The sequence below is a fragment of the Hippichthys cyanospilos genome, chromosome 14 (genome assembly GCF_059441005.1).
Source record: "Hippichthys cyanospilos isolate Australia breed blue-spotted pipefish chromosome 14, RoL_Hcya_1.0, whole genome shotgun sequence".
In the NCBI taxonomy this organism is placed as follows: Eukaryota; Metazoa; Chordata; class Actinopteri; order Syngnathiformes; family Syngnathidae; genus Hippichthys; species Hippichthys cyanospilos.
Window position 1 is genome coordinate 14,712,438 of NC_142382.1, and position 144,179 is coordinate 14,856,616.

Below are 144,179 nucleotides of genomic sequence, written 5' to 3' on the forward strand. Positions count from 1 at the left end.
ATTTGCAAGCATAACACTAGCTGACAAGTTTTAAAACATCAAGCCTGTTCCAAATACTTTGACACCTGAGCTGGGTTTCATCACTGCTCCTTCACTACTCACATTGCTCGCTGTGAAACAAAGTGATTTGTGTGTATCCATTGCAATGCATCCCTCCACCCACACGCGAAAGGTGCAGCTTCCAATTGATTTTCTCAACTGGCCAAGAGCTTCATAAATCAACTGTGTTGTCGGACATTTGCATTTTTTCATTTAGGTAGATATTTATAACCAGATGTTCCCCTCCCCTTATGCTAGTTGGAAGAGTGCAACCAATATATCAAGCTAAACACTATAAGCGTTTGAGCCAAACTGCTTGAGGCGACAAATGCGTGAAGACCTTAATAGGTGACAGTGGTGAAGGGGGGCTATCGGTTCTTCAGTTTAATTGTTGACCCCAGGCGACAACAAATCTCATGACACAATGGTCATCAAGCAAGCATTTTGTGAAAATGTATCCAAAGCTTTTTCAATTTCTCACATTTCTCTATAAAAACACCGTCAAATTCGATCTGAGCCTTTTCAATATTACAAAGATGGAAAAACAGTGTCTGCTTTATCTAAAACCACCAGAAACTTAAAAGGTGTTCATACTTTTAACAAAAACTAAATGTAGACATTGAAATGTGGAGGAATAAAGGATAGGGTAAAGTCAGGGGTGCCACCAATCACACTGTGTTTTGATGAGAAGCATTGTCTGAAGTGCACCATGCCTTGCACATGCCCTGCCATCATGCACTGTGTATTTGTATCAAGCTGGAAAACATTACAAAACAAATCTGGAAGAGTCTGTAAGTTCGTCAATCCAATTAGAGAAATTGTCTACAAATGGTCAAAAATGACACAGACTTAAACGCAGAATACTCAGATGTAAAAAAAGAACCCAAGAGTGTCTCCTAGATGTATAAAATTCATTGGCGCACACCAATATTTCTACATGCACCCTAATTTCTTTTTAAAAGCCCTACACCCTTTCATCGATGTTTTATCAAACTCCATTAAGTCAAGTAAGAATGCACATAAAACAGTTTAGACATTATGAATATATAATAATGACAATACATTACCTCTTTTATAACGGATGACGATTGAAAAGTAATTCCGTTATTAAAATATCTGTTTTCTTATGTTGTCTTAGCTTTCACATTCTTTGTGTATGTTCCATGATGTATAGAATTTAATATATTTTCTTGTTTGAACACTTATTTTGTTTGACATTTGAAAGCCTAAAAAAGTGACTGGATAGCTGGCCATGCAGCAACATGCCCAGCTTCTTTGAGTATCACCCTCAGATCTTGTTGCGATGAATTTTGCATGACATTTTTTTTTTTACCTTCCTAGCATCAACTTGAGCATGTCCTGCTTTAATGGGCAATCATATTTGCACTTGACAACCAAACTCCGAACATTGTAATGCCCTACTAGCCGTGAACTGTATGGTCCTGTAAGGCAGTGCTTCTCCATTATATTTTGCCAAGTCCCCCTTGAAAGAGAAAACCTTTACCCCACTTGACTCACTGACTATAAATAAGATTATTTTGCATAAAATTTGTACAAATATACCTAAAACTGTATTCTTTTTAACAGTAACAAAATAAATCAACTTTCAACAACTGTTTGTTGTTTTTTACAGCGTTCATCTAGGGTACAGCTTAGTCTAAAACAGAAAAACAAACAAACAAACAAAAATAAAAACAAGAGCTTCAAAGTGTGCGAATCTCCCAGGGGGGCCCACTCCACTAGTATATGAAAAGCACTGCTTTAGGGTCAGATGTCCAGCCACTCCTTTGGAGACTTTCAAATTTCAAACAAAATAATTGATTTGAAAAGAAAACAGTAAACATATAAGTAATTCCCATACATCATGGCGCACGCACATATACACATAATAAATATTATAACATATCAAAAGCATTTTAAAACAGTTACTTTTCAGTCACTTTGACTATGCATGTACACGATTGATGAATAAATTCTGACATTAATTCTAATGACCTATCATACAGATTGCAGTGACATTAATTTCCTGAAAGATCTCTAAACTCTAAGAAAATTTAAATACCTTTGTGATTCGAACAAATTCTTTGTCAAAGGACCCTCACTAGCCACATTAACATCTAACCAAATTTCCCCACTAGGGATGTATGAAGGATTACATGAAATTGTTAATCTATTCAATAACCATGATTGATAAACAGTATTACCACAACAGGGTGCAACCGTTATTATGCCTCAGGCATAAACCTACACAAGAAGTATAACCAGGCCACAATGAGCAATGAGCATATTGCTCTTGTTGCGTGCGTCACATCACTTTCATCATTTTGGGGTGATACAAGTGATATTCAAAGGTTATACATCCACAGGCTTTAATCCTTCAATGACATCCATAAAGAACCGACAATCTCATCAAATTCTATACATTATATATGAATTATTATCTTCAATTCAAGCGGATTATCTTCTGTACTGCCTATGGTGCCTGATCGGATTACTTCACATATTTTAAGGCATTATGACGGTCCACTATTAGCACCTGCTCATATGGTGGATGCATGCATATCCGTAGTTATGATACCTTGATTGCTCTAGAAAAGCTGTAGACAATTGTACCTTGAAGATTGAACAAAAGCAATATGTGCCACTAAACTATCAATTTGTTTGATTTTCAGTTTGGTTGATTTAAAAAAAAAGTACTTCTGAATAATTAACCAGAGCACAAAAGACATGGTTGATTTAACAAAGACACAAAACACAACAAAGCAAACACAATCAACCAAAAAGGACTGAAATTAACCAAGGAACCTAAATATAAGAAAATGAGAAACACCTGGACAAGGCGCAAGTGTCTGAGGGAGCTGACTGGAAGAAACCAGAGACCAGGTTGACAATCACAGGTAGATTAAAAAAAACACTAATTAGCAAGACATATACCACACAAGCCATGTCATAGCATGAAGGAAATGCGTCACAAACCAAAACAAGACATTTTACAATTGAAAAAAAAAAAAAAATCCTGTGTCTTTCTTTTGTTTCAAATCAGTTGTTGAGGATTTGTAAAAATGAGAGCACAGCATGAAATCCTACATATTAACAATTCTCCTTGTTATTGCTATCATCATTCACATTGTAAATAAACACAAGTGACTCCATTCGATTAGCGGCCATTCAAATACATAATATTACTCCACTATTTATGACACTTTATTTGGTATGCTGTGTATCATGTTTGACTTTTCATCTATCCAAAGTGTCTTATGTACACAACATGGAAGACTTTGAATGCACTGTATGTCTGTATGTATGTATGTATGTATGTATGTATGTATGTATGTATGAATGTATGTATGTATGTATGTATGTATGTATGTATGTATGTATGTATGTGTGGATTTATGTACAGTAATATGTACAGTATATACATGTATGTACCTGCATGTATCAACAGTATGTTATTCTTATGGAGTAGGGTGTAGTTTTCAGCAGAAACATGTAAATATTGCGGGCTGAAACAAATCATACTTCTCGGTGGTAAGAGATATTCTTGCAACACTGGTCAACATAAACAATGTCAATAAAAATGCTATGCAACATCAAGATACTATATAGCAAGATAGAAAATGAAAAATACAATAAATCTCAGATACTACAGATATATACTTGTAATTTGAGAACAATAGAGTGGATTTCAGCATCGTTGTTTATTAACTCAGCATGATTAAGCAAATTCAATTAAACTGCATTCATATGTCAATACACCATCTCCCTGATACATGACCATGCTGCTCAAAATACTCTGAGATGGATAAAAAGCCAGAATGATGTTTGGTATATCACCATATGTCTTGTCCTCATGTTAGCAGCTAGCAGAGACTTGAACGGTATCATACCATGGCAGCATTACCTATGAGATATGTATTAGCCTTCTCGGTGATTGAATATGATTACATAATGGTGTCGTGTTAATGTTGGTAGCTATGTAACGTGATAAAAATATATTAAGATAAAGGAGCCGTGAGGACCTGTCAAGCAAATCAGGATGCAATTAGTGCTCTGAAGAAAAGCTTCACAAGTTTGATAGGGCTTTTCCAGACATCCATGTATTACTTGATGTGTGTTTTTTTTTTTTTTAATTTGACTATGTAGCGCATTGGTGGGGTGTTATATGACATCATGTTGTCGTGGCTTCTTTGAAATGTTGGTGCGCATCTAATTAACATAAACAATTGAACAGAAAATTGAGCAGGTATCTTTCATGTTGTACCTCTTGGTGGGAGATTTTCATCACGTTTGGTTTTTATGTATCCATCCTTCAGGGTTGTGACTCAAATGCAGACAAGAAGAGAATGTACAACAGAATAATACGCACAATTTTAATAAATCTTCAGTTGACCTAAGGGGTCTCATTTCCTGATGAGACACAAACATAAATTACTTCCTACAGCATCACACTACCAACCCCCAGCCTCTCAAGCCCTCTTTCAGCTAATCAATCCCAAATCAATTCTTGGCTTCATCATCGGGCAATAGCAAGAGCATCGTCGTTAAACTAAGTCTGGTGGCGCTAATAGCCTAGTGCATATTTTGCTGCCCAGGTGGGTTCTGCTGTCATCGACCAGGAGGAGGAGTCTCAGCAGACCAGTTGAGATTGGTTTGTTGGGATGCTGCAGGCACAACCGGAACAATTCAAACCCAGTAATTGGTTTGCCTCAAATAAATTGAACTGGGATAGGCTATGTAGTAAGCGGTGTAAAAATGTGATGGATATTCTACTTGACAGCGTACTACCTCACTTAAATAAACCTCTGATGGAACACATTTGCATGGAAGCACTTTTGTATAGAGGACATTGATCAAGCATAAAAAAACAAACAACACGAACACAAATCTTCATCATCTCTATGAATTGATCATCTCAGAGATTTCCATGCGAGGAGACAGAGCTGGTTCAAATTGGAGGAGGACAAGTGAGGGAATTGGGGCAAGAGATAGAGAGGGGTTAGTGTGTGTGTATTGTGTGGGGGTGGGGGTGGGGACAACACATAAATAGGTCACTAACAAAAAACACACACATACACACACAAAACGCTGCATTGATGCTCCATGACAACACAGCTGCAATGGCAGATGGACAAAATAGAAAACTGGAGCAAAAAGTGATGACCAAATAATGAATCAAGCTACATAACTTTTTTTTTTTTCCACAGGCTGAGCTAAGTATTTTGTCGCACAGTGAGTGGGAAAGCCATCTGTTGGCTACATAACTTTCCTTCTCTAAACACCCGCTTCACTTACTGTATATGTCATTCAGCATATTACTACAGAGAGGGGTGGGAAAACAAATGAACCCTTTCGGTGCCAGAGTTTTTTCAATTAAATATTCCGTTTCCGTATCACAATTTCAAAAGGTTGTAGCTTGAAAATGGTATAAAGGGGATACTGTCAAGGTTTCTTGATGTAATTTTCTTAAAGGATTAAATGTACCACACAAATATTCCTTACGGATATAACTTAATGGTTGTAATTTTAACGTACACAAATATGTTACAATAAATGCACATACGTTATCCTATATTTACTCTAAATGTATTGCAAATCATTTAATCAGCAGTATAACCTTGTTTGAATCATGAAAGAGAAAGTTAAAATTGTCTGTGGAAGGAGCGAGCACAGACACCGTGACGTAACTACAGGACAGAATGGTTGGCTGTGGATGGCTGTCACGTTCTTGGAGAACAATTCCGTGTTATCATATTGCCCCCATGTGTGCCCCACCAAAACACAACGTATTGTAAATAGGGCTTCTCTAATCAATAAAAAGAGAGGGCTCGTCAAGATATGATCCCGGAACGGTAAGAGATATGTAATTGCAAACACATCTCTGTCTGTTCTCCTCGCAAGCAAAAAGAATCTAAAGTCTGTCATCTTCCTTGTGTGTTGTTGATTAAACATTCCAGGTTAACAAAACCTGAGAAAATTACCTATTGGATATGGATAGTGAGAAGAAAAATCAGTCTAATTTAGTGCAGTAAGATGTGCTGAGTGAATGAATTTGAACAGGAGTCATGACAGCACAATGACCAATTATCTTAAACTTTCATTTATTTTCGCCATGGGCCTTTTGCAGCACCATTATAAATATTTTGTTATTTTATTTCACAAAAAATGTCAAATTTTATACATACAGACACAAAACGAAAACCTTGTGTTCGTCGTATGTTGTGGTTTCGATCGGGGCATCACAATTATCCATTCAGGAGTAATTCTGTCCTCTCACTCATCCAACTCAACTCGAGCATTGACTGCATGTAAACATAATCGTTGACTGTTACTTCGACAAAAGGTACTATTGACACTGTAATGAGAATCACCATTGCGCAAAATGAGCGAAAAAAAAAACAAATTTGTTTTGGGTCATACTTTGCTCCTGTGTTTTTCTGTGAGTATTCACATGTTCAGAATCATTTGGTTAATCAAGAAACCTTGTTGGATCTGGATTCATTCAACAGGACAGTGGTCATACCACCATTGCCACTGTGTATTCATGAACAGAAAATGAGACTAAATCATTCACAAGGCAATATTGTTTGTTTCTAAAATGGTTGTGTGAGATGGGAAAAGGTCTAGGCTGTGCAATGCTTCACATTGGCTCAGGAACTTCATACATGAAATAAATGATGGGAAAAACAGACCAGACAGGCTGCTGTGTCTGATCTGTGTCTCATTCCAAAACAAAAGTTACCATTGTTTGATGTTTCCTTTTGGAAATCAATAGGCTCTGTTAGCCATAGCTGACTGATCCAGACATGTTAAGTATGTGAGATGGTGCTGATATACAGACAAGATTCTCCACTGCTGTCTTTCGTAAGGAGAGTGTTATATAGCAGGCCATTGTTAACGCGTCGGACAGTCGGTTAACATCAGTACTCTTCTGCAGTCAGGCCATCAAAAATTGTTCACTCTGATTGGCTGTTAGCCAGAAGATAGGGGCTGTAGACAAGTAACTGATGTGACACAAGAAATACAAAATGTGAAGCTACGAAGTTCACAAAATTGGAAGGAGCAGGCTGAGTTTCCTGAGTAAGCTCAGGTCCTTTGAAGTATGCAGCAAAATGTTGGGAGGTGTTCCACCAGTGCCACCTATTTTGTTGTTATCTGCCAGGATAGTCAGAGATGAAAAAGGGATGATTAGATTCATCAAGAAGGCTGCTGAAACCATGAGACTGGAGATGGAAACATTTTAGTCAGAGAAGGACCAGAGAACCTATCTGAATGTTGAACAATCGTTCATATTGTCCTCACACAGCTTGGCACAAGCAAAGTAAGTCTTTTTTATTAAACTTAATTTTTACCCACCTAACTGTTATGTATTCTTAGCTTGAAAGTGCATGTGAAATCTAAAAGTTCAATTGCATTTATTGATTTTATGCTACAGTTGCAGAAGTCTACTGATGATAGTGGTAAACCAAATGTCAAAGAAGCAAAACAATTCTATTAGGACATTGAGTAGGCTCTACTAAGTACTAAAATGTATACGATACCAATTAACAACTTAAACCATCGCTTGGTTTAGTGACAGAATCCATGGATGATTTTTATTCATACGTCATCATTCATCACCAAATCATCACCAAAATCTGCAGCGCATATTTGTACCACACGCCAACGTAATGGCCACTTGCACATTTTTAACAGAGTCCATATGGAATTATAATTCATAATCCTCCTTTGACAAATAGCGCTGATGAACAGCCCAGAAGAAAAATTGATTTAACAATCTATTCTTGATTGCATAGTTATTCACAGTGGTGTGGAACTGCAAAGCAAAATGCGTTAAGTTGTCAAATGGCAATGTGGCTCTCTTGCGCGTTGTGCTGGATTAAGTTAAATATTAAAAAGTAGTCCACTGTAGTGCAAAATGCCGTTTTTTGGTCACATAAACAGTATTACAAGCTCAGATCAATAAATTATATAACCACATCTTCTTTTGAAGCATTGTACATAAGTAGTACATCAATCCAGCTCAATAATCAACGTATTTATGTATCAACCCATTCGCAATATATACATTTTAATTTGGCACCATTATTATCACGAGTAACTGGAGCCTATTTCAGCTGACTTTCTGTTGAGTGGCACAGTAACACCTTACTGATCGCTAGTCAATCGCAGCTCAAATATATTGAAAAGAAACAACCTTTGACGTTCACATTTTCACCTATGGACATCCATCCATCATCATAGCCGCTTATCCACATGGGTGGCAGGCATGCTGACACCTATTCCAGCTGTGTTTGAGCAATGGGTGAGGTATACCCTGAACTGGTTGCCAGCCACAGAGTACAAAATCACCTAAGGGTAATTTATAGAGGTTAAAATCCATCCATAATAATTTGCTGTACCTTTCTTGCATGTATTTGGGGTGCAAGTGGGGGTTGAAGGTGAACCTGCGACCTCTGAGCTGGAAGGCGGACGTGCTAATCAGTCTGCCACCATGCCGACCTCACCTATGAACAATTTACAGCAGGGGTCTTAAATCCTGGTCCTCGAGGGCCGGTGTTCTAGAAGGGTTATATGTTTCTCTTGCTGCAAGACACCGGATTCAAATGATCAAGTTGGTTATCAACTTTCTGCTGATCTTGCTGATTGTATGATCATTTGAATCAGGTGTGTTGCAGCCGAGAGACATGCAAAACATCCAGGAAACCAGCCCTTGTGAACCAGGATCGAAGATCCCTGATTTATAGTATATAACTAACCAATCCAAAGGCAACAAACTGAGTAGCCAAAATAATAGATGGATGAACTTTTCCCGGGTAGCATATTTAAATGTTTTCGAACCGTAGTTTCCATCTCAAAAACATGACTGTCCTTTGATATCACATCCAAAACAAAACTATTTTGATACCCGTTAATAACAGTCTTGTGTAAATTTCCCCAAAATACATCAAGGCTACAGTCAGAAAGGCCAAGCATTCATTTTCACTATGCCAGGAGAGGACTTGATTACACTGACAGCTGGGATGAACGTGGTCATGTTTTAAGCTCTAGACATAAGAACTAGACAGCTCTGCAGACAATCACACCAGAAGTACACATTTGCACAAACCCTGACACACTTACAGAAACGCCAAACTTACCATGGCATCCACAGTATTGTACCAGCAAGACAGATGGTGTGAGCATGTTGGTGATGGCTTTTTGTTTCACAACGGATTAATACATGGTGATTTATGAATTATGATTGTTCATTTTCGCTTTAATGAGGTTGTACTATCTAGACCAATTTTCATATAGCTATGTTTCAATCATACATTGTATTCTGTGTTCTTGCGTAATGCATGCATTATATTTCCAGGCGACATGAAGTTGATACGCAATGCCTGAGTCATGCATACGGGCTGAGTGTGGCGGGGATAACCCTTGAAGAGCTCATTTTTCTCCGTCTTTGCCCCCACCTCCCCTCCCCAGCTCACGCCAGACTGCCTGCTGAGGCACAGCAGGACTGCCAGGTCATACTTAACACCAAGCACTGCCTCTTCACCATACGCCTAGATACCCATCCCCCATTGCACCCACCCCCCATTTGATCCTGAATCTGCATTACAATAAAGATAGTTTGGGGGTGGGTTTTTCAGGAGGCAGGAACGAGAAAAAACTGATGGGAGCAAGGGAGAGTAATGAGTTCAGGATTTTTTCTTTTTTTTTTTTTCATTTTGAGGGGAGGTTTGTCAGTGAGCAGCAAAACTAGCTGTGACCTGGCGTGGTGGGTGAGGTGGTGGAAGCTTATGGACTCACACACAGAGAGGCAGGTTGTGCTAAAAAAAAAAAAAAAAACGAAAAATGATATGGAGGGAAAACAACACTGACAGCTGTGTACAAAATGAAAAACTAGAACTCAAGGATAAGCTTACTACAAAAAAAAAACATATGACAGGCATGAAGAACATACAATTAACAGAGACCAACACCATTTCATTAGCGACAATTTGAAATCAACACTTCGACAATAACCCGGCAAGAACTGAACGGAAAGCGGAAACTAAATACAATCAAAACCAAAGAGACCACATGGAGCACCTGGGCAAGATGAGTGGCCAACACAAGGGAAGCAGGTTAACACAGACAATTGGATGCAATAACACTGATGAGACACTGAGACAAGGGGAACAGAAATATGAACAAAACAAACAAAAAAAAACAACCCAGAACAGAAAGCCACTGAAAACCCTGACACTCACCAAAACACAAACAAAACACCACAGACCAGAACAGAACTGACCAAATGTCTGCACAAACACATTTTGATCTAGGTATATGCAAGAGATTGTTTGTCATGGCTGTATCTACTGGAAGCTCCTGCAGATGTTCTACCAGACTGTTGTGGCGAGCGCCCTCCTCTACGCAGTAGTGTGCCGGGGAGGCAGCACCAAGAAGAAGGACGCCTCGCGTCTGGATAAACTGGTGAGGAAGGCGGGCTCGGTTGTGGGCACAGAGCTGGACAGTCTGACAACTGTGGCTGAGCGACGAGCGCTAAACAAGCTGCTATCAATCATGGACAATCCAACACATCCACTACACAGCATCATCTACAGACAGAGGAGCTGCTTCAGTGACAGATTGCTGTCACTGTCCTGCTCCACGGACAGGCTGAGGAGATCATTCCTCCCCCATGCCATGAGGCTCTTCAACTCCACCCGGGGCAGTAAAAGCTCACATTAAACTCTAAACCTCATACTCTGCACTGCACTATTCACTTTATACAAGCACCTTAATTATACTTGCACTAGACTCCAACGATTCACACTATTCTGTTTACACTGTTAACAAGCACCTTAAGTATACTTCTGTACTGGACTTATGTGTATCTTGTGTATTTTATTTCTCATATTTTATATCTCGACTTGAGGATACTGCTGGAAATGTGAATTTCCCTACGGGTATGAATAAAGTATCTATCTATCTATCTATCTATCTATCTATCTATCTATCTATCTATCTATCTATCTATCTATCTATCTATCTATCTATCTATCTATCTATCTATCTATCTATCTATCTATCTATCTATCTATCTATCTATCTATCTATCTATCTATCTATCTATCTAAACAGAGACAGATTTATAAACCTTGTTCTTTGTTTCAATGAGCTCTAACATAAATTATGGGAGCTACTTTTGATTTTCTTGTTTACACAAGAAATTATTGAAATTAAATCCCTGTTCTATGCCAGTTATTGACTTGAACCATGAGGGACCACCACTTGTTAAAAAACTTAACAATGTCATACCCTACTAAGATGGCCAGGTAGGAGAATGCCATCAAAAAGTGGCCAGCAACACTGTACAGTCATGTTTAGCTAATTTCTTAACCCTGCCACTTCTGACAGTGAGTCAGTGATCTCAAACACTTTGAGAAATTTGGATGGATGGATGGATGGATGGATGGATGGATGGATGGATGGATGGATGGATGGATGGATGGATGGATGGATGGATGGATGGATGGATGGATGGAAGGAAGGAAGGAAGGAAGGAAGGCAGGTTCTATGTCTGATTAAGTGCCTTAATCAGCATTTGCATTACATATCCTCAGTAATGAGAATCAAGCTTGAACATTTACCAAAACACTTAAATTATCCATTACCAGCAGTAAGAGGTTCATATGTTGGCTTTAATTATTTGATAGCAAATTATTTTTCATGTAGGATTAATACCTTAAAAGCCCATTTTGCCACTTGCTGTCGACTGATAATGAAATCACATGCGCTCAGGTAATGACCAATTATGGCTCTCCTCTTTTCTGGATTTGTTTATGTGATATTGACAAGCTGAGCCATCTTTAGTTGTTACCTGAACCCTGAGGACATGCGATGTCATTTTCAGTGGATAGAAATTGATGCTATGTGCTTTTACAAATATTAATTAAATGTGAAAAATGCTTTTGTTATCAAATCACAGACTAAATAAGTGAAAATTCCAAAAAAAAAATAAAGTAATAAGCAAAGTGTAAAATGCTCTAAAGCAGAATTCACTGTGTGATTTTTTTGGGGGGGCGCCATAGAGGTACATGTTTTGGAACAGTCATCCATCCATTTTCTTATGCTTGCAACGGAATAAAGAAGTGTTATGAAGATGGAGGGAAGATGAGGAAAAGCAGGCAGTGATATTGATGAATGAGATGATGGCACACTGACCTAGTAATGCTGCAGCTCCATTGCCAGTGGGAATGAGCTGCCCCACAACTGTACAACCCCCGTCTGGCACACACAGATCATCCCTAGCCTGCTTCTATCATCTTTTTGGTCATTCATCCTTTTACTTGTATGTATGCTTCCTCACCTGGGTTGATTGAGGTGAAAAACATATGCTGCCTCAAACTTTAAATACACAAATTTATGATTACAATGAGAAAGTGAAATTTGAAATAATCATTTGAAATAAACCAGACATGATTAGACAAAGAACACACCCGCTATCATTTTGTCCTTGACTGGCTTCACACCAAATCACGTTTGCCCTTAACACCAGTCGGACAGAGAAGCAAGCGTTGCCATAGCAACTGGCTCTGTGGCATGTCTGTACTCATGCAGAAATGTTGGGAGGGGTGTGCAGCATCATGTGTGTGTCTGCCACCAAAAAGAGAGATTGAGCCAGTGAAGGAGAAGGTGTGCGTGTGCATGGTGGGGGATGTGAATCAACAGACCACACACATCAAAACAATTACTGTTCATTTTGCAGCCATCTTTAGACCTTGTTTCCAAGCCTCCGCGTGAATAATTAATCCACCAGTGAGACAAGCCAAAATCTCAATATTTGCCAAGGACTGGACATACTAGGCTCTAACCATCCTCCTGCCACAATGCTGCAGATACATATGTTGGTGCAAGGCCCTGCCAAAATGGCCACCATGAACAACTTTGAACTTGCCTTCTGGTGCGAATTCTGTGCAGTCAATAAGCCTGTTGATCGAATCATTTAGCATAATAAAGAGCTTCTCTTAAATGGACACGCCCCTATTCTTGGCAGTGAAGGGGACGGTGCACCTGATTGTCTTGAAAAAAAAAATGTTTGTATATATGTTTGTATAAAATGTATATATATATATATATATATATATATATATATATATATATATATATATATATATATATATATATATATATATATATATATATATATATATATATATATATATATATATATATGCCCACCTCCAGACTTGAAAAAAATACATACATCAGTGATTAGTTTTGGCAACGCTCTGCAGGTTTGAGTCCAGTGGTGAGTATTGTAGCGAATTACAAAGCCATAGTGCTTGTAAAGACAAGCTAGCAGTCTAAAAGATAATATTGTCCTCAAAAATAATTTCGAGTAAAACATGTATCTCGGAATTGTGCATCAAACTGTTTGCCGCTCAAATTAATTTAATAGGTTGATCCAAGAACTATCTTCAGTTAAAAAAAAAAAAAAAAAAAACCTTGCTCTAGATGATGCCGGATGATATTATGATCTTCTAAAACAGTGAAAATGATGGTGTTTGATGTCACAGAATTCTGAATCATTTTCTGAACCATTGTTTCAATTCAGAAGTTGATTTTTAGTATGCAAAAGTAACCCTTTTAGCTCCCTCCCCCACCATTCCTACTTGTCATGCTCATCCATTGGGAGGCTCAACACACAATGGAGTCCTTTTATCTGATTTTAACGCTTATCCTAAGTCGGGCCATGAAAAATGGGCAACCACACAAACAAGGTCATTGACTCTCTGAGTGAGGGAAAAAAATAGTGCGGGCAGAGTAGAAGAAGTGATGTATAAAATGTAACAAAAGTAAGTCGGCAATCGAGACCAGAGGAAGTCCACCTGCCACAGTTGCATTTTTCACAAGGGAAAACGGGTCATTTTTAGATCAAAACAAGAGCAGTAAAAGTGTGTACAGTGAATCAATGTTGGGCATTCAGTGTGATTTCTCTCATTTCACAGACTCGATAATCTGTGCAATTATTTTGATATCAATATGTTAATTAATTCACAATTCTTGAGCAAATATTGTTTCAAATTAAGTTACATTGATAATATCAATAGGTGGTACTCCATACATAAAGTTCTCCAAGTACATACACATGATAGGATTGCTAAAAGATGCACTACACCTTTTGACCACGTGTAAGAATGTCACTGTGTGTTTTCGTGCTATACATGTGACAATAATTCTCTGCAATCTGATGTTCTTTTGCCAGTGGAAGGAAGAAATGAAGGAGAAAAAAAAAACAGTATTCAACAATAAGGCTTGGCAATATTGCCGAAGCATATAATCTTAAGATTTTGTTTTCAACAAAAATTCAATTTCTGTTTCTTTTCAGATTTTTGCCCCTCCTATTTGCTTCAAGATAATATGTAAGAATGATACTGGAAAATTGAAAACAACTTTTGCTGTCATTTTAGCTAGCATTTAACATTGATAACTTCCTTTTAGAATGAAAGTGCAAAACGTCTGCCTTGCATAAAATACTTCTGTAAACAAACGTAGCAATAATCACATTGTATGACACTGATAAAGTGCCAACTTAAAACTTTTTGTCAACTTTGTTCAAGACTAATAAAGCAAAGTGTATCACATAGGATACAAACAAGAGGATGCAAACACAAGTATTTGGATAACGTCATGCCAATTCTATCAAATCTAATCGGTTCTATTCTATGCAAGACGTGATGTGTTTTATTTTTTGCCCCCCCTCTTCTTTTTTAATACGATTTTGGCAAGAAGGAGCAGCCTGTCAACTGCCTCTGGCTTGAGCCATGCCCTGCTGCATGTTTTCCACTGTATATATGGATGCTTGATATTTAGCGATGTGCAACGTGACCGCTTCAGTGATTTCTCTGCACTGTGCTCCTTTCTTATCATCCGTGTTTCCTTGTGTAAATGACTCCTCCACAGTAAGCTGTTGTTAGCAGGCATCTGATGGTTGACATGGTTTTGTTCCTCTCGCAAAACTTGACATTTTACCCATTCAGTGCAGGCCTCTGTTTACAATGCCGAAATACGTTTGTTGCCTTTTGTTGCAACGAGCGTCAAACAATGCAATGGTACTCGCTCCACATCTGTTGTTGCAAACCCAAACCACTGATGATAAGACTACTGGTTCTCTGTCTCCAGCCGTAGCAATGTTGTGCTAGCCTACTGTTTGGCATGTGAGGAAGGTGGAAGCCACAGAAGCTAATGAGGGCAAAACATGCCACGTAAAAGAGGAGGAAAATTTTATTTTATTTTTAAAATTGTCAAAAAAATTTGAATTAATCTAAAGCCTCATCACATAAACAGTTCATTTGGAATTGACAAGCTGCATCTGGTCTGCACATGTTCTGTCCTGACATGAATTACTCATGACGTTGTTGTGTACGCACATGAATAAAAGTATTAAAACAATCACAAGTAAATAAATGAATGAACTCCATCTTCCATCAAAGAATGTGATAGAGCTTGACATATATATATAGGTAATGTGATTAGCGGAACATCGTAAACCCGGCTATAAACTGAGAAGTTTGGATGTATGGGCATACAGTATGGTGATTTCAAATGAGCTGTAATCTCTCCTGATGCATCAGAGAACTTGCATTGGAGCAGTTTTAAAGGTATGCTGCATGGATGTCAATTCTGGAACGTGTCACCTGTGGCTGGAAGCCTGGCTCTTTATGCTCCCGGTGGTTGTAGTAAATGTTTGCCTAACCCATAATACACAAACAAGCATTGCAAATGTGCTCAGAAGATTGCTGTTTGCAGAACGATGGTTAGCATCAGCATTATTGCCACTGTATATTGCCCTGCTTGACTAAAAAAGAATGGACAACACATGCAAACCCAACTGGGAATTGGGAAAGTAGAACCAAACTGTTTCTCAAAAGCCATTCAACCTCTAGCGTATAAATGCTTTTGCGAGCTGACTGCCACAGTGGTGGACAAATTGACAGAAAGGACAGGAAAGGAGCAGTGTGCATGAATATGGATGTGGATGTGAATATGGATATTAAAAACACACACACACTCATGCAAATGACCACTTAATGAGCTAAAATTAAAAAAAAAACTATTTTGTCCATGTTTTTCACTGAACAAGTTGATATAGTACTTTCATGAAAGGCTCACAACTATGAACAATTTCGAGTTTTTCATGAGCTAAGTGTACTATTTGAAGCTGGAGTTCCAAGGTATGCAAGCACTGCATGTACATGAACACTTCACACAAAAGGGCCAAAAAACAGTATGGAAACTACAATCTTATTCAACTACAACACTTATTCCTGGGCAAGTTAGATTTCTTTAAAATAACTTGCCAATTTATGTTTTCAGAATGTGGGAAAAAACCAAAGCAAACTCTGCACCGAGAGACCTGAAGCTAGATCCTTTTGACTGTGAGGCAGATGCACTACATGCATCATGATGCCGGCTGAGCAAGTTTTTATAGCTAGAGTGTTGGTTTTAACAATGCAATAATGTCTTAATAAAACTGAAATGTCACAATGTAGAAAATTAAATGGGCTTATCCATGGCCTCTTCACACCAGCTCTATTAGATTCCCCCCAAAAAATATGCTTTTTTTTTTTTCATTTTGTGAGCCTGTACTTTTGCCCTATCAATCCTAATGATGTATTTATTTCAAAATCAAGACAATTAAAAAAAACACTGCTTTTGAGGCCTCGCGACTTTTGCACCCAAACTAATAAAAAGCAACAAATATATTGTAAATTTATTTCAATAAAAGTATATCTTAAAAGTCATTTCCCAAGGAAATTTCTGTCTGCTTGATGGTCAGTAAAATACCTCACAGCACTTTATGCTGACAATTGCCAACCCAGTAAAATCAGAACAGGGACCCATTTTGGGTAATGACCCAAAGTTGGGAAATGACTGCTATCAAGTCAACATTGGCATCTATAGCATTCTATTATACCTTTTCCTCCATCCGATGTTACAAGACTTGGAGGTGAAATAGCTGCATAATATTGGAACACTAGAATAGGCTGACTTCATAAGGGAAGTCAAGTCAAAATCTTTCTTTACAATAATAAGTTTGATGTGCCCTCACTAGTCCAAACATGGCATTGTGATTTATGTTGCATTTGTGGAACAAAATATTTTTTTCAGACTGTACTGCCTCCTCGGATACACCACGTTCAAACTTTGGTTAGGTGTTAAAGTGAAGCCCCCGTTGCATGACCTTTGTGTGACTTTTCAAGCCCATTTCCAAAAGGGGCTTGGAGTAAAGAAAAAGAAAGTTGATAGAGAGGGCTGTGTTTCCAGGACAAGCGAAAATTGGCATGTGTTTTCACTGATATACAAAAAAAACTATCGAGGTATGCGTTTTTACTAATATACAAAAAAAAAAAAATATCCCGGTTAAATAACTGTCTGCGACACAAAGGCAGGATCCAAATTCGAACTCCAGAGGAGTGAGGCAGACATGGTAACCACTAGGAATCGGATGAGGTCTTATTAGAGATTAGAAAGCCTTGAGATTTCATGTAACTGCACAGCAAGAGATCTATTTACTTTTGGCAGTTGGTTTGTAAATGAGGTACACAAGAGAATGCACTGCTCTGTGCTGCTTTTAAATGCTCTTCATAACAGTAGAGCACCTTGTCAAAAGTTGGGAGTAGTAAATGACTGCAAAATTTGATGCTGGCACAGTTGCTGTTCCTACTGATCACTTTTGAACAGAACAAGCTTACTCAAATATGTGTTCTGTGGCTTTGATGTCACTTCATCTCATTGACCATTATTTAAATAGTGAGAGGTGGTTAAAATCTGTTTATGTTTATGTAAAAAAAAAAAAAAAAAAAAAAAAAGTTGGACCATTCATCATTAAATGAAAGTTTTTTTTTAATTTGGTCTTCAATATTTATGTTTGATTCCCCAAACAAAAAAAAAGGTATTTTTCTTGTTATTTTTATCGAATACTAAATACTCAAAAGCGGCAGCTCTAAAGGAAAAATACAGGGTGCTCTGAATAATTTCAAATCACCTCTGTGGTCATATTTTGGTTTTCTAATTGAAGTAAAGGATGGTAAACTATTGGAAGATACAGTAAGACAAAGACAGTTTGTCTCCATATGTAAATGATCTTTACATTTGCACACGAGACTGATCATTTTCTCGTGGTCTGCTCAGTAAAAAGAAAACAGACAGAAAACTTGAAAATGTATATTAGAAATGATTTTATCTTTTTTTGCAAAAATCTTGTCCCATCTCATGAGATAGCTGGTCTTGTGGGATTTGTGTCTCGTCCCGTTCATAGTAACCAAATGCTGGCACATGATGGCTTTCAGATTAAACAAATGTACTACTTTTTTTTTTTTTAATTAGAACATAACTACACTTTCAAAACAGATACAACAACAACTACTTATGGAATTCATTGGGCCTTATAGGGGCCACAATGTGAAAACATCTCTGCTTTGTGATCATCAACCCAGAATGAACACTTTGAAATTCAACATCCTCAATGTTCCTGCCTCGTCCTGCGAGTGAGTCCACTCATAGATGCCCACATCAGAGAAATTCCAAGGTTATGATTAGACGCACACTGGATGGTGGGATGGCGCAAAAGCAGCCTTTGAACAATGTTGTTGTGTTTCTTGACTCATTTGGGGGGAATGCATGGTCAGCTCGAGTGTGGTAAGAAAGGCTGGGAGAGGGTGTTCACAGATTTAAAGTCCCTCAGGGTGTATTCCACTCTGGGAGTTTTAGCCCAGCAAAAGGATGGAGATCATTCTCTGGGTGGCGTGTGCATACCTCGCATTCCACGGTTGTGACATGTTTGTGTGAGCGTGTATATGAGTGGAGGGGGTTGATCTTTGTGCTTTTGGATTCTTGGAATGTCAGACAAAGATGCCTCAGATAATACAAAGGAAATCGTAAATTAATTAAGTCAAGCAAAGACTACAAGCAGCGGGGGTCTTTAGGTGGCGGTCTCACATTGGGATAACATGGAATTCAGTGTGGAGATAAGGGATCTCATTTGTTTGTTTTTTTAATTAATATTATTAATTTGAAAATAATTGAGACTAAGGGCTTTAGATTATGATAGCAACTGGATTCTAACTCCTTAATCTTATCAAACGACCAGGAAGGTGACTGATGTCAGTCTCACAATTGTGCAATTCACCATATTACTGCATGTCTGTCAGTGCTGATGAGACAGCAGCACAAGTGTCACCAAAGGTCTTAAGAAAACTGTTGAAGCTGGTTGCTATGTAATCAAATTACTATCACTCAGAGAACTTTACTTTTTATTAAGGAACCACTGAAAAACTGCTACACACAAATGTGAGCTCATTTTGGGAGCATTTGTTGAGTTACAGTTAACCATATTTTCTCAAAAATTGCATCACAAGACCTGAAGTGGGAACAATGGCAAAAATGTCTTTTGTCTTGTTGTTAGTACCATAATATATGAGGAAATATTACGGAAAACGTGAGTCACCAATTACTTGAATATAAAAAGGTTGTCTAGCATGTCTGTCTTAATGTTTGTGTGTCTATTAATGTTGTCAGATCTAAATGGTGATCTCACAAAAATGACATATTTACGTATGTTTGAACGCATTTGCAAGTACTTTCAAGTATAGCTGTACGCTAAATATTAAAAAAAGTGTATTTTTCCTCCATAATGCCAAAGATTCTGATAAACCATACAAGTTACTAATAAACAATTGTAACTTACTTGATTTTCTAACACATTGATAAAATCACACATTGAGCAAAATCATAAAAAACGTTTATTTATTTAATTTTTTACTTGCACATCAAAAAAGTCAGTAACACTTGGCAATATGAGGAAAATGAAAGGAAAATTTCAGCATTAACCAAACATGTACATGCAATCATTTTCAAGAATATTCAAACAAAAAATATGCTGAATTGTACCCGTCAATAGATTCAAAAGTATATAACAGTCAAACATTTTTACTCCACACTAGGTCTTTGAAGAAACTGGAAGACATTTTACATCCCACCCATCGATTTTTAAATAATCCACACACAAAATACTAAAACAACACGTGTTTAAGTAAATATGTTTGGCTTGGTGTGTTGTGTTGCCCTCTCTTCTAACTGTAGGAGCATGTATTTAATCAGTTTAATATTTCAAATAGTAGCTAGTATTCAAGGAATGTGTCCCAAATTGTACATGTGAAACCATGTTACCATCACCTTTTTAGCATGCTAGAAGAAGATCGCAGTGAATCACATTACAATGGATTTTACATCAAAACAGTTTTCTAAAAGAATATATAGACCAAAGATATGATGGCCTCATTTTTGGTATTTCTTTAAAAGATAAATACCTTTGATTAAAAATCTCATTGAACGTCTTACTCTACCCCATGCAACTCTTATGAACACAATGGGAATAAGACCATTTTTTCTTTACTTATTTCTAAGTTTGTCCTTTTTGTCAGCAGTCGCAGCTCACCAATCAGCTAGTTTCCACGCCAGAGAGAGAGCTAACATTCATCTGAAATTGCAACCCTGTTAAGATGTAATCCTGTTGCTGTGATCAGAGTGACAGCAATGTAAACACCTCATAAATCATGTAATAAAAATGGTACCATTTATCTGTAAGGTGAGCTAATGAAGACATTGATAGTTTACTACCTATTATTGATGAATGTGTAACAAAAAATCATTAAATTGAAAGATTTTCTTAACTATAATTTTGAAATGTCCTACCACTCTGGAATGACCCACATAACGATTATGGCAATTTCTGTAATGTACATTATGGGTTTATTATGTGACTTATGGGCACAGTAGTATAAATTTTACCCTGAAGGAGCTCGGACAGCTTAAGATAATTTGTCCTATTTAAAATTTGTACTAGTTTGAGAGTGGCAGTGACTCTGGCGGTAGAGAGGGTCATCCAGTAACCGAGGGGTTGGCTGTATGAATCCCGCTGTCTGAGTCATGTGTCATCATGTCCTTGGATAAGACACTTCACCCACCTTTCCTCCAGATCAGAAAATAGCAACTATGCATCAGTCAGTCTGCCCTATAGAAGCTTTGACTATATAACATGTGTATGATTGTGTGAGCGTATGAATGATGTACACATTTTAAAGCGTCTTTGAGTGTCTAGAAAAGCTCTAGATAAAAGTGAATAAAGATGATTTTGAGTAACCAAGCCTTTGTAGGGCCTTATTGACCTCAAATTATGCATCAAAGTAATCTAGTCGTGATTATCCTCACACAAACCAGACTAACTAAATCACTACAAACTATCAAAAAGCCCCCTGACCCAAAACCAGTGAGTGAGAAATTTTAGGTCATTTAATGCGCAAAATAGTAAATATTGAAAACTTGATCAAATTCAACAAGTGACCTTATCATAAAAGTCCTCACGCCAGACGGCTTCAAAGCGATGTTGCCAAGTGGCATGCTGTTGGAGGGTTGAATTGGGCCCCCACCCCCCTCCCGGCATCACATTGGATACGGCCCTGCTGACACGCCCATGGGAGGGGACTCGAGTCGATTTTTGAGGCGCGGTTGAAATACTCTCAGTCTTCTCTCTTACATCCTTTAATTTGTCCTCAGCCGCCGTGGGTTGCACAGTTCTAATTGGGAAAGGGAGGACGCTCTCGGTGTCTGTGTAGTCTGGGCGAAGGAAGGATTCTTCACTCCTCGGCGTCTTCTCACTCATCTAAGAACTGGAATTATCAATCTGAAAGGGGAAAGAAAAAACACAAAGTTTTTCTTTTTCGATTTATTTTTTGCGTCTTTCAGAGCATCCAACGGTAATTTAAAAAAATGGGAGCCCACATGTCAAAGGGAGATGTAGCTGTCGAGGGGAATGCCGCCGCCGCCGACCCCGCTGCCGCCAAAGCCAACGGCCAGGTGAGTACATTTGCAGCAAACCGAGGCGTTCGGCACCGGCTGGGAGTCACATGGCACCCAACGCCCACTACCGGCGTGCTCGGTGCGGCGGGACCAAGCTGTTGCTCAGCTACCGTCTACAATACATTGGAAACCTCAGAAATCACAATTATATAGTCATCAAATGATCGAAATTGGATTGTCGCGTTTAAAATGCGATTCTCACTTGCGAGCACCGGGCGTGCCTTTGTTCATTTCGGCTGCAGGTTCCACGAGGGAAATTCACCCCCAAAAACGCGTTTTTAAGTAGTACATTTTAACTAAATGTGTAGAGTTATTCAAACCAGGCGTTATCCTATGATTTGGCTTCAATTGTGGGAATCAATTTTCACTCGAGTCTAAAGATGCGCAAGGGAAAGGATGCATATACGCTCTGCTGAAGGCACATTTTGCAGCGTTGCAGACAAAAGCACGGATACGCGCCTGCTCACTAAGCCTCGGCAGGTTTTACGTTTGAATAAAATTGGGTGCAATTTCAGGGAATTTGAAGACGCGGAACATATTAATGTATACAATGTCGAATTATGATCGACCATAAGAAACTGGCCTTGATTTTTTTTTTTTTTTTTACTCAGAACTGACGCAATAGACACGAATTAAAGCCATAAAAGATGATGGCGAGAGCAGTTGTGACGAGGGGATTCCTTTGTTCTCGCAAGCTTGGTAGCAGACGCAGCGCTACTGCCACCGCGCGGCGGATTAAAATAATGCAAAAAAATCAAACCACCCGCGGTTTTAAAACAGATCAACGATTTACATCTCTTGTATCTAGTCATGGTCATTTCAGCCGCTGCCACATTAGTTACTCCTATCTTATTCGCTGACAAGCCCTCTTGTTGTGTAGGAAAACGGCCACGTCAAGACTAATGGGGATGTGTCCGCCAAGCCTGACGGTGATGTGGCTGCTGCAGACGGCAACGGCACAGCCGAACCGGCAAAGGATGGTGAGGCCGGTGCCGGGGACGCCATTGAGCCTGCTCCCGCGGCGGACGGCGAGGCCGCCAAGACAGAGGGTGAAGCCCCTAAGGATGGCAAGAAGAAGAAGAAATTCTCCCTGAAGAACTCCTTCAAGTTCAAGGGAATCTCACTGAAGAAAAGCAAGAAGGGCAGCGAGGAGGCCAAGGAGGAGGCCACCTCCCCCGCAGGCGAGGAGAAGCCAGAGGAAAACGGCCACACGGCCAAGGAAGCCAAAGACGAGACGCCAGCCGCCGAGGCCAAGGAGGGCGAGGCCGCCGCCGCGCCAGTTGGGGAGACCAAGGACGCCGAGGAGGCCGCCCCAGCCACAGAGGCCGCCCCGGCTGATGAGGCCCCAGCTGCCCCTGCCCCCGCAGAGGAAACGACACCCGCGGCCCCCGAGGGCGACGCTAGCGCAGAGTGACTGCAACCCGGCATCTGAACTAATTTTCCAAGATTAAAGTATATAAATATATATAAGAAAGACTCATGCCACGTTCTTAAAAGTTATACAACAAAACTACAAAAGAAGACAAAGGATATATCACATTTGCTGATTCAAACACCAGTTCACTTGCCTTTTGTTTTTATCAGTTCTTGACAGACGGAATCTCAACCGGGCCCTCAAATTGAAAGTGTCTCCCTCTTACGGTACACACAGGGAGCGCATGTGGAGAAGGTAACTGAACTGGATGTGGAGCGAATCAGGAATATAGTTCTGACTTACCCCCGCGCCCCAATTCGTGGAGAGGCAACCTACAGCATGGCAGCCCTATAACATTTTTATTTTTGCCTCATTTTTGGGATCTTAAGATTGCCATCGCTGCAGGGCATACCATCTCCTCTATTCAAAATGACTTATGGATGCATAAAACCTTTCAAATGATCTTAATTTTTAGAACTATACATTCCTACGTTTTGCCCACAAATTTCAAGTATTTTGCCATGTATAGAAAACAAATTGAGGAGATGTGGGAAAAGATACGTGTCTTTGTGCATTTGGATTCTTTTCAAGCTAAAAATCCCCATTCAAGCTTCTTGATCATTGCGGTGTTCACATTTCAGAGTTTATGATACAGGGGGTTGGGGTTGTGTACAAAAATGTGAGCTTTTTATCTGCAAAACCTTTCTCTGTAAATATGTTTTGGCCAATGTTTTTGGTTCTTTATTTTGCTATCGTTTGAAGATGTTAATGGTTTTATTGTAACTTTTAATAAGGGTAAAATAAATGTTTCATCCCCTCTTGCTGTGTTTTGCCTTCTTATTTGCGCTTACTGATTTGACAGATGTAAGTATCTGAACATTTGGTTAAGTGGTTCAGCAATAAAAGTACTATCTTGATAGGGTTGACAGTTTTGATAAGATGAAATTGCGGGTGGGAAATTCCAAGTACCCAAAAAGGAAAGTATTTTAAACACTTGTACGATTTTACTGTTCGTATTCACATTTGTTTATACACAAACCCCAAATGTGTATTTGTGTGTGCAAGGTGTCTGAAAAGGGTCAGGAAGGGCTTTAGAAAATATTTTAAGAATTCTAACAAGTTTCCCCATTCAATGTACCCATAATCCCACGTTCCTGCAGTCCATGAATTCCCTGGATCTTAAATGGCTTTGGCTGCCATTTTGATGACGTTCCTCTCAGGAACCGTCAGATGCTCAGTACATTGTGAGCAGGCTGCTTATGGTGAGGTAGCCATAAACTGTCACCTCTTTTCTCACATGATTTGCTTGCAGGGCACATGATGAAAAAATCTTGGGGTGGATCTGATTCTCAAATCAAATTTTACAAATATAGGTCGTTTTTTTTTTTTAACTAAATATGTGGTTGCTCTATCTTTTGCCATAAAATGCATGCCCATGCACACTACAGAGAGAATTAAAGTATTGTAATGAGTCGATTTATTTAGTTTGGACCTCAGTATCCAGTTTTGACTTGCATTTTAGGACGGGACAAAATGAGACCTTCTGCAGTGTTAACCATCATAATTTGGAGTCGCCAGCCAAATTTCGAGTGGATTGAAACAAGTTCAAGCTTGGTTTAAGGAAGTCGTAAGTCAAGTTATAAAATCTTGCGCCGTCAAAACATACTGGTATGTTTGAGTTTTTTTAAGTGATCATACAACTAAAAGTAGATTATGTATCTAAATTAAATATTTCCATGTCTACCATTTAAATGAAAAAAACTCCTTAACTTATAAAACAAAACCCTACATTTAAATCATTTTAAATACAGTAATACTGTACATGTTTAATAAAGTTATTTGAGTGATGCACTGTTACTGATATATGCTGAGTAGTCAAGTATAATAACCCAATTTTAAAACTACATGTTATTTCTGGTGTCAATTGGATACCCAAATCTAATTAGTGTCAGTAAAATTTTGAAAAAAACAACAACAAAAAAAACCATTGTCAACTTTGTGTGTTGTCACTTTTTGAATTTGATATGCATTAGTTTAACACAGCGGACATGTTCAACAACCAGAAAAGTATTTTATGTAGAGTAGCTAGTCTACGCAGAAAAAAAGACTATCAACATTTATGCTTACGTAACAATAGCCATTATAACTACTGGTAAAGTTTCAAGCTTTATTGGCTTCCGAATTGAATGAAAGAAAACATGTTTGAAGGGTGATTAGTGAGCTAAACCCAGGCTAACCTAGCTGCTTCCTTTTATTCATGATGTGTCAAACACATGAAAGGAACTGTTGTTGTCTTATGATCCAGATACATCAACTTTATTTAATACTTTTGAACATGAAACTAAAAAAAATAAGATAAGTTGACAACACATATACTATTTTAGTTTTTTTTAGTTTATTTACTAGTTTATCAGCATGTGATAGTCCAAACAGAACATGTTTGAGATGTATTATTACTAAGGGTTCAATTTTAGAATAGATAAAATCATTCCAATCTATCCAAAAGATAATAAACAACTGATTTGGATTAACGTTTGGTATGTTAGAATTTCTTCCGTTCGGTGCAGAAATGAGTAACCTTGGAGAACCTCCTGGCATTGCTTCTAATATAACAGAATATGCATGAGGTGTAACAGGAATACCATAATTTGCACAAAACCATTCAGATGTAAACAACTGACCATCTTCGTTCAGTATTTGACAATCCAAAAATATATTATCAAGCCATCTCTCAATATGTTAGGTTTTAGATTCGTCTCTATTATCTTTATGTCACGGCTCGGCGATGGAGGACCCAAAAGCTCACGCAGGTAAGTGAAGGTAAGGACAGAATGTTTATTTGCTGAATGGTACTTGCGGGGGCGAAGGCAGATGAGGACGGACTATGGTGGCGGGGCTCTCTGGGTCGGGGAAGAGGGGACGCGGCAGGCAGACGGATCCGAGAGGAGGCGGATAGTACGGGACCTCGGGCAGGGGCCTTATTTCGGCAGGACGGATAATCTGGTCGGAAGTATTGCTGGAAGGCTCTGCTGGACGCATGGAGACGATCTGGCTTTATACTGGGTGGTGGATCGGTGGCAGCCGATGCTGTTCAGGGCTGATTGGCAGGAGGGGTGAGTCGGTGAGATGTGTTGGGCAATGAGTGGCTGGACCGATGGCTTTGTGACAGATCGCTTTGTGACAGATAGCTTTGTGACATGTTATTGCAACTATAATACTTGTGTGGGGAAAAGATGACCATCATTGACCAATACAAAAGAAGTTGACTATGACATTTTGCTATAAGCCGCGCCGGTATATAAGCCGCAGCAGCAAAAATTAAGCAAAATATCATCTTTTGCTACGGATAAGCCGCTCTGGACTATAAGGCGCAGGTATATGGTGGTATAATGAAACCGTAGTACTCAAACTCCAGTCCTCGAGGGCTGCAAACCTGCATGTTTTTCATGCTGCTCTCCTTAATACACCTGATTCAAATGATTACTATAATTTACAAGATCTTGCAGCGCTTGCTGATGAGCTAATAATTGGAATCAGGTGCGCTAATGACAGAAGCATCGAAAACATGCAGGATTGTGGCCCTTGAGGACTGGAGTTTGAGACCTATGCATGAAAATTTTCTTTGTTTTTTTTAATTGTCTACCAACTGCAACATATCCTCTCTTTAACAGAGTGAACATGCCTACATATTAAGTCCCAACATTATATTTATAGAAATTGGATGGATGGATATTACTAACAGAATACTGCAGAGTTAAATAGCAGTTCAAACTTGAAAACAATACTTTGATAGCATTGTAGATGCATTTCCATTTCCGGCTTTGAGCTATTATTTTCTATTTGTATGGTTCAATAAACATGCTTTAGGCAGTTCTATGTTCTTTCTATGTTAAGTAAGTTCTTGTTTGCATTATTCACATTTTTTACATCAATTTTTGCACTTTTACTGCAAATGAATATCGGCTCCATATATCGGCCATCAGCCTCCTCTAATTAGGTACTAATAATCGGTATCAGTACTGAAAAGACGATATCGGTCAGTCTCTAGCATACATACTTAAAAAAGTGTCAAATTTTGCCTGTGGCATATGTAATAATGCCAACTTTTCATTTTTGTTATTATAAGCAAAAGTGAACAAAAACATGTGTTCATTGAAAAAAAAATCAGTAGGACAAAGTGATCATTCGGATCAACTGTTGAAAATCTCTGTTTCGAATTAAAGTTCCAGCTGATATATGTTTTCCATGAGATGGACACGACTTCCCCCATTGAGATCTCCAAACGTTAACATCATTTAGAGCAGAATGCGTTTCTGATATGCAACAAAGGTCTTCATTGAGATGTAGCGTATAGCTTTTAGTTTAATATTGCCTCTAAGACCTTGAGCATTGAAAGAAATTTAAAAAATAATGACAAAATGAACACTTGAAATAAATTTACACCCTGGGAAGAAAATATAACACGTGGAATTTAACGTTGAACACTGTGGTAAATGGTTGTCTACATTATTATATTACGACCTACCAGGCACAGCGGACGAGGTGGCCGAGTGGTTAAGGCGATGGACTGCTAATCCATTGTGCTCTGCACGCGTGGGTTCGAATCCCATCCTCGTCGGTTGTTTTCATTAATCTGCGATACTGATTTTTTTTTCCTTTCTCGTTTCAGATTGAAGCAATGATTGCTAGTCATACATAGTACGTAACATAAAATGGTGGTTAGTGTTTTTCAAACCGAGTGTATTGAACGCACCGATACGGTGCTTAGAATTTGGAGGGTAAGTGAACGCACCATGTTGCGCCATTGTGGTTCAACATTTTAGCTCAACTTTGCTTGGTGAGTTGTAAACGGCGATTATGGAAGCCTGGTACATGGACAACTCTGACGAAGACCAAAGAAAGCCGCACAGGCTCGACCCGAATCAACCCGTTTCGTTGGAGAAATTAAAACACCTTGGCGTGTTTCACTGGAAGGTAATTTTTTTGTTTACCGCACTAATTCCAGGCATATGCTTCCACATATCACATACTCTTTGGTCGAGAATAGTTTACAATGAAGGGGCTGCACCTTTGTAGGATTGTGGTTTCTGCAAAACGATTTCAAGATTAAGTACTAGACCTTAGAGGGCACGTTTTTTTTTTCGAACCGCCATCAGGCGAGAAACTCAGACTGCATAATAAAACACTGAGGAGTCTTTAGTGGTAAAAGACAAAAAACTTTTCTGTTTCTGATACCGTTTTACACTTCCTGCTAAAGTATCAGAATAAAATGCACTTTCCTTTCCAAGTGGGCTTAACGCATTTAACCAGAAAGCCCCCTATTTCCAGTTTTAGCGATTGAGTACTTGACCGTAGACAACACTTAAAAAAAAATAACTGCATCAGGCGATAAATTCACGACTGCATAATGAAATACTGAGGAGTCTCCAGTGGTAAAAAGACAAAAAAAAAACAACTTATGTTTCTGATGCCGTTTTACACTTCCGGGTTAAGTATCAGAATAAATGGCAGCTTTCTTCTAAGTGAGCCTAATGCATTAAACCAGAAAGCCCCATATTTCCATTTTTAGCGATTGAGTACTTGACCGTAAACAAAAAAACAAAAAACAAAAAAAAAACCTCTGCATCAGGCGAGAAATTCACGACTCCAGAATTAAAGACTGAGGCGTCTCCCGAGCCAAAAATTCAAAAGAAGTTTCTAATCATATTCTACACTTCCGGTTGAAGTGTCAGAATAAACGCAGTTTCCTTTACAAGCAGGCTTAATGCCATTTAACTTGAAAGCCTCAAATATCCAACTTTTTGCGAGTCGTGTATTTATAACCAACATACCTGTGATCAGATACCTTACAGTAGCTAAGAAACAACACAGTACAGTACTGTACGTTTTTTTTGGCAGCTGAATGCTGACCTCTATGAAACAGACCCAGAACTGCAGCACATCAGGAAAGAGCGAGGATACTCCTACATGGATATCATCACCATTGAGAAGAATACACTCCCAAACTATGAGGAAAAGGTATCCTGAAATCTTAATAACGGGTTCAATTGAGGTTTGAAGTTTGTGTTTGTTCCACAAACTAGCGTTCTGTTGTGATGTCGGATAATGAAACAGAAAACCAATTTCTCTTATCAGTTAAAGATGTTCTTCGAGGAACACTTGCATCTGGACGATGAGATTCGCTACATCCTTGATGGCCAGGCCTACTTCGATGTCCGGGACAAAGAGGACCGCTGGATAAGAATTGCTATGAAGAAGGGGGATCTGATTACTCTGCCAGCCGGAATCTACCACCGCTTCACTCTGGACGAGTCGGTATGTCCCACAGCTGAAACTGAACTTTTTGACCATTGATGAGTTAATGTTTCTGCTCCATATTTGAGGGTGAATAATTTGAAATTTAGTTTAAGATGTTTCTTTACTGTTGTAGAGTGAACCTACAGATATACTGACTTTTTTCTTTGCCTTTAGAATTACACTAAGGCAATGCGGCTGTTTGTTGGAGAGCCAGTCTGGAAAGCCTACAACAGGCCAGCAGATGACTATGAGATACGAAGGAAATATATGGCTTCTCTGCAGGAATCATAAAAAATCCATCAGTATCGCTGCAGTCTGTCACTGAGTTTTACATGATTTAGGATGTGTGATCAGAACATGGTTCTACGATTACATTTTCTATGAACACTAAAATGCAATTGCGTGGCACAACATTATTTTTTGACATTTGAATAAGTAGTATTATAATGTGAAATTATATCATCTACAATGCTGTGAAAAAGTATTTGTCCCTTTCCTGACATCTGTGATTTATTTATTTTTTTGGATATTTCACTCTTAAAGGTTTCATTTCCTCAAACAAATATCAATATCACACAGAGACAACCCAAACATATAAAATGCAGTAATAATGCTTTTATTTACTGGGGTGAGGGAGCTTACAAACCTGACCCTATATATGGAAAAAGTAATTGCCCCTGAAGCAAAAAGTGAGTTGTACCACATGTGGCAGAAATATCTGAAATCAAATGTTTGTGATAAGTAGTGATCAGTCTTTCTCAAGCTTTGTGGAGGAATTTTAGACCACTCCTTGTTGTGAAATTGTTTCAGCTCAGGCATAGTGGAAGGATTCTGCATGAACTGCATGTTTAAAGTCACAGCACAGCATCTCAAACAGATTTAAATCCAAATTTAGACTTGGCAACACCAAAACTTTATTTTTCTCTTTCCATCCCAGCAAGTTGTCCTGGTCCTGAATAAGCAAAGCAGCCCCAAACCATCACACTGCCATCACAATGCTTTGTTGACATTTTTATTTGATCAAATGCTGTCCCATTTTTATGTCAGATGCAACAGGCTGGCCAACTTCCAAAAATTTCACATTTTTCCAGCCTTGGAAATGGTATTATAACCTTGTCCAGAATGATTGAATTTTTGTCTCATGTCTAGGGAATTTCTTAGAACTGTGGGATTATATTGTGTCAATTCTTGGGATTTTGTAACCTACCCTCTAGTTTCTGTGATTTCTTGACTCGGGGAGGCGGCGATCACTTTTTCCAAATAGGGTCAGGTAGGTTTGTATTTTTTTTCCCTTGGGAAATAAAATTAATATTTAGAAACTGAACTTCATACAGTGTATCCTTGAGCTCTGATATTAAAACTGGTTTGAAGAAATTAAAAAAAAAAAAAGTGATAAATATGCAAGAAATACAAAAATCAGGGAGGGGACCCAGACACTTTCACAGTGCTGTTTGCTATAGCTTTGTGCAAGACGATTGTAACTGGAAATTTTCCACCATCAAAAACCATAAATCAGCAAAATATTAACAAAGCGAGTAATATTTTTCCTCCTTGTTTTGATCTATGGTAATAAAAGTCTGAATCAGTCATTTTAAATGTGACTCGTGACTAGTCATAGTATGGAATGTATAGACTGCAGCAGAGTATACCTTCAGAATTTTGAAACGCACTTTTCATTCTGGTTAAGAGAACATTCCTTAACCCTTCACTGGGCACAGTAGCCACTTTTTGCCTTTAGTCCAAACAAGCAAAACAGCCGGAAACATGCGTAACAGCCATTCCCTAAATTCTCATGTTGCATGTTCACGACCTAAAAAATAGAAAACCGTGTGCCTAGTAAAGACTGTTTAGACTATCAGCCAAAAATTGCCACTGTGCACAGTAAAAAGGGTTAACTTCTTTATCTTACTAAGATAACACAATCTGTACACCAAATTGAATCAGCGCGTTTATTACATAATGCTTAACTCTCAGACTGAAAAAGGACAACAATTTTTTTACCTTATGTATCAATACAATGTTTATATACATTTATATACACTGACATATACGGTTTGCACATGGATAAACAGTCTACACACCCTCTATTTAAATACCAAGTTTTTGTCACATGAAAATGGCACTAAAAAAAAAACATTTAAAAAACACTTGTGACCTAGTGTCACAATATCTCTGTTGTTCATTATTTAAGGGTGGGAGAAAAAAAACAGTTTTGAAATAATCTAGTGTCACTTCTTGAAAAGAACAAAATCCTTGTATTTGAATAGGGGTGCGGAGGCATTCAAGATCTGCTCTATGTATTCAGGCGCAACACACAGTGGGCCCTTTGTTGTTTTTGGGGAAAATTACAATGCAATCACAGTGGCTTATGTATATTGTATGAGTTAATAAACCCCAGCAAAAGATATCTTCATTCAAGTAGCATTAGACAAGTTAATCCAGTACAGTATTACATGTGTGCTCTTACAGGGAGAAGTTTAAAAAGGAACCATGCAGTGCAACCCCACTTGAATTTTATGCATAGTGAGTCTTTGCATAATGCCCTTGTCAAGTCTCTCATTGTTAACCTGCAGATTTGATACAACGTAAGAATAGTATAACTGAATATTTACCAACGATGAGGCAATTGTCTTAGCATTAAGTCTTTATATTAGCATGAAACTGCCCCTCTGCTTTGTAACAAACTTGAAAATGGTAATACAAAATAATTACTATGCCAATGAAATCCAATTAAAATCAAGCATTTTCTGTAACGCAAGATTATGGTACGTGGTGGCCTTGCAATAAGATCGAGCACAAAAACGCTTGCGTACCGCAACTTCAGTAGTCAATGAAGTCAACAAATGATGGAACAGAAGTGTCTTTGTAATGTATAAACCTCTAAAAACGATTTTTCAATTATCAAAGCGTTAATACTTTGAATACGGTTGTGTGATATTTTGTCCAATCTTTTGATCTTGACATCAGAGCTATTTCACTTCAAAGCGAAAGCGTTGAAAGAAATTTCACCCAGCTGGCGATAGCATGTCAAAGGTCAACATGGCATGACCACTTAGTTTTCACACTATCAGAAGTGTGCCATCGCTTGACTAAAATACTGCGAGAAGGATGAGGAGGTAAATGACCCAAAATGGGCAAAATTCCAATGTATAAAGATAGTTTCATCTTGTTTCCTTTAGTGGTGGAAGGGGGACTAATGTATAACTAGGAAAAAAATAACCCAAGCACAGAACAGTTCCTTTTTTTTTTTTTTGTTGAAGCAAGGTCCATTTGGGGCAGGAGGTACTTATATATAGGAGAACACGTAGAAGAAGAACATTCCCTCAGACATCTTTCTCAAACTAGTTTGAGGCACTGAGTATTGAAGCTGTCCCCTTCCCGGCAGGACACGGCCTCCAAGAGCGCCTGCTTCTTTTGGGTGCTGCGTGACGATTCCAGTTCGTACATAGTGGTCAGGTTGAAGAGGACGCTCTCGTGGAGGTACAGGGCCGGGTCCTGCTGCACCAGGCCTTCCAGCTTGCCCAGGGACTCCTTGAGCCGGCCCAGGTAGAGCAGGCAAACTGCTGCGTTGTTGTTGGCCTTGTTTCCAACAGAGACAGACGACAATGGCTAAGACAATGACCAGGGGGATGCAATTAGTTGTGTGGCCAAGACTTACAACAGGATTTTTGGGATCCCTCTTTAAAACGTCCAAGAAGGATGTATGCGCATCGGCATAGTTGTTCTGACTGAGGTAGACAAACGCCCTGGAAATCAACATGCTTTATGTACAATGGAAATCATAATTTGCACCTGTGTCAATATAACATTGTTATTGACCAGCTAATGTGAATATATCGCAAATTCACCTACGGTAAGATCAATGCCAGTATTTTGATTCTGCTTTAGACTGTGGCGCGCCCACTGCAACAGAACGTTCCTATAAAGTTGGCATCCCGGAATAGTCTGATATGCCTTGGGATGTTGATGAATGAAATTCAAAGAAATGAAATTCACAGCTTGTCAATGTTACACGTTAAACAAATGTACTTTTTGTGGATTTTGTTTTACATGACCTCTCTCACCTTAAATTTTAGTCCCAGCATATAAGTACCCAGTTAGTATTCATTATTCATACTTACTGGGCACTAGTATGTATAAGTACACAGTCTAATATGATAAGAAAGCTATTTAAAATATGCAGGGCTCCCATGTTGATAAATAGCTCTCCAGTGTTCAGGTGGGCCTTCGTACTGGATCGCAATGTATGTAAATAGCTGCCCACTCACTGCTTAGGGGCACTTGCTGCTTTCACTATGATGGCTTACCTCAAAGTCCAATTTTGTGTGATGCATTCAAATGTAGTTGTGAGGGGAAGGAAAAGAAAATACATGAACTCATTCACTGTGAGCCATTTTAGAGAATTTTGACAATTTACAATACCCACCCGATATTGTGTTCAATGATTATAACTGTACCGAAAGCATAGACTCTCTATTCTGCCTTTTTCAATTCTTTTGTAGTCAGCGATAGAACTAAGATAGGTTTTGAAAATTCGGCTGTTTCTCTTTGTATTCTCTTCGGACTTTGAAACTATCTAAAATGGGTCATTGGGGTCACCTAATTGTGGCGGTGCATTAGTAAACTTGTTTCATGTTAAGATATTAACAGTGGAGCAAAATCAGATGATACCCCACCTATTAAGTATAGGTAAACATTGCAAAGACACTAAAATAAAACCTCAAACAATACACGCACCTGTTCATTAGCACACACGTTGAGAGGCTGGGCTCGCTCTCTGCCATCTGACATGTTTTCTCCACATCGCCGAAATACATCTCAGCTGTTTTAATGTCTCCAATCTGAACAAAGCAGCACAAACACATTTGACCCGGTAATACCTTCCAGAATTAGGCCAAACGTCCTTGTTGGGAAGTTCCCGTTAGTTTCGCTTTTGTATGACGTTTACCTTACAAAACTCCAATGTAAAGTTTATGTCAGGGGTGCCCAACTACCAGTCTGCGGCCCGGTATCAAACCGTGGGTCAACAAGTACGGGGCAGCACCTAAAATAATTAACTATTTCTCTTTTATTATTATTCGAGTCTGAATTATGTTTTAAAAACAGACATCTTTGGGAAGGGAAAAAATGCCCTGTCAAAAGACAGGTGACGAGCCTACAACTTAGAAGAAAAAGAAAGCTTTTAACAAGCAATACCAGGAGTCTTACTTGTAATAACGATTTCTAACGGTAAGGACTTTGAGCTCCCACAAATTGACAATTGAATGGATTCTCAACCTATTTCTTATCAAATCAGATGAATCTAGCGAGGCTATTTGAGAAGATGAGCTCACAAATGACAGCGGCCTGAAAAATATGTTTGCAACTCCCGACATCCCATACCGTTCTCAGGCACTGACCGGTTCGTTGTGACAAAAAGCTTGGGGACCCCTGGTCTATATTTATAGTGTGTGGATGTGTTGGTGCATCAACCTGCAAAAAGATGCGCCCTATGCCGCTGAGCAGCTGCGCTCTCTGCTGTGGTTCATACTGGATGATGGACTGATAGATCTCTACAGCCAGAACATAGTCCTGCAGCCAGAGATGGATAAAGTTTGACACGTGAGTCGCAGAAAGAGAACTTGAGAAGAAAAAAGAAAAAAGCTTGGAAAAGAACTAAAAGACACTCAATTTAAAGACAAATGAAGCAGAGGTGAGAGACGCAGCAGGAGACAGAGACAGGTGGAGGGCAAGCCGAGAGGAGGAATGGGGAAAGAGGGAAAGAGAGAGAGGGCATTAATCAAACATATGGAGTAATCGCAGGGCGAGGTGACCCAACTTCCACCTCCACATTGCTCACACAGTGAGTCGACTACTGAGTAGGGCCAGGGAGGAAGGTCAGAAAGGGCTGCGCGCAAGCTCACATTCTACTCCGGGCTATAGCGTGTCCATTTTTTGCAAGGATTCATAGTTGCATTTGTTCTCGTAAAAAATACAAATGATTCGCAATAGAATTTCATCTTCATTGTAAACTCTTCACCAACTGCTTTAACATCTAAAATACAGCAGTCGCTCTAATCTTTAAAGTTTCCTCAACAATACATACTTTCATATTTGGTTCTAGAGTTATTTTAACAACCTAAGAACTGCCATGTATTTGTAGTCGAGCTGCAACTCGGCTGTCACGATCTAATATTTTTGTAATTGATTATTTCGGCAACTGATCAAACAGTCCTGATCAAATTTACTTTTGTATTAAAGTCTATGACAAAACTATTTCTTCAAACTTTTTTTAACCAAGTACTTTTTATTTAGTATTGCTTAGTGAAAATATACAACAATTAAACAAGGTCGCAGGTCGAGGTCAGAGGGATTTATGTCGGTCTCACCGAACATTTGAAATTGATTTTAGTTTTTGATTCTGTCACTGTTTGCCAAAGTAAAAGCAGTCACTACAAATATTTTATTTGGATTTAACACAAAAGAGAATCTGTCTGCTTTCATGAAAAAAACAGAAATCAGATAATATTTCATGCTGAGAGGCTGAAATCAGATAATTTGGACAACATTAAGTTACACAGTAGTTCTAAATGATTACTCAATTATTAAAATAGCTGATTAATTTGATAGTTAATCCATTAATTTAGACACCACTATTTGCAACTAATGAGCTTCTAAAAATGGATCAATCTGCTGATTATTTTGTTGATTCATTGATGAATGGGATTTAAAAAAAAATGTCCATCCCTTTATTAAAAGACATCATTTCCAAATGACAATGTACATAAGATTCTGTCACTGGTATGGTCTGTAAGATGTCAGTGAATTTAAAAAAGAAAATGTTGATATTTTTCACAATGTAAAAGCGGATTGGAAATGTTTTATTTTGGTACAACACAAAACTAATTAGTGTGCTTACAGGGCAGACCGCGTGTAGAATGGTCTGGTGGGTGAATTTCTGAGGATTTGGACTATTTCTAAGTCAAACTATAACAACACAAACGATTGATTAATTTGATAGATTGGTTGCTGAGTCTAAACCAAATGTTGAACCATAACTAGACGAGAAGGTACAATAGTTAAGCTATATTTTACAGGGAAATACAGCTTTTCACCATTGAACAAGCACCACCCCTAAAACGAATGCACAGCAATTGCTAATCATACTGTAGATAATAGGAAACATTCATGTTGGAATGTAGCATATTTTTACATGAACATCTGTGATGCATTCTTCCCATTTGTTTGCTGTCTCCTTATGAAAACGGTTATGACTGAGCAGTCAGTAGACTGCAATGTGTCAAGCTGCGCCCTTCAAGACCGCTGTGCTTCCCAACTCAACAGAATATGTAGAACTGTCATAAAACTCTAAATATACAAATATTATCAATAGTAATCAGTCAATAATTTTCCTGACGTTAGACAAAGTAAACGTGTCAAATACCCTCCCATGAAAACGGGGCTTGATTCAGGTACGTCGTTTCGACACTAGGTGGCACTGTGGCTCTCTTTACATTCGGAAACGCATCGCCGCCCTTCCCTTTCTTCTGTCCCCCTCTGCCTCTCTCTGACCAAGAATCCAATTAGTGGTCAGTCTGGGGGGATTTCACTGCGAATCCTCCACCCGCCTGGCATCAGAGCACTACCGCTCTCACACATACACTACTAACTACACACCCGCGACTCGCCCTCCACACACACAGGCAGACTGTAGACTCTTGTATAAGGACATTAAACATAGGTACCTTCATCACCAGCAGACAGTTGGCCATGGAATAGAGGACTCGACTGAGACGAGATTTCCACAGCTTTAGAGATTCTAAAATCATGAAGAAAGGATAGAGGGCAGATGTTTCATTGTTTGAGTTTGACTTCATGTTTTCCTCTCACACCCTTTTGGTTCTGTGTTCCGAGACCCGTTACTCCCACACTTCCTACTTTCTTTTGAATTCCCTTGCTTTACTCCTCCACGCCAGGGTTTATTTTTCGGCGAGGCGATAGGGAAGACACTGCGGCACTTCTTTCCCTCAGACAGTACCCCCTGTGGAAGAGCTTCTGTACAGGCCTATTATTATTCATCGCGGCACACCTGTGAGTGTGCCCGCGCGCGAGTGCGTGTTGGGGAGGGGAGCTAATCACTCAGTAGGGGTCTGATGTGCGAAGGCATGCCCCTGTGTTATTGACTTGACTGTCGGCTGTCTGTGTGGGCAGGGAGAGGAGAGACAGAGGGCAGAGCTATTACACAAACTGGCAGCACTGGTGCGCCCGCACATAGTTTTTTTTTTTACAATTATAAGCAAGGTGTCTTACTACATTCAGCACAGTTTTAGCAACCGGCATCTTGTTTTCAATGGCTTAAAATTAACCTCATTTAATCTCTTTTTGAGTGGACGAGAAAAAAAAAAAGGCAGGTTGACAGGAGCCCGCAAAGAGATTTATTGCTTGGTTGAGCAATTTTGAAGGACGAGGGGTTTGCGGAGGGATAATATTAGTGAAAAAGTGGTGATTACAGTCTATACTGCCTGTCTAATTCCCCGCCGCATGTGCAGATGCTTGTACCTCGGAGAAGACTGATGTGTATTGATCTGTTCTGCTGGCTGGGCTGCAGAAACCGTCTTGATATTCAGCATGAGTACAAAAGCAGTGAGGTGCTAAACACTTTTAAGAGCACACATCGATGCGTTTGTGTGGTGGACAGTGTGTGCCTGTGTATATGTGTAGCTGCCGTATGCTGCAGTACCACACCAGGTGCGCTTCACTGCTTGTTGGTGCGTATGTGTGTGTATTTCCCAGTGGGGTCTGTGACCTCACTTTCCTCCAATGTGTGATGCAGTCTGGGCCTGGGGCCAGCAGCAGCAGCAGCAGCAGCAGCAGCCTACAGTCTGCTTCAGTGACCATGTGTGTGCTTACCTTGCCTATTCTCCTCTGTTAGGGTGATCATGCCACCATCCTCAGCCAAGCCTTTCTCCAAGTTGTCCAGAATCTGGAACCGAGAAACGGTTTCAATGCTAGTACATCGCTCACTGGAATCAGCATATTCAGTGAGTCTAAAAATCTGACCGTATTTCCTTGTTTTCAAAAGTTGACAAGTCTTTATATAGCCTTTAATGTAAGCGTTACATAACATGCAGATCTTTTATGTTCATCAGGTGGCTGTGCTTGTTTGTTCAAGTACTAACTTTGAGGCAGATAGTTTTGAGATTGTGCAGGCGGTCCAGAGCCTCCTGGGGCTTAGCCAGGTGCTGGGGAAGTTCGGCGTGCAGTAATCGCATGGAGAATGGCACCATGGAGCCTGTTAGGGAGGGAAAGGCGGGGAGGGAAGAGGTGGGGGTGGGGTGCAGTAGACAGGAGAACATTTGAGGGTGGGGAAGATCAGAAATGGGGTGGGATGAGGACATTGCAGTGGAGAGGAAAGAGGAAACAAAGGTACATGATGAAAATGCAAACCCCACTACCCGCCCACACACACAGAGCCCTGGAGGCAAGAACCTACAGATGGCATTGAGCTATCTATGTATGTCAGCTTATTAAACCTTCTCATCGGTCCCTCTGAATGCTGCACAGCACTATCAGTCATCTCCACGCTTCATTCTTCTGTGTGTCTGTCGCAACATCTTTCACACAGATTATTGCAGAAGAACCTGAATTCAGGCAAGACTCTTGCCTTTGATTGACGCTTCTTTGATACCGTCGTCAAATCTTAAGCCTATCTAGCGGATCCATCTTTGGTCCGCACGTCCACCCATGTTGGTATACTGTACCGCCCTTCATAAGTATTGAAACTGAAGCAAATTATCTTTTTACCATTAAATTACAAACATTTGCGTTTGAAATAATGAAGTGCTTTTGAGCTTTTATTTCTCTGTACTTACAGCTGGATAAGATAACCAAGTATTGGCATCCGCTTTTTTGATTTAAACAATTATGGACGTAACAAGTTACCATGTAATGATATCTGTAACAAAAAAATGGATGGCTGATCCTTGACATTTGACGTATCTTTTCGTCACACTTGTAAATGTCAAAATCCCTTTCTCTATTTTGTTTATATTGTTTAACAGGTTGAAACGCCATCAAGGAAAAAAAAACAAAAACCTAGCACCGAATGCATTATTCTGCTTGATGTTTTCGTTCACAATTTTTTTTTGCCCCTATTCTGTTCCAGATTGGCTACAAATTTTGGGAAGGCAAAACCACTGAACTGAAAAAGCTACACAAACTGCTTTTTGGTCAAAGAAGAAATATTATTCTTTCTTTTGTTAAGTTTTGAGTTTATATTGTGACACAATATTCGGTGGCCTTCGCAATATCAGCATGTCCTAAGATCACTGGCAATATGGGAGCTATGTTATGGCAAAGGGAGGATGGGATGAAAATTTATTGTTATACGATAAATTTATAGTATAACAAATAATAATATATGAATAGATTAGAACACCCTAACTACATTTATATTTAATTAAATGAAAACACGGCTTAATGGAATACGAAAAGATGCTTATTGTAGGACTCAAGCCTGTAATGGTTGGACTAAGAAATTCTTATGAAAATATAATAAAAAAAAAATATTACAGTTCCTGGTTATTAAACCAACAAACCTAAATATTAACCTAAAAAAAGAGTTAGCTGATTATATTCTATAGTCCACAATAAACCAATATATGACCCCCCGTACCCAAAGAAACAAAAACATTGCTACCATTACCAACTAGAAATACATGTTTTATGAGAAGGATAGTTTTAGAAAATTTGCATCGTGCTGGACCCCTACGAAGTGTTCTTTTTATGCATAACACATGTATATGCAAGAAGAGGTCAATGTTGCATCCAAGCAAATGTCTAAAAAAAAAAAATTTCTTATGATTGTGTGCCAAATGGATTCGGTGGCCATTAAAGGGTTGAGTCTGGTACACACATAAGGATTGTTCTTTCTTCTTAATCCGTGATCAAATAGAAAATCATGTGTTTAACTGTTTTGGTTATATTGTGTGAAATCTCAGAACAGAACACCACACACAAAGTGAATGCTCTCGCGTGATCACACGTGATTTTATAAACACAAATACGAGCAAACAGCGGGTAGACGCCAATGTTTGCAAATGCTTTCGAACAGGGCTGGAGGCGGGAGCATTGCTAGAAAGAAAAGATTTGTTTGAAAGAATACTTCCTTCTGTCAGGGGAACACAACTTTATACAAAATAATATTAACAATATCATTGGGACAGACATGTTTTATTTAACACTGCTTCATTCTTTATCATTCACGGTGCTTATTTGATTGGCCAAATTCTGTTCATGTTATGTCTCAGTCCAAGGATATGGCTTTTCCCGCTCAAGATTTTTAGTATTTTAAATATTGAACACGTTTAATAATAAAGTTTGTCGGATCAGATTTATTCTGGAACTTTTTTGGGTACAAATCCACTTGTACAGAAATCCAAAACATAAGATAGTCAGGCTTTCAAATGATGCCAGTTTATTTGCAAGCAGTGCTATCTTTTTGAGGGATGTGCGTGTGCTTTTGTATCTATTACTTTTTTTTCACATGATCCTTCAAGAGGTAAAGTAGATACTAAGTAACCGCAATACGGTAGAAAATAAACTCATGCCTGAAAAAACAAAACAAAAAGATCAATATACACAAAAAGTTGCCACAGCCAAGTGGAGTTGTTTGAGCTTGTCAAGGACAGTAGGGGTTTTTAAGAAAAAAGGCCTGTGAGAAACCTACCTTATACACTTTCAAAAAATCTAATTTATATAACTGCATATTTGAAGGATTCCAACACAATTTTGCCACGTCCACCTGCAGGAAAGACCTCACACTTTGGCCTACAACAATTCAATTTATTGTGGACTCTAAGAAGGTTGAATACAATCCATTATTGGATGCAAGAAAACTGCTGGAAAATGATCAGCATATTCTCTACTGACAAATGAATCAATCAAACAAGTCTTTACTGATGGAGAAACACGTGTGCTGTACACGAGCACAATTGAGTTAAGCACGGTTAATAGTACCTTGTTAAAACATTCTAACACTTTCGCATATTCTTCAATTCCTTTATTGGACTAAGATCTTTTAGAGAACGTGTTGTGAAATAAGCACCAAAAAGTAGTGCCTGGTCCATCAACTGAACAGCCGATTTGCGTCTTAAAAAACTGGCAAAAGTTCATATTATTAAGTTCATTACAACACAATGATAATGAATTTCCAGTGGCAGATTATTGCCAATTTTTTCCTCTCTGGTAAAGTTCAACAAATAATATAGGACAAAAATGCAAATTTTTTGTTGCTAATTAAGACTGGAATTTGATTTTCCCAAGCAATATTTATGGCAATTCATTATGATTTGGAGCTCAAACAAATACGTTTTCCACAGATGTGGCCAATGATGGTAGAGGATCGTCTAATGTGACATGGGTGTGTGTGTGCATGCGTGTGTGTGTGTATACCTCTTCTTCCAGGATATACAGAAGGGTAGAACTCATAAAACAGGTCTGGGTGATCCAAATCACCAAAGGGCTCAAATTCCAACTCAGCATTTTGGAAAAGGTTCAGCTTGGTGAGAAGGGCCAAACGCACAAACCAGAGCTGGAAAAGAAAACCACAACAATGCACTACATGTTGTGTTTGTGTGTGTACTGTGCTGGTAAGTACTGTAAGATGCATGCGTTTTTATTAATCTGAAAAACATTGTAAAAGTAGGATTTGGGGAAGAAGGCTTCACAAGGTTTTCATACACTGTTAAAAAAATATAACCAAACATCAACAAACAACCAAAATGTACAGACCTGCATAGTTAAGCCATGCCACTTTAAAGTTTAGATAACACATGAGGTGTTTGCATCTTACCTGCAGTGAGTTAGCGGTATGAGAAGTTGGCTGTCCCGCTTTGCCATATCCCTGGCCATGAGCTGTCAAAAGGCGACCTGTCAGATCAACTGCTGCACGCCAGTTCTTACTGCTCTGTAGGTGAGAGGAGGCAATAAGCCTCTGTGATTGCCATCACATCTCAAGTCATATCCCATACTAGAGCTGAGTGACATATCTTTGTGTCCAGCACTTTTTTGTTTTAATTATAGATAGAAGTTGATTACATTGAAAAATGGGATTCCTGTTCCCCAGCACACAATATCAAATTTATAAAGATATCACTGCTCTCATTTGCCTGTGTCACTGCATCCACAGCGCATGGTTTTTGCTGTGGGACGCATAATTTCAAATCAACGTACGTCCTCCGGACACAACGTTTTTCATGGAGCTAAACAATTGTTTCAAAACGAAACGCTTGAAACGGTCGAGAAGAGGAACAAATGTTGACATGTTGAGCTAAGCGGACTTTTCTTCCAAAATGGACCATTATATCAATGATCACGATATGAAGATGATGATGATGATGATGATGGAGGCTACATGTAAGTTCATTCTATTATTCTCATACATTTTACTGTGACATTTATTAATATTTTTGTTGACAGTTTGAAACTTAAGATTTGTCCTTTTTTACTGCGCAATTTTTGGGACTCCAAACAATTCTGTTAGGACCCATAGTTTTTTAGTATTGCGAGTTCCAGAGACCCAACAGTTTTCAGAGGTAAAATGAGCACTGAGATATGACTGGACAAATGTGGTGACTATCTTGACTAGTCTGTCCTCACAGATCAGGGACTTGTGTCATGTATCACCAAAAACAAAAAAAGCAAATTACAAGATTGACTCCCATTACTTCATGTTTGGTTGTGCATCTCCCATCAGAAAACAGTGGGGAGTTTAAGTGCTTTCTTTCCAGTCATCCCTACAATATGTTCCTTGTTTTTAATTTTCGGTTCCCAGAGTGAGCAGGCTCCAATGTGAACAACACGGTGCTGTTCTGAAATCACGTTCACATCGTGTTGTTCTGAAATGAAGTTCAAAGTGTCAATTCAGGAGGCAAAATCAAAAGATGACTGATGTTCATTTTTTCTAATTGAAGTTCTTTTTTTTCCGGATAGACTTTTTTTTTTTTTTTGTACGTTGTCATGCGGGTGACCAGTCAACCTCAGGCAACACATTGGGCACCCCTCTCATCTTTTATTTTGCTGCTGAACTACCATAGGTCTTTCTATCACCTCTTTTTGAGCCGAGCCTTTCAGCTACTAGGCTGCCTCTGAATCTTCATTAGGGTGGGAAATGAAGCTGAAAACAAGTAGGCAGCTTGGTTGGTCAAAGCAGCTGCAGCCCCTCAAAACACAAAATGCACACACTACTTGTATGTTGGCGTACACCACTGCCCTGCTGCAAAGCATAAAGGCGTTTGTCATCATGTGCTTCTGGGCGTTGGTTTAAAATGGGCAGAAGGTAAATAGGGAAAGAGAGAACATCTACCACACACAAGACCACACAAAACAGCACGCCAAGTGACAAAATGCACAAATTACCATGGTATGCCCTGTGCTTTTAAGTCAACTTTTATATGTATGGCATGCAACAAAATGAGCATACTACACACAATTATTAATTGTTGTTGCACAAGGGACGAGGCTTCTTAATTGTACTGAAAACCCCATGATTAGTGTGCCTTATCTTTGACGAGTTGAAAAAAAAAAGCCCTGCATTACAATGCCTTATGAACAAACGAACGCCCACATATCTTCCCACCAGACTGAAGGCCTCCAGGCAACCCAAACTTAAAAAGACTTTCTCCACTCAGCTTTGGTTAATACAGAGCTCGCCATGCAACTTCAATAAAGATCCAGCATTACACAAAAAGGGGGAAAAAACATTAGTATAGTATATGACACACTTGAAGACCAGTGATTGCAACCAAGGCCATTTTTGCTTTGAAGCCTGTGTAGTTGGTGATCAGACACTTGAACCGAAGGGACGGCACACTGCCCTCAAGCTGGGGGATGGTTCCCTACTTTGCTGATATGCACTACACACATCAGCCATCATTCCTCCCACAGGCAATGGCTGGACTTTTCTAGCAATACCACAGAGAGATGCAGAGACACAAAACCGGTATAATATATTATGAAAAGTGGCTGGTGGCTTTTAAGCGAACTCAACATAACACTCCCAAAGATAGTTCAGCACGGAGTCGAAGTTGTAAATGACAGTCCTTTGGGTAATACGAATTCGTGATTGGCGAGTGGGCTGTTGGATAGTTTTAATAATGTAACTGTCAACAATAACAGCATGACCCAGTTTTTTTTTTTTTTTGTCTCAGCGTCTCTGAGAGAACTACTAAAGATAACACAACACATCTTTTGTGCTGAACAGATGACTGAACTAAGTCCAATTTGATAAATCTTAAGATGTTTACATGGATCTGGTTGTGTCATATGACTGCGAAATGAAATAAATCATATCACATGTGAAAATTTGAACAGAGATGTTCAATCAGACAAAAAAAAAAAAAAAAAGACAGTGCCAAACCCATATAGTAGGGCTGGGTGATAATATCCATGTATCACAATACGAAGAGACGCAATACACATTTTGCAAAATGACGTTCAGTTTCCAATATATTGTATATTGGTTTTGAAACGTATTATTTTCATAATATTTCATTTTAAAATCAATCCAAGTGGCTTTCTTATCATCAATTTCATCATATTATGAATGACGTTTTACATATAAATCATTCCAAGAGCGTCAAAAAGACCACATTAAATGTTACATCACATTACCTTTTGAGTGAGCCCATTCCAAAGCAAACATGGCGGCAGCAAGAGGGAAAACAGCAGAAAAAAATTGAGTTTTGAGATTTCCATTTTTGTTTTGTTTTATTTCGTTTTGTTTCTTTGATATGGTAAGTAATTTTCGTAATATGAAGAAAAAAACTACAGCGGTACGGAGGTGACCATATCTCGAGGCTTCATTTCACAGTAGAGCCCCAGTTTACAAAGTCCCTGCTTTACGTTTTTTTTTTTCACCTTACGATGTGGACCGCGACATTTTTTAGTCCCCTCTTTACGCCAATTTTTTTTGCTTTATGACATTAAAAAAAAACTTCTCTCTAACATGGCGGGCAGTGTGCGCGCATGTCTACTGGAGGCAACGCGCTCATACGTCACTGCTTACATCCCTACAATGCTGGTCCGCTATTGGTCGGCGTCAAGATTGCCTAAGTACTGGTCCAGTATTGGTCAGCGTCACGGGTCACTAAGATGGTGGTCTGCTATTGGTCGGCGCATGGGTTCACAAAGATGGCTGCCTAAAGACTTTATTTCTTGTGAGAGTGCTTTCAATATTGTATTTATTGTGCATTTTAGTCCTTCATTCAAACTTGAATTGGTTGACCATGAGTCCCAAGATTCCTAGTGATGTTAAAGAGAAAAGTAAGAACATGATTAGTATGGAAACGAAGATGGAGATAAGCAAGAAATACGAAGAAGGCTAAGCTAGCCTAGGCTACCCTCACTAGGGAATAGGGCTATAACAGCTTGTCACGTCACTTTGAAGGTAATTAAATCCTTTATATATTTTATTTATATATGTTATTTATTTGGATACATGTATATTATATATAAGTAGCACTTACTATACTGTTTTGATTCCAAGTTTTAATATGTATCCAAAATTGTAATGTTTTTACCTGGGGTTTTACACGCATAAGCTAATCAACATAGATTTGGATTGCCCGCCATACGGCAAATTTGCGTTACGATCCCAACAGCGGAACGGATTAATCACGTAATCTCTCCAGGGGGCCCACTGTGTATTAGATAAATTAGAACAATAGATCTCCCCTTGGTTTTTGTCATATTTTTTTTTTCACCAACGCGAGTGAAGTCACAGATCTGTTTATGGTTGAAGGCCAAAAATGGCAGAAAATGAATAAAAGTATGAAGTGGTCAGCAATAATAGGGCAAAATTCAGCATTTGGACACATTTTTGCCTTAAAAACTAAAAACACACAACACAGTTGTGGACAAAGTTGCTGATTGTTACCATTGCAAACAAATAGTATGTTCAAGCGGTGGAACTACGACCACATGCTACGTCACCATCCAAATAAAACATCTAGATGCATGTCACAGTCCAAATTATGCTATAACTCCAAACAAGCCAGACAAGACTCCTGGCAGCAACAGTCAAACTCAATCATCAATAATGGACTTGTGCTCCAAAAATGTAACAAGTAAGTATGAGAGCAACTCACCAAGAATAAATCGAATTTGTTTATTCTAATAATTTTATTTTGGGTTTTTTCAGTCATTAATATTCATGCCATATTTTTATTTATTTATTTTACAAACAATAAGTATTGCAATACTCTTTTGCTGTATCGTAATACATCGCAATACGCTTTGAAGACTCAATACACAGCCCTACAATCTAGTATGCTTTTTTGGAGGATTACAGAAATGTGAGAATATTTACTGTAGCAAGTATGATACTTTGTAATAAAGACGAACAAACTCACAGAGGTGGAGAAACGTTTAAAGAGATTTTCGATGTGAGAAAATACTTTCTGATGAAACTCATGAAGGGCTAACAGATAGCATGTAGCAAAGCTGGCCGTGGAAGCCAATGTCTTTCACCACAGAGAGAGAGAGAGAGAGAGAGAGAGAGAGAGAGAGAGAGAGAGAGAGAGAGAGATGTCATTTTGTTTGATGAAGTCAATTATTTGTTTGTGTTATTTGTTTAGCTTCTGGCTGTCACACCCATTCTTTTTAACTCGCTACTGTGAGGCTCACAATGCTCTTCCAAGTGTTTTCTTTTTCAAACATTGGTAGTACTGTGCCATATAATCCAGTGCGATTTATAGCACCAAAAATACGGTAACAATGTGGAACAACTGCCCTAAGTAGTTTACTTTAATGGGACTTACAAGAGAGACAATTTATCACACTTCTCTTAGAGCTGATCTAACAGACAGGAGGGTTAGAGGGAACTAAATACTCAATATCCATTTCATTTAAATCTTGTGTGCATAATAATTTGGAAATTTAACACAGCACAATTCCACTAATTAACTTGTTAACAGGTGAACAAAATATAGTTCTATCAAAATACCACCTTATTTCTGACTTTATTGCTTTACTTTACAATATTTGCTCCCCGCCCACAAGCAGACACACTATGCACTGTTGGTTCCATGGCCTGTCATTTTTTGACATCTCTTCTGCAGGCCAATGCTACCTTTCTGGCTTATTGTAGCACACCATTATTTTGCTCAAGGCTTTCACAAGCCACCTACGTCGGTTGCAGACAGTGATTGGCATACATGCACATATAGTAAACAATATGTACAGTATAGCTTGTATAGTTTGTTTGTTGCACATTTGCGTGTGTGTGTGTGTGTGTGTGTATGTGATAGCCCAGTCCAGAAGGCCTGTAAAATATGCACAGCAGTCCTATGCATAATACATGGCTACAGCAGGAGAAAAGAACTTGTGAGCCAAGTCGATTTCCACCTCTCTATTTTCTCCCCTTCAACCCTTCCTTCCTCTGCTTTCTCTATTAGTTGTCCGTTGTTGTTGAACACGTTGAAAACAATTGTCTCTCATGGTCATTTACAGTATGTCTTACAGTAAAAATGCTTGATGGCATGAGAGTTGGGGACAAAAATCAAATGAAACGCAAAGTTCGCATCAGCATATTATGCTGGTTACCCAGCAGGCTTTTCATGCCCCCACCTGGCTTTGAAGCCAGAGTAGCTGGAGCTCAGACAGCAACATTACACAAATACTGTACTGAACTAACACATAAAAATGACAGTATAAAACTTATAAGGTTTTATGGCACATGTAATATGTGTATGCAATATTATGTGGAGTACATTATCATATTGTAAATTGATCAGACAGCACTACACTGGCACAGGAAGGAATCACATGGAGTCACGTACATGACGCTGTAGTGGGGGCAAGATGACTCCCCTCCAATTGTGAAAATACATGAACATATTCATTTTATTGATAGTTAGAAACTAGATCAGAGTTAGAAGGTGCTAAATACCGTTCATAGAGCCAAATAAAATTGAAAATAATTTGGAGTAATTTCTCCAAGACTGTTAGAACCGTTAAGGGTAGAGCTGATCGATACCACAGTTATTAAAAATTCAGCCCTAAGGCCAGTTTAGCACCAGGACTCAGTCCTATTCCCTACTCAAAATTCAATGAGTCACACCATTTTGAAGGCTGCACACAAATTCTCAGGTTGTAAATGGAGGGTATGGTAAATATCTTAATGGAAGAATGAGGGCAGATGAATTGCGTATAATGGTGCGTGTAAAAAATAAATAAATAAATAAATAAATAAGAAATAAAAAACATAGAGTGCAAACTGGAAAATATGGCTATGAACGGGATCATCAGGAATCCATGTTCAGAGGTCAGGGGACAGCTGCATTTGTGTGGAGGCTGGAGTGTAGCAGAAAAATCTTGGCTTAACTACAGCCCATCTTGAACAATGCCACTCATCCGCTGCACACAGCTATAACCCAGCACAAGAGCACTTCCAGTGGTTGAATACTGTCACAAAAATTGACAACTCCAAAAAATTATTTGTCCCCTAAGCCATTAGAGTCTATAAAACTACCCCAGGCAAAGGGGGAGGAGGTAAGAAATAGCTGACATGTTGGAAAACTACATGTAATGCACATAGCTTCTCCTTGCCTGTCTTGGCTTCCTCACTACTCCTATGCAGAATTTGACTGCACAGGACATGTACAAAACTAATACAGTATTTAATCAACAATTCATATTTTCAACTTGTTCTCCCTGTCTATCCCTCCAAGGTGCCAAAACCAATTTATTATATAGTATTCTCTCCCCACAAAATAAAATACATAAGACACAATTGTTAGACACGTATGGAAGTTCCCAGTTGACTAGCGGAGGGTGGGGGCACCTCAGCGAATTGAACATTGGCACTTATATATTAGGTCTGTATGTATGTCAAAAAACAGACAATAAAAACCACCGATATCAAGATTAATTTAAAAAAAATCATGCTGAGTAACATTAGCTATTATTAACAGATATAAACTGTAGAAAAATGTGGGGCTACAGGTAAAACGTAACCAGACATTGCCATTTAAAAAATTGTTTTGGAAATGATGTTGAAAACCATCTGAACTAATAACTAAACTAAAATGTATTGAGAGAACTACTGACAGTAGAGACCTAATATTTGAGATCGATCCTATTAAAAAGTGTTTGTGTTTACTAGAGTTTTAACAGGACATTGTGAGATACTTCGGTGGGGCAATCTTAATGAAGTGACATAAAATTACTCTGCATTAACAAACTTACAATGAGCTGTTTGAGACCCGAAAAGGACTGTTCCACAGAGCTGGCGGTGAGAACTTGTCGCTTCATGGCCGCTTGCTCTCCCAAGAATCGAAGCATTAAATCTTTTACAGCATCACCCTGTGACAAAACAGACAGCGAGGTGACCTACTTTTATTAAGCAAAAGAGGTAACAGTTAATTTTGCTTGCGTTGGGCTGAAATTGCTTAAGACACAAATTGGTTAATTTTCTTCTTTTTTTTTTTTTTTTTTAAATCTCTAATATTGGTTGGTCCAAATGTGCTGATGTTTTATGTGTTTTTGTTGTAAATACAAATTAGTGACTAATTTATACTGGTGAAAATGGCTCACTCTCTTTAATAATGCAATGTTAATGGATGAATAAAGATGCTTTTTTTGGAGTATCCTGAAAAGTAACAACTTTGATAGTACAAGGTTTCAGCTTGACGGCAATGCTATGTGACAAAAGTTCAGAATTCTAGCTTTTATTTTATGTCAACTCATTTACATCTAAGTGCGTTTAACAATTCAAGCCAGAGCAACTTTTGAATGAAGACACCCACTTCTTCAGTGATCAAAGGTATTGCATTGAATGGCCAACATAGTAATTACACATTACATTACATTGGGCAATGAGGTAACAGTTAACATTTGGTGCATAACCCATTCATGTAGTAACTAATAACAAGAACAATAAAGACTGGACTTGCGTCCCACAAGAGGCTATGCCTCTTAATGAATGAGTGGAGATCTTCATTGCATTAACTTGTTGGTAAGGGTGAATATATGTCTTTTGTTAGGTTTCTACTTATATTACTAGTTAAAAAATAATAAATTAAGACAAAATTAATTAACAATTTTTTTCTTTTTCAAACAAAAAGTACTTTCTTATGAATTGATTGTCTTACCTGCAGGTTGTCAAACTTGAGACCCGGCATGGTGAGTCTCAGACTTTCAGCATATGCCGGACTATACTGCTGTGTGGCCAAGGAGAGCAACGACTTCCTCGTCTCTTCAGATGGCAGCCATGCATCATGGCGTCTGTCCACCTCACTCAGGCTCAGCGCAGTTGAAAATGGGTCGTCACTTCCTGAGAACACTGCCTGAAGCTGGTTGAAAGGCTGCGGCTGAGTGAGAGGAGCTGCGGCAGGGGGTTGACTTAGAGATGGTAATAATTGGGATTGAGAAAGCTGAGGCTTGGCTGTGAACTCAGGAGGGGCAGAATTTTGTCCTGACTGAGAAAAGGGAGCAACAGGGGTGGCGCAAGAGGAAGCAGTAGAAGAGAGTTGCTGTGTGTTTGAGGCTATAGGTGTTGCAGCTGGGCCTGGCGAAATCTCTGCGTTGGGGTTGGACACTGAGATGAAGGAGGAGGGGGCCATAAAGGAATCAAAAAAGTCAGAGGCCGGATTGGCCTGTCCATTGTCGGTGAAGAATTTGCTCAGGCTCGGGCTCGGCTGGCAAACAAGTGGGATGGTAATCTTGCTGGGGGTTAACGCTTCATCACTTCCCCCACCACTCCCCATACTAAAACTGGGGGACTTGATGAGGGTCGGCTGGAAGCCATCAGGTATCAGTGAATTTGGTTGCTTACTCTGGCTAAATATAGTGCACACTGGTACAGGCTCATCTTTGAGAGTTGTCCCCTTTTCCAACACTGGCTCCTCAATTTTAAGACTTGATGGACTCTTTGTGTCGCCTTGAGACGATTGGGCGTGCTCTCTTGTGATTGTCCCATCCTTTGTTTCCTCTTTTTCCTCAGAGTACTCTTTCTGCTTAACTTCTGAAACTTGAGTCTCAGTCATAATCTGCATACAGTCTGTTCGTTCTCCAGTCTCACATGAAATGTAGCTTTCATTCCCCTCATCCACACCGCCATCTAGGAATGAATCAATTGGTGCAATATCATCCTCCTCGCTGTTATTTGGTGAATCAGAGATAATTACACTTTCCATCATTTGGTCATTGAGCTTGTCCATCATGCTTTCTGATGGTGACGCACTGCTGTCTCCTTGAGGTGTTGCAAAGTCTGCCCCGAGGTCGATACTCTCTCCCTGTGGCAGGACATTCTCTCTGTCAGGAGTCCGACTGCGAGATGACTCTGGGGGCTCTGAGGGTGGCGTCGCCTGGGTGACATCCTCCACTGTGATGTCCAAAGTGACTGGCCGCTGGGCTGGAGCTTCCGCACTATCCATTTACTGCCTTTCAAACCTTCACCCTCATTGATAGAAAGATTAAGTAATTACCACAAATAGGTCATAAGATATTGCGTGCAAATCAAATACAAACAAAAATAACAAAAAAGCTGTCATCACAACAAGCGATTTACATAATTGTCTTGTCAATAAAAAAACAACGCTGTATGCGAGACCTAACGTTAAACATACACAGTACTCCTCGTTGAAAGAAACATGACCGTAAACAAGTATGTAGTTGCTAATGTATTCATGTCATTTAGCTATTTTGCTAAAGCTTCCTCTACCGGTAGGAAACGTAGCTGTCGCAAAGGAGTCCAATATAAGCTTCATAAATTGTCGCAATAAGTTAGGCATATAAAAGTCTCAAATTATCTATGCACAACTGTAATAGCAGAGGTCAAAAGGTACTACTTACTGTAAATACAACACAGGTACAATTTCGCACCACTCACAGGCATCCACCATATGATATTAATGCGCACGCGCGTTTCCCATCGATACCCGGAGGTTTAGCGTACGGCACACCGAAGTGGCCAAACAGAAATGTCATGACGTAGTAGATATTCTTGGACTATTTTACGTGTATTTTACAACGTATTTAACGACAAATAAACGTGGTTACGCTTCACTTGAGCGTTTGTTACTTAGGGATTTTACAATCGCGGAAGTACGGGACACACATATACATTTCGAAATCTATCGTGTTTTGATAATATCAATTAAGTATACCCAGTCCAACAGGACACTTTAAAATGGAAGACGACGCACCCGTCATTTATGGTCTTGAATTTCAGGTAAGCATTTCTTAATAAATCCTTTAGTGGTATCACTGTGAAGCATATACTTGTTTATGTTGGATTTAATTTGCGCACATTTTATTTATACTCTAAATTGCAAGGATTTGTGTTTGGCTCAGGTGTGATGTCGTCTTCTCACATATACTGCATATAAAGTCCTTTCTTTTGCATGTTGCGCCTATCACTGGTTTGCAGGCACGATCGCTGACTGCCCAGACAGCTGAAACCGATGCCATTCGTTTCCTTGTGGGCACACAATCTCTGAAGTTTGACAACCAGGTGAGGCAACAGGCGTGGTTAAGTCACACAGTATTTTCATAAGACAAATTACAAATTATATATTAGTGACCACACTAGCCTTTGTGATTTTCCCCAAATGGATTTTTTTGAGTTTTTCCTTCCCCTTCTGGGAGCTTTGACAGGGGATGCTCTTGTGTACCTTACACCGAAAAGATGCCTCTGCATGACTTCTTTTTTCAAAAGAAGTTAAGACATGCATGACCTCTTTTCATCGGTGAAGCCCTTTGAGACTTCGGTGTTTAGGGCTATACAAATAGAATTTGATTGATTGATTGAAACAATACATACTTGATGTATATAGGCGTGTCCAACCCGTTTTGCGGGTGCTGGAGCACTGAAGTAAATCCGAGTAACCCCAAAATTGGAGAGGTCCTCAAATTGCGTTCGAACTGGAGAACTGTTAAAACCACGGGTATCAAACTCATTTGAGCCCACGGGCCGCATGGAGTAAAATAAATTCTCAAGTAGGCCGAACAAGGAAAATCATGCTAAATATCTTAACAGTGTTAACTATACATAGATTTTTGCTCTGTGTGCCGGCCAGGTCCTAAATCCTCGTGCACGACGGGGTTTAACTTAAATATAATGCTGAAAAGTATATTAGAAAAAATAAAGTAAAATGGTTAACTTTTTGGTCGTTATGTATCACAATACAGCATTTTTCCTTAGGTTGCATGGAATAAGTGGATTTTTTTAGATTTTTTTTTTCACATTTGTTCATAAAATACACATTTTGTATCGAACATATAATAAGATGAACTAAACATAAATAAACAAATACATACAATGAAACATGACCCAGAGGAAGGTAAATGCCTCAAATCAAAATCTGTGGTTGTACGACTTCTTTGCAAGAATTGCAGTGAAGTGCAAAGAATTTAACAGCATAAAATGGTCACTGTAGTGTCTCATTTTGGATACTAAGTGGCACCCATGTAATGATATACACAATGAAGACGTTAATAAACTCATGAAGAAGTCATGAGATCTTGTCAAATACATTGGTGCTCATTTAAAAAAAAATACAACACTGATTGTTTATAACGTAACACGGACAAAAACTGGATGTCTGGTAATGGCCCAGATGGTGACCCACACCCATTGTTTGACAATTTGAAGGATTTTCCCTGCGTTTAGCAATTAGCACAATGTGAAGGGAATCATATATTAGGTTGTTATCATTATGTGCTTATTTCATTGTTACCCATTTATGCAATCCTAGTTCATCTTGACCCTGCCCTTAGTTAGAGCTGTTGACGCACGAAAGTGTGAGCCGGGACCTTGGCCCAGCTGCCGGTGGCGCCCGGCTGGCTCTTTTGTTGTGTCTTGTAATCTGCTATGCTTTTGCTCAATAAAAGCCAGGGGGGGACGGCTTGGCAAGTTGAAATTAGCGTTGGAAGACCCACGAGTTCATTTGCCCAAGCTTTTTTCCCTATGCCCGGCATAGAAAAGTCAATCTTGGCTGGTCTGAGTTACTCTTTTTGCTGTTTAAGCAGGTAGGCTTGTCCTAGTCTTCTTTTCTGAGATTTCTCTGACACACAATTTTGACACATAATTTTTTGGAACGCATACTTTCGAATCAACATGCGTCCCTCGGATGCATCGTTTTTTATCTCAAAATATTAATCATCCTTTTTATTCAAAAATCTTGACGTCTTATGAACATTTTTGACAATGTCCGCCATGTTTGTTGATCTTGTGAAAAATGAACTTCAACTGAGAAAAATGGAACACAGCTTTGTTAAATAAATGCTCACGCCACAAGCCTCACAGTGATCAAGAGGATGACAACTAGATCCAGGTCACAACCTTGCTTCCTGGAGTAACTTCAAAATAAAATAGTTACAATGACATTACTTGATGTCCCAGGTTTTATTTTGAAGCCTTGTCTGGCTTCCCTTACACATTCTACAGTGCGACAGTGATCTGTAAAAATTCCTCCAATAAAAACAATTGCACTTCTGAACACACATGCTACATACCATGTCATATAGCAATTCAATGCTACTATATTCACTTCACACAAACAATTTGCACATGACTAATTAATATGCTAATTTTTTCACACGCAGCTGATATTAATTCCGTGAGCATGAGAGGGAACAGCAAATTATTAAAATTACTGCTTGAAATCGGCAAGTTTAGTGACAACAACGTGTTGAAAATATTATTGGTTCTCAAGTAGTCTACCTTCAGGAGGGAAAAGATCTTTCCCTATCATCAAGCTGTGGGCCAAATCTTAAGTACCGGTAATGTAACTGTTACTGTGACATTTGTTAATATCTGTTGTTCGTTTTTTCTCAGGTCTTGTAAATGCAGTTTGAACCTTGGACTTATTTTGTCCTTTTTACTGTGCCATAATTGGGACTCCAAACATTTCTGTCGGGACCCATAGTTTTTTTTAGTATTGGGAGTCCCGGGGACCCAACAGTAAAATGAGCAGTGATATATATATATATATATATATATATATATATATATATATATATACACTACTGCTGGTATATATGAATGCGAAGAAAGAAGAGTTTGTGTGCACATGTATGCACATCTTGCATAGGTCGTTACAGAGACAGATGAGAGAAACAGTTGGTGCTAAACAGGGGAGAAATAATTAGCTCTCTGAGAAGCAGAGAGAAATGACGGTGAGAGTGAGAAATGTCTGCCTAGAGAAAAATGAGCCTGTTTTCTGGCAGACTTGAATGTGAAAATGGTTTGGCACCAAATGTGAACCGAGCTTATTCCAAGTCTTGTATAGAAACAGTCAAAAATTATGTTTGTTGGAAACAATGAGGATGACCACTTGATTGATGTGATTTCTTGTCACGGTTTGTAAAAAACTGAATACTGGATACAATTCCTCCACTGAGCATCAGCCCAAGTGGGGTTTCAGGATGATATAGGTCAATAAATTGAAGTTTTGTTTGTTTGTTTGTTTGTTTTTTGTTGTTTGTTTGTTTGTTTTTTTAAAGTCCCAAGAGTCAGGTTTATGGTACAAGTATTTGTTTCAGCTGACGGTGAGTGGGCCTGGAAGTGGGTTGCTGATTCACTGGTTCAGAGATGAGGCGTGTGCAGGGTTGTGGTATGCTAACGACAAGATAGATATTGGTGCTAACGCGCGCGTGCAGGGTTGTGGTATGCTAAAGACAAGATAGATATTGGTGAAGGAGAGCAAAATACACTGGTTGACATTACGATAGAAGTACAAGCAAATTTGAACTGGACACAACTAGCCTTGTGATCGTGTTAAGTCCATCGAATGAAGCTGTGGCATAGAAAGAAAATTACACAGAAAATTCAAAACAAGTTTTGCTGATTTATCCATCGTATCCATAGCTTTTTAGCAGGAGTTTGTTGGTTGACAGTATTGTTCCCCTTGAAAAGCTTGATATTTTACATACTCGGGTCGATGCCCCTGTTTTAGTTGCTGAAAAAAAAATGTTGTGCTGCTGCCTTTTATTGCAATGATCTTTGAGCAAATGTTACATCAGTACTTGTTCCATGTCGGTCGCCGCAAATCCAAACGAGTCTTCCAAACCCCTGACGATACAACTACTGTCTTTTAAAAACAAACAGTTCGCTTTCTTTACCTGTAACCATTTTGCGCTAGCCTTCTGTTTGGTGTAAGTTTGAAGGAAAGAAGTATGCGGAAGCTACAAAAGCTTATGATCGCAAAATGTGCCGGTGCAAACGAGGAAAGAAAAATCAATGTTATTATTTTCAAAATCAAATCAATCAAAAAAATCGGTATATCACCCAGGCCTACTTCAAACTGCTTGCAAAGATGATTGGGCCCTGCTCTAGCAGACCTATATCCAATCTTGCAAATCAACGCACGCACACACACACACACACACACACACACACAAGAACCTGAGTGTCTTCTGTCCTCAAGCCTAGTCTCAACTAGAGACATATCTTTTGCGTGAACCAATTGGGGTACTGTAATTCAATCACCTTAATAATATTAGTTTCTAATTTCAGCTGGATGTTCATTACTTCACTCATCACTTATTTCCAGCCAAATGTTCATATTGTAGTCAGTTACAGTACACATCCCTTTCAGTGTCTGTTAGCTGAACTACTTTTTAAAAGGAAACTTCACCTATGCATAGTAATTGAAAACAAGAAGGCTCACCATAAAATTGAAAAAAATATATAAGTGACTGGAACAGTCATTGAGTGTATTAGAAAAAAAAAAAAAACGTGCAGCAATGTGCCTTTTCTGACTTAAGCACACATGAGACTATGGCCCAATTTCCAGAAACTTGTTTGAAACATGCCTTAAAAGGAATCAACACACAGTTGAATGAGATTGAGTCTGAGCTTTTACTGCATTGCCTGGAGTACCATGCATATGCAGATATTGTATGAGAATTTGTGAGTAATTTATGAGCGCACAATAGCTGTAGATCCGAATAAGGACAACCTCGAGTATAGTTCTATACTCACATGCCTACAGTGGCGGGTTTTTATCATAAGTTTTGCCCTATGTTTTATTCATGAAAATAATTGTATTTTCAACTCTTTGCATGTTTGCTGGCTAGAAACTGTCTTCTCAGTTTGGCTGAGTTTGAACTAACAGTAAGATTTTTTTTTTTTTTCGATTGGCATTTCAGCCTGGCGAGCTCTTTCTGTATCCATAAGCCTTCTGGCCTCTCCACCTCCCATTAAGCATAATGCAGGGTGGAAATGTCTCTCTTAACTCGCAGAGCACCTCTCAAATCCCTTGGAGACCAATAGCTAGAATGACAGATCGGAGTGTGTGTCGGCATGGCATTTAAGGCCGCTAATGAGATAAAGTGCCCAAGCTTGGCACCTCTCACCCGCATCCTACTCCTCCGTACCGCTTACTGTCATCTGTGCGGCTAAAGAGCTTTAGAACAGAGGCCCCTGAAGTGGGGTCCACAAGCCAGCTTGGTTTATCCCTCCCTTTCCTCCTCTTCCCTCCTCCACTTCTCCCTGCCTCCATTCCAGCACATAATTAAAAGCGCTGGGCCGGGTGCCCAAGTGGTTCAAAGTTATGAGTCACTCCCCAGGCCTGGAAGAGTGAGGCATAAATCACCTAGGGGGAGGGAATGTTGGAGGTTCTCACTCCACTCACACCTGGGTTTATTTGGGAGGACCCTATTACCAAGCCTTCCAATTACCCCATCCCCTGGATCTGAAATTATTTGTACCGCTCCCCCACAACCATTAAGTTATAACTTTGCCTAATATTTTTTTTTCTTGATGCAGTCCAACCCAAGGTTAATAGCTGCCTTGCTGACTTTGAGGTAACTAAGGGAGTTTGATGCTATGGCGCTCTTGCCCGCCTCTTCTTCGTGCCCCTTTCTTTCATCTGCTTGTTAAGCCTGTAAATGGCAAACAGGCAATGAGTGGAAGTTACTTTCCTGGGGATCCCTAGTTAAAGACCTCTGAGACATTATAAGTTTATCTCCAATTGGGGATACTGCCTTTAGTTGTCTCATCAACCCCAGAGAACTTCTCGTTTTACTGCATTGTGGGCCCTGAACTGAATTCAGCAGAGTGCCCATGTTGAATAGATTCCTATGTAATGAAAGCATCTCAGTAAAATGGGAAGGTTATAAATGAAATTTTACCTTGTTGGACTTTAGATTGCTGTTGATTGTTTTTAACATCAGCCAAGGCCTAAGTAATATAACGTGTCAAGGACCTGCCTTCTAACGTGCACTAGTATTAATAATATAGTTGAAGGGTTGCATCCCCTGTAAATCTTTACTGGCTTGATTTAACGACAGTGATGTACAAGTGTTCTCTTGGCCTCATCTATAAAACGGCAGCAGTAGAAATCTGACTGGTGTATTTCTGGCATCAACCTTGAGTGAACCAACCACATCACTGTGGGTGGTAACCTAACGTATGGAATAAAATGAATCAGAAACAAAAACAAAAATGGTTTACTATGTCAAACCATACTGCATTGGGTAAGCACTTTTTGTTTTGTTGTTTTAAACACCTCAATTTTAAATGGTTAAGATGTTCAAGATTAAAAAAACAAAAGCTTTTTACAAACTATTTTGTCAAACATTGTTGCCGTGGTGTGCCATTTACAAAGAAAAGTATGCTGTTTGGATCTAAACCTGAGAAAAACTGATAAATAAAAATATATTTCTGAGGCTTATAGTGCCACTTTTATTAATAGCCCAGTTGCACCCCCTACGTATTTTTAACTTAAGCGCTGATTGTATGTCTAACCTACAATCTACTAATATTTAGAGAGATTAACATCATACGAACTCAGAACCCACACTCAGGCATTCTCTTGATGAGCTTCAAGAAGTAGTCACCTGAATTTTTTTTCACTTTACAGGTGTGCCTTATCAGGGTTAATTAGTGGGAAGTTTTGCTTAATCAATGAGTTTGGGACCATTAGATATGCCGTGTTGTAATCAAGTTAATACACTGATGCAACTACTGTTAATAGAACTGTTAACATTGATATTATGGCAAAAAGTAAAGAAAAACAAGTGGCCATCATTATTTTACGAAATTGAATGTAAAGGCATGTCCAACCCTTTTGCCTGTATAGTACCATTTAAAGACTAATTATAGAAATGTATTCAGATTGATCAAATTTAGTACTGTATGTCTAATCTAAAGATATTTAATCATTATTATTTTCTATGTGCCAAGACCCAAAAAGGGCCATGTTTGCAAGGACCCATTATAACTGGTCGCAGTGCAAGTTTTATAGTTTTTCATGAGATTCTTTTTTTTTTTTTTTAGACACAAAATTGAGTCCATATTTTTTCCTCTACTTTCTGAAAAAAATGTGACTGACTGCAAACATGTTTTATTTATTTTCATTTTAATGTTTTAAATCCACAAGGACGAAATTTTGATTAGAACAATGTCTTGTAAAACATCTATAATTTGCCTTTGTTTTCTGCAAAATTGGGCATTTAAATGATCATCCTCCTGGATGGGGATTCCATAGTTTTCGTTAAACCACGAGGGGCAAATAAATGAAACAAGATGTAGCTGTGGAAGTGGGTTTTGAGACAAAATGTCTGTTGTTCTATATGCAATCTCTCACAATATCATATCTGTACAATTGTCTGGAACGCGAACACTGCGCAATGATTCCTTTGCTATTCTCAACCCTACCCTTCACATCTAATGTGCTTTTCAATTACTTCAATGAAATGGAAATGAAAGTGAAGTCAAACTTGCAATGAAAGTGAAGTCAAACTTTTCTTTGTTTTTGTGTCCCTTTTTCAAGATCCACATCATTGACTTTGATGATGAGAATAACATCATTAATAAGAACGTACTTCTACACCAAGCTGGAGAGATATGGAACATTGGTGCCAGTCCTGCAGATAAAGATATACTTACCACCTGCTACAACAAAAGTACGAAGTCACACTCTTTGGATGTGTCGTCTTTCATTTCCCTTTGATGCGTTTTGTTTTCCTACTTCTGCGTTTTTGTCTTTTAACTAGCGTGTCTTGTCTGTTTATCAGTTTGCTTGAGTGTCATAACGTGAAAGAAATACCCAGGTGACAAGCATAAGTTTAGAAAAAAATTACAGTATGTTTTTTAGGAATAAGATTATGATGGTAAATCTCAAATGTATATCTTGACTACTAGTGCCTTTTTATTGTCATTTTGCATACTACAGGCTGTAATAAAATGTGTGAGTTTAGAGTTATGGGGCACCTTTAGTTCCCAGGTAGTTAGGCATGCATTTGTTAAAATACCCCAAGAATTCAGGTACTCTTTTAACCACATTTAGCTAGTTGTAATCAGCCTGTTTGTTAAAAGTGGTCATCCCTTTTAACGTATAAACCACCTCACTGCAGGCCATGGTTGAGTCTGGCTTCCATTGCCATGACTTAGAGCGGAGGTACAGGCCTCCTACTTATTGAGCCCCAAGTCTAAAACACACTCCACAGTGCAAGGCATGATGCCCAATATTTGTGAAATTGTGAGCTTGTCGGGAAAAGTTAATGATGATGAAACCTTTGCAAGGAATGCTAATCTGTCAGTCCGATAAAACTCAATGCAACTCTGACAATCATGTTTGACACATTTGTAGATAATCATGGACTAGTGGAAAAAAGATGACTAAATATTGTGTGTGTGTAATTTCTTACTCTGTTAGAAAACAGGCACTCCAGAAATCCAAGAATTTGGACACAAGAAATTAAAAGAAAATGTTCTTCATAATGTTTTACGTTTAACGTCCATAAATTCACTTTTAGTATGTAGTCGGACCTCAGTTTAACTAATGAGCAGTCCAGGACATTTCTGGCTCTTCTTACCTTTTGGAATGACAAAATAATGTGGTTGTCTTTATCTATGAATGATTGAATGTGTCGTTCCCATTCAGCCAGCGACAGTCGGGTGGTGTCCTGTGCATCGGTATGGCGGATGCCCACCAGTTATGAAACAGGAAGCCATGAGTCTCCTGACGACTCAGCCCACAATCCCCAAAGTCTGGAGCTGCTTTGTCACCTCGATGACAGTGCCCATGTCAATGCAACCTGGTAGGTGTTTTGGGGATATGACTATTTTGTTCTCTTACAGTGAGCTTCAACCTTTTTTTTTTTTTTTTTTTTTTTAAGTGTATTCCTTGTAGGCATGGGACGATATCAGATTCTGACTGCAATCTTTGATGTCGAGGTGGAGATAGATAAAATAACAACAAACGTGAGAACTGTGTGTTATGCTTTTGTGGACTGGAAACATTCAAACTTTGAGAAAGTATTGTCTTTTTACTGTGCTGTATAGCAACACACAGACACATGATCAGAGGACAGCACAAACATATTTGCTCTGGTGATAGTTTTGTCAAGTCTTCAATATAATTCAAATGCCAATTCACTTAACGCAAGGCTTTGCCAGTGACATTCTGTAAGGAATGAAAATTAATGATAAACTGTCAAACTACATGAATGTTAAAATATAAAGTGACATAACTGTAATATTACTTGATCATTGAATAAAAATGACATAAAATGTCCTGTGGGCAAATGAACCTCAGAGAAGCCGCCGAAATTTTACATTAACTTGACTTTAAGGTAATGCCGAATTAATGTCACTACAATTGATAATACCAAATACTCCTCCTCTGGCTGATAAATTGGAAGTACTATATTTACTTGGGCGGGGCTGGTGCTGAGAGCACAGAATAAGCATTCCTTGCTTATAAATGCACCAATGAATGGAAATAACACTTGGGGATGCTTAGGGTGAGAAGCATTATACCATGGTTAAAATCTCCAATGAGTTGAATTCTCATGATACGACTCTTTTATTTTATTTATCACATATGTATAGAGAGAAGTTTTTGGGTTAGTTATTTTGTCTTTTTTTCTACCTCCCTGACATTTAAATATTGTTGTATTTTATGTTACTTGGACTATTGACTGACCCACATCTCCGATTTTAGTCACAGCCTGAGTCTTTTGTCTTTTGTGCGGCACAGTGCCTCCCCATAACTCACTGCCTATGAGAAAGGTAATCAATGCTCATTTCTCATTTTAGTCCACAGTTCATCAGTATCTCTCGATTGTTATCATTTTTAGAGATGCCAATCAGTTAAAGTGATGCATACTGTAACCGTGTCTGCAAGGAAGAGATAAAGATGGAGGAAGAAGAAAAAGTGAAAAAGTGTGGGGAATATGATCCCGTGTGTGTTTGTCAGTCAAAGGCCGAGTCAAGCGATGCAGCTTTATAAAGATTGATAGTTTCTTGCTCCACCTTAACACTCTAAATTAAGAGCTGTGACTTGCACAAGGAAGTGTGTGTGCATGCGTGCGTATCTTATCGCCTATGCTGGGCACTCTTGGCTTCTCTAGATGAATTGCTTCGGTCTGGCTCCTTCCTTCTCCTTCGAATCATATGAACACATGTACTGTATTCATGCACGCATTGATTCTTGTTTGTGGGGTTGTGTGCGCATGTTGGTGTGTGTGTCAGGTAGGAAAAGGACAAATGTGCTCTATTTTGACCATATAATATGAATATTCCTGTACTTACGTTTGTGTCATCCACAACTCACCTTTATCAGCTTTACAACTTTCACATGCAAATGGTCAGTTTGAAGCTCAACATATTTCTTAGCGATTACACCTTCAGGCACCTTGAAGGGTCCGAACATCTTACATTTGACTCTAGCCTAAAACAAAAGCCTATCTTTCCATCTATTTTCTATCTGATTTATCCCCACGAGGCTTGCAGCTGAGCAGGAGCATATCCCAGCTGATGTTTGGTTGGCATCTAAGCGTTGTTCCGATTCAATTGACATGATCAAAAATTGAGGCTAATCACATGATTTTCTTTTCATACATTTGTCTGACAAAAATGTTTTCTAAAATGTCTTAATCTGACCATACTGTGTTCACACAAAGCTTATTTATTTATGTATTTGTTTATTTATTTAGTTTATTTTAACTAATACAATGATCCCTATGAGTTCCTGGTGAACTAAATAGGCAATAGAAAAATCATATGCAATAGCTCAAGTTAAAACTCAAAATGTGGGAACAAGATTAGGATTAAAACATAATTCAATAGTACTGAAATATGATGTGGACATATGACATATAGTTATTCAATTTGATCTGATACTTTTTAGACAAAAGACAATAGATTTGTTATAGGACATGTCATTTTCATTAAATCTTTATATCTTTGTTTGTTCATTAGGTTTTTTTATCCACTAATATTTTTTTTCGGATTGAAGTTATTTCACTGGACCACAAAATCACAGTTTTTTGTTTGTTTATTTTTCACTTATTGGAGCGGTACCAACACATAATACTAATAATTTAAAATAATAGTCAAGTGTGTAATGATAATAAGAATATAATTATGATTATTATATTCTAATTATACAAACTACTAAAGTGTATGAGTGAGCCAATCAACAGTTAAAGGAAATATTTAAAGCAGCATTTCAAGATACTAAGTTACAGGGCTGTTCATCTCCAAGACGGGCAGGATACGTACTCTACTTTGTGCTGAGCACAATGAAGAATGACAAAACACTGAAGAATGACAAAGCAGGGGTGTAATCAATAATATGCAGACCAGAATCAAAGCTGGGCATTCAGCAAAAGAACCCTCTATAGTAGTGAAGCAACCCTGTACTTGTATCTCGTTGCTGAGTTTAAACACTCAAATGACTGAATCATCTGTTGGAGTTGCTGGGACATTCTGTTGTTACCCTAACCCTAACCCTTAACACGTTAACAGCACACAGCTTTTCATAGTTGTATCTTATTCTACAATGGTAGCATTCTGTATTTTATTTTATTTTTTTGACGCAAGTGGGAACTGTTCATGACAGCCTAATTCACCAATTACTTACCACTAGGCGGAGTAAATACACTCTTGAATTGGAATGTGGGGATGAAATCGAATGAGGTAGGTAAGATGGATTCTGCTCCTAAAAATCATATATTTGGAGTTATCTTCCCTAAGAGGCTTTTTTTCTCTTTTACTTTACAGTATCTCATGAAATTATCTGTCCGTAATTACTGTCATTTATGATCTCTGCTTTTTTGATAATGTTAATGTGCTTGTTAAACAATCGTGTGTGTCTTGTGTGTGTTCTGAATCAATTCACAGCGTATTATGGGAGCCGATGGGAGATGGCAAGCGTGTGATTTCATTGGCTGATAACCATGTACTTTTCTGGGATCTGCAAGAGAGCTCCACACAAGCCACAGTAAGACACACAGGCGCACACTCGGTGCTCTCTAAACCACGTAGCACGCACAAACACACACCATATCTCACAACTGTAAACTCATTATTTGATAACCACCATATTGTATCACTATTATCAGATGCCCACGTCCTCATTCGTTCTGACACCAGCAGAGTCCACTAATCATTCTCTCTCTCACTATACCCCCTCTTCTATATTGCCTGTAGTGTGTGAATAGTTGGATAGTTGTTTATCTAGGATAAGCTACAATTTGAATCCCTCCCATGAAGAGAAAATCATGCATCCCACTGGAAAAATAGCAGCTTGTCAATGCAGTGTAATTGAGGTACACATCCACTTAAAAAATGTCTGTATCCAGATAAATTGATTATGTACAAACATCTGACAAAATAAAACTAAGTCAATTCTAGTACACCTTTTTTCTGTATTGTTCAGTGTACTGTAGTTTCATAAATGGCTCAAACTGTGACACAAGGCTATTTGTGTGTTTGGTGTCTTTGTTAAACATTCTAAATAAATGAAGTTTTAATTTAGGCACAACGGGCCCTAATTTGGTAAACTCTATGTGCGCTTATTGTAAAAAAATGTGTTGCCAGCACAGGCCTAGTGTTACTGTGGTTGGGGCAGTGACTTGCCATTTTGGGAGTTATGGCGCACATACGGTTGCAAGCGCCTGATGCACTGATAATAAGGTCATACAAAGTAGACTGCAATTGTCAAGAAAATGGGTGCATCTTAAATTTTGCAATTGTAGTTCAGAATGTTTGTGAATTTGGTAGACCGGGTATGCCCCGCGGTGAACCTGGCAGAACTCGCCCCTTGGCGTGACTGTTTAATTGGTTCCCAAAAGTAGACTAGAGTCTAGACTAGCTAAAGGCAAGGTCAGAGGCGGTCTACATTTGACAACAATGTGACAAGCCTCCTGAATTATTTTATAATACAGTAATATGTACATTTATGTAAATCTATCAATAAAATCATACAAAAGCAATCTGTATTAATCACTAACCTCACAATTCTTTTTAATAGGATGCCATGACTGGCGTGACAACTATTGGGTGGGTTGATGTGTGTGATGTGTGCGTGATGTGTGTCTATTGGGGAGGGTCTACTTCTACTTTCGCACAATCAAACTCGGTGTGTGCTTCCTATGTCCTGGTTCCTAATGCCAATGGGGGATAATGTCAGTATTGGCTGGGACTCGTCTGGTTCCCTCCCTACATGGGACACAGTGACGCAGACATCTCGTTACGCCCAGTTCTATCATGTGCAAAGTCTAGTAAGTTGCCAAAAGACAAAACGCCAAGCGGGTGAACATTTAGACTCTGCACTACCCCACACTTGCACCCAAGCAAAAATAGGGCCCAATATGGTAATGTCATTTTCGCCAGTATGCCTGTGGCATATCCACTCCATATTATACTGATTCAGCATGTAAGCGGTATATCTACATTATAGTGAATTTCCAATAATATTTACATCATTATCATGCATTTCAGATATCAGTGTAATACATTAACAGGGGATGTCTTTAAGGTAAAAGTGTTGCAGTTGTGCTAGATGCTACCCATTTTTTAATAGCTGATGTCAATGGTGCTTCAGAAAATTTCACTTCATAATGACAAATTATTTCACCGCTTGAATTATAATGGTCATTTTAAATTTTAAATTGTACATGTACTTACTACTTATTAATGCCCAGCTAGCTTCCTCGGGGAAAACATTGTACAGTATTTTTTTAGCTGACATTTTACATGTTTTTATTTTGCTGGTCTGTCGTTTACTCCCTTCTGTCGTCGTTGTTGTTAGTTTACCCAAACTGTAACTAGTGGTCCATCAGCTAGTGAGCCAAATGTTACAACACATCCATCATCACCCCCCTCCCCCCATTAAAAATTGCATCATGTAAAATACTTGTCTGCCAGTGACTACATTTTTTTTCCTTTTATGATTAGAGAGATGACAATGACACTCGTGGCCAGCACTCCTCTTAATTTTAAGATTGTTGAGCACTGTAGTAATTAAGTGTGACTGTTTGATAGGAGTGTTGATCTTAATATCAACAAAAGATGTGATCAGTGGGTTGCCTAACGCTTGGCACGAGAAGCCTTATAGACCTCCCTTCCTTTCAATCACTCAATAATACTAATAAGGCATCCAAACCTTTGACAAAAACACTCTGAAACCGCAATCACAACGTCTAGTGTGTATCCAACAACAATGACTTTATGAGTTCTCCTGGCACTAGACTGTAATTAGCAATCAGGTCCACTAGGGTGCATCATTGTGTTTCAGATGGCTCTCAACCTCTGGAGTCCATCTATCTATCCGTCCATTTTCTTACCCAGTTGAAAAAGTAGTACAGTGATGGTTAAATGAAACAAAATTTACATTTGACCTCATCTGTTACATACACTATTAGTTAAAAGCAAGGTTTTTCTCTGTTTAATTTACACAATGATGCCTTTTAGCAGGGGCAATTTAAAAACTTCTATCTTGCATTTCCTGTTTAAGAGCCTCTCAGTGAAATCATCACTTTGCAGTATGCCCATTGGTTACTTGAATGCTGTCTCTGTGTTGCCCGCAGCATGCCAGAATGCTGTGCTAAACTACGTGCAGGCAGTTTATTCATTCAAATTGTTCAAATTTAAGAAGCAACATAACACAAAAATCTCTTGATACTCAATTCTAAACATTACTCTTCATTTTAGGACTATACAATGAATGCGCTGAGCATGACTCTGTGTAATGTGCATCTCTCTTAATTGAAGCTGCTGTATACTGATGCTCCAGCACTCAGATAATCATTCCTGGCTGCGTATATATGCTCGCTGTCTATTTAGACTGTGTTTATGCCTTCATCTTTCAAGTATATGGCATTTGAAGTATTTCTCAGAAATTTGGAAGACAACTGGATAAGATAATAAACCATTGTGGTGACGGTGACACGAGTTGACAATTACAACAATGGATTAAACTAATAGACGAAATAATACTGTTCCTTTCAGCTTACTCTGTCATTTTTAAATTTTTTTTGTCATTTAGCAGTTCGTCAGCCAAATGTCAGTCCATCACCAATAGGCTGACCACCTCTGTTTTTTAGTGTTCCTTTTTTTTTTTTTTTTTCCAAAACGTAGGTCACTAATGGATGAGTCCTATAGTTTATTAAGGTTATACTTGGACAAACGGTTTCGGATTGAGTGAGCTCTGGTAACTAATGACCCCAATGTGAGGTTGAGTACAACCAGAGGGGCATGTGAGGTCTTAATCCTATCTTCTGACACCAACACTGGACAGCAGAGGTATTAAATCCCATATCAAGGGAGAAGAGCGCTGGAAAGTAATCGAGGGAGGATGTATAATGAGAAAAGGAAGATGGAGGGAGCTATGGATGGCCAAGTTTGATTGGAAAGATGTAGGCTGGAAGGCGGAGCAGGATGTATAGATGTGGGAAGAGGGTGTGCTTGATTAGGAAAGAGGGAATGAAAAAAGAAGAAAAAAATGGCAGTCAAGACAAATTCCTCTTGTACTGATGAGAATACTAATATCTCCCCCTTCCTTCCTGTTCCCTGTCTCACTCCCATTTTCCTGTCTCCCATTTCTGCTATCTGTCAGTGGATTATGTGTTCATTTAAACCTATCTTTTTTTTTTCTTTTTTTTTTTACGTACAAGGCCTTGGCTTTGAATATCATGTCTTCAACGTGGGTGTTTGAATGAAAGAGGATCTTCCACAGACAGTGGATATTTAAAGTCTACACACTGCTGTTCAAATGTTTTTGAGACATAAATATTATCAAGATGGTGATGCATCATGTATCATTATTGTACCCTTTTACCTGTACAGCCCAATGGTGAAAAAATACAAAAGAGAACTACAAATTACTGAAATAATATAGTTATACAGCCCTATAATCCTGTTATAACTGAGTTAACAGCAAGTTTTAATACACTGCAGTTATTTCTGGCAACTGACTATTTTGTACTTACTTAATATAGGAAGGTTCATATACTGCATGTGACTGAACAAACTGCTCGCTGACGGTCCCAAATGTTCTTTTGTTTGGTTGTTTTTTGTTTTTTTTTTAACCAAGCTGTGACTAGTATATGCCTGTCAAGTGACAAATCCAGTGGAGCAGTATCCCAGTTTTATTGTCTTGTTGGGGCTGGTGGGACTTCCTTTGGTGCAAGCAGGCCAAGAACCAACTTTAAGGCCTGCCACAGTGCGCTCCATTGCAGGATGACAGGCGTTGTTTGAAGAGGTGGAACATGAGCAAATACAAATGAGCGTGTTGAGGTTTCTTTTGATCATTTTAGAAAATTGACACTTTTTACATACATTTTCAATTAAGTGGTCAACCAGATTAATAACAACTTATAGATCCTTCCTTCTGAGTGGCTGCCCTATTGAGCAAGTCTATCAAAGGTTTTATAGTCCTGATTATAAAATGTCTCTTGTTGCAGCTGAATGATAACGATGAAAATTCTTATTATTCTTATTATTCTCTTCTCCGGAAAGAGAATATATCTTCTTATAATTTTTTAACTAAACTATAAACAGTCCATGTAACCTCTGCAATAGGGTTGGAGCTGAATGGTGGCCATGGTTAACCAAGACTACCCCTTTTCACTCTTTGAGCAAACCACAGCTCGGGGAACATTTTGAGATCTGTGATTTTTCTGCTATTTTTACATATATGCACTTTTCTTAGACCCTTTAATATGACTGCCAGTTATTTACATTATCTGCACCTTCACATTTAAATTCATATAATAAAATTATTTTGTTTGATGAAACCCTAACTGTGCATGCCACCAATGGTCACCCTTAACTGAGGTATTGTGATGTGAATGTTTTTTTTTTTTTATTCTACATTTGACCCTGTGATTGGAAGCACAGCTCTAGATCATATCTTTTTTTCTAATAATTTATTTAGCAATTACATTTTGTTTCTAGACAAGAAAATACAGTTTACTGCAATACACAGTGCAAAGTTAATCAATGTTGAGCCTTGTGTTATGGTCGAATGAATGATGAGGTTTTTGGGCCATAATTTAAAAGGTACTTTTGCCTCAAATACAACAATGTAAGAAAAAATACAAATTAAATAATAAATAAGCCTGTTAAAAAGATCTGAGAGCTTTATTTATTGTTAAATCATTTCACACTTAAGGTCATTTGGCAGGCTTATGTACATTACCCACTTATCTTACTTATCTACTTTTTTTATCCCTACAATGACCCCAAATAAGGCAAGCAGTAAAATGATTGGTGCAATATTTTTTTGGCAGTAAAACCATTAGGGAACATAGAGGTGCAACTGTCTTCTTTTTTGTTGTTGTTGTTGTTTGTTGTTGTTTTTTGAGGGAGATTATTAACACTTCTTTTTTTCTGCTTTTTACTCACTCACACAATCCATTTGTTGTTTCCTACTCTTCACAAATTGGTAGCACTGTACTCTTCTTAACAACTTTTTTACACTTTCTCACTCACTCACTCACTCACTCACTCACTCACTCACTCACTCACTCACTCACTCACTCACTCACTCGTATTGTCTTTATGATATTGGAGAAATAATGAGAAATTGAGTTGTGTGATGATGTAATCGATTATCCCTGAAGAAACAGTGCAACTATGAGGCAAATGGAAAATAATCAGAAAAATAGAAAGTTGGAAGATTATAAAATCATGAGAATTATTATGTTTCTTTGTGACTGTTGCATCTTACTTTTAGAATCAAAATCCACTTTGTAGAATCGATATCATTGCATTTTGGAGTTTCATGATAAAAGACCGTGTCTGAAGTCCTTGAAGTGTCTTTGATTAATTTCTTTTTCATTGTTGCCTTAAGACACAGCGCTTTTGATAAATAACCATTGAGAAACATGCTTTCTTGTGCAAAAAAAGAATGTCTTTGTCTTCACCTAACATTCAGTTACAGTTGTACGTTAAAGTGGTTGCATGTTATTAACAGGCCTGGGGGAGTTTTCTCCAAATACTATTTGTTCCGTTTGCATTACATAAACATTTCTAAATTGGGGGCTCTAAATTTTGAAAGCAAAAGGTGTGTATATTTGTCTGTCTACATGGCTGTTATTTTGTGTGAGATTTTTATTTTTTAAGAAAATCCCAATATAGGTTGCATCAAATGCTATATAATATAATTACAATGTAGGTTGCATGAAATGCTTTTTAATTTGGCTGCATTCCTGGAAAACACCTTCAGAATGAAGAAAAAGTCACAGTTCTAGGAAAATTCAATGCAATACATTGGCTGAACTACTGCAGGTAGATGCAATGAAATGGTTGCTGAGAAATGTTAATGGGGTGGGTTGTGATCCTCCAGGTCTCCAGCACCGCTATGCTCGAGGGAAAAGGACAGCTTAAGTTTACGTCTGGCAAGTGGAGCCCTCACCATAACTGCAGCCAACTTGCCACTGCAAGTGACACAGCCATAAGAGGTTGGGACCTCCGCACTATGAGGTGGGTTAGAGTTTGAAGCTTATCCCGTATGATGTGACAGTTTAGCATTCAACACTGAAACGACTGTTTAAACCAGGGATGCCCAAAGTCTGGGCTGGGGGCGAAATAACGTCATGTTCAAACTTTCACCAGCCCATAGCCGCTGTTATAAAATTAATATGTGGCCGGTAGACCACAGTTCAAAATTCATTCATAGACCCCCTCGCTGGATGACCCTTGTGTGGCCCTTTTCAGCACAAATCAAAAGTTGATACTTTAATGAAAAAAAGAAATAAAGTTGAGAGAGGGGGCATTGACTTTCAGGACAAGTGAAAATTTACATGTTATCACATATATTTAAAAAATAAATAAAATAAAAACGGTCTGCATCTGTTACTTACAGACTAGCTGTTTTTAAGAAATTCAATATGGAGACAATACCAGGTAGGGATAGAATGATATCCAAACATCAGAGTTTAATGTAATTATGATCGGAACCCCACATTATGATAACTTTCATGATACTGTGGAGAGTTTGGCGAAAAAGTTCACTATACTGGATTAAATTTACAATATTAAAAGTCATGGTGTTGAAAAAAAAAACCTTGTGTTTTGCTTCATAATAACAACAGTGAAAAAGAGAAAAGGCTTGGTTACAGTCATTTTATTGTCATTTATTTCTGTGTGCTCAGCAGCTAAAAGCATCATGATCTACAGAGGTGGGCATCTTAAATTTTTTTTGTTGGTCCGACAGTCGTCAGTGCCTCTTCCCCTTTTGTTGTCTTTGGTCCGCCATTTTTTCAAGCCAAACCAAATTGTAATCGCCGGTCCATGAGTCCGTCAGAAACACAGAGACACATTTTCCAATAGACGTGAATTTTTGCAGAGGAACTCAGCAGACATGTTGTGACGTACTGATCAGTGGTCACATCAACAAAGTGTTGAGTAATGGCGGAAAAGAGTCAATTGTTGCATTATGATTATCCTGGAAGATTATTCTTACCTTTCACAGCTACTGAGGTAACCTTCACAAACGATGATGAGGCTAATGCTTTGTTGTACTGTCTCTGTATTTGTCGGAAAAAGCGGGCTGTCGGACATCTGACAGAAGGGTTACCTCGATGAGTTCAACGAGAGACGAAAACACACATTCCTACATTCTTGTTTCGTCTTTTTTTTTTTTTTTTTAAGCATTCCCATCATTCGTTTGTTCGTCTGCAAAACCAGCGTCCGTCGGCGATGGACCAATAGACAGTCCATCGGTGCTGCCGGTTTTCCCACCACTGATAATCGATGTAATTTTCAATTCTATAATCAGCTGAACCGGGCAAAAAGTAATGATTTTGATGCAGATATGCTTTCTTTGAACGTGATTTTTTAATATCACCACACATTTTCACCTTGCCAAAACTTGCCCTCATTACAAATTGTTTTCTGAATCAGTCATCCCCCACAAGGGTCATCCTGGTTTAAATGCGTAAAACTAAACAGAACCGGGGCGTACAAAGAAGAGTTAAGGCGTGCAGACCTCGGCATCCACCTTACAACTTTATTACAATGTATTACAAAATGTAATTCGAATATTTCATCCAACATAGTGCCCCTATCACCCTTTTTGAGCAATTTTTCATCATACGATGGGAAGATGTCTCCATATCACACAGAAGGGCATAAGGATAAATGGACAGCTAATAAAACTTTGTAGCAAGATTTAAGTGATCTATAGTACAGTAATCCCTCATTTATCGCGGGGGTTACGTTCGAAAAATAACACGCGCAAAGTGAAATTCGTGAAGTAGTCAGCTTTATTTTTTTATTATTTTACAATGCAATACTGAACTACAGAATAAAACCAAAAATCAAAACCAGATTTAAAGCCCAAAAATAGTAATTAGTAAATAATAAGTAAGTAATCAGTAATAAGTAATTAGTGAATATAGTAATACAAGGTTGGAAACATTGTCACTCGCGTATTTCACAGTTCCAACTGTGCCTCTTTGTCCTGACTCCGCACATTGTTATGGGTAATTGTTGGCGCTATTTCTTTTTCTGAACAAGAAGATTTTTATAAACGCATATGCCCGGACAATTAAAGTGAAGCCTCTTATATCATAACAATACACTTGAAATTTCAATTTATTACAAAAGAAATATAGGTAAAAGTCAGATTTCCATAGACAGCTGGTGTGCATTTCTCCGTTTCGCTCTCTGTAGGCACACAAATGGGTGCGTGCGTTTGCTCTCGGCACGCCTACGAGTCACGTGATCGGCTCCCAGAGACCAAGCTGTCAATCAATGTGCTTACTAACACGTTCATAACGTGTGCGTGTGTGCTGAGCTGAGCGCACACGGAAGCAAGCTTTTGGATCCTCTTGCCTTTTGTATTAATTGACAAATGAGACACCAATACAGTACAGGGTCAATATTTTATTTCTAGACAACAGTAAAGCCCCAGAGCCAATGAGGATTCAGAGCACAATGCACTGTGAGGAATATCCACACTGTAAAAAATCTGTGAAGTAGCGAACCCGTGAAAGATGAACCGCGATACAGCGAGGGATTACTGTATATCATTCTCGTGTATATTTGCTATTTTCTTGTTTTGTTTTGTTTTTTTTTTCAACAAAGTTGCTACTGTTATTTTTTATCTACAGTGATTCTATGGAGCGTCCTAGAATCGCTAGCACATGCACTTTTCCCTTTCCTGGTAGCTGAAGGTTAATTTCATTGGAAATACAGTTACTGTCTATAAGTGAAATTTGTGATGCTTAGAGAAAACAATGTTTTTGATCTGTCAGAGAATGCCACGGTTACCATTTCGGAAATAAAATTAGTGTGTGGACTTTTGTAAAGTATGATGAAATACACTAAGTGGCAGTCAAACTTTAATGCTCCTGTTTTGAAATGGATAGGAGCCACTTCTCACATTAACCTTGTATTATAACTTGCAGGTTATCGGTCACACATCTTGCAACCTCTAGTTTTGTGTATGCCTGCGTAGTGTGCTTGTTTGTGTTCCTTGTGTTTGTGATGATGATGATGTGTTAGGGCAGCATGGGTGTACGTGGGGGCTCCGCTAGCGGAATAATAATCACCTTGCCATCGATCACAATGATAACAGCAAAGTGCAGAGGAAATTGAGAGGGGTGGTTAGTGAAGGAGAATAGACAAGAAGAGAATATATTTACAAGATGTGTATCACAGCAGCTAATAGGTTGGATTCATTCATATTACTCTGCATTGTAACAAATTATGGAGTTCCTCCGCACTTCATTTTGGCTCCCCCTCCTTCGTGGGTTTTGAAAGACTGCCTATTTGGCCTTCAGTAAATAGGTTAGATGACCACTGTTATTTTAGAGGACAACACTCTGCACAAAGGAGTCCAGTGTCTTGAAATTTCTAACAAAGCTACTAAAAGCTATCTTTTTTCTTAACTTGGAAATAGAACACAATCTTGAATCTTTCCGCACTATAAGACGCACCGGATCATTAGATACACCTTCAATGAATGGCCTATCAAAACAAACAAACAAACAAACAAACAAAAAATCATACATAAGGCGCACCAGATTATAAGGCGCACATAGAACAGAAACTACAGTAGCGGCTGCGGTTGCATTATGCATCCACTGGATGGAGTTGTGTCATGCATCCACTAGATGGTGCTGCACTAAAGGGAATGTATTAAAAATAATCAGCTAAGTCATCAAACTTCATTCATAGAATATAAACTTTATTAATACAATATAAGCCTTTTCACAACTGCCAAAATGAATAAACAGCTGTTTTATGTGAGTACTATCTGAGGAATGGGGCAAAGATATCTCTTGATTAAATTAAAAGACTGTTTGAATAGATGCCAAAACGAATCAAGAGTTTAGAAGAATATAATTATGATTAACTATTAAACTTTAAGATTTTAATCAAATTGCAACCAAAAATCTTAAAATATATTGTTTTTTTTGTTTTTTTTTTATTGTAAGAATTGCTATTTGCAATTGGTATGGCGGTGGGTTTACATTAATTTATGCAATCAGCATCCATTGTCAGCTTTATTTTGGAGGTGCAAGTCAGCAAGTCGCTTTAGGTGTGACTTGTGTGAGGTCTCCCAAAGCTTTGCGTGCAACGGCAATGAAATGCAGAACTGTTATATTGCTTTGGGAGCAAAACAGCGAACGCCCGTTTAGTTTTTCAATTCCCTCCACAAACTCTCCCCGTCTGCAGTCGCCCCCCTGACGTCATCACCCCTGGACACTTCCCTTCAATCCAGCGGTTACCATAACATGAAGGCCGTGCTCATTCAGATGACTCCATCAGTCAGGACTCTTCCGAAAGTAATTACTGTTTTTATGTGTTTTGGACAACGTTGATGGCACATGCTGTTGACACTTATATGCATCATACGCTTGCCATCGATCTAATTAGTAGATGAAAAGATTGTGACCGTGCTTGTTTCACATTGCATTAGCTTATGCTAGCATCTATGCACATCCCGATGAACATGCAAACTCCACACAGGTATATTGAACTTGTCCCGATCTGTGACCACCAAACCAAATTATGACTTCTGTGAAACGTTTTACTCAAGTTCTGCCCACTCAAACATGGCCTCTCTCGAAGAAAAGCCCAACCTTCGCATCTGAATCTCAGGCATTTAAGGCTTAAAGGCTTAAATAATACAGGTACAGTGGACCCCCGGTCTACAACATCCAGCTTACAATGTGATCTGCAACGTTTTTTCCTCCCCTCTTTACGGTATTTTTTTCGCTTTACAACAAAAACAACTGTCATGACCCTAGGGGTTGGCTGTATTTTTGTTGTTTTGTCTCCATCTTCAGGAGTTTTTAGGTAATTGCTCTTATTATCTGGTCCCTTCAAACTGCCTGCACTGCAACGCGTAAGTCAGATGCTGGTCTGCTATTGGTCTGCGTCACGACTCCCTAAGATACTGGTCTGCTATTGGTCAGTGTCACTATCAAAATGGTGGCATGCTATGGACTGGATCGGGTCTGAGTGTGTAAAATAACTATTTATTGTGCATTTTACTGCTTAATTCAAACTCGAATGGGTGAGCCATGGGTCCCAAGATTGCTAGTGATGTTAAAGAGAGAAGTAAGAAGATTATTTATATGGAAACAAAACTAGAGATAGTCAAGAAATACGAAGACTAAGCTCGTCTAGCCTAGGCTAGGCTACCCTCTCTATGGAATATGACTATAACGAGCTCTTTACATAAAGGTAAATAAATCCTTTCTATATTTTTTATTTATGTTTTCTAATTGTATACATGTATATAATGTATACGTAACACTTACTATACTATTTTGGTACCAATATTTAACATACAGTTTTTATGTTTTTACCTGGGGTTCTAAACGCATTAGTGAATTAACATAGGTTTGGATTGCCCGCCACACGGTGAATTCACGTTCCGATCCCCAACCGCGGAACGGATTAATCTCGTAAACCCGGGGCCCACTGTATACCACTACTGATGAAACATATAGACTGACTATACATTATTCAGAAACCAAAATATGTAAGTATGTTTAGAGTTAGGATTACATCATTCATAATTTATCTTGAATGGTCGTGCATATTTCAATGTTGGACAATGCTGGTTCTGATTTTACTCAAATTATGAACAACTTTTTAAAGTGCCTAGCTCATGGTATTTTTCCACACTTAAATATATGCATATGCATTACAATTGGCACATTGACGATAAAACTTCTTATTAAATATGAGTTTTATGGTACCAATATTTCATGAAGTAAAACAACTTGTTTGCAGAAATTGCACCTCTTACCAGCCACAAAACATTCATCCATTCATCATCTTGACCCCTCATCCTCACGAGGCTCGTGGCTGATGGAAACTATTCCAAGAGCGTGAATAACGGGGACAAACACTGGTGTTTTACTGACATTCAAATTAAAACCGGTGTCAATACACCCCTCTCAATAACACCTGTTTCCTTCTCTAAAATAATTCCTCGAGGAAACTCAGTATTCATAGCAATAATTCCACCCACGGGTGAATTCTTTACTAATGACGTTGATTGTCATGACGTGTACTCCCAAACACTCATTTTCACCACTTCAGCATCTTCTACAGTAATATCTTGTATATAATAGATGAAATGTTGCTGTTTACTTGGCTGACTCGGTGCAAAATCTCTCCTCCTCAGCTCTAGAACCAAATCGAAAAAAAGGACATGGATTAGGTCGGTTTGTATTTTCTCAGGTGGTACAGGGAGGTGTAGGGGAGGTACAATTTTTTTCTGTCGTCTTTAAAGAATGGCCTGTGCTAATCACCTATAGAAATAGAGTATATCAAAATTCTTCCAGACAAACAAAATAAAATGATGTCACCATTTCACATCACCAAGCAAACCTTCCTAAATCGCACTTCCATGTGCTAGGGCTAAAGATAAACCATTGTGCATTGGCCTTTTCACAAAATATATTATAACCACAAACAGCCCCATTATGCAAAAATTATTTTCTAACAGGAATATCACATTTCCTGTTCAAACAATAGACAATTATGCAAAATGTTTTCAAATACAATTTTCCATATGTTACACTGCCTTTCAGTTGACCTTTAGAACCTTGCTGCACTCAAATCAATTATATCTAACCTTTTCATATAGTCCCAGCCCCCTTGACTCGATTAGACATTCAGTATGTATAGTGACTTGTATTTCTGACACTAGGCAGACTGGAGACTAAGAACGAACAATGACTTTAGTATTAATGTAAGGGATCAATTTCCATATGATGGGTTAATCACAACACACAGCAGAGTATAGTCTTCCCATATTTTTCTTTTCCAAAGCAGTTCACATTTAATATCCAAACAATCTATTCTTCTGCAACTATTGAGACAAAAGCACATTTCTCAAACGAGCTGCATAATCCACTGATGTAGCGGTTGAAACCATTTGTTTGCTTTTTTAGTGTACAGTATTTTACCAAAAAATTAGACAAAATGACATACTTTTAACAGAAATGCCTATCAAGTTTCAAAAAGTAGTTGTTTGTTTGGAATGAAAACAAAAGAATAAATCCAAGAGAACATCATTTTTTGTATGATTACATAATTAAACTAACCTATGCTCCCGAAGATACAAGATACAGTTTGGTAATGGCATTGGCCGTGGTACTGGCAAAGTTCTGGCAGGGCGGCTCGGTGAAACAGCGGTGAGCACGTCGGCCTCACAGGTCAGAGACCTGAGATCAAATCCACCTCACTCCGGCCTTCCTGGGTGGGGTTTGCATGTTCTCCCTGAGCCTGCGTGGATGGATGGATGGATGGATGGATTACATGACATCTCTGGCAAAGCGATAATGGGTGCTTGTATAACAGAGGACAGGGAAGACACCTTCATTCAAAAGAAGAAAAAAAATCAATCAAGCCAAAGCCACCAGGTTTTTTGTTTGTTTGTTTGTTTGTTTTCTGGTTAGTTCCATTACATTGTGACCTGTGAAATGGACAGTCCTTAAAGATGTGCTTGGGTTATCAATTATTTTATTAAACCATTGGCTCATTCTCTAGCCCTTTCCATTTGTATACCTCTTTATCTTTCTTCATAAATATTTCTCACCATCTGATGTACCTCCCTCCATACCTGCTACCCTGCCATCCTTGTCTGCCAGCCCAATCTCAAATCCAGGCTTTAATTTCGAACAGCAATGAAATGATTGCACTCCCCGTTCGATTTTTCTGTTCCTTCTCTCTATCCTTTCACATAGCAGTTGTCATAGAAACAGAGACTCTGTATGTGTGTGTGTGTGTGTGTGTGTGTGTGTGTGTGTGTGCGCGCGCGCATGTGTGCATATGTGTGTGTGTGCGTGTGCGCACGCGTTTGCGTGTGCGTGTGGGTGTGTGAGACTATGACCGTCTGTTCCAGTCGATTCCCTCAGCAGAGAGATTTATCGGCGAGACTGAACCAGTAGGAGGTTATGTGTACCAGGTATTCCTCTGGAATTTGTTTATCCACTCACATTGTGGGAACTCTACTGTCTTTTGGACAGACAAAGGAAGACTGAAAATTGACAAAACCTCAAGATTCAAAGTTTGAACACAAATTTAGGGCCTTGAGGTAAGGGTTGCTAAATAAAAAACGAATGCCTGTGAAATATTCTCTGATTGGATGGTCACACAGTTATGTGAGTGTTTGCTGTTCTACTTTTGTATTTTTCAGCATTTACACACAACAGTATTTGTGAGTGTGTTTCCCCATTTTTATGTTTTTTATCTGCCAGTGCCTAACAGTGTGTGTAATAGGTCCCCTGTTCCCCCATCAACCCCCATCACACACACTCAGCCTTGCTGGTTGAATGACAGTAGATTGAGTGTGTTTGGTGGCTTAGGCAGAACACAACTATAATCCCCCACACTCATACAAACACACACTCGCACACATACAAAAAGTCCCAGGTCTCTCCACTATTAGCCGGAGCCTAGGGAGTGGATGTGTGAGCGTGTTGCTTTGTGTTCATGTGTGTGTAGTGGGGATTGCTTTGTGACACCGGAGAGGGAAAAGGCGAAACTAACCCAATTTCCTGCTCCATTTCCTTTTCACATGGCAGGCACGTCCCATTCCACGCTGGAACGGGTTAAACACTAGCCACCCTTGAGCCCAGGGTCACAGCTTTTACACAGGAGAGAGTCCTGTGAATAAATCATGTGTCTCTGCTTCAAAATTAAACATGAAATTGTTACTTTAAGTAAAGGTGAAGTTTCAAGTCAGCTCAAACGTAGAAGCCTGCTATTTTGTGTCGGTCAAATGATTAGGATTCGACAAAATCATCTGACATTTAGTGGAATCATGAAGTTTAAATTTCATAGATTTCAGTTTTGTGTTTTGTATATGAACTGAGCGGACGCAAAACATTCACACCAGTTCTGACTACAACTAGAGCAGAAAATTTTTATTTTGGGCCGCATTGTAGTGATAGTTTCTGTCAGAGGGCCGGAATGACTTTGAATTCAAATACATTTTAAGTGTTTTGATCACACATTTACCAAGATTTGATATCAGAAGCCGGCAAAAACTGTTCAAAAGAGATTTGGAGAATAAGAAAATGTTTCTTTTTCTTCCCCCAAATTTTTAAAAGTTAAAGACAACTTGCAATTTTGGTATTTTAGTCAGAAACCTGAAGTCACATCAGCATTTCAAGTGCCACAAAAATTGAGGTGGCGGGCCGGATCTTGACTTTGACACCGGTGAACTAGAGCATAACGTCAGCGTGACATGTAGTAAATGAAGTGGAGAACCTTTAAACTGGGATTTTTGCAAAGAGAGACAGATTTTGTGAGGTGAAAGTGTGCGTGTTTGTGTGTGCATTTTTCACAGCATTTTTTTCTGGTAATAAGGTTGTAAAGATAACAGCCAAATCGTGATATTAAAATTAACACGATGTCGTCATCATATGACATGAAAAGAAGCATATCTCTCAAAAAACTTTCCTTTTCACCCAGTTCAGCCTATCACAGTATCATAATCTACATAGCCACGATGACCATGATGCTTTTCGCCAATGAGACAATGGCTGACCGAGCCCTTCTTTGTCACTACTGTTATCATACTTAAAAAAAAAAAACAATATTATTCTTATTTCATTGCCATGATCTTTAACATTATAGTTTTTTTATAATATAGTCAACTTTTTTTTATATTGCTGACGCCCCCCGACCCCAAAATATCATGATATCGTATTATATAATCAGTATCATATTTCGAGGTTCGCATCACGATTCTGTCATGTTTTCACATTTGGATATCATCATATTTACAGCACGATCTGGTAGTGCTTCCTTATCAAATTTCCTGAAAATTGCGACAGTTTGTTATTAAACCAGGCAAACAGTTTTTGGGGGATTTCAGTGAAAAGACATAAAAAGACAATTTCCATTTGTCCTGGATGTATGGACACTCTCACTCACCAGTCACTTTCTTTGCCACAGTGTCCCTTTTAGAAATGGGCTGGAAAGGGCAAATCACGGGTCATGCAGTGAGTTTACAATAACACCGAACACGACTTGTAGAGTGGTATGTTCAGAAAGGCAGAGGTGTTATCAGATCATATTTCTGTAAGCACCTGAGAGCGTGGAGACAGGTCTGTTGCTATCTTCTGGTGAAATATGAAATAGCTTATTTGTACATATGTATTTTCTACTGTGGTCAACACTACTGATGTGCATGCAATATTAATTTTATGTCAGAGGCGGTGGGTTCGTGGAACTGTGAACACTGGCCACATTTGACCATGCGGGCCCGATTTTGGACATGCCTAATTTAAAAGCATTTGTCCTTGATGTTTAATGACAGAGCCATAATTTGAGTCTATCTGCTCAAATCTGATAAATTAAGCAAATGTCTGGCAAATAAGTTTCAACATTTTTGATCATGAGGCCTACTGCAAACGTGGGAGTATTGTGTCAGAGCACTAGCAAACTGGGCGTGCATATCTGTAGCTAGTTGAAAACACCTTCAAATATATCCGAATCATTCACCATACTGATGGCATTTGAAAAATCTGTGTTAAAGTTGCACAACACCAAAATGAATGTTTTATATGTAATTGCCTTCTTGAATGTCTTTGAACGTTTATCTACAGAGGAACACTTGACAACAGTCTTTATTACACACATGAAAACAGTGAGACACGTGGCATGACAGCCATGAAAGAAGCTTTTGTCTTTTCCCTTGAAAAGCAAAATGCAGGTTTATCTAATGTCTTTACCAAACGCTTCTGTGAAAACCAATTGAATATTAATATCATCAGTCTTGTGGCCAGTTTCTTCACACTTCCCATTTTTAATTTGAACCTACACTTTCAATATGGTTTTGGCATTCCTTTTTATGTTAAATTAAAAAAAAGGAATAAAATAATTGTAGTTTCTTTTATAATGTTTCATTTTCATTTATCATTTAAGAATGGAAAAAGCTTGCTTTACATGCCACTAGAGTGATGCACGCCCGCCTCCTTTTGTTTCACGGATCTGCATTGCAGCAATGCATTGGGTAGAGTATAAATTGCTAATCAACTTATCCATGCTGATGTTACCGTTATGAATGTATTAAATATTCAACACATGATGTAGGAATTCTAGAAATTTGAGGGCAACACGTTTTTGAAATTGCGCAATGTGCATTTCACTTATAACACTGAAATGGCAAAGCTGAGCTGTTGACCGGGTTCACTGTTTATGTGTAAGGTGGTTTTAAAGACATGTGCTGCATTGTCTATAGCGTCATTAATGTATAGTCACTTTACCTTCTATTTGTTATTAGATATTCTGTCGGGTTCCACGCACAGGCACACAAAAGCTTCTAGCTGTCTTGACCTAATTGAAGCCCAGCAGTTTGCCCCGGGTCATTCTCTTATACCTCCCTTATTTTAATGAGATTTTTAATTAGCATGTTAATTGCCTAATGTGATCAGAGGGGTGACGAGCTAGCTAGCTATCTGCTGTTGGCATCCAGCTGGGCTATAACACTTGAGGCTTTCCACTCTGCTGAACATAACCCAGCCAAGCTGAGCTTTATTAGGCGAGCCTGGAGAGGAAATGGTTTTCAAGATATAAAGTTTGCTTTTTCTTGTGTTGGGTTGTTTGTTTTATTCATCCATGCTTAAGGGAGAAGTAGAGTTGTGATGAGCATATTCAATGTATCTATTAAATTGTTTGTTAAAATATGGCAAAGAAAGTAACCTTAAATGAATCTTATGATTGCAATAAATCAAATGGCTGTCTATTTGTGCCCTGTGATTGGCTAGCATCCAATTCAGATTGAGCCCTGCGTACTGACAGCTGAGATAGTCTACAACATGCCTGTGACTTTAATTAGGATTATCGATTCAGTGAATTGATGAATCTATGACAGAAGATTTGAAACAACCTTCTTATTTCCAAAATGAAGGCAACTACATACCAGAAGAGAAAATAAGTCACATTGTGTGGTAACAATCCATAAGTAACCAGTAGCCTTTTATATGCTCGGCTTAAGAAATAAAATACCTTTTTTGGTCTGCTACCAGGTCCGCAAGAATAGTCATAATTTGCTACTGCCCTTGTCTATACGCAGCTATGCAATGCTAAAATGTCAAACTTCCATCCAACCGACCAACTGACCAACAGTGGCCTACAATAGCTAAGGCACATGACAGATTATGGTGAAAGGGAATTCTCAAATAACATTCAGTGCTTAAAGAAAAGGTATAAAGTCATGTCTTCGTCTTAAGTTAGCATAAAAACAGCCAATTTTAAGAAAAAGTTTTTCTATGGATGAGGACAGAAGCTCCCCCAAATTGCCCACCAAAAAAAAAGCCATACTAAGGAGTAGGGACAGGGAGATGAGTGAGATGACAAGGTCACCTTATTCACATTATAAAAAAAAAATTGTTCTGAATTGTAATTAATAACATTGAAAAGTGTGGTTTTGTTCTACATTTCTTAAAACTACTTTTTCCCCATTTTTTGTGGAACACTTGATGTGGTCCAGACACACCCAGACTCTATCCCCGCAGCCCCCACATAAATTACCCCTGTCTTAAAACATGAAACATCTCTATTATATGATAGTGACCTTTTTTCTAATATGGTAGCAATATGCATCTATAATATTGTACCTAACCACCGATTAACCAAATACATATAGGCTGTGGCCTAATGCATCTCATGATTGAAATCCTCTTCAATAACCATAAACCCTTTCACTATCACTCCTCCTTTTATGAATTTAAAGATCTGTATCCACTGTTCCATGCAGCTACTGTTATACCAATAATTGCCTTTGCCATTGAACTGATCTCTTTCATCGATGCAAAGGAAATGTGTCATTGATGTGACAGAGAGAAAGGCAGGCAAAACTCTATTTTAGATGTTATATTTCAATGGCAGAGCAGACATGAACACAGAAAGGAATGTAGAAGAATAAAGTGTTTAGACGTGTAGATTTTGACCAGAAAGATGGAAGCTGGCGCAATGCAGAGAGTTTCCCTGTTCCACTGTCATGTCATGATATTAACTTAGACTAGCAGGTACTCAAAGCTGTGCAGTTGCCTTTATAATAAACCAACACTGGGTGTCAACTTCTTTATTGAGCCTGGCCTTGGCTGACAGACACACACTTGGGAATGTCTGGACAGTGTGAATAATTCTCTCTCTTTTGTTACTGTTCCCTGCAATCCCCCTTTTTCCCCAAAATTGCTCTTCACATGTATTCCTTTCAATTTCTAGATTGTGTATTATTTTCTTTCAACCTACTGTAACCCTCCACAAACATTTCCCATTTTTCTAAAACTTTCATCCTAAATTTTGTGTTTCAATCTCTTCCTCAGTCAGATATACTGCATCGAGAATGCTCATGGCCAGCTGGTGCGTGACCTTGACTTCAACCCAAACAGGCAATATTATTTGGCCAGCTGTGGAGACGACTGCAAGGTTAAGTTCTGGGATGTCCGCAATGTCCAGGAGCCCATCAAAACCCTGGAGGAGCACTCACATTGGTGGGTATACTGTGTATGAGAGAGTTATGTCCTTGAACCGTATAAACGTCACAGCGCGTCCCTGAGAGTCACAATGACTCAATCTCTTGCCTCAAACTCTTATTTTTTCATGCCCAACAATTTTCATGGGCAATCCCAGTAAGATCTTGATCTTAAGCTCAGAAAGGCCAAAATCATTCAGCCACGGCTGCAGTTGAATATCATTTGGAAAGCCTTTTCTGATCTGATTATGCTGAATTAGTCCTGCTGGGACACAATAGGTATTTAGAGTTTATGAGCGCGATTGTTTAAAACTGCCAGATTCATTTTTGTTCATTTTGTTGCCCATGAAAATCCCGATTTGAAAAACATCCTGTCATTAGGGAACAAAAAAAATCTTTACACATGGCTGATAGCTCTATGTCTTATCAAAAAGTTATTCTGAAGTGAAAATGAATTCCATAGCCACTGACACTAAACATACTAGTTACTGTTAAAACTGATAATCAATAACTAATTCATTTTTTTTCAGTAACAATACAACTTTAATGCAGTTTAGGCTTCCCCAAAATTATCATAGAGATGGGTTTCTTTTATGTTACTCAATAGTATTATTGTTTGTTTAAATCGTCTTCCAAATACTTCCAATACTTCCAAATCTATCGCTTTCATTTCATTTTGTACTAGAGAGTTAAAATAGAGTTCAAAACCCACGTGAGCTACCTGAAGTACAAAATCCTTTTTTGATCAGTTGCTCGCCCTAGTAGATTACACAGCTCATATCTGCTGAGTGCATTTGCACTGACTACTAGTGTAATCTAATGTTGGCTTGAAATTCAGACTATTTTAAATTTGAAGCTTTCACCAAATTGTTTCGCTCAATTCCAAATTGTAAAGCATTTCGACCACATTGAACTTCAATGTAGTTGTGCATTTCTTTGATAACATAAATAAATTAATGGCTAACTTGATAAAACTTCAATTAAGCAAAAATGCACAATGCTGTGATGAATGTTTGAATTATGCATGTTTTTTTTTTTGTTTAGTTTTTTTGCTTCTTGAGAATGCAGAAACTATGCTGAAGACAATGAAAACTCCTCTGCGCCACTGTTGATTGGTGTCTGATTTTATTAATGGCTTTATCTCCTAAATAATTGAATGCCCTAAGTACTTCTGGTGCAATAAAATGTAGTTATACGCTAATTACATTTTAAATAGGCAGTTACTCCTTTTGACAGCAAAGGTTTAACCGTTGTCGGCCCAATGCGCCTCGCTTCTGCTTCAGCCTCTCCTCTGCTCCGCGAAGCTGTAGGCAGTGCCAAGAGCTGAACACGGTGTACTGCAGCAATGTGTGTGTACGTGTGCATGTGTGTGTATGTGTGCCTGTGTATGTGGAGAAAGAGAGAGAGACCCCCCTGTGTAAGATTAAACGATGTGTGCATGTCTGGAGCTAAAGCAGGCTTCTTCTGCAGAATACCACTTCTACCTGATTAAGGCATATGCACAAACTCGCACAAAACACACACATTGATTGACATAGCATCTTCTTAAAGGGAAAATATGCGGGTCTAGCACATCCTATAGCTGCAGATTACTGCAGATTTTATCTATTTATGATAGTTAATAGACATGTAGTAGCATTTTTTTTTTTCATTACCACCCAGGATTTTAGTGTCTAGTTTGTAATCTTTTCTGCAACCGTTTGCCATTGTAAATGTATATCATATGTGTAAATATCTCTCTGCACGCATGGCTGTGTAAGTGTACTTTACCTGCATTGCTTTTGCATTATCATTTAATGAGCGCAAGCAGAAAAGGGCACTTGGGTTTCTTAGGGCGTTGCGTGGGTAGTTTATTAGGTACATGAGGAACGGCATGGCTTTAGAGATTAAGATTAAAAAGTAGCATAGGAAGAAAAAGCACCACATGAGTGATAGAAAGATGGATTAGATTTGAATGAGGCAGTGTCAACATCACAAAAATAACTGTATTAAGAGGCCCCAAGGGGACGAACCGGAAAATACAATTCATGATAATGATGTGAACCATGCAGGAGCTCATCTGCAAGGTTGCAAATGTTCGTAGGCAACACACTGGGATGTACGTGCTATATTTTTGTTGCTCTAAGCACCACTGAGAGAATGGTGCAATGTTTTGCTTTTGCACCAGTTCTTCTCCAGTAGTGGGACACACCCTCCTGGGGGGGGGGGGGGGTTATGACCTCAGGGAACAGACTTTCCTTTTGCTGTGTTAAGTGCACATTCACGGCACCAGGTGGTGCAATGGTGCTCTTAAAAAAAAAAAAAAAATCTGTCAACTTTTTTTTCTAAAGCTCATTAATCTTTAATGTGATTTATAAATATAAAAAAAAGTCAGCATGATTTTTTTAGACCTTTTTATACAGGTTTAAATGTTTAAAATATTGGTGCTTTTTAATGTCCCGGATCAATTTATATTTCTTATTATTTTTTTTTTTTTTTCAGCGTCAAACTGTTCAGTTGGCCAAAAATGTTTCTAGTTGATATAGATAATGAATTTATTTGCAGTCATCTTGCTGAGTGGGGGCACTGTGAAACAGATACAAAAGAAAGTTTCCTTTTGATTTAAGTAAGTTTCAATGACATGTATAGGAACAAATGAATGAAGCATCAACAGTTTGATTTTTTTCACACTTGTCACACATGTCTAGACTACCACATTTTTGCTTTGAATACCACTTTTTCATTGGGCAAACTAGCTTTGTCTCTGCAATGTTAGGTTAGGATGGTTATCCTTTCAAAACATTTGGACAAGGCAATTTGTACAAGGACTAACTTCATTGCACTGTACAACTTGTATGCACAGAAGCATTTTAAATTTTGGACAAGCAAGTCTTGTGGCACGCCAAAGGAAAAGGGTAAAAAAAAAAAAAGAAGAAAAGAAAAAGCTGTTTACCACTGCTTAGACTATTATTTCAAATGCATTCCTTCATTAAGTTTGACATTGCAGTAGTTTGATGTTTGCATTTCTGTTTAATTAAATGTAAACAGGTCAGGTAATTCAACAGGTCGGTGTACTTATAATGGATGGTCTTATTCAAATGTACGGTAAACTCTATTTTTAGAATGATTTTTTATTTTTGCTCTTTAGTTGGGTATTTCATTTTAAATCACAATTCTACTGTTTGATGCACGGATTTGATCCGGCATTATAATTTACTAAGTGAAATGACTAATTCACTAAAGGTTTGTGCTTGTTGCTCACTCAAACCGATATGGACACTGATTTACTAACTGGCCACATCTAGGAAAACCACCAAATTGTTGCAAAGTCCATTTTGTATGCTGGAGGAGAAGTAGAGTGTATGCAAATAGATTCATTTAGCATTTGCAATGTTGTTTAGCTATCCTGAGATGAATTCCAATCACTGATTTTCTCATCTATAAATACCGCCTCTGAAAGGCAGGTGCAAACAGAACCGCTGTGCCTAATCATGATGAACAGGCACTAAGGGGGAATGGCTCTTTTCCGATCATGTAAGCATTTTTTTAAATGCCTCTTTGTCCTTATTTGCTTTACATATGTTTTCCCGATAACATCGATCACCAAATATAAAACGAAGGTGTTCTGTGTTTTGTTTTTTTTTAATGTTCAGAGTTGACTGGGATTTGTCAGAGCAACAACTTTTCTGTTCCAAGACAAAAAAACACGTTGTAGTTCTTTTTAATGAGTGATTCAAGTAAAAAAAATAAAATAATGGTTGATGTTTCTCCGCAAGTTTAAGCATGTTTTTAAGCATGAGTGCACTTTTAGTGTTTGCATTCTTAAGGATTTTGAATTTGCACAAACAATGTCTACATAAATATCTATACTGAAATTCACACAGTGTCCAAGGAGCTACCCCGCATTTTTTTCCTTGCTTTTTTTGTTTTATAACACAACATTCTGTTTAACCTTACCTTCATGCTTGAACTTCCATTGTCCTTTGCCTTCTGCCTCATTCCACTGGTAAACATCTATGAACAGTGGTCCATAATGGTATAGGAAAACGTTTCTTTTTTTTATATAGCAAATCAGCTTTCTCCCACACCTTCAATCACAATGATCGTATTCTAGGTTGGCCTACTCCTGCCTTTAGTAGCCTTTTATAACCTCATAGAGAAGTCATTAGACTAAGGATCACATGGATTTTCCACACAGTACTCGAACGTTTACAAGCATACATTTTTGTCTCATTAACACAAAATAAAACTGAATAATTTAAGGGGATTGTGTCTGTCTGTTCTTGTAACACAGATGAGACTATGATCTCAGGTTAAAGCAAGTCCTCGAGTAATTCGAGTAGCTCAGTTAAAAAAAAAAGCTTAAACTTTTCTTTCTTGTCCCATTTACCTGCTTGATAGTGGATATATCTGAAAAAAATATGTCAAACTAATAGCAACTACTGTGATGCTCTGTAAGAGTGTCAAACTATTGGGAACTAAAGGCATGTGCAATTTCGGTAAGCATATGTTTAGAAATTAGTGGTGCAACGGATCATCTTGCACATGGTTCATGGATTGGTTGGTGAAAGAACTGTTTAGTCCACATTGCTAAATTGCTGCATGTCAAACCCTCATTTAAGTCAATTGTCTGGGAGCATTTTGGCAGCAAGCAAGTCATTGACTAATACAATTACTTAAAAAATATGCACTACATTTTTTTCTCAGTTAACATTTTCATCTAGGTTTATCTGATGTGCACTGTTATACACGGGAGGTCAAGGAAGCCCCAGCAATGTAACACAACAAGGTGCATAGGCCAACTTCAAACTAAATACTAAACCAAATATTACCTGAGCAAAAAAATGTTGAACATCCCTAATTTATTGATTTACACAGAGTACCATAATGATCAGAAGCTTTCAAGTTAAAATAAGATTACTCAAATGTCTTAAAATGTTGTACTGGTTGCATGTTCATGGCATCCCAAAAATGAAAGGTGTTCAGCTTGTGTATGTTAAATTCTGAATTCTCAGCATTCTCACTCTCATTGGTCATAGGGTGTGGAGCGTCCGCTATAACCACAGCCATGACCAGCTGGTGTTGACGGCTAGCAGTGATAGCCGCCTCATCCTCTCCAACATGGTGTCCATTTCCTCAGAACCATTTGGCCATTTGGTGGATGATGAGGACCTCAGCGAGGGGGAGGACAACCACCAGGAAGATAAGTAAGAGCAACATGTGCCAGTCAGAAGATTGTTCTAATGCAATTCATGAGAATTGGGAAGGGTAAAACAACTATTTCACATGAATAAGTTAGGAGCAAAACGGTAAAGTACCAAGTTTGAAAAAAACAACACCTGAAAAGAATCATTGTGTAATACAGTATGTGTTTGTTTGTTGATCCATACCGGGGCGAGCATTGATTTTTGCATTCAGTTCCATGCACTCTGACATGAAGGAGTGGGTTGAGTAGACCGTAATAAATGTTTTTTTTACTGTAAAACTACACTAATGCGGGTTTTATCAGAACTTCAAGTATTTAAAATGACATGAGTGAGGATAGAAATAGTAACACTGAGCACATTGTTTGGTACAGAGAGGATGATTTCCGATTATATTAATTTTGATGTGCAGCTACAGGTACCTCCATCAATTGAATGGCCAATAATAAACAACATATTCTGGCAAAAGTGAAACAAAGCAGGCAAGCAAACAAACATTTGTGATTAGTTGAGATTAGGCAAAAGTTTTTTTGTTTTTTTATGTTTTTTGTTAATCTACCATTTTACCTAAACTGTCATGTTACCGCTTCTCTTTAACCATGAAATTTAGTTCTTAACTTAATGATAGACTATATCACCATATAACTTTTCACAATCATGACACTAACAGTCCAGTCTACACCAACTGTATGACTTCACCAATTTAACTCATCTATCACTATCATTTTGTTATTATTTCAGATTTCCCACCACACTAAAATATACATATTACCCCTACCATAAGTACCCCTCGGGGTACTTGAAGGTACTTGTTTCAGGAAAATATGGCAGTTCACAAAACAAATTTTATGTTCGTTACATTATTCCATTTCTTTATTGTAAAAAGCCAGATTCTCCCCCATTCGACCCAAGTTCAAGTTCGACCCAACTTTTCATGTGCCACCTCTTGTTACATGTCAAACCAAATTGTCATGTGCCACCAGTCGTTACCTGTCAAGTTAATGTTTTATTTTTATGAAAACATCTCTACTATGATCACAAAAGAGAACAGTTTAAGTTTTTCTGTGGACATATATTATGAATAGTATGTTGATTATATTTTGGAGGGGACATTTGTTTATTAACAAGTACTCTATATGTTTAATATTTTTCTGTGGACAAATATTTATTTATAATTATTTTTTAGAACAGGTCTGAAACTTTATGTTGATTACTTTTTTGTGGCAAAATGTTTACTAATAATTAAGTTGATGATTTTTTGTGGACAAATATCTATCTCTCTCTCTCTCTCTCTCTCTCTCTCCCTCTCTCTCTCTCTCTCTCTATATATATATATATATATGTATATATATATATATACACAGTGGTACCTCGGTACTCGACCGCCTCTATACTCGACCAAATCGGTGCTCGACCAAAAAATTCAAGTAGATAATGCATCGGACCTCAAACAGATTTTCGGTGCTCGACTAGCCGAGCCTAGCCGAGCCGAGCCGAGCCGACCCGAACGCGCTCCTCAGCCCTTCTCGGCCAGCGGGTAAGCGCCAGTTCAACTCAGACTGCCAGCGGAGTAAGACGTTTGTTCGAGTATTTCTTCCCGGATTTAAACTTTTTCGTGTTGCTCTAGCCCTTAATAATGGGTCCAAAGAAAGACAGTGATAAGGGGAAGGCAAAGAGGAAAACAATGAGGACCACTATTCAACCGAAGAAGGAAATTATAGCAAAATATGAACGCGGTGTACCTCGCGTCGCAGTTAGCTAGCGTCATCATGGAAGGAGTAACTCCCTCCCGTCCTCTCCACATCCATTCCTGTATGCCATCAACCACTCTCCAAAACGTAAGTAAATTATACAAAATGGTTTATAATGCTTTATTTATCTTTATCTTTATCATGTACTGCTTGTGCACATTTACTTGTGCACACATACTTTCCATTATTTCTTATGGGAAAATTGCTTTCGGTGTTCGAACAAATCGGTGCTCGACCACCACCTCAGAACGGATTATGGTCGAGTACCGAGGTACCACTGTATAATGTATATATATGTATATATATATATATATATATATATATATATATATATATATATATATATATAATGTGTATATATATATATATAGTATATATATAATGTATATGTACCGATGGCCTGTTTTAAGTTTTTTTTTTTTTCTTTTTTTTTTTACCCCAAAATGCTTTGTACTGGTTAAAAGCTACTTGGCTGAAAAGATATTTCACAGGGGTTACATCACTGAAAAAAGGTTGAGAACCACTGGTCTAAGAGGATGCATTGAGTGTTCTGGCTCATCACGGCAGTAGTGATGGTAGCCCATCACTGAGCCCATTACTGAGTACTATGTGGTGACATTGAAGAAAAGGCTAGAAATACAACAATGTCAGGTGGAAAAAAAAAATCAGTGTTGTTTGGGTATTAATCACATGTCCACTTGCTCTTACACCCGTGAAGACCTTCCTAAACAAAAAGCATTTCCTTTTTTTTTTTTTTTTTTTTTAGCACTTCAAATTCATTTGGCCCAGTTTTTTTGTACCATGGGCAACGGAAACAAGCTGGTGTGCAAGTGTGGCTTAGTAGATGGGGGACACAAACACCCTCACCTGGGATTTTCCACTCCAACGCACGCTCACTCTGCAACAAGCTGGGCAGTATGGCGCTTCTGAAGAGGTGAAACAGGGACTTTTCCTGCGTTTGTCTTGTGCCTCACTGAGACACGGCTTTGTGAGCAGAACCTGGACACTGTGTTACATCTGGAGGGATTTCATCTTTTTTTTTTTTTTTTTTTTGGCGCAGCTTGTCACCCAAGGCTGTCCACCAAAAGCAAACATGATGGTGTCTGTCTCTACACCAACAACGACTGGTGCACCGATGTGACAGTGGTTTCTCAGCAATACTCTCCTGCGTTTTCGCCATTTGATCTGGCATGCTTACATGCCACCAAAAACTGACGCACATGAGACTCATGTTTGCAGAGCACATTACATAGCTGTACTCCCTGATAATTGTTTTTTGTGATTTTAAAAAAGGAAAATTTAAACTATGATCCACCCAAGTACAAGCAATTAATTAAATGACCTACCAGAAAGGAGGACATTTTAGATCACTGCTACAGTTAGCAGATCCTACCATGCAAAAGAGCCAGTGCTTGGCAGACCTTCCTGCAATTCCAATGGGTTTTTTTGAGTGTTCATCAAGCCTACCTGAACTCTTCTCTGTTGTGCCATATTGTTTCTGATAATTCTCTTTTAATTCTTTTCCATGACAGAGCCAACTTAACTGTGTGTGCTAGTGAAAATATCGTGGTGCACAGCAGGCGTACCTTTTAATGGGTTTGACATTTTTTTTTTAATTTATTGTTGTAATATGCACTGTGAAAAGGACATACCAAGGAAGACACAACCTCTTGTCACATACCAACAATGTGATGCAAAGGCCAACTTCAAAATAAACTCACCAAATACAGTGGGCCCCTGTGTTACGAGATTAATCCGTTCCGCGGTTGGGCTCGTAAGGCGAATTCACCGTATGGCGGGAAATCCAAACTTACTGTATGTTAAATAGCTAATGTGTTTAGAACTCCAGGTAAAAACATTAAAATTGTACATGCATATTAAAAATTGGTACCAAAATAGTATAGTAAGTGCTACGTATATATAATATACATGTATATGATCAGAAAACATTATAACTAAAAAAATATAGAAAGGATTTATTTACCTTTGAGAGGCGCTTGTTATATCCATATTCTCTACTAAGGGTAGCCTAGGCTAGCTTTGTATTACTTCATTATCTCCAGCTTCGTTTCCATATAAATCATCTTCTTACTTCTCTCTTTAACATCACTTGCAATCTTGTGACCCATGGCTAACCCTTTCAAGTTTGAATTAAGCATTAAAATGTACTATAAATACGGCTTTGTAACCAATCGCAATAGAATAAAACTTTACCGTTCCGCCATTTTGAAACGAGTGAGGCCGACCAATAGCAGACCACCATCTCCGTTATGTGACGGCAACAGAAAATAAGTCCAATTACCTAAAAACGCCTGCAGATGGAGACACAACACAAATACAGCCAATCCCCTAGGGTCATGACAGTTGTTTTTGTTGCAAAGCCGGCAAAATACCGTAAAGAGGGGACGGGAAAGTATTCCACATCGCAACATGAAAAAAAAAGTAAGCCAGAGACGGTGTAAGACAGTAGTCCACTGTACTGTATTTCTCCGTGTACAAGTCGACCCCATATAACTCGTGCATAAGTCAATTCCCACTCTCCTTTTTTTTTCTTTTTTTTTTTGGCCTCAATTAGGTTGAATTTTACCAAAACGCGTTTATAAGTGTACCCTGACTTTAGTGGTTACACATATCATGGCAGTCCAAATAAAGCACATGGTGAAAAATAACAAAATTACGGTACTTTTAAGACTCATTTCTTCGTCGAATATCATACTGTTGCGGTTATTGGGGGGGGGGGGGGGGGATTAGATAAGGCTATTCACCTTGTCTAATTACACGCAGATGTTGAAAATGATGTCGCAACAAAATTATTAAAAGTTTAAAGGGTTTTGTTTTGTTTTTTTTTTGCACAACTGAATATTAATTTGAAAAAAGTCAACGTCATTAACTGACACACCAAATAGCTCCTCCCATTTCAGTGTGTGAATATAACTCTCGGACGTACTTTTCTTCCTCTTGTCATTTGTTCAAACATCCTCTGCTACAGTACTCCTCCACAGGTAGTCATCTTTGGACCTGTCCAATTTGTTTGAAATGCTTCTCCAGAAATGCTTTGCTGAAACTTTATTTTTTTTACCCAAGTGACGACTGTGGCGAGATCAGAGCGTGGAAGGTTGCCCTTTGCTGTGTTTCTCTGCCCACCCGCTGACATCCATGAGTACCACTGTTCATGCATATTTGTCTTTAACGGACTAGTCAAGCCCTTATTTTCTTTTCATAATGGGTGAAAGTCTGCTGGAAAAATTATTCACACAGCTTTGTTGTTGACATCAAAGAGGCAATAAGGCGGCACTAGAAAGAAAGTGCATTTGAAACTGCAAACGCACTTAAACTGATGCATACCATATTGACTTAGAAGTACTGTATATATAATAATTTTAAGCCTTGTAAATGACCTGATATGACTTATTTTGCATTCGAATTTATATTATTCCAACACAGATACTCTATGTGGAGGAAATTGGTCTGGTTTTGAGTTATGCGGATGTAAGTCAGCCCCCCAATATGGGGTTTGAAAATGAAGAAAACAAAGCTCGACTTGTACACGGAGAAATACAGTGATACATGGACGTTGACTTTTGTATCTGTGTCAGCTTAAGTGGCTACCGTGAGTCCTTATGACTCCCATGTTTCTGCCATAATGAGTCCTCGTGACTAAATTGTTTTGCCATCATATCACAGAGCTACAAACATCAACACATCTCAATTTACTAAATCATATTATATCATTACTAAGGAAACTAAGAAACCCCTTGTCACATTGTTACATTGACAAGGCACAAGTCTCCTCTAACTCAGTGGTGCATTCAAAGGCAGTCAAACATTTCAAACTGAGGCAGGAATAAAAAAATATCCATCATAGCAAACGTTAATAGCTGAAAACATCGAAACAATGTCGGCTTTCTTTCGATCTATAAAACCTAAAATATATCAAGCAGATTAATGGGGTGCATTTATGTTCATTACAGTGGAACTCCCTTACAATGAAGTCATATTTGCAGACAGAAATGTTTCACTACGGGAACTTTTCACTATAGCAAATCTATGTCTTGGACGTTTACATTAAAAATGTGTTGTGCAATATACAACCTGACTGAATTTAAAAACAAAACTATCCAACATTTAAAAAAAAGAACAAAATGGCCAAATCTGCAATAAGCATACATGTTCATACGTACATCAATTTCTTTCACTTTGCTTCATCCATGTTTTTTTTCTACTTTTATCCTGTCTTCAAGTGTTGTCTTGGTTTAAACTCTGCGCAGCTGCTTTTAATAGGATCTAATCTAAGCTATAAGAACTGACCCATCTGGATTGAACAAAATAACATTCACTCTAAAGCGAAGCGTTTTTTTTCAATGTCTGTTTTTAGACTTAGGTAAAATTGGTAAAATAATATGTTTCTTTAAATTTAGATGACTGTACCTAAGCAGAAATGGTCATCTGCACTACCCCAAAAAAGTGTGCGACAAATACTGTGTGGTGCAGCCAAATGAAAAAATTGGTAACACCAAGTGCTACCAGTGCATAGTTTAGTGAAAAGCCCTACATGATCTATGTAATGCTTTTAAAAATGCTTATGATTATATACCTTTTTTTTCCTGAGTAATACCTTTTGAAAAAATGACCTCTCTAATTCCTGTGGGGGGGAAAAAAAAGTCTGTAAACCATAACTTGTCACTCCAACCTGTCAGGAAAAGTATACTAGAATGGAATCAGTGATTTTGGATGCAATTGAGTGATTCTTAGCACCTCTCAAATAGTTTTTTTTAATGCCACTGGTCTGAGTTTTACAATGTGAGAAACATTGTGAAATGACTCATCTTGCTCTCGTTTTTTTGAATAACATAAACATGACCTTTGAACAGACATGTAGATATTTTACAGTATATCCACTGCTACTTCTTCGTATGTGCACTGGAACTCTTTAGTTTGACATGATTGCACTGAACTAATGAAGCAGGAACACAAGCGAAGCCCTGTCCTTGTCCGCATAATTAATTGTGTATTTAATTGTCAGTGATATTAGATGAATGTGTTTGTGAAGCCCCATAATAATCTCTAACAAATGGATGGGTGTGGCAACACGGGTCATTCATTATAATTGTTATTAACAATTACTAACAAAACAAGGACGAGTACCATATTTTACGGACTATTCATCGCTTTGTATTATAAGTCAATCCAGCCAAAAATTCATCATGAAGAAGAAAAGAATATTATGAATCGCTCTGGATTTGAAGTGGATTTTTGGGCAGCGTAATTTATTTTACGAAATCTGAAACCGAGAACGGTTGTCATATCAAGTGAAACAGTAGCGCAAGCACTTGGTTTAGAAACGAAGAGGGTGTTCAAATGTACCCATGTTATTCAAAGTACACCAGAGAGGATCCCAGTGAAGAAAACTGTTCCAGCATGAGCTGGTCCGAGTTGCCTCTTACTTTATGGTAAACGGACTTAGGACCTTAGGTACTCACTGACGACTCATTTACCTACCGTATTTCTCTGAGTACAAATCAACCTCACATAAATCCACACCCCCCCCTTTTTTTTTTTTACTTCAATTTGGGTGAATTTTACAAAAACGCAATTATATGTCTTGACTTTGGTGGTTACATAGATCATGGCTGTCCAATTATAACACATGGTGTGTGTTATCAAAATGACTGAATTACGTTTCTTTTAGCATTTCTTCATCCTTTATCAAAGAACATATTGTTGAAGTTATTGGGGGGGTGCAAACAATACAAGCGCGAGGCACTGTAGGCGATGCTTGAAACGAATGTTGCAACAATAAAATTATTTGAAGATTCAACGCTTTATTTTTTGACACAACTGAGTTTTAATTCGTCCAAAAGCACTAAAAGTCATCTAAGTGACTATATGGCACACCAAATAACTCCTCCTATCCCCTTGTCATTTGTTGAAACATCTTCATTACTCTTTCACGGGTAGTCATCTTCGGGCCCGTCCACTTTATTTGAAATGGAGGTCTTCTGAGATGATTTGCTGCTCATCATACTTGGGATGTTCTTTCCCGAAGTGGCGACTGTTGTGAGAGCAGAGCGTGGAACGTTGCCCTTCGCTGTTTCTCCTGCCACCAAAGGTTGAAGAACACAAGTCAATCTGTCTATTCCTTTTCATGTGTCAAAGCTGGACCGGCAAAACTATGAGGAAATAAAAAAGTGACTTATAGTTGCGAAATAAATCGCACCCAATCAAAACTTAATACTTCCAAAATCAAATCAGCTGCTTCCATTCATATTCAAAGTTCAAATTTGAAGTATGATATGCATTGTCCTAAATCTGACATTTTGTATATGTACACAGGCAAGCACAAGCATCTGAATAATTCATAGCATTATGTTCTGCGTATTATTTGCAGGGCTGCGGGCAGATTTCGTCAGGTTTTTCCAGCTTGCCACTTTTTAATGTGTTATGTCCGCTTGTGTTGTAGGGGCAAGGAGCCTCTGAAGGATAGTGTTGTGTCCACCTACGAGGAGCATGAAGACAGCGTATATGCAGCGGAGTGGTCGTCAGCCGATCCGTGGCTCTTCGCCTCGCTCAGCTATGACGGGCGTTTGGTCATCAACAGGGTCCCCCGTACCCTCAAATACCAGATCCTGTTGTGAAGGGACAGATGTGATCAAAAAGAGGGTGTGGCTTATCAAAACCACTGTAACAGACAAACTGCAGTCTATGTGTTTGAAAAAAACTGTAAGTAATGTAAATACAATAAACATCCTGTGACTTAACGCTGTAAAATAAAACCTGGCTTAACTTTTTTTTTCACAATGTTTCTTGAGTACTATCTTTTCAAGTCAGAGCAATTGTATTCACCTCGGCACCATCCTTTCAGAATGTCAGTATGAATCATATTGTGTATTTGTACATTTGTCCCTCTGCTGTAGCGATCCAGTCAGGTAACTACTGTAAATAATTAGAATTTAGAATTTTACTATATATATATATATATATATATATATATATATATATATATATATATATATATATATATATATATATATATATATATAAGATGCTCAGTTGTAGAATATAATGGATATTTGGTGACCGCTTTATATTTCATAAGTGGCATATCACAAACAAGTTATTAAAGGTAGCCATGAATGTAAATGGATCTTCCGCATTGTTTGCTTGATCCTCATCTGTGCAAAGCAGTCCTTGTCATAGTGGGGCGGATCCCATGGTGATGCGTGCGATGGTGGTGCGTGTGACCCCCCGGGAGCAGACTTCGTGTTTGCTGTATGAAGTCTAATTACACATCCATGACACCAGGTGGTGCAGTCGCATACTCATTGTCAAAGTTTGTGTGGGGGTTTTGGTGCTACTTTTCTCGATCACTTTACATTCATTTATTGATTTTTTTTTTTTTTATTTTGGCGGTTCAATTTGCCAAAAATTTTCCTAGTTTAAATAAGTATTGACATTTTCTATTTCTATATACAATGTGTGTATATATATGTATGTATATATGTATGTATATATATATATATATATATATATATATATATATATATATATATATATATATATATATATATATATATATATATATAGCCCATGTGTGTACAGTTGAACAGATGAAAGACTTTCTGTTGCGAATATAAAGTATTGCAATTGTATGGAAGATGCATTCATGCATTTTATATGAGTTCTACCTAAAATTACTCCATTCAAATTTACTTGTGAATTTTAGAGTGAATTAGATTTTATGTCAACCAAAACCGGTCCACTTTCACAGTTGTTCACAGTTCATCTTATTTATGAGTAAATGAAGATGAAATTATCACTAGTTCAGTCCACATACTTTTTGCTACATTTTTATCTGTTTGCTATGACATATTTCAAATGCAAAATCAATGCTTGGGCTTAATAAAGGTTAGAACCTGGGCATCAGTGATTTAGGAGATTTTTCTGAATTTCTCAGAAAATAAAGTATTGTACGCCACTAAAAAGTCATCTTCGAAATAATTTTGATATGGCCTTTAGGAAGGTTCCATTGAATGAGAAGAAGAATGTTGGTCAAATGCAAAACAGATCTATCTGTCTGCTGCTACAGAAACGTAGCTCTCCATTTTGAATCAAAACAAACAGATGTTTTCCTCTAACGTAGTGATGGAAATGGCTTGAGCCGTCATTCGAATGAAATAAAAAATAATTGAGTTACCTTCAATTATTCATTCATAAATGCAACACAGAGCCATTCTGATTCTGTTTGAGAGTGGAGCGAGAGGTTTCAGGTGCTAATTACCTCTGTGTGTCTTTGCCTGATTTGCATGAAGGAGATTTTTTTGCCTCCTTAAAATGATGATCATGCTTCAGAGTGCTTCTCTGCAAAGTGGGCGGAGAGCGGACAGACCAAGAGAAGTGAATTACTGACAGCCATAGAAGGAGAGTTAAGAGGTCTGCAGTGAGCACCCATGGGAGGCGACGAGAGCGGCATGGCCAAGATATACGGTATGTGTGTTTCAAGCAAAGGAAGTCTGCTCTGTCTGCTTCTCTCCGGGGTTGTTATTGTGTAGATTCTGCCCACATATTCTTGTTGTTTTTTTGTTTGTTTTTTTCATTTTATTGTACGTATTTATTAAACTCTACAACTCTTTGGTTAGTTTGGTCTTGCCTGGGTAGAAAGTTGCCAACATGAGCCTGAAGACTTTATTCCACCCACTGTGTAGAGGTTGTGGAGGATTGACGAAAACAAACCATTCTAAAAGTAATGGGAGTCAATGTGGGAAGAAATCATGCAAAACCAGACTACAGAATATTAACTTTCTTGCACGCAAGCTGCAGTGTTCTTTGCTCTGTAGCTCGGCAGCTCCTATATAAAACAGTCTCATCGCTTTTGATGTTAGCTTGAAGCTGACAAGCACCCTGTAGTCGCAAGCTCCAGTTTGCCCTAAGCTACTTATTTATGGGTTTTATCATTCCTGCAGAAGATAAACAGCAGGAGGATGGGACAAACAGAGTCTATTGAGTCATTTTTTATTTTTTTTATTTTGAAGATGTCTGCATGAAGATGATTTCGCAGGAAAGTCTTCCCTTTCATATACACTATTTTGTAACTGCAAAGCAGGGATGGGGATTCATTCAGGTTTGCTTGAATGAACACAAGGGAGAAAAAAAAAAGACATATATATTGTTACTTTTTATCACCCAATCGATAAACTGGATTTTTAGTTTTCTGTCTGCCACAGAAATATTAAATGAAGGGTGTTTTTGTGACCCACCTGCCATTGCAACAGTGCACAAACATTATTTCTTTCTTTAACATTAATCAAGAAAAGACATTTTCAAGTTCAAGTTCATTCAAACAATGGTTAACAGTGGTGTTGTTACAAAACCATTATTTGATCTCACGCACTGATTCCGATACCCAGCCATGAAATATTGACCAACACCTATAATGTGAAGCAACCCATTTGGATTTTTGTTGTTTGTTTTTGTGTGTGGTCAGGCACAGCTTTAAAAAAATATTTTCTGAAACAAAAAAAAAATTAATACAGAGCCGATCTGGTGCCGATGACTGACAATAAAAGTAATCAAAACCTGAGAGTTTTGGCTCTCAAAGGACAAAATAGTGTGCTTCTTCAAATATTAGACGCTTCTTGAAATTTGGTGTCAAATTCTGGTTCTCTCCAGCAATTCTGGTACACTGTTGCCATGTATCCTAGGCACCAACACTTGAGCAACAATGTAAAAACAATAGCAAAACAGAATAAATCTCAGTCCTTATATTTGAAAGTTATATATTTTTTGTGTGTTAAGCGTGTTTCAGACTTCTCACATTATGAGGGATCAAGAAACGCCTCGCTATTGTAATGTTGAATGCCGTTGTTCTTCCTTTTCCTTGCAACGCGGCTCGAGTACATTTTACCATAAATAACTGATGTTTCGCAGTGTCCATGTTTCACCAAGTTTATGATGGTGTTCATAAGCCAAAAGAGCAAAATTAAAAAGTCACATAGAATATCTTTCTGTGTTCTCTAACCGGTACACACAACACCACACACACGGCACCCATACTACTTTTGGGCATATTTGGGGAATTATGGTAGTGCAACTTGCAAGTGATTGCAACAAGCACTGTTTAACAAGAGTGCAGCAAGAAGTAGAAAACACTGTCTGTACCGCATCTCAATGTCAGTGTATTTAAGTTATATATTAGTGTCCTGAATTGGCAGTTGAATGTGAATATAGATCGACCTTGTGTTGTCTGTCATGGGCCACAGAATACTAGTCAAGCTGTTATGCCGCGAAAGATTTTCCAGGAAAAACTTCAGAATAGAAGCACACTAATGTGTTTGTGGCCATTTGTACTTTTTAAATTTTTTCCATTAAATCAAAATACTGCAAAAAAAAAAAGTATTTTTCAATGCCATTTTAATTGATTTGAATTACATTAACACTGATTCTCAAATAGTGGGGCAGGCCCCCTGCGGGGGCACGAGGTGCTGCCAGGGCAGGCGCAGATGACCCCAGGGAAAAGAACTTGTTTTTTTTCATGTGAAGTGGAATTGCAATAAAATTGCATGATGCCTCCTTTGCGTTCACATGGACAAAATATTACACAATGTATTTATCGCTCTATATGAGCTTGTTTAAGGTAAATCAATCAATCCTCAAATAATCATGTCAACCAATGAACTGCTTCCATCACAATGCACTGAGGACTTAAAGGGCTTAATTCATTTTTCAATTACATTTACAAAAGCGACACCCACATCTACTATGAAGACTGACCTCCTATCCGTTAAGGTCAAAGAGACTACAAAAGAGATGCTAATGCAATGCCGCATACATCAAGCTCCTTCATCCAAAGTAAATGTCCCCAATTAATGAACAAGCAAATTCTGTGGATCCGGCATTATGTATGGCCCGTGCCACAAACACACCTCTCAAAAGCTGTAATTGCGCTCGTTGCTCATGTGTGATTTTGACATCCACTCTCATGTGCTAGTGGCGACTATGTGGAGCCCCGAATGTTAAGGCACCCATGGAAGGAGGTTTATCACTAAATTGGCCAGCCAATCCATGTGTGAGCTAGAGAATAATTCATGATGGAGCTATATTTTTCTTTAAATATTCCCTTTTATATTCGTGGTAAAGGTGCCGGGTAATTACTACGGTGCACTTTGCCCAGGATATTTGTATTCAGTTTATACAAAATGAAAACTTCACAGTTGTGACTCCAGCTTCTGTATGTGAGCTTTACTGACTAATAATTAAAGTGGCTATAAAGTCCGTCAATGAAGTTCCAGCGACACAGGTTGACAGTTCGCATACGTTTGAGCGATGGTGCATAGCACAGACCCACAACCATCTTTGTCAATCAAACGACACATGGACTCCCCATGAAATCCATTAAAGGCAATTTAGTCACAGTCGCAAAGTTCACAACTCCATGACACCTCCCCACCCATCCAAACGTGAGTGTATTTTGCAGAACCTAATTACTGGATGTGATTTCAAGTATGGTCTTGAAGTGAAAGTAGGAATATTTTTGGTTCACCCAATAAATAGTAAAATGTTTTCATTTGTGCTTTCCTTGTTTTTGTTCTTTGTTTGGATTTCTGCAACACCATTAGAGGGATATTAAATATATTCAATATTTTTCAGCAGTATTTTTTTTCATACTTTGTCTAAATAACTGTTGTTTTGCATGTACCGTATTTGTCACAATACACACAATAGCTCAAGGATATAAAACGCTAAATCTAAATGATTGTAAATCCCTCTAATTTGATATAGCATGCCCCCGTTTTAGAGTGTTTAATTAGGCGAAAGCAAGGCTTATTTTGAGCATGCCTTCGCAGTGTTCAAAAAGTATTTTTCATTTTGGTCAGTAGTTTACTCCATAGAATGTATTAAATTCATATTCTGTAAATATGATTGTTGTTGAACTGCAAGCGACCACTGCACAATAAAGGCTGAACGTTAACGCATTCAGTAGCATTGGCTATGATGATGCGATAATTAATTCTGCTGTGTGATGTCACTGACATTTTATGCATCTTATGCTATCTAGAAAGCCGCTGCATTTTTGCAGCAATTCACTGTGCTCTAACGCCAACTTGTGTGTATGTGTGTGTCTATGTGTGTGTGAGCTCATGCGATGATGTCGTCCTCCTGTGACCCTGGCCCGTTCCACTGTCTGGCTGCATGCTCACGCTCTCTCTCTCCCTCTGCTCCTTGCTCACTCGCTCACATCAGACATGTCATCTGCCGCGTAGCGCTCCGACTCTCATGGGAACCGCCTGACCTAGATCTGTCTTCTCCTTTGCTAGCTTGACCACACACACACGCACGCACGCATGCACACACACACTTGAACAAAGATGCACTTGACATTTGGGTCACTGACAAGACATCAGGTGAGGACACAGGAACCCAGGTGACAAGGAGAACCGGTGAACCTTTGCTTTAATATTGGCCTTGTGAGCCCAACAATACACACACACACGCACACACACACGCACACACATGCAAACATACTAACACTTCTCAGTTTACCTGTCAAGCTGGGATAGTCTCTCACTTGCTTCTCTGCTTTGCAAAACCTGTGAAGGCCTTGCTATTCAAAAGTGTTCAGTCCTTCACTGAAGGTGTCTTTTTTTTTTCATTGCAAGAAGCATTTGTAATCCTCACAAAATAACATGGAACAGGAGGCATCCAATAACCTGGGTAAAAAAAAGAAGTTGTGCCACTTCTTTCAAAATGGACATCTGTTCAAAATTAGGAGTTTTCTCAATAGCTCAAGCTAATATCCACGACATATACCAATTTTTTGTGAAAAAAAATCACAAATGTTCTGAATATAAAAATGTGAAAAAAAACGAATCTTGCTATAAAAAGTCTACACTATTTAACCTTTTCACAACTGATTGATACCGATGAAAACGCTATGCAAATATCACTTGTTTATAACTTTAGGATACTTGGAAATTGAGTTAAAAAATTTCCACTTCCATAGATTAGGTTAGAGGCCCTGGGATTTTTTGCCCCATCAGTTTTTAATAATAATAATAAGAAGAATAAGAATAAAATAGATGTGCCAGTACATAGTAATCAGTGTAGTAGTAATACACAAATATAGCACATATCATCAATATATTTCCGCAATACTAGATTGTTAAGTGACGAGAAATAGTACAATATAACCTACCTTGTTGACAATGGGCCCAGCACTGGCATGTTGTGTATAGAAAAGTTGCTAAATGCTACTAGAATTTCTAGATTGGTGTGGAATGAATCACTGGGTGCCATGTCATCTTATTGCTAAGATTCCTCTACCCACTGTGATTTTTTTGAAAAGCTGTGGGATAGATCGTCCCAACGGGAGTGAAAGGCTTAAATGCCAGAACGAAAAAAAATGAGACAATAAATCTAAACTTTTTGCACAGTTATTATGTAAATATATGGTTAAAAAAAAACAGAAAAAACAGCCGTGCTAATGGGATGTGGCTGTGTTCATAATTAATTAATCACATTCAAAGTCATGTTAATTGGGAGTCAGCACAGACCTGCCACCGTTTTAAGTGCCTCTTATTATCCACAAATAAAATTCCGCTTTTGAAGTGGCCTTTTCCTTACATTTTTTTCCTACTAGAAGAAACCCGGAGGTTGACTGATATTTCAAACTGTTGATAGTTTCTTTCACCTTGACTAAAACCTCAGTTCCAGCTCAAGCAAAACAACCCTTAAGCATGATACTGGCCACGATCATGTTTTCACGTAGGTATGGACATATTTAGTTTAAGCGCTCTGTCTGAGGCGAACATACATTCTGGAACTTTGACCAAAGAGTTAAACTCTGTTTTTGTTAGACATGTTTGGAAGATTTTAATGTTGTTATTCTAAAATGTAGCCAAGCTTGGATGTTTTTCTTTGAGAGATCAGGCTTCTTCTTTTATATTGTCATTTATCATCTTCTGATTGACTCGCCATTGTCATTGCGTTTTGCTATTATTTACAATCCTCGCTCGCAACCGTCACCGTTTACATACGTCACTGGCGAGGTGAAACTTGGCTCCCAGCAAGTGGTGGAGGTAATGGAGACGCAATGGTCTTTGGTGTAGAGCGGATTAGAGTAGCACAGGGCAGAGTAGTGCTGACAAGAAACTGTCGGAGGAGACGGGGCTGCCTGAGCATTACTCACCATTGTATAGTTGATGGGTAAATTATCCAAATAATAATCAAAACTCACAAATAAAAGGCAGAGAACACCATTTATTATCACTACAGACTAATCACTGCCATATAAAATGTGTTTTTACCCAACACACTTAGCATTTCTATTGTCTCCCCATAATTGTGAATACTTAACCCGTATTATATGTCATGAATATTGCATAGAATCTATGAATCTATAAATGCCTATCTATTTTCAGCCCATGTTGACTGGTTAACTCTTGCAACATGTCTTCTTCTGTGCAAGGTCCAAATCATTTGAATTGTCTCTTCGGCTTTTGAATACCGTGCTTAAGACAACATCGTACAGCTGTCATGGTAAATCATCAGACTCTTTGCTGCTGTCTTATTGTGCACACAGTTTTGGCAATTAATTGGTGGTAACTGCAAAGCACTCATTGAATGACAGTCTTGTCCCTGAGGTGGACACACCTTTATCTGCCGGGGTCTCTACGCCCACGTGTGTGTGCGTACGCGCGCGTGCGTGTATGTGCGCGCTATAATAAGCTCTCTGTCTCCATCTCTGCCTCCCTCCCTCCCGCCTGCCTTCCAGTTCCACTTTCAGTGTGATGTGGGTGGAGAAGGAAGTGACCTATATAGGCTATGCAGCTCTTTTCTCTGCTTCAGCTTCCTGCATGCGTAATAAGTGTGTCTATGAATATGTGTGTATGTGTATGAGAGGAGCAGATATGAATAATTCAGAGGATGCTTCAACACAACCGCCTTCAATAAAACCATCCGCCTTAATGAGTCTTAATGACAGCGACGGCGTGGAGACAATCGAAGTGTGTGTGTGCGCGCATGTGAAGTGTGTGCACGTTAGCCTAGGGAAGTGATTGTGTGAATGCTAATGCGTCTAAAGCTTTGCATTGAGCGTCTACCTGCCACACGGGTGAGTGTTTGCACAGGTGCCGAACCGAGCCGCTGCCTTTGCCCTAGGCTCTGTCAAGGTTGCCCGGGGTAATATTACCTGAGACTTTGAAAAGAACATGAAAGCTGACTTCTCAGCAGGGGAGGTGAGAGCAGAAGCTGGATGGGGTGGAGCAAGAGGCAGCCGCAGCATCCTTCCCTCCCATCAGCTTGTTTCTGGGCTTGAACTCCAAAATGACTTCCTTCCTACTTTTTTTTTTTTCTTTTGACTTTTTTTTGTGTGTGTTTACTCCATTTTGTTATGCCTTCACTGACACTGTTGTTTTTTCATTGTAACAGAACTTTTGACAATTCAAGAAAGAAGGGTATTTAAACTACAATTACTTTAAATCATGTGATGCAAGTCACTTGTAAATGTCTTACTTTCTGTTTTCTAATTCTAACGTTGCCTTGGTAGTACCCCCTCTTCTTCTCTTAAGCATAAAAAAATACAACCTAATTGGTTTTGGCAGTAGTCAAATTTATCCAACTTCTGTGGTATTTAAAAAAGAAAGGGTTTTTCGGAGTTTTAACTCACATTTAATGTCCTTTATGCCTGAATGAACCCTTTTAACTTATCTTTAATCACTAATGAATCATATTGCACATCAACAATGGCCCTCACCCCAAAATAAAGTAAAAAAAAAAAAAGTAATACCTGCAAGCCAATGAGAGCACAGAACCCCAAAAGTGCAAATTAAGTGAAGCAAATAAATAATTTTTTGCACTGTTGCTTAGTAACATGGACGGGTACAATATTTGTCATTGCATATTCAAAGATTTGTTATTGCATATTTAAAATATTGTGTACAATATGTATTTTACTCAATTCAGATTTCTTTGTTACACTGTCAAAGCCACAACATTTTGTCCTGCGAACAGGACATACCGGAATGACAAATAAAATCTGTCTGAATCTGAAAGTTCATAAACAGTTGTTTTATACATGGTCAAAATTATTATTTTATTGAATATATAGCTAGCCATCTCAGTTAATGACTCAGTTTTTGGTCGCCATTTTTCTAGATTATTTAAACTGTTTAATTTTTTAAACAAAATACTGTATTTACCGGACTATAAGCCACACCGGTATACTGTATAAGCTGCAGCAGCAAAAATTGAGCAAAAAAAACATCTTTTGCCACGGATATGCCGCACTGGACTATAAGCCGGAGGTCATAACATCAGATATTTATACAAAAGGGTGGTTAATGAAAGTTGTATTTTTTTTTTAATTGTCTAACAACTGCAACATCCTCTCTTTAACAGACTGAACATGCCAGTATGTTTAGTCTCAACATTATATTTATAGAAAATGGAAAGATGGATATAACCAAGAACCAGTTGAACTCGAAAACTATGCTTCGATAGCATTCTGTCTCCCTTTTGTTTAATTGATAGATGAATTTAGTGAACGTTGCACACACTGCACATAAATAATTTATACATACAATCATAATATTATAAATACAATCATATATACTATATATCGCATAGCAAATTTACACGTCACAAACTTTTATACAAGATCTTATTCAATTTCGACATTTGTTAAAAATATTTTTAATAATATATTTTAAAACTCTTTTTGAGCACAGCCATTTATTCACATCTTTTCAGTTCTATTTCATAGAACTTTGTTAGAACAACAAACACCATGCTCAGTAAAATTATGAAAAACAAAATAAATGCACAATATTTAAAAAAATGAATGAAATACGTTTATTTCAAATCAATCGTTCAATCACTGTGTGTATTAATGAATCGTACAATGTGGGTTCAGACTTTAGCTCCATAGACTGCTCACGTCTTACCTCAAGCGATATTATATAAAACGCTCTGTAAAAGTAGCATCAGCATGTTAGCCACCTCAGCTGCGCTGGTAAGCTGCAGTAACTAACTTACAGTGTTGCTGAAGCAAAAACCAGGAAGTGGATGTGATTGCAGTCAAAGAGTATGAGTCACATCGGGAGGAGCCTCTATCTGCAGGTTGCAAATTGCCTATCAAAGCAAATGGCGCTGGAGGAGGAAAAAAAAAAGAAAGAAAGAAAAAAAAAACACTTACCGGTTTTGTCAGGTTTAGACTTTTTAAATATCTGTGAATTTAAAAATCGCGATATATTGCCATTGCGGTTATCGGGCCATGCCTTCTTGCAGGTCATGTAAGTAGACTGTAAAACTATGAAAATATTATAAGTTTTATATCCTTGATTGTGTGTACCTTTGTGTTTGTGTACTCGTGCGTGCTTGCGCCTGCGTGTCCATACATGCATGCATGTATTTGTGTCAAAGTTCAAATTAGTATAGTGAATGCATTTTGGATCAAACTAATGGAAATGAAACATGAAGTGCATATGAGACAAAAGTTGTTGAACTGGCCCGTCTAGGGTAACTTAGCCAAAGTCATCCATCATTGTGATCTAGTCTGTCCACCTTTAGTGTCACAGCTGTTTGGGCTGGGCCACCAGCGGCCAGCCTCGGCCTCTACATCTGCTGCTGGCTTAGTGTCGTCAGGGTCATCTGTGACTGCGTAAAACACACCAGCCAGTGTGGCGATGTCTTCGACAGATGGGCCAAGATACACAACATTCCAGGTCAGAGGGCCGCAAGACATATTTTGGGTGGAAATGAGTTTGAGATTGAAAGCGATTTCATATCTAACTGCTGCTGTAGCGATATGGTAGGAGAGAAGATGGTTTGCAGCTGAGAAAATGGAACAGTTCTTATTGGCTTGATTTTACTTCGCAAGTTCTTGTAAGGTTCTCAAGTCAGATGTTTTATAGGATGGGCTTTGGATGTATTCTTTTGAAAATGGACATCAGGTCCTTTTCAATTCATTCATTCTTTGGATAACTTCTTAAATACAGAGTACAGAGTGGGGGAATTTCCTGGTGAACAAAGTTTTGTAAGCACACGCCCTACGGCACAAGTGTCAAACTAAAGGCCCGGGGGCCAGATCCGACTTGCTTCATCTTTTTATATGGCCCGCAAAATGCTGTTTTTACTTCATTTCTGGCTAAAATAGTAAATTTTCAAACTTTTAAACATTTTTGGGTAAAAAAAAATAAGCATTTTCAGTTACCACTTTCTTATATGAACAGATTTTAAACCCCCCGCCCTACGGTGTCTCAGAGAGACCATACTGTAATGTCCATGTATTCTTGTTCTGTTGCAAATTGATGGGGAGGAGTCACTGTTGTTGGGGAGATCACGTGAGGTAGGAGGGAAAAGGGAGGAGGATGAAAAGGGGAACGGGTTTTGTTTTCAAGTTAGTTAGAGTTGGCGTGAGTTGTGCCCAACAGCAGCAGCTCATTCTAGGGGTTCGTTACCGCATTTTACTGGTTGAAAATAAATGTGTTGGAGCCAAGCTGACGGCTGTGGGCATCCTTATTCACAGCCGGGTCATTCCAATACATTGCAATTCTTTGACCGATTTTTTGAGCGAGAGAGAGAGAGAGAGCAAGAGAGAGAGAGAGCAAGCATGAAAAGTGACTGACTGCCTGCAGACAATACACACTGTGATGCACGAACACTTATTTTCACCAAGCACAAAAAGGATACGTAAAGGGCATACTGTATTAGTAGCCATGCTTTATCATTTCTAAACGCAAACACGAATACACTTTTACCAGTCAGGTAGAAAGCAGCATGTAAGGGTAACATCGCGTTAACAACAACACAACAACACTACAGGCAACACTTTCCTGACCTTTTTTCTTTCTTTTTGCCAAGTTAAATTGCTGTGTCGTAATATCTTTGCTGATGTTTTCTTTTGTGTGTGGTGAGTTACTTTCTGAGAATATTTGTGGTCATTTGAACTCCCCAACCAATTGCCCCATGTTATTCTCTCCAAATATTCCTGCATAGAAGATCCCACCCCACCACAGAAGATGGCGGCAAAATTAAAAAATAAAGCTCTGCACTAACCATGATTACTGGTTGAGAGGAAGCACATGTGACTAAAGCCAAACTTTGGCAGAGATTTTACATTCTGGATTTGGATTTTCTATCTCTTCCTATGAGTGCCCCAAGTTTTGACTTTTCCCCTTGTAAGCAGATTGTATTTGCTTTGTTTTGCCAGCAAATATTTGACATGCGTTATGAGTAGAGCTTCATGTAGCCACTGTTAAATTGGAGCAGCAAACTTCACATGAAAGTGTTCAAAGAAAATGTACATGTGTTTTTTGCTGAAGATCGATCAATGTGATTTTTCCTGGGCAAATATTGATTATTAGTAGTCAAGGAGGCCAACAACTGATTTTCAGAGCTGATATTCAATTTCAATATACAGAAAAATATTGGCATCACTTTTAAAAAAACAAACTCCAACTCTTTGTTGAATTGTCTTTCAGCATATGTTGAGTGACAACTTTTTAGATTTGCGTAATATTTTGTGTAAAATTCCATCAAAAAGTTCTAGAAGCTCCCAGGGTCATCACCATGTATGAAAATGTCAAATGATCACTTGCCCAAGCTGTAAACAGTTTTGTAGTAGAGTAAAGAATGCTCTCCAGGATTTCAAATTGGCAGAAGTGTTCAAATTTAAATGATCTTTGTTTTCATTTCAATCAAAATCAAAAGATGCATACAGTATATTTCCCTGGGTCAACAGAATCTCTTATAAAATATTTCAAATACATAAAATCATGTTAACATAGTTTACATGATTTTTATTATGGATATGATTATGAATTATTATTATTATTATTATCATCAGAATTTTAATGAAAGCAAATACCAATATGGATCAAAATCTAGAATATCAGCACTATAAAATTCTATTCAAATGTGAAATAGGATTTTTTCTGTGGTCAGTGTCTCTCACTAATTCCATTATGAAAGGTTTGAGAACCTGAATCTTTAAAATCCGCTAAAATGATTTATTGCAGGACTTGTATACAGAATAGATATTGATCTCCATGGCACTCTCAGAAGCCTTTTATGGGGACAATAAACAAGTATAAAAGTCACGTGACAAAACACACACAAAGCAGTTAACGTGTAATGATTTAGTGGATCTAGAGTTATTTATGGCTCTCTGTTTTGCTTATTAAAAAGCAACCAGGAAGCAAAGGCAGCCATAAATTAGCAGTCCGTAATGTAGGTGTCCATACTGAAGTATGAGCTTTTAACTGCATTTAAAAATACCTTTCTGCCAATGAGACAGTGCTAATTTTGCTAGGCGGTGCTTAAAAAATGTTTTTTTATTCAATTAAACATTTAGTATTTGACACAAAAGAGTGATTGCAAAACTATTATAAAGATATCTGTTTTTCTCAATGGCTATCCAGATTAATTTTCATGTGACATTCATATTGCAAACCTTAATACTCAAATTAGATTTGGCTTATATCATTTTTTTCCCATACAGTTTGTGGTTGTTGATATTGCTTTTGACTATTAGACTCCAGTGTGCAAGTACTACAACATGAAAGTGACCAAAAGACAAACGATGTGTCTGATGTCACAAGCTTGAACCCTTATAAATTGCATATTTATTTATTTATTTGTTTAGGGGGCGGAGGTGTTATAATAAACAGACTCATGGGGAATTTAGGTTTTTTTCATCCTTGTTTTCAACTACATAATCTAAATGTGTATGCACTTTTATTGAAGCAGAATGCACACAGGCAGCGTAGTGACCTAGTTGTAAGCACATCTGGCCCTCGCCTGATGTAAGCTGGATAGAGCTCCAGCTATTTGCAACCCTGAAAAAGATAGGTAATATAGTCAATGGATGGTTGGATGGATGTTTTTTCTTTGCGGCAGCATTGAGCCAATTGGTAACAGGCCTTTTTCAGTGGAAGTTGGTGGGGGGGTCAAGTCGATGTAGTGAGTTGCTGCTCGATGTGCAGTGGGCAGAAGTGCCTGAAGTCGTCAGTGCTCCTTGTTTGTATGATGGACTAGCTAAAGGAGTTACCCCTCTTCCACCGCTCATTATAGAGTTCTCTGGCTCTGGATTTATACCTGGATTGTCCATGTATAGGCTCACCCGGAGACATGTTCAACACCTTTTTGAGCCTGATGAGCCCTGAAGTTCTGATGGAATAGTACTTGGAGGTTGCAATGATAACATTTTACAAACTTCTAAGTCATCAATGGCAAATTGGCTGCAACACAAGGTTAGTAGGGTTATGGTTCCCTAATTCTTAAACAGAGAAGCAGGTACAGTAGTTACTTCTCACATCAGTCTGACAAAAATATAGACAAATAATAGTCAACAGACATGGATTACAATAATATTATAGACATACTAGAACGGAATTTAAATAAAGGTAAGTAATGTGAATTGAAGGTAATATACTTTTACATAAAATGCTCCAGGTTACAAGGTGCACAATTTGGGGGAAAATTAAACATTTTTACATGTGTCTCAAGATAAAAAAAAAAACAAAACAAAACAGTATATTGTTACAATGATGGTAAGGATGTATAATTGTGGTTTCTCGCCTGTCCAGAGCAGGGGTCAGAAACCTGTGGCAGCGGAGCCACCAGCGGCTCTTTTCATCCTTATATTGCGCCTCTCCGCGGTTCAGAAAAATACATAATACTTGGTTCAGATCGAATATAAGGATGGTGTAACAAGTGACGAGCATTTAGTGCGCTGGAACACGAAACGTGACACAAGACAGCCCATCAGTTTCAGGAAGGTAAAAAAGGAAAAATTGCGCAGCTTTCTAGATTAAGAGTAAGAAGTAACTGAACATTGAAGAATTCTTCATACTCTTTCAATGTTAAAAGTTGCCAACCCCTGGTCTAGAGGGTGGATGTCCCACCAGTTTTCATATTGAAACAGTAGTGATGTGACATTCACGAATGAATCAAGTCTTTTGAATGGCTTTTCACCCCCCCAGCAGCACCATTTACCAAACAGTTTGTGTATGAATGTTTCCTTTGAAGAAGTGTTCCCCAACTTTTTTTTCAACTTGCAAACCAACGTTAGAAGGAAACACTGGACTGCTTGACCAAAGTTAGGCACATTTCCACCATTTCTGATTGGGTAAATATGCTCACAGCTGGTCTCTTAATATCACAATTAATTATATCCGCACCCAGCCCAGGTAATTGAGGTATATATTCCATAAAATATTGATTTAATTCAATTGTTTTAAGTCTGTTTCATTGTGCAGGCTGTTTGCAAATGGGCTGAGGACCAGTGCTGGGTCACAGATGGATTTGATTGGGGAACATCACTAAAACATCCCATCACTAAAATCAGCCCTGTATTGAGGGAATGTATAAAGGAACTTTACGGAAGGTGAATATTTGGTCTTCCAATGGACTGTTTAATTATTTGAAGTCCTGTCTTTGACCTTGGGGGAAAATAAAATATCAGAATCTACCTCAGTAGTTTTCATCTCCATAAGATAATACCTTCTATATTGTGTTCCCATGCTGTAAAACTCCATTAGCCTGCTAAAATGACTTGTCCTCATGCTGCTGATGGTGGCATCCATTTGAAGATTCTATCATCGACCAAGCGCTACCCTATATTTGCCAAAGCACATGCACACAGGCTTCATCTGGACAAGCCCGTAATGATGTGATATGTTCGGATAGTACATGATTCATCTCTTTCCATGATGTCCACATGGCTGGGGAACAAAAGCCTAATGGGCCAAACACCTTGGTGTCCATTAAAGCGGGTATGTAGGAACTGGCCACAGTCCGTATAACAGTAATGACATTATGGACAACACTACTGCAGCTCCTGTTCCGCTCTGTAATTGGAGTCCAGACAAGCAAACACAGACACATTAATGGTCATGAACTCCACATATATGCACACACACCCACACCCACGCACACACACACACACACACACACACACACACACACACACACACACACACGGACACACACACACACACACACGGACAGACTCAGAGTAGCAAAAAAATCATCTGGAACGACCCTATGTTACAATGTCACCCTGACTATGGTGGTTTCCACCTCAGCCTCGGTCATGTCATGTATTTTTACTCATTTGTAAGGTTTCCATATTCCTATTTTTAGTCAAATGTTCAAGAATTGTCAGTAAAAACGTGACCGAAAATGCTAGAAATTCAGGAAAAAGGCTTAAATGTCTCTTCCCTTTTAATGCTCAGTTGTGTTGGATTTTTCAGTGTGTGATGGAAAATTTGTATTTAGCCTATATTAGTTTAACATTATGTTATTCACTGACCACCTGGCATTGGTGTAGCAAAGACCTTTTCACTAAACCATGCATGAGAAATATTTGTGCTGGTAGGATAAGCTGACCCTGACAGGTTAGCGAGTTCAAGACACCTACTTTCACTCTTTATGGTTTTGCCTCCCTTTGGGTTGTAAATTTCTTCCACTCCAAATATTGATAAGCATGTTGAACAAAGAACTGTTTCTTTTGTGTGTTTAGGTCTGGTTTTCATCTTGTAGGCGTTCACTCCCAATGAGTGAATAAGAATCTTCACTTTTACGTGTCCACACTCTCTTAGAGAGCACCCGACTGTTCTCTTAAGACTCGTGTCTTTGAAGCTTCAAATAAAGGAAACCTAAATACAGTACAAGACAATTTGATTTCCAGACTTTTTATCTATTTCCGACTAAATCCTAAAATTTTCACAAGTGTATAGACCAAAACAAAACATTTGGGTATGGAAACAGGTTTTATGAATAAACCAGGACCGGATAACACATCCCACATTTTGTCCCGAAATTACCTCAAAAATACATACAGAGGTGGACAATAAAGTAGGGTATGCACGTTGGGTAAAAGAATGGAAATTGGAAATGTTTCTGGAATTAATAAAAGACGCAAACATTGCCACGGAAGGCACCTGCATTCTCATACATATGCAACAGGATGCAGTGGTCTCCTTATGTCCTACGGGCTTAATATGTTGTAAATGCTGACACAATTGTGACCAGCGTTCTTCCAAACCGCAAAAGCAATGTCCATGATCACTTTTGTTGACAGTTAGCCGAGTGTCTTGAGGCAGAGAAAAACTCACATATCCTCTAGGGATCAAGGCAATTCAAGTGTTTTGTTGCATTCTGCATTTTGTCTTGGCAAGACAGCAAAGTTATCTGTGCCCCACCCACACATATTACACATCATTGGAAAGGCCAGGATGTCCTCTACTGAACATGTGATTGGATTATTTGGATTTGCAAATACTTGGCCCTTCTCTACGATGAACCTCAGAAACCAAATGAACGTGATGTGAAAGTCAAACTTCTCCACTTTGACATAAAGGTGGTCCTCCAGGAGGCGTTGAAAAAAATAGTCGGACATGTTGTTGATGTTCTCGGTGGTCTCAGGGAAAAATGAAAATGTTGATGAAATAGACAAAGCTGAAATGATTCATCATATCTCAAAGTATATTACTAACCACATTTTGAAAGACTGCAGCAGCATTAGTAATTTGGAATTGCATGTCTAAGTACCGCAATTCCCCGATTATGAGTTACACTTGTGTATAGGACGCACCCATAAATTCAGGGTCAAATTCTGGTATTTTTTTGTTAACATGTATAACAGGGGTCCCCAATCTTTTTATCACCATTGACAGGTGTGGCCCATTATACTGAGATCCACGGACCAGTAGCGGGCAGCGGACAGACGGTTAGGGACCTCTGGTGTATGTTGAAGGTCCAAAAATTTGGTGATAATGTAAAAACTATAGCTAAGCAGAATAAATATCATCTTTGTAAATTGTATTCATTTCTGTAAATTAAATATTTGTTGCAGGTTAAGTGATTTAGCACATTATGAGTGGTCAGTGAACGCTGCTCCAGTGTAATGTTGAATGTGCTTGAAGCAGTTGTTTTTCCTATTCCCCAAGCTGTAACTCAAGTTCAGTTTGCCATAAATACCCAAAGTTGTGTACCATCCATGTTCCACCAGGTTTATGATTGTGTATATATGCTAAAAGATTTTATGCAAGATTAAACACAAATCATAAATGAGTCAAACAGAATATCGTTCTGTGTTGTCTAACAGGTGCACACTCGTTCATAGCTTACCACTCTTAAGTGAATCAGTTGAGGACATCATAACCTTTATATGATCCTCTCCATTTTAGTAATATTCCTGCGTGTGAACAAGGATGGAATTGGACAGTTGTTCAGTCTGCTTGCTTCTTTTTTTGAAAATAATGCTGTGACAATCTCAGCTAACACAAGATGTTGTTAGCTTCAACAGGCACTGGATGCTAACAGCCAACTGACGTTCGTCCTCTAAGTGCCCCCCTTACAGTAATTATTATAAGTAAGAATGGGGCCAATATACAAATGTGCATCAAAACTAAGCTTATGTTGCTGACAGATCAATCTTCCTCAAATGATGTTGAATAAAAACAAGTATAAGGTACAGTATATAGAACGCACCCATACTTTTGGCCTTCATTTTTTGGGGAAAAAAACTTTGTGTAATTACAATATTCCAAATGACCAAGCAGAGATTTGTGTACCATGAGCTGTCATATTCATGTTATTCCCTAATTCTAACCAGATGGTAGATGTTACTGAGGACACGTTTAGTGAATGTTCGAGCCTGATGTAATGCAGTGAAAGCAGAGTCCAAAAGAGGTAAAGGATACTTATTCTTGACAGTGATTCTGTTAAGCCTGTGGTAGTCAAGACGCAAGGTTTTATCTTTCTTATGAAAAAAAAACAAAATCATACAGCCAATCATACCCCCCCCGCCAACATAGACGAAGAGGATGGACGAAACAAGCCCAATGCAAGCCCAATGCTTACGACAAACAAAGGCCTCCTGCTTGGATTGTCAGACCAAGTGCGGCCTTGTTTTAGGACCCTCGACTGATGTCTATTGTATAATCATAGGGCCAGTGCAGGGGAAGACACAGCATTGTCCTTACTAAATACTTCTTTGAGGTCATGATAAATGGCTGGAACACTTTCCAAATTAATTTCCTAAAGTATTTACACTGACAGGCGGATGACCAGAATTGCCCAAAGATATTTAGCATGGCAAAATGAGCCCCAATTTATTATACCCGGTCTGGCCCAATCGACATTGGGGTTATGCAATTTTAGCCCTGGCAGATCCAGGACTATGCGCCTAGCGCATACGCATTACCAAAATCCTAATTTCTCTGAGAAAAATCAGGAAGGAGGGGCAAGAAGGAGTTGGAGTGACTCACTGCCAAGGGGCCAAGCCGCAGCCTTGTCCGACAGTAGACTAAAAAAAAGCAACCTTAGAGTGGTCGATTGACTATGTTGATGATATTCCTTTAAACACCAAGGTGCAAAAGTGGGAGAATTGGCCATTGTCCCAATATCTCCAGCACAGCAAGAGGGATGTGCAATGTTCAGTTTATGGGATCCAGCATAGTTGGGACTAGGTTGCAATAAGGACTCCTGGCCTGGTATCTTGGGATAAGACTGCTGAACTCCTGGTTCTACCCGTGTGGACACACGCTCTACCCGAGCTATTAAGTTCTCAACATTTGTAGCTAGCACGGACATAGCTTCCATTAGTTTGACTGCTTGTGCTGGCCCACTAATTCCCCTTGGTCTGCCAGAGCAAAAAAGTTCAGGGTCTGTGGGGTCTATACTTTACGGCTGGATTCTTTTGTTACATTTTGTAAAACGGAGAAGAATAGCTAGTGGACCTAGGCAGGCAGGACTCACATAGATGAACAAAAACTAAAAAAGTTATTATCAGAAAGAGCACTTAATGCTCAAGGTAAAAAATATAATTGTCAAAGCATCAACTCAAAACACGCATAAAATCACTACAGCAAAAGAAGACGGCACCAATAGGAGGTCGATGCTGGATACATTCACTCACAAAGTACCAACGTAAAACAAGGAAATATTCATGAACTCGGAAATGTACAAACTAGCAAAACAAAGTATAGATATGAATGAACTCAAAGCATGGAGCAAGAAAAAAACTTGAATACAACGCAACAAGAAGGTAGAAGCGGAGAATAATACGGCATCCTTGTTTCAGCTCCATTTAACTTATCCGTTAGCATTTGATTGTAAGTATATACCTTATGACTGTATGTGGTGATTCTTTGCATGTTAGCTCACTCTGCGTTAGGCAGATCCAGAATAATTGCTAGATTAATTGAAACTTGTTTCCCTCTTGGTAGTGTGATTTTCATTCCCCACACAGCAAGACGTCCACATGAGGAAGCCAATGTACAGCATGCCCCCAAGATGTGATGAATAAAATTGCACACACATACACACACGCATGCATGCATACAGTACACTCTCAGGTACTCGGGAAACCCGCAGGTCACCATTAACACTCATTATCTCTCATTGTCCTTGTAAACTGTATACATTCAAGTTACACATTCTTTGAGACCATTAGCTGGGATTCATTGCTGCCTCAACAATGGTCATTATGGCTATTAATTCAAGTGTCTAATTGTTCAGATGCCTCGTCAGTGCGAATGTCAGCAGTGACCTACATATTGTCTATACTGTCAGGGTGTGAATCATTGCATGTGGAAACAATGAGAGGCCGCCATTGACTCTGAGAATAATTGAGTGTGCTATAAACAACACTGCCAAAAGGGTAAAAGCCGTATTGTGGATGTGACGTCATTTCTGTGCAGCTTTTGCGATCATATGCAGCAACTTAAAAGGATTAAGCTTTCCCTCTCTGTGATACCGCATCATTCTGGTTGTCTTTTCTTTGTCCCACCCTCCTGTGCTTACTCTTCTGGCACTGTCCTATTCTGCACCCCTCTACCTTTGACAAATGTTCACCCCCCTAGGCTTATTATTCCATATGGGAATGATAGGAAGGTATGGCAGAGTGGTCTGCCAATGCTCAGCATCCCAGCTGTTGTCGCTACAGGAAACCAATGGGTTAACACAGACAGGGACACTGAACCCTCTTGAACACAGCCGCCATCTGCGCAAGGGATCATAGATAGAAGAACAGTGTTCCCCTGAATATAAATTAGCACAAGTTTATTCATTTTGAGCGTCACGTCACGTCGATGAGTCACGATTTATAATGAGACGGATGGATAAGAAAGCTAATGGCTACGAGTGCGCATGCAGGGAGATCTTGCCAGTAGGAGACAGCGTTGTACATCTTCACAACCATGCACATGTGAATATGCTGCAGAGCATGTCTGTCGCAGTCACTGCAGGAAACTGCGGCAGGGTGAAGTAAGGTTTGGGATTTAATTGTTTTATGTGAACGTGACAGACTGGCAGGCATGGAAAAATGTGGCCTTCACACACATACACACACACACGCAAACACACACACACACACACACACACATGCACACACACACACAAACCTCCCTTGAGTCCCTCCAGCTATGACAGAGACTCTGTGGAACCGAGAGAGTCTATTACCGGGACTGGAGACGGCCCTGAGGTACACATATGGGAAGAAGATAACACATTGAGGTGGCAGAGGAGTGTTTCACACACTTTATGCCATGTGTACATGTATGATAATCGCTGTAACTCACAATTTGTGTACTGTATATGAATGTGTGTCAGCATACAGTAAAACTGTGTAACAATGAGATTCCTGCTTGCCTACTTGGTCCTATAGCTGCCTAAACTACACAAGGCAAGAACATAGAATAACATTTGTTTTCATTTAAGTCTTCATTTAAGACATGGGGAAGGTCCTTTCACCCAGTTAAATTTGGCTTATGAACTATTTCAGTTTTTGTGGTCATCATTTGTAAAAGAAAATATTTTTTTTTTATAAAAGGACTGGCATCAAATCACTTTTAGCAGGCTACTGCAATGGATCAAATCAAACGAAATGGGAAAATACACACAGTAGGGGCCCTCTTTTACGCAATCAGTAGGTTTTGTGTAACCTCTCTGACAGATGGGCATTCCTAGAGGCATATCTAATCCATCTAACAGATGTTTGAGTGAACACAGACACAATCGGTAAACAAACAATTGCTTTTTGTGTTTGTGCAAGTTGTCTAGTATATTTCTTGCTTTCGATACAGAAAAATAGTATATGTAGCATTAAGAACACATTCTTTTGCCTTTTTAGTTTAATTTAACCCAATTAATTTGACCAAATTTGGACCTTTGACCTTGCAACAACAAAGACAAGGCATTCAAAGAAAAACACTAGGAGGCTAAAAATTATTATAGGTTGTCAAAACAGGTAGAGGTTCACGGCACCTTGCATTCATTTCTAAATGCTGGCAAATGGGAGATAGAGTTTTATACTAGGGACCTGTACAACCATTGACACCCATGGATTAAAACATACAAAAATGTTACTTTCCTTGGTTCGAATTACATTTGTGTTTACACGCTAACTTGTCGGATGCCACAAAGGCATCCTGATCAAACGCCCAAGCCACCTCACGCTGCACTTAGGTGGCAAATGTCACAGGATTGCATTGTATTCTAAATTCTCTATCGGCATTATACGTGCAGCTTTTTGAAAGAAACTTAGTTGTGTCCCTACATGGCTTAAATCAAATCTTTTAAATTGTAAAGCCCACACTAAACAAGTAACGTGTAAATGTCAAAAGGTTCATTTTTAAATGCATATACAGTACTTGGTCATAACAAACACATGCACTGTGATTGATTAGCACATAAGAATGGCCATAATGTGCCTTAATCAACATTCTCTTTGCATCCTCCGCCACAAATGTATCCAGCCGCACCCACTGTGGCTTCCACTTGATCATTTACAGAGCCATTACACGGAATGACTTGCACAGCTCCCAGCAGCTCTAAACATGCCATGCATTCCACTTTCTGCCCTCGATGGCAGCCACAGCAAATGAACTTAGCCAACAATTTGAGGATCAATCTCATCACTTAGCCAATTAGACAATAGGGAGACAGATGCCCATTACTGTAAGAACCAATCGATAGCCGGAGCCATGGGTTGAGGCGGGCTGTCTGGTTCTGCTGAGGTCGCCTGGGTTTTGGTGCACATCCTAGTGCAGGAAAGTGGGTGGCGCTAGTGGAGCTTTTTGATGGACACACTGGACAGGAAGCTATTGGCAAGGATTGGACAATGGTGACAGCTTGTGACATGCTGTAAACATGACAAAAAGAGCACAGTATGAGTCAGACAAACAGACACTGCGATCAATGGCAGGGAATAAAGGCAAGTGACCGCTTGACTTGACTCTGACAGGACTCGTTTTACACTTTGGACAGTTTAAGTGCCTGATTAAGTTTGGATTGTCAAGTTGAATTTATTATGTATGAAAGGCCGCAATAATATGCCCCCACCACTCCCGAATGTCATCTAAGTAACAACTAAATATGGCATGCAACAAGACGGGCAAAGGTTTTGTTTAGATGTTTGATAGCAGCAAGTCCTTGTTTTTCTGAATGGACTACAATAATGTGCTTGAGTTGTGATTTCAAAGTACACTTGATAATTTAATGCTGAATGACTTCTAACTTGTCCAGAAAATAATTGGTGATTTCAACAAAACGCCAGTTAAACTGTTTTTGTTTTTGTTTGTTCGTGCTCAATTATTTGCTAATCTAAACTGGACACCAACTCCCTGCTTACATTAGGAGAAAAGAGCTTGATTTGTGATGATATATTTAAATATTTGGCATTTTGGCTCATATTCTTTTACAACACATGCATATATATATATATATATATATATATATATATATATATATATATATATATATATATATATATATATATATATATATATATACAGTATATATATTTGGGGGGGAAAAAAGCTATATAAGAGGCGAGCTATGACGGTTTTCTGAATGCCAAATAGGCAAGATAACTATAAATGCACTCGCCACAGACGTGGAACTACTGCACTAAACATATTTATTTAAATTTCAAATTATTAAACCCTATTAGCCGCGGTCATATTTGCAGAGCCAAAGCTGTAGATAATCAAACATGATAACAATGAGAGTTTCCAGTTGAAGTACCATTTTATTATAAAAGAAATCTTGGTGAGAGATTTCCAACGGTCCGGTGAATGTCTTTACTCCTCTCCCTTGGCTCTATCGACAGCCTGTGTGTTTTACGCTTGAGCCCGGAGCTTCCCTCTTGCATGGTCTAAGAAGGTGGGAGTAGGGGGCGGTAGGAGATTACAACTCCTGCCCTCATTGGTTGATGGTCGCGCGGGGAGCCAATCGCGTGTCTTATACAAGTGCCAATCTCCTGGGGAGGTGCCGCTACTTGCGGTTTCCACTCATCGTGGGGGGATTCCGATCCCCATTAACCGCACAAAACAAGGGATCACTGTATATCGAAGTAGAGGTACATGTCATACTTTTAAGTCTCGTAAATGACATGATATTACTTATTTCACGTTCAAGTTAATGTTGCTCTAACAAAGATATGTGGAGAGAATTGGTCTAATTTTGAGTTATGCAGGCGGTCCCACCCCAATATTGAGTTTGAAAAAGAGTAAAAAAAAAAAAAAAACTTGACTTGTACATGAAGAAATATGGTCGTTATTTACATAGTTGCTTGATCCTCTCTTAAGGTAACAGACATCATCATGAGTATTCAGCTTGAGTTCTGAGCACACTGCTCAGAACTCAAGTTGAATACTGGTGATGACGGAATAATTTGGCGATGACAAACATGGATGACAATAATTAACTGGCATTCTACAAGCGGCATTTTGATCCACTGTCCACTGCACAGGCATTTCTCCCCTTCAAAATAACATAAGGCTCCTCCCCTTTCTGATCTCAACTGCAGAGGGTAGGTGCATCCAGACCGAGGCAGGGGGGGAAACTGTCTATCAGAGGAGGGCCGAGTCGGGACACGGCCCATAAGGAGCAACGTAAAGCCCTGCTAGTTATTACCCTTGCTACCCGGGCCCATTTTATCTTCATCAATTCTTAAACTCATAAGACTCCCCGCCTCTCTCCTTTTCCAAATTGTACCATCGATCAAGCTAGTCACCTCCTCCCTTTCCTCAGCTGTTTCCCTCTTGTTCTGTGGTTTGTTCTTTGCCTACCACGAAACAAGGCAGGCAATAAAAGTGGTGGATTCTCACTATTCTCCCAGGCATGTGAATACAGTAGCCCCTCTACATATACTGTAATTCTTTCTGTCTGAATTCTGCTTCACACTCTCCATCATCTTTGCTCCCCAATCACCCTCCAATCCCTCGCCTCTTAGCCCCTCAATCTCTCTGTCTCTGTCCTGTCTTTTCTTTTATGTCTCTGGGCTGCTCCTCTCTCTTTCTCCTTCCTTCCCTTTCCTTCCATCTCTGTAATTATGTGCTGAGACAAAGGCGTCTCGTTCTCCCTCCTCCCACTCAGAGCTGTCAGGCCTGGTGTAGGAGAGAGTTAATTTCACACCCGCTGCATGCTTTAATTAAAAAAGGGTGAGGCAGGGGAGAGGGGCACGGGAAAACAAGGAGGGGTACATGCACACATCATACAGAAGGGAGGACTTTGTGGCAAAGTGCAGCCGTTGTGAAGATGCTCGCGTGGAGTGCCTACAGGTATCTGTGTGGAGTTGTGTGCCAGGTGTGTGGTTCTTAATTTAAGCGGCGCGGGGGCGTATGCGGCAACGCGTGCGGAGTTCGCATCTCCGCTCCTCAGGTGGATGACACACGCACAACGTCCCTCAACGGCAACATGAGGAAGTATTTTTCGCCGGGGGCTTTCATGAGAAATCAATGGGATCGTAATGGTTGTTAGGGGTAGTCTTACTCAAACATGCACACATTGGCTAAGATCATATCTCCGTTGGCGGCTGGAGTGTGATTCACACATATCCTCGCAAAAATACTCTCTAGCAGTTATTTTTCATGCATAGCTAGAGATTGCACAAACATAGACTGGCAAAGCACACGTGCCCCTTGACCCCATTCCCTCATTCATTTGCGGCACAACACTCCGTGATAATCGGCGTTAAGCTTTTGAGAAACGATGATATGGTTAATGCGAGACACCATAAAATCGGGTAATTTATCATCCTCAACACTCCATGGGGCGAAACACGATCTCATTGAGACATGCACAATAACTCTGCAAGGTCACCATGATGGTCTCTCAACTAGGATGTTGCGGGCTTGATAGTCTGAGGCTTTATTTACTTCAAAGTACTCTTTGGCAAGATATTTGGTCTTGATCAACAGTGATTGCTTAACCCGAAGGTCCTTCACTCTATGGCAGCGCAAACCATCGTTATTGTTGCAATGGCTGAATGAGTCGTGATATTGTAAAAACCCTTTTAAGTATTTTAAGGAAGATAAGAAAAGTGATGTACCCCATGTCCCACTTGAATAAAAGAGTGAAATCTGTGCAAGCATCCCACAATAGCGATAAAATGCCAAGTATTTATTTGCATGTGAAAATGTGTACGAGTTGAACCATTATGTAAATGTAAATTACTGCGTGTTCACTGTGCAATGAGGACAAGGGAGCCCTGTTTATGACAGCAGTGCGGAGGACAGTATCTTCTTCAAACTGCCGCTTTACATGCAAACAGTTCTGCTTTCATATCCATTGTTGTTTATGGAAGAAGACTGTGCCATGGAAGCTTGATATCGCACTCCATGCCAGAGGAGAAGAAGCTGAGTAGGAGTGTGTTATGAAGATCCAGTTTATCCACAAGCAATGAGATTAATTGACAACAGGGCTCATACTCATCTGTAAATACAGAAATATGAATATTTTACTAAATGAAAGTTACAAGTTTATCACTTGATCCAAAGTCAGCTTCTTCAGAAGAAAATGTAAAAAGTGTAATAGATGGCAATGACCTCATTTTAACGTTATGTTCTACTGCGTTTCCTGTTCAGTGTAGAGGGTGAGTTACAGCCATTTGGGCTGTCCTCTTGAAACTTTGGCAGACGTGCCAGTCAACCCTGTTGGCTCATATTTAAAGGAACCTTGTTGGTTGTCATTGTTTTACTACTGACTGCCACATTTGAACTGAAGCTTAACTTCGGCCAGTGTCATGATCAGGCGTGACCTCTATAATATGCTCTATAAATCAACTTACTTGTAGGCTATGTGGGGAAGGTAATTAGTTGATATTATTCAAAAGTAAACAGAGGTTTTGCGTGATAGTGTAGTCAAGAAATAGATTAATGATGTTTTTAAAGATTGCTTTTGTGTTTTGTTGCAGTAATGAAAGTAAGTAAAGACACGTTTGGGACAAGCAACCTGACGCCTCCTCATTCCCATTTCACCACCTGTTAAGTATAGAGACTGAAATGCGCTTCAAGCAAAGCCAGCCAACTTTACATCCTTGCTTGCTTGCTTTAAATGTCATTTGAAGGGAATGAGAGGAGCTGCCTTGAATGACTGAAACAAGTCAACTGTGTTCACACTCACAATGGCACAAAATACCCTGTTCACAATGTGTCACATTGCATAGGTTCGCACGGGTCTGTGAAAATTCCAAAACTTAGTCCAACTCGCCCTTGCGCAGATTCGTACCATTTTCTGCCTGACTTGTACAGTGCATGAAAATAGACCTCAAGTTGTCTTACCAAATGAATGCAAAAAAAAAAAAAAAAAGCCATTCATTTTCTCTGAGAATCTGCAAAGTTATGCGCTTTCAAGTCCCAACGCTTAATTGACATTCACATTATTACATTATAAACATTATTCTTTAAGCAACTGTCATTGTTAAATGCAATTCACAAAACATTTTGGACCTTGTTAGACCACTTGTTGATTAGCTAACCGAGCATCACTTCATTTATTCATTCTAGAAGTAGCCCAGTATATAAACAATACCTTTTATTACTACTAATAGTCAAAGTAGTAATGGTTAAACATACAATTTGTTAGGATCTACACGCTATTGCTCTATTGGGGTGTTTGCATGTCACAAGAGCATCCCTGTGTCTGTAAAATGCCAAGAGTGAAACATTTTCAAGCGGTAATCACACACGTCACAAAGTAGGATTTTCAGAGAAATCAGGTTGTCCGTTTTTTAGGAATTACAGTGCACTTTGGCTGCGATTAGCTGGTGACCAGTCCACAGTGTAATCTTCCTCTTGCCCAGAGTCAGCTGAAAACGGATGGATGGAAATTCAATGTTGGGGAAAATCCTACACAGATTTTATGAGAACGGAATCAAGGCGGAGATGACGGATACAATGTGGAGACGAACATGTCCACGTGACAATGGAATAGATTCTCTGGGCTCTCATTATTTCATTGAAGGATCCAACATCATGCCTCATTATTAAATGTGCCGCTGCAGAAATCTGCGTCATACACTAAAAACAGCTGGCACCCCCACATTTACCTATAATAGCACAAAGCAGGCAGCCAGTAGATGTTGGAATAAGCTAAGGGAGAGCCGTGCTGATTCCAATTAGCAGTCTGTTGTTTCACACTGTGGGCGATGGAGCTTGTTATTCGAAGCATGGAGAGAGTCTGAAGAGCTCGGCTTCGCAGCTCCCCACCGTGCAATCAGCCTCTATGACTCTTTCGTAGTCACCAAGCACTGATTGCCGCATTCATCCGCCGCTATCCTCCCTCTGTGTGGTGCTGCTGTGGCGCATTTGTTAGGAATGCAGAAACCTGTGGAACAAGGTAGAAAATGGCCTGATGTGAGAGCTGTTGTCATCGCTTGCATCTATAAGTAGCTCTGATGAACCCAGCGGCAAGAGGTAAGATCAAGGCAAATAATCATAATTTTCCTGTGCAATCATAATTTAGACTATGAGTGCTAATGCAGAGTTATAAGCAGCAATTATGTGCCTTGATTAAAACCTAGCAAATTACAATAGAGGATTCAATTACATGCCGGAGACACCGACACTGTGTTTGGTACTCTTACTGTGCTGTAGACCAAGAGAATTCCAGAAAGCTGCCTGATTGTGTGCTTGGCAGATAATTGTATTTGGGTGGCGGTGATTGTTCTTCGGCGGCAATCTTATTTAGATTTGACAAAACCTGAAGCCAACTCAATGGCATAATCTTGTTCCCTCAATGAAGTAGTGTATTTTTTAATTTAATTCACTTGACAATGAGTGGTTCATATATATTTGCAAGTGATTCCAACAAGTACTGGCTTCATTTTTTTAAGTAAGATTTTTCATTACCCTCTTTAAGGTATTTTTCCTGCTTTATGACATCAACAATAATTACTTGGGGGTCAGTGTTCGTGCGTATGACTCGTAGGCACTATATGGTCACTACACGAATCACTGCATACCTCACTAAAATTCTGGTCTGCTATTGGTCACTGTTACGGCGTCACTAAGATGCTGGTCTGTTATTGTTCGGCGTCACTGTGTCACTAAGATGTCACTAAATGTGACAACTTAATGTGAATATTAATTCAGATACTGTATACATTGCTCCCAAAGTCAGCCATTTTAAAATGTCTGCATTTTTAAGTATTGTAAGGATACACATATTTGGATTCATATACTGTCCAGTGAAGCAACAGTAAAACCATTTGAACCGGAACTGCCATACGTAACTTCTCAAATAAACCACATTGTCTTTCGCACAGTATTCAGATTGCATTCTCCTGCACTGGCCTGGCTTCATCTCTGACTTGTCAAATCCCAAATGAGAAAGAGAACTCAGCATGAGCAATGGACAAGTGAGCAGGATGAGGAATGAATAGAGGAAGCATAGACGGATGGAGGAGGTGAATCGACCCAGGGAAAATAGAAAGGACTTGGGGCAGAGATTGAAGAATAAACGCACTGATGGATGAAGCAAGACTAGCGGGCAGAAGGACGGCAGGAGGAAAATATGTTGATCGGACGGACAGGTGCTCAAGTAAGTGGTAAGCAACAATGGGCAATGGAATACCCCAAAGGGACAATTTAAGGTTCCATGGGGCTATTTTGAGTTGTTTCACATGTACTGTATGTACGTATAACCACAGAAGAGTATATTGATCAGTTGGCAAAAATGTTTTTCTTCAATAGCCAGGGCATCGCACCTTACATTGTACATCTAAGTGTTTCAGCAGAAATAAAACAAAGCTATGATTTCACCATACCCTTCCTCACTAAACACTTTACTGAAATACAATAAATGAGTGTGTTGTCTTGTCAACAAACCTCATTGGCAATGCTTCCTCCAATTTAAGTTGAGAACTTATAAATTGAATTGGAATTGATTTAAAGTAACCCCTATGTAACCATTATACCTCTCTGTTTTCATTTATTTGATGCATTTGCATTTGCCGTTATGTTAAATTGATTTAAGACAGCTATTACATCCTCGCAGTGTTTTCTCCTGGCTGCCGCAAAGCAAATAAATGGGTTAGATGGTGACAACTGCTTTTAATTCATCTGTTTTTGCTCTCCTGTTCTCGGCTAACCGTCACAGTTGTGAAAAGATGAGAATAAATGAATGCGGAGAAAGATGATGCCTCAAGGCAAAGGGGAAGAGAGAGCGGTGTAGATGGAGGAGATGTCCACAGGCTTAATGCACCCTGAATGCTCGGGGACATTACTGATGCGAGAGGGTTACTCCAAATCGCTCCCCTCTGGAACGCAGGAGTGTTGCACCCCTGGAAGACCTAATGGCTCATTGAAAGGGGTCAAAGGGGAGGTGCTTTGCTTCATTTAGCAGCCGACTCATGATGGATGAATGGAGGGAGGCATGGATGTCGAGGAGAATGGCGTCCTGCTGTGCGCGTAGGGAACAGGGGGCCACCACGGAACCTCCTCTTGGCGGTGTGAGCGGTAGTGAGTGGTAATGGGAACAGACACACGTGGAGTCAAAGGTGAATAATGTGTTTTAAGTCAAAATTCCCTTGCGTTTACCAGCTCCTTTTTTATGGAATTAAATAAAAGGCTCTGTGCCAACAAGCACGAGGAAGGAAATTGTACTGTATATGAGGAAAAAACGTTAAAAATAAACATGATTTTTCTAATGTCTTGACGAAAACTAATCTTTTAAAAAGGGACAGCATTACACATAAAACTAATGCTACGTTTCCACCAAGTTATAATGGTTGTAGATTTGCATTAGATTAAGTTTTCTTTTCATTTGAACTTTTGCTTTTTATAGATTCAATTTGTTTTTAGCGCATGCTTATCCATTTTCATTTATTTTTGGAAACTACTTCATTTTAGTTTAGAATTAGTTACAGTGTTAATTTTAGAATATATGGAATGCTTGTCCAATGGAAGATACTTAAAATACAATGACCCCTACTTTTTTGCAGTGTGTGATTAGCACAACATGCAGTCTGTGTATATAAGTGGAGTTTTCTCACTTTTGCTATCTTCCAGACTTTGCGCATGGTGAAATTGAGCTTTTGTGCCATTGTGCACCACGTTGGGATACAACGGCGTGAGTCCAGGCCATTCCTGGTTATACTCCTCATTTGCAATAAAAGTCACAACAAACAAACCATAAGATGAGTTTGACAGTGCCGAATTTATGTTAGCTCACATTTTTCCCTGTGTTTATAATTACAAGACCAATTTCACCACATGTAATACATTTTTCTATACAGTAATGATCAAAGCGCGTTATACTGTAAATGGAGTTGAGCTTTTAAATTAATTGATCTATACAAAAATTGCACACTGTTGTCGGGCAGGCGGAGTGTGTGATTCACCGACGATGCATATTGGTCATGAGAATATATTTACGATGATGATTATTTTAATTCGATCAATGACCTGAATTCTACAATAATCTATAGGTCTTGTTCTTTACCGTTGTCACATAAAATACAATGACATCCATTATGCACATCCCAGAGCGGTGGGTTGCACCACCACAAAATAAACCACCTTTAAGGTGGTATAACCTCATCTATGTTTTGTGACCATATTAGCATTTGCACCACAGAGCAAGTCCCACCACATCCGCTGAAAGGCCCACTGATGCATAGCTGGTCTTCTAAATTCACAAACATGCAAATAAGCAAATATGCAATTAAGATGCGGCCAAAATTACGTCACGCTTTGAGGAAGAAAATGACAGAGTAAGAGAAAGCTTGTGACCAGACTGAATGATTAGATCAGATCAGATGTAACTTTTGGCCACAATGCAGAGAAGGATCCTAGTTCAAGTAAGCCATTTTAGTCTTAAAAGTAAAGGTTTGTGGTTGGACTTCTACCGAATGGCATTTGTTTTAGCTGCAAAGTTGCAACTCGCGCTGATGTTGTTGGTCCTTGGTTATTTCCCTGTGGAAGAATTAGCAATGCGGCAAAGGTGCACGAAGATTCAAAATATTTTGATCTCCGGGAGGTGATTGCTTTATTTTGCAAATGGTAATGGTAAGTTTTGCTCTCTTCAAAATTCTAACACTTTTATTCAGAACATAATACTCATTCCTTTGTTGTTTCTTTCCTCTTATAAATCACCCAATTACATCCATTTTAGTGGAGGGCTCCATCGATTAATAATATAAATAATGTAAAATTAGATACTGTGTTTTCACACTGTGGTTCCTAGCAGGTGATGAAATGTACAAACTGTAATAATACTTAACAAGAAGAAGGCTACAGCGGCCTTCCCTAAGTTTGAAGGTTATCATCAACATTTCGTGACCGTACACCAGTATACAAGGTTTAGCTGAAGGTTTGTGAGATACAATTAATAAATATTTACTCCCTAACAAAATCTTTATTCACTTTAATGCGTCAAGCCGCAATTTGTGGAATTAATTAACATAGTTCTCCGTGTACAAGTCGACCTCGCTTATAATTCGACTGCCACTTTTTTTATTTCAATTTGAGTGAATTTTACAAAACGCAATTATAAGTCTACCCCTGAATTAAGTGGTTACATAGATCATGGCTGTCCAAGTATAACAAATGGTGCGTGTTAATTAAAATGATAAAATTATGGTACTTTTAGACACATTTCTTCATCGCATATCGAATAACATACTGTTGCGATAATGTTGGAGGGGCGGAAACGAGACAAGTGCGAGGCAATGCATGTGTGTGCGTAGCCGCAAATGCTGAAACTAATGTCGCAACGAAAAATGATTTGATCTTTCAATGCTTTATTTTTTGACATGGTTGAATATTAATATGTCACTATCTGACAGGGCAAATATCTCCTCTCATTTAAATTGCGGACATCCTCTACTTCCTGCTCGTCATTGGCCCAAACATCCCCATTATTCTTCTGTGGGTAGTCATCGTCGGTCCCGTCCAATTTGTTTGAAATGGAGGTCATTGGAGATGATTTGCTAATCATCTTACTTGGGATACAATCCCAAGATTTCTTTAGCCAAGTGACGACTGTTGTGTGATCAGAGCATGGCATGCTGCACTTGGCTGTTTCCCCCCGTCCATTCAAAGGCCGAAGGAGACAAATTGAGCAAATTTACAAGGTAAATTCTTGTTGTATTGGGTCTTTGCTGGCCTTTTCTTTAGTATTTGGTGGGTGAATTCAAATGCATCAAATAACTGTCGTCATCATAACTCCCAAACTGATTTGGATACTTTCTGGAGTGGAGTCCTACCCCCATCTCTTCCTTTTTTGTTCCTTCTTTTATTTACGATTGGTGTTCAAACCTTCTTTTTCCCCTTTCTTTCTGTTATTATTTCCGGTAGGCTTACAAGACAGACATTCCCTCGGCTGCACACAAAATGCAAATTGACATCTAAAACCCAGTTTGAATTACGTTTGCAAAAGATAGAACTAATTTATTTGCATCTTATTAAATTTATGGTAGTTTTTTTTTTTTTTTTAAACGAATAACTCCAAGTATTACACACTGGGCCTTTAAGAGCAAATATTTGTTTCGTCTGTTAATAAAACGGCATATTGTATTTCCTGCTGCATTTACTTCTTTTGAACCAATATCTAAACATAGTTGATAAAGGGGAAGTTTTTAACGTGTGACAAACAGGGAGCAAACACTCTTTCATTCATCTATATTTATAGACCTAGTATGTTGAAATATTGTTGTCATCTTTGTTTTGGTTTGGGAACAATTGTAGAAACTTAACTGATAAAGTTTTCCTGAATTTGATTCCGAAATTCGCTTTCTTGTGTTTCACATTGGTTTTCTTGCTTTTATTTTTATTTTTATTAGTGCAGAACACTAATTTCACCTTACACAATGTTTGTGTAAGCTTTTATCAAGCAGACCTATCTTTTATGGATGTATCTACGACTTGGAATGGTGACCCTGTCTTCTAGGGAAGTATGCTGGAACGGAGCAGGACTCTCACAGGATGCCAGGATACTGGAACCATCTAAGGCTCATTCACACAAAATAATGAATAACAGACAGCCAATAGTGATCCACACTTTCCTATCAACAATTCTACGTCATGGCTCTCCTCCCAGGAGCCAAGAAAGAGCTAACATGGCTGCCACCGTGGCTTCTTCGACAGAGATTTTCTGCGAGCTCTCATAAGCTTGCTCTAATATCACCAGGGTAACCATTAATACCATTTTTCTTGATTAGTACCATATATATTTTCTTTTTCTTTTCCTGATCTTCGGTACACTTTAATAATAGTGAATAATAATCTATGTAATATGGTGTGCACTAAGTCATACCCTGTTGTGCACACGAGTTCGTCTATGTTCGTCTATTTGTAGGGAGTTCAAGAGGCTCATAACGTAACGTGTACCTTATTCCTATTCTCCATGATGAATCAATTCTCCAAAAAATGTTTGTGAAGGAAAATAAGTCATGGCAACTTTTACCTGATGAACTAGCCAGCGAGTCTTTTTTTTTTTTATCCTGTTGCAAGCAGTTGAGAACAAACTGCTCACCCAAATAATGAGGATGTTACTTTGCCAAGAAAAGTCATTTGTGCATTTTCAGGGGTTTGGGCTGAAAGGATGGAGAGAAGTGTGCAGACATGGGTTAGTGAGCGAGTTCTCTAAGATGGAGAGCGATACAGGGGTGTGTGGGAGGAGGCAGCTTTGTGAGCTCCTAGGAGAGCTGAGAAGGTGAAAGGTCATTATTGACTGAATGAATTTTTAAAGAGGGCCCTCGTCTGAGGGTGGAGGCGAGCAACTCTGTGTGTGACTGTGTGTGTGCATGTGTTTGTGTAGGTGTGTGAAGTTGTATGCGCGTCTGTTTATGTGTGCAAAGTCATACTAAATTCTAACGTCTTTTTTTTTTGTCCTCATTCAGTTTGTTTCATGTATTCAAGAAATTGTTTTACAAGCTGCTTCTTCCAAGTATGATTTGACTTTACAAAATCCATAAAAGCTAAGGTTATTAGTAGTGTTTCAGAAAACAGGTTTTCTTTGAAAAACTTTTCTAGTATTTATGACTGACACCTCCTAATAGAAATGTTAGTTTTATTCCCTCTGTAATTCACTGAATAACTCACATGTTCACTGTTTTGTCCTTTATGAAATATGCCAGAAGATGGCACCAATCCCTGTCTAATAGCAGTAAGCCTATTAGATAGGGTTTCGGCATAACGTTTAGTCTTTTCAGAAAATGTACATAAAACAGCAAATAGGCAGGTCTGATGGAAATATATGAACAAAATATTAATTTTACGATAACTTCAATAATACGCCCTTAAGGTCCCTTAAGTTGTATGCAAAGTGCATGAAAATACAGTGGTACCTCTACTTACGAAATAAATTTGCGCCGGAAGAAATTTCATGACGTGAATCTTTCATAAGTAGAGACACTTTTTCCAAGAAAATATGCGCTCCAAGCCTCACAAAATGCTCCTCAATCCTTTAAATGAATAACATTATTAAATTATAAAAATGCATAAAAACGGTAACAAATCCTTGGTTGAATTACATTAGTGCATAATTATCAAAATATATCAAATCAAGAAGAATAAGAAACACTCCTAAACCCTTTAAATTAATCATAATTATTGTAGGCAGTTGACAATATGAATGCAGTTCACTTCTTTGCCTTGAGATGATGCTGGTGTGTTGGTGATGTGTACAGAGAGAGACATTTTTTCAGGTCGTTTAATTTGTACGCTTTGTTTTACATTTGCAATGATCCACAGATCATTTACAAGTCCACAGTGGGAATATTATTTATTTTTAGATAATTTTGAGCGTGTAAGTTCGTTTGGGGTCATGTGAAGTGCTTCCTGTGTGATGTCCTTGATGTTAGCGTTGTTAGGATGTTGGCTTACAGACGCGACAGCCCAAAGGGGTACGTTACATATGTGTGGTTTTTTTTTTTTTTTGTGAATATGTTCAATGTTAGCCCATAGCTAATGTCAATTTTATGTTTACTAGTTTTTCCATGGAAATTGTTGGTGGGAAGTTTGGATGAAATGAGTAAAGCTGAAAAGTGGAAGGCCAAAGTAAACAGTCTTGTTTGTGGGCAAGCCGGCATGTTAATGCATGTTAAAAATGCATCACAAACTAACAAATACAGTAGACCTCACGGGTTGTGATAAAATATTACATTCCAGTCTTGTTGAAGCGAGCGCTGGTGTCTCGTATTACAAAGTATATGCCAACAATGTCGTCTTTCGTATCTTGAATTTTCTCTCGTTACTTGAGACAATATGTTTCTGCAGAGGTGTTTTGTAACATGAATTATTCGTCACAAAAGGTGGAGGTACTTTCTTTTTGCTGCTGCCTTCTGTGGGGCATCAATTACTTTGGTTGCTGCTTTGGCTAGTCAAGTTTTATGTGATTCAAAATGATTAATCACATGAATAAATAACATCTGCATGTCTTTGGTTTGTGTTCAAACCAACTAACGTTACAATTGTACATTACAACCATGTCAAAATTAAAAATGCATACATCAAACACAAACTGGAATAAATCTGCTGTTTGTTGATAACAAGTAATTATCTGGCAAATCAAATGGACTCCATCACAACAGAGATTGGTTGTGTGGATTTTACAAGACATGCAGGTCTCATTGATCTCTGCAGGTGTGACTGCAATTAAGCTACATATGTCCTCCAAATGATTTTTAAACGTCGTGGTAGCAGATTATTTTTACATTGTGTATCCTATTAGCTTCAGATGCTATCGCTAATGGTGCATTATAGGAGACAAAGAGAGTCATTTAAGGTCAAGATACATGTGTTCATCTGCAGGCTGCAATCAGCCATAATTACATTTTGAGACAACCTCTTGCAGCTCACGTCGCAACTGATGGGTGCAGCACCAGCGTTTGTTTTCTGCCTTCACACCTAAACAAATGAACTGCACTACTGTGTGAAATGAAATGGAGTTTAACCAGAGTTGGGTCCTCAGGCCTTCTCTGCTGGACATAGCCTAGCTATAGGCCTATATAAAAATCAACACGCACATGTCCCGAGATTGGATAAACTCTCCCGGGCGTCTGACAGTGACAATTTTGCCACAAAATGGTGTGCATTTGAACCAGGATATTTGTTTGCTTCCATGAGATTTTTTTTTTTTTTAATTAAAATTGGCAAAATGAGAAGATTTGGATAGGGTTGAAGATATAGTTGGCACACCATTTTCATGCCGGACCTTACAAGAAAAACTGTGTTGGCCAACCCTCGTGCTAGCTAGTCTGTCCCAGCAGGGTCCATCATTTTCACTATGGTACTTATGAACGTTACCCGTGGATAACAGCTTCTGAGAAACGATGCAAATTATATCACTGGGAATGCCTGTTGTTTGAGATCGGTTTGGTGTTTTGAGCCATACTGGGTTTGTCAACTTGAATAGTATCATGAAAGTAGCAATGACACACCAAATATCATCCGGGCACTTAAAAGCTCTGTTACTTTAAAAATGCTTGGGCACAGCTGTTGAACGCTCATCCTCGGCATTGACAGCTTGACAGTAGGTAAAGCTTGAATACTGCCAGACCTCAATTCTGCATGACATAATAATGCAAACTAACATCCATAGAAATTGCATGGCAACTATCACATCAAGGAACCAATCAGTAACAACATTACTGTAGAGGACTCTTATGTACAAAGGCGATAAATGCAATTGGCAAACACTGAAAAATACATAACCATCATGACAAAGGTGACACACACATGATCATTGTGACTGATGTTACAAGATTAACCATGAAAATGAAGTGTGAAGGCACCCTGAAATGGAATACAGTACAGTGGGCCCCCGGTTTACGAGATTAATCCATTTCGGGGTTGGGATTGTAACGCAAATTAGCTGTATGGCGGGCAAACCAAACCTATGTTAAATAGATAATGCATGTAAAACCCCAGGTAAAAACATCAAAACTGTATATACATATTAAAAATTGGTATCAAGATAGTATAGTATGTGCTATTTATATATAACATACATGCATACAATTAAATGACATCATAAATAAAAAATATATAAAGGATTTATTTACTGTTGAGTGATGGTTTTTATGGCCATATTCCCTAGTAAGGGTAGCCTAGGCTAGGCTAGCTTAGCTTTCTTCATATTTCTTGATTATCTCCAGCTTCGTTTCCATATAAATCTTTTTACTTCTCTCTTTAACATCACTAACAAGCTTGGGACTCATGGATAACCAATTCAAGTTTGAATGAAGAACTAAAATGCATAATAAATACAATATTGAAAGCACTCTCACAAGACAGCAAGTATTTAGGCAGGCATCTTTGTGACCCCTTGCACTGACCAATAGCAGATCAGCATCTTCACGGCCCCATCACGCTGGCCAATAGTAGACCAGTATCTTAGGGAGTCGAGACGCTGACTAATAGCAGACTAGCATTGTAGTGACGCATTGCAGCGGAGGCGTATTGACGCCAACAGAAAAAAATGTAAACCAGGGATGCCGTAACCCGGGGGTCCACTGTACATCAAAAGTTGGTCTCAAAATGTTTTCATAATACATTTAACTGTGGTTTGTGTGTTAGCTTCAGCTTGTAAATGATGTGAACATTTATTTTCCCTTCAAATAGCTCTGTCATCAACCCCTCTTTTGTATTCTATGATGTATCAAATGCACAGAATTACACTAATCAGCATGGAACCACTTTTCCTTTGATTGTACCCACATCAATATACATGGGTGCACATATTTTTTTCGTGAGTTACTTACATGAGTACCAAGACGAAGTGTTTGGTACCACCAGTTATGGTTTGTGCGATTGGTTTGGAACCCAGTTTAATTAGTGCAAGGAAATCATAGGTAAATTCTATGCCACTGTAGAGTGACAAAATATACAATCTCATTCACACCCACACAACAAAGAGTTGCAGCCCCAACAGCCAGCGCAAGCCGCTTCAGTAAACAAACAAATATCCTCAGAATAGGAAGACAAGGGACATGCATGCTTGGCTTTATGAAAGGCTGGGGAGAAAACTATACCCGTGGATTCACCATACTGCGTGCTTGTTAATGAATGAGACTGGTTGCCGTTGTACCACGGTCCACCAACATTAAGCAGGACTTGCAAGATCTGTTCTGCCGCCATGGTTAATTCCACAGTTCAGAAATCACCATGAATCAGCATGAAAAAGAAATATACAGTAAATATTGCACCACATTTAAGTGTACGGCACATTTTGGAGCCACTTAGAAAGAAAAAAACAACAACATTTGTTCAGCTCAGGCTCGGTTGCCATCAAACAGGTAGGGTACGCAAATGAGCGCAGAGAAGCACGCCATGTTACGCATCAGTGATTTCTATCGTGCATGCAGACCTGCTTACCAGTTATGTGCACCTATGTCAATATATATTAATGCTATGTAGCTCAACACCAATAACATATTTATGCCCCCCTGACCATGGTCGTGCTGTAACTACCATCTGCGCAAGGAGCGCTATATTGATTGCCCTTTAACAATCAATGGTGAGCTTGATTCTAGAAGAGCCTCAGAGATGGGAACCAGCAAAGAAAAACCCAGTGAATAAGAAAACAATACTGGGTCCTTTCGGTCTTCACAGAGTGTAGTAAAAGGACTTCAGGCCACAACCTGCACCTCTTTGGGTGTTGGGAAAAAGGCCAACCGAGAGTGAGGAGAAGCCAGCTGCAAGGATTTTTGTGGTTTTTTTGTTTTGTTTTGTTTTGTTTTTGTTTTTTTCGGTGGGGAGAAAGATGAACTTGGCAAAGCATGCATGCTACAGTGCAATTGGAACTATATGGTCAGTGGCCCTGGCAAATAGCAGATGAAAGAAGGAGGAGGGTATTCAATCACACTAATGAGGAAGTAGAGGGAGGGGAGAACGAGAGGGATAAAAGAGGATGCATCACGGCAGGTTTGGCAGTGGTGGGCAAAAACACAGCTTTTACAGACACCCCTTTCCAAGCGCCCATATAGCCCAGCGACCGCATTCTGTGTGTCTGCCCACATATCCCCCCCCCCCCCCCCCCCACACACACACACACACACAGACACACACTACACAGAGCAGCACTCATTAGCGCCAAAGACCGACTGTTGTAGCAGGCTGAAACACTAGCTAAAGCCCCCCCCTCCGTATCGTTCTTCACTGGTATCTCCCCACTCTCTTTTTGCCTCTCTCTCTCTTGCTCTTCTCTTTTGTCTCTACACTTGCTCTAATGCTATCATTGACAGCTAATTTAACCCTCTGCTTTTATGCATTATCTCGCTCATTTACTTTTTTTTCATCTGTATCAATTTGTATATTTATTTCCTTTCTGAAATGTCCATCTTTCTCTTTTCAGTCAGTCCCCATTCCTTCTTGTCACTTTGTATCCGGTCTTATTTCCTTGCATGCACTCTCCATATGCAATCCTCCCCTCAATCCGTGCTTGTCTCTGCTCCCGTGGCAGAGGGATGATTTTGGGGATTAGGCCAGTGGCAGGGTTGTTGCTGTGTCAGTCTAACAGGCAAGGATCTGGACCAGTGCTCATTGCAAATCCCTTCCTCCATGCCCGTCTGCCTGGCCAGTGCATAAGGAGCTCATGCTTTCTTCCATCTTGCATCTAAAGCTAAGCCTTTCCCCCTCTTTAGCATATTGCGTTACTCTCTTGTCACCTTGTGGTGTCACCACGTGACCCGATGTAATTAAGAAAATATGATTATAAACAGACAAGACAGACGGTTGGATATAAGTTATATGCATGGACATAACGACCAATAAAAGTCGAAAACACCATGTTGTGACCCTTCTGCATGACACCAAACAGACGTCAGTCACATATACAGCTGTGTGGATGCCAACATGGCTGTACATCAGGTGCAACATACATGCTCTTCCTTACCTTATAGCAGTTCATCATGTTTTCCGAACATTGGTGAATAATTCAAATAGAATGCATCATCAGTTCTGTGATCTCTCTTCAACAAGTCTGGTTCTACTTTTGATTCAATGCTTTCATTCAAGCATTAAAGCTAGTTGTGTCACTATAGCATTCCGCGTTTGTCGTGAGAATAGAGACTCTGGTAAATGTTTTAAAAAAAATGTAAACGTTTTTAAATGTTTGTGTGTGTGTGTGTGTGTGTAATCATGTACTTTAATATGTAATAAAAATAATTCAATGCTTTGATCGCACCTCAATGTCATCATTGTCAATGACAAATCACTCTGTTAAGATGGTACAGCTAAAATCACTGATTTACCCTTTTATGCTCATTTAAAAGGGATGAAAAGTAAAGCAAACATGTTCTATGAAGTAGGAAACCTGGAGATGAAATGATTCATTTCTATAGTCATTGCAAAGACAGTTTCCTTGCCCCACAATGCAAGCAATACATATTTGGAGTGACTCATTAATATCGAATTGGTACTGTTGATGTGCTATAACATTGAGAAAAAAAACCAAACACAACTGTGAACACATCACACACACATCAGAACAATATTTTATTTAGGTGGCCAAATGCATTTGAGTTGTAATATCTATGGGTTTATGCTTGTCATGGCTTGTTCAAAAACCATTTTGAGATTGTTGGCTGGCGATTGACTCCAAGTTTAGCTTAGGTGCAAGCTTCAAAATTGATGTTACTATCAGCAATGTCAAAGACTTACATTGAGCATTGGTACAGGTTTGTATGTAGTAGGATGTTGAATAGTCAGAGAACATATAATGGCTGGGTGTCATTCGATGTCATATTCACGTTGCCTCGTATCTCTTTCAAAAGTGAGTGAATGCAGTGTGAAAAGGCCTGTGAGCTCACAGACATATGGTTAAAACACATAAACAGTCATAACAGAATGCATCAAAAGGCCATGACACACATCTATGTAGAGTGTATGGTTTTTAGTCTAACAGCAGACAACCTAACTATTAGCCCAAGGAAAGGCTATTAAAGCACAGTCTGCTGTAACGAGTCTGTTGGAAATCTGATTGGATCTGCACTTGTACACAATGCCTTAAGCAGACAACAAAAGCTTATGTAGTGACTTCCTTTCAACTCTAAGACTTTGTAGAAGCCATTTTGTTCCCGTCCACAAAAGGGCAGTGCTTCCATGAGCCAACAATCTGATTGGGATTCAGACTATGGCTTGCCATTGGCACGCATGTCAATGCAGCGCCATATTTAGCTGGATGTTGAGGTTAGTGATTGTCTGTTAACAATCTTACAATAATTACACACACACAAAAAAAGTCAGAACACATTCTTTGGTGGTGGGAAAGCTTTTTGATTTATCTTTGCAATCCTGGTATTTTCAATCACTCAATCACTGTTTTTCAACATTAGCAGAGTCTAACAAAAACCTCGTCAGTGAAAACATGCAAAAATAAATGTATGAATGAATGAAAGCAACAAGACTCAGAAAATGTCCACTGCGTTGACTGGCATGTTTCAATTTATTTAATTATTTTAATGCATCAAAATGTGCATCTAATCGACCTTTCACACTTATAAAGCTTTTCTACCATAGGTAATCAAAGTACTTTACACTGACTCCTCATTTACCTTCTGATGACCCAGCATCAGTCACAATTGTGGGTTTAGGGTCTTGCTCAAGGTCGCTTCGACACGATCACAGCATCCAATCCACAATCTTTAGATGAGAAGACCACTCTACCACTGAGCTACGCCGCCCTGTTCACCATTTCAACAAAATGTGCATCTCTTCCCTTATGACTGTTGTCGTTACCACTGGTGCTGTAGACTGCTATGAGACATTTTTCGATCTTAACGTCTTAACATCACAAAATTAGCTCAATGAAAAAATTGATGACCAATACTGCCACATTTGTCATTTAGTTGGATCAAGGCATGCCAGCGACCCAGGAAGTAAAAACACCTGATCAGAGAACCACACCTTATCACACAAGCAAACGATCAAGCCCAGAAGACAGAAATGAGGTAAAATGTTTGTGCATTATGAACAGAGACAGTGAAAAGCAATAAGTAAAATAAATAGTAAACTGTACATAAAACTGAGAATATAGTGCAAATCCTGCCCACACTTCCTGTAACTGTGGTTTTATTTGTGGGCTTCTTTGTCTTACTGTGTGCATGTGTGTGGCAACGAGCATGTCTGTGTGTCTCTGACTGTATGCATGTATAGATTCTGACCCCTGGCTCTCCTCGGTGGGCGTCGTCTGTTGTGGAGCTCTTTAATGGTTGCCCAGCTGGAGTCAAGCACTCGCAAGTTCAGCCAAGGTCACAGTCACTGCGTCCTTAGACCCATCATTTGGCAAAGCTTTTCAGCCTGCAGTGTGCTATGGTTCTATCGAAACAGGGCTTTCCCATAACTGGCACTGTGCTAAAAACAAAAAAACATTTGCTGATTAAACACATGAACATGTGACATAACATTTACAGGGCTTGCAAGAAATATAAAACCATTTTTTATTCGGCGAATGCAGGCCATGTTTTGATGTTTCTTTTGCCGACGAGTAGTGCAGTGTTCCCTTGCTACATTTCGGTTTGGTTATTGTGGCTTCATACTTTCACGGAATGAAATAACATTTTTAATCATTAAAAAAAAAAAATCCAGATCTATTGCATGGATTTTTATTTATGACCACGTCTATTGCTTGATATATCTCCTCCTTGTAAAACCGTCCAGACAAAACAAAACAAAACAAAAAATGATTTTATATGATTATTTTCTTTAACAAAAGAAACAAATAAAAAAAAAAAAGTTCTCTACTTTTCAAACTTCAATTACCGCAAATATTTTTGGGAACACGAGGGAACAGTTTACTTAAAAAAACTACAGAAACGTAAGAGTTTCACAGTATGATGTTACTGTCTTAACACAGATGTGGACTTGCAAACATCCACACACACGCACACTTCCACACACATGCCCACACAGAAAGTTTTTTTTTTTTTCTTTTGTAGTGGCGATATCCCATTGGCTTAATGGATTTTCTAGCCCCTACCCTAACCTAAATCATCACAACCATTCCAATTGAAACCTATACTCTAAAAGCACATCTTGACTCACAAAAGAGGGCTGAACTTGTGGGGTCCGCCAAAACGGTGCAAGAGGTCCCCACAAAGACTTTAAACCCTTGAATTTGGTCCCCATCATATAGCAAAAACCAATGTAAAGCATGCATGCACACACACACACACACACACACACTCGACACTGAGCAAGGCAAAAGGAACATATTATATTATATTAACGCATGCATATCACATACATAATTTTCGAATCAAAACGGGCAGTGCTATGTAGGTCTACTACCTGCGACATTTTTCAGCTTGAAAAATGACAGGTTCAGCTAATTCCTACATAGAAGTTTGATCAAATGGTAAATGGAGCAAACAAAAAGCAGCCTAGAAATCATGTGTTGGTATTGAGTCGAAGGAAAAAAAATACTTTGAGAGATTACACAACACTAGTGCTTGACTTTCAGATCTACAAAGCAGAAGTGTGAGGGCTGAGGTAGATTAAGCTACATTTTAAGTCAAAACAGTGTGTACTGTAGTTTTGTCATTAAAATATTATATTTCAAATTTGTACTGAATGGTTTTACTAGCCTTGACGCCCATCTTATCGTCTTGATCTTGATTGGCCTATATTTATCATTTCATGCAAATTGTTGATCAGATGATGTATAAATTACAGAGGATCAACAATGTCATTGACCCGTTCTGCAAATTATGATTTTAATTAAGGTTTTGTAGAGGGGAGCTTACACCTTTTGTTAGCACTAGTGTGACTGTTTATTGTATAGTTTTTGGAATGTTTGTTCTAGTATCAGTTTCTTAGTGACTGTATTTACATGGTGCTGAAAAGAAATTTAATTACAATATAGTAATTTAATTACAGTAAGTTGTGGATTTCATTATTTCTGTCTGAAATTGTTTTTGTTTTGGCTGATTGAATTTTCACTTAATTTCTGGCACATTCTTGAATGCCTTCTAGACTTCATTGATATTTTTACCTGTGCATCAGTGTTGAACATGGCAAAGATAGTTAAATCATGGCCAAAACACTTTATTTTAAAAATGTTAGAAGAATATTTTGGTTGATATGCTATGAACAGGATAACAACTAAAAAGCATAATAAGCAGGAAGAAAAAAAAATCTATTTATTTAAGTAGACAGTGCCCCATATTATAATTGGACCA

The 144,179-nt window shown here is 38.7% G+C and overlaps 4 protein-coding genes, 1 long non-coding RNA gene and 1 other non-coding gene across 6 annotated transcripts; 4 read left to right on the forward strand and 2 right to left on the reverse strand.

Moving 5' to 3' along the window:
* The first annotated feature begins 21,604 nt into the window (after positions 1 to 21,604).
* Positions 21,605 to 24,169, forward strand: marcksl1a (MARCKS-like 1a). The gene is made up of 2 exons (XM_088432573.1): positions 21,605 to 21,933; positions 22,817 to 24,169. Exons 1-2 carry the CDS (start codon positions 21,847 to 21,849, stop codon positions 23,348 to 23,350), a joined length of 621 nt encoding a protein of 206 aa, XP_088288699.1. The 5' UTR covers positions 21,605 to 21,846; the 3' UTR covers positions 23,351 to 24,169.
* On the reverse strand, positions 21,618 to 22,757 carry LOC148413116 (uncharacterized). The gene is made up of 2 exons (XR_015867736.1): positions 22,139 to 22,757; positions 21,618 to 22,049 (listed from the first exon to the last, which is right to left on the reverse strand). It is a non-coding gene; the product is annotated as an uncharacterized LOC148413116 (long non-coding RNA).
* A 3,717-nt stretch (positions 24,170 to 27,886) lies between the features above and the next one.
* trnas-gcu (transfer RNA serine (anticodon GCU)) lies at positions 27,887 to 27,968 on the forward strand. Its single transcript has one exon. It is a non-coding gene; the product is annotated as a tRNA-Ser (tRNA).
* A 78-nt stretch (positions 27,969 to 28,046) lies between these two features.
* Positions 28,047 to 30,971, forward strand: adi1 (acireductone dioxygenase 1). Its single transcript, XM_088432574.1, has 4 exons — positions 28,047 to 28,324; positions 29,249 to 29,368; positions 29,486 to 29,665; positions 29,822 to 30,971. Exons 1-4 carry the CDS (start codon positions 28,208 to 28,210, stop codon positions 29,936 to 29,938), a joined length of 534 nt encoding a protein of 177 aa, XP_088288700.1. The 5' UTR covers positions 28,047 to 28,207; the 3' UTR covers positions 29,939 to 30,971.
* Positions 30,972 to 31,582: 611 nt separating this feature from the next.
* On the reverse strand, positions 31,583 to 52,558 carry trappc12 (trafficking protein particle complex subunit 12). Its single transcript, XM_088432572.1, has 12 exons — positions 52,481 to 52,558; positions 50,779 to 52,085; positions 49,874 to 49,990; positions 42,480 to 42,593; positions 42,080 to 42,218; positions 38,806 to 38,918; positions 38,537 to 38,609; positions 37,372 to 37,445; positions 35,120 to 35,218; positions 34,385 to 34,488; positions 33,306 to 33,393; positions 31,583 to 33,226 (listed from the first exon to the last, which is right to left on the reverse strand). The coding sequence occupies exons 2-12, from the start codon at positions 52,060 to 52,062 to the stop codon at positions 32,984 to 32,986; spliced, it is 2,448 nt and encodes an 815-aa protein (XP_088288698.1). The 5' UTR covers positions 52,063 to 52,085; positions 52,481 to 52,558; the 3' UTR covers positions 31,583 to 32,983.
* Positions 52,559 to 52,667: 109 nt separating this feature from the next.
* eipr1 (EARP complex and GARP complex interacting protein 1) lies at positions 52,668 to 98,556 on the forward strand. Its single transcript, XM_088433188.1, has 9 exons — positions 52,668 to 52,859; positions 53,058 to 53,141; positions 60,409 to 60,541; positions 61,522 to 61,678; positions 64,767 to 64,866; positions 71,218 to 71,354; positions 84,686 to 84,853; positions 89,853 to 90,020; positions 98,229 to 98,556. Exons 1-9 carry the CDS (start codon positions 52,818 to 52,820, stop codon positions 98,401 to 98,403), a joined length of 1,164 nt encoding a protein of 387 aa, XP_088289314.1. The 5' UTR covers positions 52,668 to 52,817; the 3' UTR covers positions 98,404 to 98,556.
* The last annotated feature ends 45,623 nt before the right edge of the window (positions 98,557 to 144,179 follow it).

Excerpts from the sequence above, each read along its gene's own strand:
- marcksl1a (XM_088432573.1), top strand. The coding sequence starts at position 21,847 with ATGGGAGCCCACATGTCAAAGGGAGATGTAGCTGTCGAGGGGAATGCC. Across the intron at positions 21,934-22,816 it reads CCGCCAAAGCCAACGGCCAG|GAAAACGGCCACGTCAAGAC; the intron begins GTGAGTACATTT and ends CTTGTTGTGTAG.
- adi1 (XM_088432574.1), top strand. The coding sequence starts at position 28,208 with ATGGAAGCCTGGTACATGGACAACTCTGACGAAGACCAAAGAAAGCCG. Across the intron at positions 28,325-29,248 it reads TTGGCGTGTTTCACTGGAAG|CTGAATGCTGACCTCTATGA; the intron begins GTAATTTTTTTG and ends TTTTTTTGGCAG. Across the intron at positions 29,666-29,821 it reads GCTTCACTCTGGACGAGTCG|AATTACACTAAGGCAATGCG; the intron begins GTATGTCCCACA and ends CTTTGCCTTTAG.
- trappc12 (XM_088432572.1), bottom strand. The coding sequence starts at position 52,062 with ATGGATAGTGCGGAAGCTCCAGCCCAGCGGCCAGTCACTTTGGACATC. Across the intron at positions 49,991-50,778 it reads TCAAGTTTGACAACCTGCAG|GGTGATGCTGTAAAAGATTT; the intron begins GTAAGACAATCA and ends GTTTTGTCACAG. Across the intron at positions 34,489-35,119 it reads TAGGGCGCATCTTTTTGCAG|ATTGGAGACATTAAAACAGC; the intron begins GTTGATGCACCA and ends TGCTTTGTTCAG.
- eipr1 (XM_088433188.1), top strand. The coding sequence starts at position 52,818 with ATGGAAGACGACGCACCCGTCATTTATGGTCTTGAATTTCAG. Across the intron at positions 53,142-60,408 it reads CTCTGAAGTTTGACAACCAG|ATCCACATCATTGACTTTGA; the intron begins GTGAGGCAACAG and ends CCCTTTTTCAAG. Across the intron at positions 64,867-71,217 it reads AGAGCTCCACACAAGCCACA|GTCTCCAGCACCGCTATGCT; the intron begins GTAAGACACACA and ends GTGATCCTCCAG.